Below are 135,889 nucleotides of genomic sequence, written 5' to 3' on the forward strand. Positions count from 1 at the left end.
ATATCTCTAGTCCCAGGCATGGGGATGTAACACAGTATGTTAGGTTGAAAAAAGTGTATCTACTTCAGCCTGTTAGCCTGCAATGTTCCAGAAAAAGGCCAAAAAAATAAACAAAAAACAATGAGAGGTAGAAGCTGGTTTTCCTTATTTTAAGGAATAAATTCCTTCCTGACTCCAAACTGGAAATGGGAATAATCCCTGGATGACTGACCCTTCTGACGAAATCAGTGACCATGATGTAAAGACTAGCCAGATCTGATAGGAAACCGGGCGAGTGTGGCTTCTCCTGAACTACCACCAGTAGGGACAGTCTCCAGCATGGTCTACAGCCGTATGTGTGTACAGCTCTAACAGTATGGTGCACTTTGTGCAGTGGGTGTAGCACACACCTGGCTCATGGGCCCACCAGGGGATTCACCGGTACCCTTGTGAGCCAGTTCCGAGGATGCAGCAGGCTCTGCTAGCATGAGGACATGACAGTTCCTCTTTAAATGAATTTGAATAAACCCAATTCAAATGTTCAGGCCCTTCACAGTATGCATTAAATTAAAACTAAATTTTATTATAATTCATTAAAACACAACCCATAGGGCACACCAAACAAAAAAACAAACAAACATTTGCAGCCCTGCAGGACTATGTGGTGATGTTATTCCCCCATTCTGCGCATCAGTAGGCCACCCTGATTTATATTAGTGGAGCAAGATCAATTATTTTCCAACATCCCACTTCTGGGAAAGTTATACTGATTACTGGTTATTAAGCAATAGGGTAGCCTTCCATCACATAGCAATTCTTCATGAACGTGGATAGTGGATTTTCTTTTTCAAGAAGAAGTAGATTTTATCCTTCATTGATAACTGCCACTATTCTCCCATGGGTGCTACCGATATAGCTTATTGTCTGACAAAACGACAGTTTCTGTACTTCGTGTCTCACTTCATATATATCTTCTGTATTTCGTATCAAACTTCATCTATACCTTTGACGCGTTTCCCCGCTAGTTACGCGGTTCATCAGGAAGTATATTTATTCCCTTATAGACGGGTTTAGAAAATAAACACAGAATATATTTCTAATAGATAGTATCTTCTTAATCGATACATATAGGTCGTTTTGCTCAATCAACCCTAAGATGGATCATGTCCAATATTCCACTTAGTCGCTTAAATGTTATTGGGAGCGGTAGAATGCCTAATTTGGTAATATGGCTCGTCTCTTTCTTACAGGAGGAGGGGGTTTCTATAGTGTAAAGGTGGACCATGGATAAACTAATTTTGTGTATGAGTAATTAGTCTCCAACTGGTCAAACCTAGGACATATTTGTGGATTTTATCGCTTAAACCACTCAATTCACCAATATCCCCCATTAATAGGTGTCAGTTCCTCTGGTTTTCGTGTGAGCTTTGCATTAATTTGTTGCTGTAGTGTAAACTTGTTCGTATGGATTCCTCAGAGGGGATAATATGCAATAGGAGGTATCAATAAGTTTTACTATGCCTATTGCAGAAGTGTTTTTTTTTTCTTTAATAAAATAATATCCCTGCCCTAAGATGTGGAAATCTGGGAATCCTCAACATAGTGGTTCATGTAACCCAAGAATAAAGCCACCTGGCAGGATGGTGGATAATCCCCTTAAAGGCAGTTGCAAGAGGATGTTCTGTGTGAATTCTTAGCGTATATCTTGCATTTACTGGCTTTATGAGGCAAGTCCCTACATTGGGTAAAGCACAATCTCAGATAACTATGGCTAAATATGAGGTTACATAATTCCTACTTTAGTAAACAGCCTATGGGTTGTATTTTAATGAATTATAATAAAATTTAGTTTTAATTATTTAATCTATACTGTGAAGGGCCTTACTACTTTAATAGATTTTTGCCTCTGTGATCAATTCAAATGTTCACATCTAATGAAATACAAATCTGTATTAAGGCTCCATGCAACCTCCAAGTTATGTGATTCTGCAATAGTACACCATTCACTTTTCTGGGGTTCTACTGTACGGCCATATGAAGGCATAAGGTAACAAAATTGTGCTAATTGCCATTGTACACAGTTTATGGAGGTATTTTTCCTATAAATATAACTACATAGTGTGCCCCTTGGAGTTTTCCTAGCTGGGGAATATCACTTTACTGGGCATCTGTCATTATATACAGTAGTCAAAGAAACAATGCTTGATAATCTGGCACTCCTGATCTACCATTTATCTCGTGGATGTTTCATTTTCGTATAGGGTACTACAGCATAATCATTGTTTCAACAGTAAAGTTCTCATTGCAGAAAATTACAACATTGAACTTTTGCCAAATCAGTAACGAGAGGAAGCATTCAATTTTTCACAATCACAAATGTATCTACTTTCGGTAACATTAATGGAACAGATGTTTCTTTGAGTTTCCAGAAGCCTTCTTGTCCACGGCTCATGGCAAGTATTCCAGCTTAGACTCATTCCATTCTTCATCATTTTCTTTTTTTACTGTAGATTATTGCATTAATTTGTTGTGTTCTGTTGATGCTAGAAAGTTGTCCAGTTCCAAGTGGATAAAACATTAATTAAATACTAATTGAATGAGATTCTGAAAGAACGTATCCTACATTTACATTGTCACTGTGTTCTGATATTCAAGATTCATGTTCTCTACCAGAGTAATACTGTTTTTTTCCCACCTCCCAGCAGAGTGGGCGTCGTGGAATGGCTTGTTGCTTGGGATGGCAAATATCCTACGGCTCTGACTACAGCACCATCTGTTCTGAACTAACCTTATGGCTTATTACAATAATTTTCTGTAGCTCAGGTTGAATTTCAAATTCAGTGCAAGTCTAAGGAGACAGACAATACATAGACTTATGATCTATGGCAGATACATTAGATACATTAGATAAAGTTTAGCAGATCTTTAGTGCTGTACTTGTGTAACCTCCATTTAAACTTATCACAAAGTATGTACTACTTACCATGCTCCATTCTGTACGGACACCTACCCCAATATCAATATACAGGGTATAGTCAAAAATGACTGATCCAATGCAATTTCTCAATATTGGTGTCCTATATTGAAATAGTTTAGTTGAATAGGAAGGCATGGATGTGCTATATGATGGTATGGCACATGGGACTCTGGAGGCCACAGAAGATATCATTTCAATAGTTTTTTGGCCTCTGTAAGAGGGTAAAACCCAATTGCAAAGTTGAAGAGTAGCATGTGAGAATCAGAAATCCGTTTTCGTGTCTCTCTGTGGACTGCTGCTATGACTGGGGCAAGGAAAGCTGACTCAAAGTGGCCACCTTCTGCTACAATAAGGGCAGATCATCCCGGAAGTCATCCACCATCTGCAGGAGAGTCAGGTACTGATCTGCATTGAGAGCTCCTGGAATAAACACAGGTCCAATGAGGTGATTGAGCTGAATTCCATCCTACATGCTCATGCTGAAATTTGCATTATCTTCTGCTTGGGTTATGCTTTTACTAGTAATTTGCATTGCAACTGCATTGAATTGGCACTTTTGGCATTCACTAACTCTAATTTTATGGAGCCCCGTATGGCACAGAGTATTAGGGCAGCAGAAATTAAAGGGGTTGTCCCGCGCCGAAACGGGTTTTTTTTTTTCAATAGCCCCCCCCGTTCGGCGCGAGACAAACCCGATGCAGGGGTTTTAAAAAAAAACGGATAGTACTTACCCGAATCCCCGCGCTCCGGTGACTTCTTACTTACCTTGCGAAGATGGCCGCCGGGATCTTCACCCACGGTGGACCGCAGGTCTTCTCCCATGGTGAACCGTGGGCTCTGTGCGTTCCATTGCCGATTCCAGCCTCCTGATTGGCTGGAAACGGCACACGTGACAGGGCGGAGCTACAAGGAGCAGCTCTCCGGCACGAGCGGCCCCATTCAGAAGGGAGAAGACCGGACTGCGCAAGCGCGTCTAATCGGGCGATTAGACGCTGAAATTAGACGGCTCCATGGAGACGAGGACGCTAGCAACGGAACAGGTAAGTGAATAACTTCTGTATGGCTCATAATTAATGCACGATGTACATTACAAAGTGCATTAATATGGCCATACAGAAGTGCTGAACCCCACTTGCTTTCGCGGGACAACCCCTTTAAGCCCTCACTCATGACCTGAAGGTTGAGGGTTCAGGTAGCCATTACAAGGTTGACTCGTCCTTCTATCTTTCAGAGGCCGGTAAAATGAGTAATCAGCTTGCAACAAGTGAAGGAAATGGTAAACCACCACACAAAGTCAGTCATGACTCTGTTGAACCAGGGGACTTTACCTTTGCCATTCACTAACACAGTACAGTCCAGGACTGATGCTATCATTGCAGGACTGTCAAACCGCTCCATACATGTATCGTATTTATTACCAACAGACTCAAAGACCAGAAATTGTACAATATGGCTAGGTGCCAAACTGCCGGAAGTCAGTTCACTTAAAGGGGTTGTCTCGCGAAAGCAAGTGGGGTTAAGCACTTCTGTATGGCCATATTAATGCACTTTGTAATATACATCGTGCATTAAATATGAGCCATACAGAAGTTATTCACTTACCTGCTCCGTTGCTGGCGTCCCCGTTGCCATGGCTCCGTCTAACTTCGGTGTCTTCTTGCTTTTTTAAACGCGCTTGCGCAGATCTATCTTCTCCATTCGGCTCGTCTCGGCATCACCGGCATTTTGGCTCCGCCCCCTTCTACGCGTCATCGCGAAGCTCCGCCCCCGTCACATGTGCCGATTCCAGCCTCTGATTGGCTGGAATCGGCACATGTGACGGGGTCAGAGCTTCGCGATGACGCGTACAAGGGGGCGGAGCCAAAATGCCGGTGATGCCGAGACGAGCCGAATGGAGAAGATAGATCTGCGCAAGCGCGTCTAAAAAAGCAAGAAGACACCGAAGTTAGACGGAGCCATGGCAACGGGGACGCCAGCAACGGAGCAGGTAAGTGAATAACTTCTGTATGGCTCATATTTAATGCACGATGTATATTACAAAGTGCATTAATATGGCCATACAGAAGTGTATAGACCCACTTGCTTTCGCGAGACAACCCCTTTAAATAAGTGTTCATGTTATGTAGTGATATCTTCATTATCCCATAAATTTTCTATTTTGTTCTGCACAGTTAATTAAATTACCTTTGTCTGTTGATGTGATTATATCCTTTTAAGAGTAGTGTTATAATGTTGCTATTTGGTATGTAGAATATTGGGTAATTAATTGTAGCAGCCCACATATATATGCCGTGTGCCGAACCATTGTGTAGCAAATCCATGCCTTCCTATTCAACTACGCTAGTCTTATTTCAATATAAGACACCAGTATGAGCTATAGCGCTGGATCAGTATTTTTGACTGCACTCGGTATATTGATATTAGGATAGGTTTGTAGCAGGTTTTGTCTCTACAGCCATATAATTCATGATATCTTATTAAATATTGGTTTTGAAAAGTAATCCAATGTACATGTACCACAGCACCGTCTGTTCCATAATTTACTAGATGTGAAACACTGGGTCTATCTTTGAAACGAATTGCTTGATTTTTCTAATGCATCTAAAATAAGAAATGTAGCAACTTTTCAAATACTCTTGGTTGAATTCAGTGAGAGCTGTGTCTGTAATACCAATTCAGGCCATTGCAGTGTAGACACAGATGTCTTTTGGTACTGTCCAAACTAACAATGGACCCCCCAAAAAACTGTCAGGAGTCATGAGCAGTGGACCCTCGTTAACCAACTAGACCATGTCCCTGGGCTGTTCACATGACTGGGGCCACCCTCAAAAAATCATCAGTTATACAATGCACTGCATAGAGCCCAACTATGCCAACCTACGAGAGCCAATGCCACAGAAAATATTGGTCAATTGTGTGGCTTTTGGCTGCACCAGAACCAAGCTCAGTACATAAATACAGCACCAGTACCTATCTGAGTACAGGAACATAACCACGCTTGGAAGTTATGCCAGAACCAACTCCACTGCATAGATATGAAAGAACCAAACTTACTGAATAGTAACAGAACTAAGTTTACTTCATAGATGTACCAGAACCAGGCTTGCTACATACTGCATATATATGGTAACAGAAAAAAACTATGATTGACATTGTGAGAAAATAAATATATTCCTCACCATAAAAAATGAAAACCCATATACACCAAAAATAGCCCATAGGTGAAATACATTTGCCTCCCTTTTTGTAGAATACATTTTTAGTGTGAATCTAGTCTGTTTGCCTTCTTTCAGATTTTGTTTAGTAGATATATATTTTCCAAATCTTGTGTTCTCATTTTTTGCATTACTTGTGATAATGACATAGTGCTAACGACTTAGATCACTCTTGGTGACCTAATGTCCTGAATAAGAGTGGACTCTGCAATAAATCCCTTTCATGCTCTCCCTGTAGGTCATCTACCCATAATGGTCATGGTTGTAATTCTCACTAATATATGAAGTCATTAACTAAACAGTATTACTACAGAGATGGTTGTTGGCTTGTCCACTTGTCACCATTCAAAGTACTTACAGAACATTTTAATTTATTGGGTTAGAAATCTTTGAAGCATTTATTTAATGTACAGTAACAGAAGACATTACTAGACTCTTCACAGCACCGCATGTCTCATTATTATGACAGCTATGTCTATCATTGTGTTGCCAGGAGGGTTTGATTTTTGCAAAACCATATTTCATTTGGAGTACCCTGGAGCTTCTTCTAGCCATCTAAAATGGAGATAAGACTCTTAAAATGCAATTCTAAGAATACAAATTTAAGAGGAACATCCAGAGGTATGGTTCAGTCATTAATAACCATGAGGCAGATTCCCTAATTATGTTATTGTCACAGGCATTGTCTGGTTTGTACACTCACCATCACAATGTAAGGGGTTAACAGGGATTGCAATTGTTGTGTTGCATTGTTAGAATTTTAAAATGACAAATGTTATGTTGATCATCACTCTTCTAGAGATTGCCAGGATACGTAAGAAACTCTTGCGGTGGCTTTACTTTGGACCTGAAGATTTTGAGTATAACTTTATGACTACACCCCTGAGCGCAGGTATGTATATTTTTGTCTTTATATTTGCTCCTGACGATTCAACAAAGACATAAAGTTTCAGTCATACATCACCACTACTAGGTTTCACTTTACTGTGGTCTTAGAAAAATACAGCCTGTACACACAAACTCCATTAACCCTTTGCAATCCAATTTTGGATTCAGGGTTTCCTAGGGGGCCTTCTCTTTATGCCATTATACAATGGTGCCATCTGCTGGCTAGAGCCCGTACTGCGGTATGGGGCTTGCTGGAAAGGCCCCCGACAACAGAGCAGCCAGTAATATACAGTAAGACTGCCCTGCCGGACGTCTTCCAACATTAGAGCTGTACAGCCTTCAATCAGAATGTCTTCAGACGTCAGACAGTGGATTGGAAAGGGTTAAAGAGCAGCAGTTGCTATTTATGATGACCATGCCAAGGGTTTGTTTTAGACAAGCCAATTTCTCATAGGACATCATTCGCTTATTCAGAGCTTGCTCGGTCGCCTGTGCAGACTGTCCATGAGCCAATGAGTCTTAGTCCTGCATAAAACCAAAAACGTGAATGATTACGGTTTGTGATTCGGTCATTGACTGCGTTTAAACTGACCAATTATTAACTTTCACTCATTTGAATGATAAGCATTCCATGTTAACGGGGCTTAATGCATAGGAGAAAGTGATCTAGAACTAGAAGTAGATAAAGCAAATTGCACCACCACTTCCTCTCTCTCCTTACGTACTATGCTTGGTCCTGGAAAGTCAAATAAGAATTGAATGATGTGGCATTAAGAATGCTGCACCTCTTATAGAAGAGGAAGAAGTTGCACCCTAGACAAATACTTATCATGCTTACCCCTTGTCCTAGCATTCACCATATTGGTGTCATTGATCTTTTCTAGAAACTGTTAATACTGAGCGGAGTCAAATCTGCACAGAGAAGGATGACTTGAAGACCGGCTAATTTGTAGTGATGAGTAAGCTTATGAAAAGTTCAATTCAGACGCTTCATTGACTTTTTGCAAAAAGTCTGATTTGGTCCAAATTAGTTTGAACTGAACTGGAGCTTAACCAATATCCCTAAAATTGGTGTAGAATGCTGTCCAAGAGCTATGAAAGCCTTGTATATCCCTCATGGGTCACTTAGGAGTGCATTTAAGTACTTTTGAGCTGTTTTTAAGGCAAAGGTCTTGAAGGAAAAAATAAGAAAAAAGGAAGAAAAAAAACTAAGGAAAGAAGAAAAATATATACCGGTATGTTCTTCTTTTCCTTGTTCTATTCCTTCTTTTAGTGGTTTCGGCCAAGACAAACCTCTCGAGGTACAGCTCCATGCTGAACTGAACTTCTAGCAAAGTTCAACCGGGAACAGACTGCTACGGTCTACTCAACACAACTAATTTATATTAAATGAGGGTCTCTTTAACTTGATGCGATAAATTAAATGGAATACAAGATTACTCAATTTTATTATGCAAGTTCCATCTTCGTATCTTTTACTTTTTCATTAGACAAGAGGTACAAGTTATTTATATTTTTGTGAATCAGTCATTTGGCTTTCAGATCTGTACGATGGGTTCCTGAATTATGTATAAACTTTTTGCTCATGCTTGCTTTACTTCCTTTCAAGCAGGAGCCTGTTGGGCAATTATTCCATTCCCATAACTTATTCCACTACCTCTCTCTGCAATACTTCGCTGCGGTATATGTGAGAATCAGCATGACATCGCTATGTGCAACCACAAAAGAGCAGTTTCTCACAGTTTACGAATAAAAGTGTTTAAGTAAATGGTTCTGAGATTTTACTATCTGTATGAATTATTTATCCACCAGGGAAGTTATCTGTCAGAGATTTGGACATTACCATAGCAACTCAGTCAACCACACTCTTATCTGCACTTAAAGAGCCTGGCGCATTGAACAGCGATTATATAACTGGCCAAATTTGCATCATTAAAAAGACTTTTTCCTCCGGAGCTAGGATCTCATCCAGCAATCAGAACGCATCCCTAAAGCCAACGTAAAGGGTCACTGCTCCTACAGGGCAGTCCTGCTTGATAGAAGGGAAGGTATCCTCTAAAATATTAGTTGAGCTCCGTAGCATACAATGTCTGTCTTGTTTTGCTTGAAACCATGTAGGTTGAATCAAAGTCCAAAAATTGCAAATCATGCAAAATTAAAGAAAATGTATCATTTTCAATTACAGAACCATTTTCTTATTGCCCTGAGCATTATGTCATGAGCTTTGCTTTATTTGTTGCAGCATGAGCAGACCTATTGCCTGTGCAGATTGTTTAACTGTACAGGGGTCCAGAGGGCAGAGGGGTCCATTAACTTTGAAGGTATCTGTCACTAGGAAGGTTCATACCATGTAATGGCATGATATTGAAGTTCACTCCACTCTCTCCAAATTATTTAATGCTAATGCTTGTTCATACTGCACAATTCTATCTTGCTAGTTAACACTGCAACCGAAGGGTCCTTCTCCCACACATGCCCGTAATGTGCCATCACTGCTAGAAAGTTGTGAGAAGGGTGTTCTGTGAGGGGTGGAGAATCATGGGCAAAGGCCCCCTACTACCTTTAAGAAATAATGAAGCAGGCAGCGCTCTAGTTGTGGGAAGGTAAAGAATTTATAATGTCTAACTAAAAACAAAGGTGAATTACCTGATTTCACCGGGCCACCCTATGAAGGGCAGTCCCTGGTTTCGTATCCAATGCTTAATGGTCATAGAATCCCTGGTCATACTATCGTTCAGAGGAGGAGAGAATCAATGGGATCCCAATGTAAGACTTAAAATAAATTAGCAATACCCAGCGCTCCAGGGAATATGCCATATAATTAAGGAAGTAGAAATAAACATGTTCACCTTACTTTACAGGGGGGACTTGATTGAGGACACCCCTTAATCCCGGTCTGCAATACGCCGCAACGGTATTCACCAGTGCTTAGAGTCCAATCTCGGATGCAGATGGAATATTCAGGGTTTGTTAGTGGAACTATATATACGTGACAATATTAGTACAAAAAAAAAATGGAAGTGCGAAACGCGTTTCAGAGAATAGCCTAGCCTTCTTTTTCAAGCACATGTCAGAGCAACCAGTTAGATGATACTTAGAGAATTAGAAAAGCGGTGGGAGTGTTTCAATTTTCTGCCTTCTGTGGTTGCTTTGGCACACGGAAAAAAAACCCAGAAACTAGCATTCATTTGCATTGTGCGTAAAGTAAGTTGATCCACTTTATTTCTGCTTCCTTTATATGGCTATATTAAATGGAGTGCTGTGTATTACGCATTTTAGGCTCTATACTGGCTATGTCAGCCCTTGTTCAGCTAATTATCTGACAGAGTAGACATGGAGAAAGTCAGGAGACTGTAAATACCACATACTGAATATACTGATGCAATACCATATACTGTATATGTATGTATTGTACGTAGAAATACACCCCAGAATGAGGCACTACTAAAGTGTCTGACATATTTTGTCTTAATGTTTTGAATATATTCTATAAAGAATTTCAGTAAGCTAGAGTGCTAAATTCTGGGTTCAGTTCCTGAGAGCGATGAATTGTAGAAGTTTGCAGTAGAGTTAACTTAGTTTTTAATAAATGTCTGTCAGCAGAATGGTAAAAAAAATTGTTTCCAAGGGTAACCCACCAAATTTTCATAAAACTACACATACAAATAGACACGTCAAAAGATGGTATCAATGTGGATTTATATGCTGAGACTCGATTAAAGGCGCTGTGAGCTCAGAACGCTACACTCCTATCGGCTTCACTGGGAGAAGCGGATTTAGTTATGTCATTCATTTATATAGCACATACATATTCCACAGTACGCAGATTATCACTTACACTGGACCCTGTTTAGGATTGGTCCCATAACTGCAAAGCTACAGTTCACACAAAGAATAACACATCAAGAAGGAATTATCACAAACAAATTAAACTTTATGGCAAGATTTATAAAACGGTCTAAAATAAAAACTGCCTTTGTTGTCCACAACAACCAATCACACCTTGGCTTTCATTTCATATTCTGCTTTTGAAAAATGAAACTTGCCCTGTGATTGGTTGATATGGGCAAAAAGTTTTCATTTTAGACAGTTTTATATATCGCCCCCTATATGTGTGAATGTAATGATGATATATGTAAGTGATTACAGTATTAGAGCAATAGGATAAGTTTATTAGGGGAAACTCTACAATTCACAGGAGGCTCTAGTACCTGGCTGGGCCACTTCTAGCCTGCATACATAATGAGATACAGTCGAGCATGGAGGCATACAGGCTCCATATATGTTATCCTGCTGTACATTTGCCCACAGATATTGTAACTGAGCCTCTAGATCCTGTACATTTATAGGCTACCGAAGCTAGCTTTCTAGCTGGTCCCATAAATGCTCAATTAGTGATAAATCTGCCAGCCGGACAGACCAAGGAAGTGTGGCAACCTGATGAAGGCATTCCTGTGACTCCCTTGTGTGTGCGGCTGAGCATTATTCTGCTGGAAGATGCCTCTCGGAAGCCGCCTTGAGATGACCACATGTGACTGCAGGAAGTCCTGAACATATCACTGAGTGGTCAATGTCTGCAGACCATCATACCAGCAGTAGAGGCAGTGTGCAGCTCCACAGTGAAGGCAGGATTGAAGCGCTCACTACGAGGCCTTCATTCAAACATGACGATTGTCTGTTTCAAAACAAACCTGGATTCGTTGCTAAAGATGATAAAGTTCCGCTCTGTAGCAGGTTCCCAGGTTTCTTGTTTACAACACCACTGCAAACAAAGGTCATGGTGTTGGGGGGGGGGGGGTTAATGGCTGGACACAACAGCAAATTTCCTTCTGCTAAGCGACTGGAAATGGTGTGGGCAGAGACAGGAGTCTATAATGAAGATGCCACCTATGTCTGAGTGGAGGACGACAAAACTGTGGGACGTGCTGGATGTTGCCGCCAGATCAAATAATCCTCTTTACGGGTGATATGTTTGTGCTTTCCAGAGCCTGTTCACCATGTTTGTGCACCCTCATGTAATCACTGCTCCCAACACCACCTAACAGCTTGGACAGAACAGACCAAGTGGCGGGCAACTTGTTGAAATGCCCATCCTGCATCTCTCCTTCCAATGATGTGCCCCTTCTCAAAGTCAGTTAACTGGGAAGAATGTTCAAGTGCGTCAGAGGCGCTAATGTTCAAAGACACTTTTGCCATAGTTAGAATAAAAACAAAAATAAATATTTAGTATCACTGCGTCTGTAAAAGTCTGATCTATCAAAGCAATGCATTATTTACCCCGTGCGGTGAACGTTGTCCGAAAAAAATAAAGAATGCCAGGAATGCTCTTGTTTGGTCACCGTGTCTCCAAGAAAAAATGTAATAAAAAGCTATCAAAAAGTTATATGTATTCAAAAATGATACAAACGGAAACTACAGGACACACCACACAAAACAAGGCCTCACACAACTATGTTGGCAGAAAAATAAAGTTATTGTGTGCAGAAGATGGCAGTAGAAATATGGGGTCAAGAGTAGAATAATCTAAGAATTCTACCGACAACTAGTAAACATATAACTGTTTTGATGCTAATAAGACTGTTAGCTTTTTACATTGTTTGACTCTGTTCTAGGACCCAGGCAATAGAAAATCTCAAAGTGCTGAATCAGGACAGTGCTGAACGAACCTCATTAACTATAATGGGGTTCCTCCAGCTTCTAGCAAGTCATTAGGAATTAACAGTTCAGCATGCTGCGCTATTTCATCTGAGCTTTTATGCAAGATCTGCACTCAAGGCTCTGAAACAGTCTCTGGCGCAGATGTGAGCATAAAACTAACATTTATGAAGGTCCATTTAGACACAACGATTATCGGTTGAAATTCGCTCAAACGGCAGTTTTCAGTGACCGTTTTGAGCGTTCACTTTGCTTATTAGTGTGTAAGTGAAGGCTCCTACTGTATACAGAAGACAGCTGGAGCGCTGTCTTCAGTATACAGATGCTGTGTTCTCGGAGCGCTCGGCTGGTATCCCGCTGAGCGCTCTGAGTGGGGTATGCAGATCACAGCTGGAGCTGTCATCTGCATACTCCTGCTGTGTCCACGCTGCACTCAGCTGGTATACAGCTGAGTGCTCTGCGCAGGGTATGCAGAACACAGCTGGAGTGCTGTTTTCTGCATACTCCTGTGTTCTCCGAGCGGGATACCAGCTCAAACAATAGTATCAGCGGTATCCCACTGAGAACTCAGTGTGCGGTCCTGATAAGACTCCTTATTGTCTTTCAGCTAGCTGAAAGACAACAATGAGTGAATCGTTAACGAAAACTGCACGATGGCCGCACGTTTAGATACAGTGATTATTGCTCAAAAGATTGCTTTTGAGCAAATTTTGAGCAATAATGATTGTCTAAATGGCACTTCAGGCTACTTAGAGAAGCATTCTACTCTTAAAATTCTTGTATGTATAGATTATGAATACAATTGTTCTGCTGTCATGAGTGTCTTTATTTTGCAGGAGCCTGTATAACGTTCTTTTGTCTCCATTTGTTATATCTCTATTAGAGATGAGCGAACGTACTCGGATAAGCACTACTCGTCCGAGTAATGTGCCTTATCCGAGTACCTCTGTACTCGTGCTGAAAGATTCGGGACGCGCTGCGGAGCGGGGAGCTGCAGGGGAGAGCGGGGAGGAACGGAGGGGAGATCTTTCTCTTTCTCTCCCGCCCGCTCTGCCCCGCTCCCCGCTGCGACTCACCTGTCAGCAGCGGAGCGCCCCGAATCTTTCAGGACGAGCGGAGAGATACTCGGATAAAGCACATTACTCGGACGAGTAGTGCTTATCCGAGTACGTTCGCTCATCTCTAATCTCTATCTTTTAGGGATCTGAGACCCGTTTAATAACTTAGTTGGATTTGTGATCATGTCAGATTCAGTAGAATCAACACATACTTTATAATGTTCATACATGAGTGTCCTTGAATTCCCCAATTTCTCATTGTATTGATTTGCTATGAACCGTTGCTTGGGATAAATGTGTACTTCTTTCTATAGTTTTATTGATCAGCATTAAAGTGCTAACACAATAATCTACGGTTACCCTTGGTGTATGAATTGATCACCACAGCTTTTTAAATCGACTTGATATTGTACATTGTAAATCAAGAATCATTACATCCACCAGTGGCTGTTACTGTTTTAGATTACTGTTCTTTTCATAGAGAAAATATTTTAGGCTAACTACCGTATTTTTCGCTCTATAAGACGCACTTTTCTTCCCTCCAAAGCGGGGGGGGGGGGGAGTTGCTGCGTCTTATATAGTGAATGTGCCAAAAATTCCTTTCGATCGCCATTTTTAGCGCGATCACGGATTTAATGTGTGACCGCGATTGAGTGACCGCGATCGCGTGTTAAACTCGCGGTCGCACAAACAATTGTGCGATCAGTCAGAAGATCTCTCCTCCCCACTGCCGCCCATACGTACCGCTGATTGGTGGATACGGGGAGGAGCAGCAGCTCACCACCAAACGGCTTCTTCCCTTCCTCCTGCAATCGCCGCTGTGACATGGAGCGCTGTTTTTCCTGGCCCCTGCTGCTTCTTCTGCCCCGTCGCCTGGCACTAACCTTTTTCTTGATTAAAAAATGATCAAGTCTAATATTTTTGACTAATTTGTTTGATTTGCAGCTCTTGATCTACTTATGTAAAAATCTTAAGTAAAAATATGGAAAATTCGGAAGAGTTCATAAACTTTGAAGCACCACTGTACATTTTGATGTTGGATGCCTAAGTGCACCAGACAGAAAAAAACTGCATGTAGCGTTTTCCTGTATGGCTATAGATGGTGGACCGTTGCAAAAAAGTTATCATGCTGACATCAGTTGTATCTAGCTCCAGCATGAAAATACTCATAGATGGTAATCTGGCATTACAGAGCTGCTTCCTTGTTTACTTCATATTCATTAGCTCTGTAAAAATAGGTTGCAAAATAGAGCATAGCTTTTCAGAATATTATGCAAAAATTCATTATATTGGCCTGCAAAACCCAAATGTGATATCAGTTTGTTTAAGCTAATTTGGCTCTTTCTGCTAAGATATTATTCTCTTAATTAATACTCCGTGGACTCGGTATGCATATTCACTCCATTCTGAGGGCAGAAATGGTACAATTATTTCTACTATAGCTTTATACTAAAAAGAAGGCTTCTTCCCTACGGCATATTCAAAATGGCTCATTAAAAAAACAAAAAAAGGAAAAACATAATGTGAAGATTTTGATAAGTAAATTCCTTTTTTTTTTACTTCATTCTGTTAACAATCACGAAGCAAGTATAACATACATTATGACGTGTATACAATTTCTCAATCTTTGTTCTTTGACTTCATCAATTTAATATTTTGCATTAAACAGTAAACAATTGAAATAAAAATAAAAAGATCCTTTCTACCATGCTTGGTTTGCTGTGTTTATTTTCTCTTTTTTGTTGTTAGTATATTTATATATTCTACAGTGTGGAGGGCAAGTTTATCCACAAGGCCCAAACTTTCTCAAATTTGTCAGGACATCCTCGATGTTGATAGACAACTTTTTCATAGGGAATTATTGTGTCGACCAATCTTATCCACTAGAAAATTGGAAGATGATCTCCCATCCAGCTCATAGTCACCATTTTACTGGCCAGAAATAATACCTCTCTAATAAATATTTTGTTGTGATTTATCCATGCCTCCTCATCCAGCAATCTAAATAGTGCCACTTTAGGGTCCAAAGCCACAGAGACCGGTAGAAGTGTGGACAAGACGACAAAGACCTCACTCCAAAAATCTCTGACATAGGGGTATCCCCAGACCAGATGCCAAAAATCGGCATCCGACTGGTAACATCTACGACAGGTTGATGTGTCAGTTTTTCCCATCTTATGTAGTCAGACTGGTGTAAGATATATGCCTGATGTGTGGTATATGAGCTTATTGTTATTTGCTGGTCTCACCTGTAGGTGCCATTCCATTACTTTCTGCCAGTCTTCTGATTTCAACATGGGGATGTTCATTCTCCACTTATCATTAATTGAGAGTGGGTCATGGTCCATCCTGGCAAACAGATGTGTGTAGAGTGCTGATATGAGCCCCCTAGGTCCCTGTGATTTAAGGATACCTATTGCTGGGTATTTGGAAATTTTGGTAATCTGCTGGAAACTGGGCATTCAAAGCGTGCCTCAACTGGAAGTATCTGAATAGTTGGAGCTCAGGTACTTGTAGTTTCTGATGTAATTGCTTATAGGACAGCAGTGTATTATCCCTGAGTATATCTCCCAATGTGCGTACCCACGTAAATTCTACTTTGTACAATATTCCTACTACATATTATGTGTCTGCAATTTATATCAAAAACTATACAAGAAACAACATATCGAATATAGTAAAAAAAACCAATGTGATTAACCAATTACTCATAAATACGATATTTCATCTCTTCATAACAGTACTAAACACGTCTATGATTTATGACATTTTTCTGACATTGCAGAATGTAACCGAGAAGATTTGAGCACATAAATTCCATGGTAGAGACAAGATTTCAGTCCTCTGGGAAATGATGGGTAATAATGTAGAAGAATTACAACAGCTGTAGTCATAAACTACAATAAATGACATCATACTAATTGTTTACCATTATGCTTAGGTGCTAACCTGCATAAAACTTGACAGCTGAGTTGTTGTCACTGTAAGTTCTTATGTGTGCATATGTATATATATATATATATATATATATATATATGTGTGTGTGTATCATAGCTGTATATGTGTGTGTAGCGTGTGTGTGTGTGTATATATATATATATATATGTGTGTGTGTGTGTATCATAGCTGTATATGTGTGCGTAGCGTGTGTGTATGTGTGTGTATGTATATATATATATATATATATATATATATATATATATTATACATATAGGTACAGTTGATTGGGACTTCCAGCCTAAATATTGACTACTGTTATATTCAGTGTAGTGTATATCTGTGCTATCCTCAACTATGACTTTATAAAGTTGCTGTAAGCTTTATTGTTATCTCAGTATAATTATTGATGATGTATAATATGAATATAGAATTGGTTGCCTGTTTATGGTAATGCACAGGTAATTTTCAGGAAGAGATCTTTACATCAAAGGCTCAGTGCTGAGTGGAGACACTGAGAACTTATTTATACACCCATTCTTCCACTCATCAAAGGTGCCAGGTCTCTGTGTCCCATAGGATTTAGCGCAAGGGCCTGTTGGAAAGGATTATTAGTCATACCCCCTTCTGCCCAACCAGGGTTACACTATATTTGCTCTGCAGAGACTGCCGCTGAGGAAATTCATGGCTTCCTGCAGCCTGTCTAGCAAAATCAGTTGTTTCCAAGAGGGTTGCAGGAAGGAGGAAATTGGACGAAGTGATGGTTCTGTGGGCCACATTTTGAGAGGAAGGGTCACTGATATTCGTTTGTCAGTAAATGAGTGATCTGGATTATGATTTCTCCAGCAGGCTTTGGGGTATTTTGTCGCTTTCCGAATTGAGTGTCGTGTGCACACATCGTCGACCAGAATCAGACACAAATGCTTGTCTAAAACCGGGAGAGTCTCTACACTGTGTAGAGGCTCAGGCTTTTTATTATAACACATGACAACCGCCCTTCAATGGGCGTGCAACAGATTACATCAGTAACATATAAGATTCTCATTTGTTGGATCATATAGAATCCCCCACCTCTCTGCCCACCCCCTCTCAAGTCCAGTATAATGTGGACTTTTGTCCTAGCTGAAGTCATCTCCGTGTAGTGATGAATCATTGTTTACCTAGCTTCAGGATGAGAGTGGAAGGGGGCCTAGGTAAACACTCAGTATTGAACACAGGATATACACGACACTATGGCCTTTTAACTCTTAGAAACTGGTTGAGCAACTTCTATGTACTTAGAGCAAATACATCACCCATCCATTGGCTAGCAAATACCATGATTAGATTGTGTGTGTGTCCTTTAAACTCTTGAGCTAAAAGTCATTACAACAACAAAATACATTTGGGTTATATTAATCGATAGACATTTTATAAATAATCATCATGTCTATCACAATCCCCCCTTAAAATGTCTATCCTCTAATTCTCTATCTAATTTTCACAGTTTTCTGCGCATGAGCCTATAACTGGAGCGCCATGAAGGTTCGTTTTAGGGTCTTCAAGGGGGTGTAGGACTTGTCCACTCCTTCTGGGGATGCATCCAGCAAACTCATGGTGGGGGCGGCTTTTCCAGCATCAGTTTCACAGGTCTCTCTGACACAGGGGATAACACAGCAGACTAGAACAGAAAAGGTAACCATCAGTTCACATACAACAGCGACGCCCGTCTGTGCCAGGATCCTTTACCACCCGCTCATCCATGGCGAGTGCTGGTCCCAAAAGTTAGCTCTTTTTAGTTAGTGCGGTCAGCTTCTTAATGACAACTGCGTCTTTACCCGCGGGTCACGTGTCGTCTAGGATGTAGGTACAACAAGTCTCCCCTATCATCTTACAGACACTCCCCTTTTTAGCTAAAGTCATATCTAAGGTCACTCTATTTTAAAAAAAGTCATAGTCGAGGTAGGTCCTATTGGTCGACTAGTCCCTATAAGGCGTCTCTAGTATAATTTATAAACCACTGCTAATTATAATAAACATAATTAATCCAGTCAACATTTATTTACCCTAATGATCAGGAAAATGGACTCGAATCTAGTTTTAACTTGGTCTCTAATTTTTAAAACTTGTCAGGTACCCCCCTTGGCTATCCTATGACGTCAATGTACACGTGTAGATCAAAACTACCACCAGGGGTCTCTCTTCTCGCTCTAGCATAATGTTACAATACTAGTAGCGTGAACAGGTACGCACAGCGTGGGACTCCCTAATCTTCACCCACACCAAAGTCCCTCCTGGAGATAGTCCTAATGGTGAACACGTCCAAGTCGCCTCACCCTTGCGTCAGGGTTTTCCCACTGCCCGTAAGTCCCTACTCCTAGGAGGGGGGGGGGATCCCTACCTTACCTCAGAGGGAGGCCATGGATTCCCTGGGCTCATTTCCGGGCATCCATACCCTCTATCTGTACAAGTTAACACCCCACAGGGTGTGCCCTCGCTGGAACCTAAGGTCTTCTGCACTATCCCTAGGCAAATGGGAATTCCACTGACAATGCATCTTAGGAGATCGGGGCAGGCACAGTACTAGTACATTTCTCCTTTTCTTTGGTAGCGTATGTGGTTGGCATTATCGGAACTGGCTCTTCATCTTTTTCAAACAAGGGAAACGTTGGTGTCTGACAGGATGTGGAGGAGCATAAGGGCTTTACTAAGGCACACTCCCCTGTCCAATTACCCTCCAGGCGGGTCCTCTACCTCATGTCTCCACAAAGCCAGTAAACGTCTCCTAAGGACTGGACCTGATTCTGCATCTATTCCCCTCCTATCATACTGTAGGAGGAGCAATACCCATTGGTGAGTTCCCCAAAAATCTCCCTCCACCCTGCCTATTTGCCTGGCAGGTGTAGTTTCCAGGGTAGTCAGTAATACTCTCTCCGGTGCAAAACACTTAAGTAGTTATAGAGTATTCCTTCTTCCATTTCTCACGGACAGTGTAATTAGCGGAAATGTTCGTGAAGAGACTAATAAACCACTCTTCAGCATCTACAGGGAGATTTAGGGGGACCATCCCCGAGTGTAGTCGGGCACTACCGCACACGCAAAAGTTAGACTTGTTGCTCCTGTTAGCATTGTACCTCATCAACTCCAACCAGAGATTCTGGTCAGAGTAGCCAGTCGCTACTGTCAAGGTGTCCTCAAAGGTAGGGTCGGCTATGATCATCATGTTCGTCAAGGTCTTTATCTTACGGCGGAGGGGGTTAATTATGGGCACGGGACTAAGTGAAGGCTTCCATTCGGCTGCATCTACCATATCCCTTATTTTAAACTTCCCTAAGGGATCTGTCCTCCCGTACCGGTATGTCCCCATGTGAGGGTATATATATATATTTGTGAGGGTATATATATATACCCTCACACCCAGACTATAAGTCTCCCCGTCCCCCGGGCTTGGATCTCCCATGGTTAATGTAAAAACCGCATTAAAACCAAGCAACATACTAAGTTCAGCCTTCCAATACCTGCTGTCCTTATTATTCTCAAGGAGGGTTATACGACTAATTAGGGATTTCCCGCTCTTATCTTTCTTATTTAAGGCACTTCGCGGTTTATAGGACTAGTCTGTTCCTGCGTTACATCCCACTAATCCCCAATAACGGCAGTCTTCTCCCCAGACGTTATCAGTGGCGCAAACATATTGTATTCCCCGGGTATATAAGTCATATAACCAGCCGGACTGGGCTAAATCTGGCCTGCGGTGGGATCTTGCGCCTAGACACGGGACCACAGTACAATAGTCGAAGGAATATGCGGCTACTTGAGCATTGGACGAGTTATACTAGAAGGTAACCATACCCTCATATTCTTCCGACTAAGGATTCCAGTTGCCACCCTCCTCTCTCACTAGCCATAACCAGAGTAACATCTTTGGCACAACTAAGACTGGTCTCCCGGATCTGAAGCTTTCTTACAGTATGAAGCATGGATCCATGTAAGTCTTTCGGCTAGTTTCACAGCTGTGGCAGTAGTCAGAAGCACCTGGTAGGGGCCATCAAATCGGGGCTCAAGAGGGTGCTTCCTGAGGAACTTCTTGACGCACACCCAATCCCCAGGCTGCAAGATATGTGTCCCAGTGTCTGCCTCTGAGTCTGGAAGAGAACACCTGTGCATAGGCTTTGGTTAGTTCTTTAACAACGGAAATCACATACTTAGTCAACACATCAGATTGTAATTGTAACTACTGAGGATAGTAAAGACCTAGCCTTGGGGCTAGCCCAAACAATCTCGTAGGGAGATAATGTATAATCCCCCCTAGGTTCATATCTAACACTGTATAAGGCTATTGGATGAAAAAAAAGAAAAAAAGGAACAGCAGCACTCCAAGAGTTCAGCCACACCGCTGGTGCAAGGTACAATGCAATAGCCCAGTTAGGGTCCCGACTCCCTGGGTCCACTGTTGAACAGCAATATAGAGAAGAGGAACCAGGCAGCATTCATTGAAGTCTTCTTTATTAAATATCCATGAAGAAGCAAGCAGCAGCCACGTATCGACCCTGTGCTTGGGTCTTTATCAAGCTAAAGACCCAAGCACAGGGTCGATACGTGGCTGCTGCTTGCTTCTTCATGGATATTTAATAAAGAAGACTTCAATGAATGCTGCCTGGTTCCTCTTCTCTATAAGGCTATTGGATGACAGTCTTTCCAAAGTGGCGTCATTTTTAAGTATCTTACTTTTTAGCGTGCCACTACGTCTCTCCACCTTTCCACTACACTAAAGGTGGTACAGTATGTAAAAGGCCTGGGATACACCCAGAGCAGACATGACATGTTACATTCACCTGTGAAGTTTATACCTCTGTCTGACTCTGAATCACTTCTGGTGCCCCATATTCACAGTTTACCTCGTTCATGAGCTTCTTTGCGGTTACCTACTTGTTTGCCTTGGTAACAGGGTCGGCCTCCAACCTGCAAAGACATCAACAACAACAAGCACGTATTCATACTTCCCAACAAGTGGGAGCTGAACGTAGTCAATTTGCAATCCCTGAAATGGGTAGAGTGGTCCCGGCAAGTGTGATGTGGCAAATTTACTTCTGCCCTGACTCACCTATGGCATAGATCATGCTAAACCGGACAAATGATGCAGCAGCTACAGAGAACCCAGAAGTCGCCCAACCTCTTTCAAGCGTCGTCGTCAGTGCTGCTTTACTAGGTGGGTCTTTGCGTCCATCAGCTGGGCCATCATGGGATACAGGAACTGTGGTGGGCAAGTGCTGTTGACCGTTCACCACACGCTGTCCTGTTTCTGCTGCTCCCATATTAGTCCATTTATTCTTTTCTTCCTTGCTGGCTTGTAACTGTAAAAGTCTTTTAGCATATCAAAGTCCAAATTTTTGTCAATGTCCAAAGTTTTTTACCACTGACTCATGCTGTCAGTATCTTTCTTCTTTCTTCCACGGCTTGAGGGCCGCTGCCTTTGCTGCGCTGTCAGCGAGGGTGTCGTCTCTCGCCTCTCCAGTGTAGGACTCGGTGCGAACTCTCAACTTTGTCAGGTAGAAGTAGGGCCTCCATGCGACTCTGTACCGCTGCACCATTCTCAATTGGTTGTCCTGCTAAGGTAAAAAAACTGTCTGGCCTTCCATATTGGGCCGTAATCATGAGCTGTGCCAAATGCATACCAGGAGTCAGTGTAAAGGGTTGCCGGTCTTACCTCTCGCCACTCTACTCGCCTCAGTGAGGGCCTTCAATTCCGCTTATTGTACTGTGACATGCGGAGGCAGAGCTTCTGCTTCTAGGACATCTTGTTGTGTGACCACTGCATATCCAATGTGGAGTCATCAATCCTCACCCTGGTACCATCTGCAAAAAGCTCAACATATGCATTATCAACAGAGGTTCTGATAACTGTTTGCATACCTGCAGTTTCTTACTGTATTAGTACTAAATAATCGTGCTGATGTTCTATTTCACATGGCTCGGAATCTTGTTATCTTATTCCATTTATTTATTTTATTTTTTCAAACCCAATAGCTGATCTACAACACCTAGATCATCTATGACCCAGATCACCTATGCCTCCCCCCTTTTGAAGCGGAATACTCAATGGAAAAAGAGTCATTGCGTTCAAACTAGTAAACCAAGAGGCACAAAAACAAGCACTTTGTAGGTCAAGGTGACATTGTATACAGCGAAGTCTGAGCGAAAATCTCCTTACAATAAAAATGTTGTTTTTTTTTTTGTTTTTTTTCCTTTCAGGTCGCAGTTAGTATTTTTTAACATAAGGGGGCGCCACACAATTCAAATTTTACGTCACCCAGTGTAATAGTATTTCAGGGTATGGCCAGCGTTTAGCTTTTACTCTCCTGTCGGAATATAATTATAGCTTCAGTGTAGACTGACACTAGAATATACAAAAGACTTAAAGAAAAACTAAAGAATACGGATGAATTAACATCCTACTCTGGGCAATTCAGTCGCTCTTTCGTCACATTAAAAGTAAAATTACTTCATCAAATTGCATGAAAAAGTTTGCTGGGTGACTATAGGGAAATTATTCCATCTGTAGGAGCCTTCCATAACATCATCTGTCTGAGCATCCATTGGAGAAGCGGGCAGTGGAAAACAGAGCCCCTGGAAACATGAGAGAGCGTCCCCTGTCATGTATTCCTGGTCTCTGCCCCCCATGCATCAACTCCATTCTTCCATGCACTATAAACCAGCTTAGTCATCTACTATGTCCCAAGCTGCATCTCCACAAAGGTTTGTTTCCCTGAACTTATCACACATCCAAAGTGGCCACATCTTGGAGCGTAACAAAGTCTGGTCAAACAAAACTTTACTTCAGACAATCATGATGTTAGCACTGGATACAGTGGCATTGGGGAATATAGGCCTCCCAAGTGCAGCAAAATGGCCGCCAGAGGCAGAAAGGGGCGGGGCTACAAATCTCCCAGGTGAGGCAAAATGGCTGCCGGAGGACCGGGCGGGGCCAGGGGCAGCAGCACTTCCAGGTGAGGCAAGATGGCCGCTGGAGGAGGAAGGGGCGGGGCCAGGTCCTGTCCCGGATGGGGAGGGACCGGAAGTAACATCACACACCCTGAAAGTGAGCACATGGGGGGAAGTAACTTCAGGGTGGGGGCAGGCCTCACTACATTTACTGCAGAGTCACACTATGTTGGATTGTAAACATTGCAAGCACGGCCGCCATTACAGGGAGGGGCTGTAGTCAACACAAAGACATTACATTGTTCATTAGCAATACACATACCCCCCTACATGCTTTCCCCTCTTCAATCTCTCAACTATGTTATACCTCCTCCTAGCAATCTAAAAACACCTTTCTTTCTGCTAGGCTTCCTGCTCATCTTCTGAAAACTTTCTACAGTCTATCTTACCTGTCCATACTCATTTCTGCTTATCTGTCCATGACCTAACATTTCTTTCTGCAACTTTTCCTGGTCCTTTCCCATTGTTCAGTAAACTCTGCTCCCTTCAGCAACCAGATCACAAGCTCTATGACCTTTGTCCTTGCTCACTTTGCTCAACTCTATGCTACCTGCTTATTCTAGCCTATTCGAAGTTTCTGGACACAATAGTGTTCCTCTTCTAAAATCTGCTTTCTTCAAATCCTTCCCATATAACCTCTCTTTCCCACTCAGAAAAGACAAAGGAAACAGAAAGGGTTAATTGAAAAAGCTTTCAGTTCACTCTCTTACCAGCACCCCTCCCCCAATAATCAACACTGCACATTCTTTCTATAATACCAGACAGACGGGATTACTGGAGAATACCCACAACGGCTCAAGGTATATATATATCTCATCCACCTTTATATCAACCAACCTCTACTAGTAATCCCTAAGAGCACTCCTTATACACGATCTAGACAGGACATTTAGCTATACACAGAGACTGACGATTATTTTCAATGACCAAAACCTCAATAATATTCTGGAGAAATCAGCCGTCACAAAGCACGACTATACTTCATACGTATATACCTTTCCACATATGAGAACATAACACGCTCAATCATAAAGTTAAGTATACGTATCATAAATCTTCCTAACCTCACACTAGTTTTACCTAGGAGCACGTGTCACTGGCGTGTTCCCTCAGACTTAAACAGCCGAGTCCGCCCTCCTGACACATTAACCCTCACAGAATTTATCTCTTGGTCTTGCATAAACAATTTTTAACCGTCTCAGACACAACAGCATACACAGCGTACAAAATACCCCTAGACAGGTAAAAACTGTGGTTTTTCCAAGTGGACAGACCTGTCTTTCAGTGAAGGTCCAGTCTGGATCAGGAACAGGCAGAAAAGCAGTCAGAACCCAGCTCACATCGGTAGATTTACATAAAGCAATCTTACCGTGTTCTGTAGATTTTCGGGCCCCTGAGTTCTGCGTGCCATCTGCCGATCTCTGTACGTTCCAGGCTGTGACCTCACAGATCCACTCGCTCACCCAGGGACTCCACTGATCTGGATTATGATTTCTCCAGCAGGCTTTGGGGTATTTTGTCGCTTTCCGAATTGAGTGTCGTGTGCACACATCGTCGACCAGAATCAGACACAAATGCTTGTCTAAAACCGGGAGAGTCTCTACACTGTGTAGAGGCTCAGGCTTTTTATTATAACACATGACAACCGCCCTTCAATGGGCGTGCAACAGATTACATCAGTAACATATAAGATTCTCATTTGTTGGATCATATAGAATCCCCCACCTCTCTGCCCACCCCCTCTCAAGTCCAGTATAATGTGGACTTTTGTCCTAGCTGAAGTCATCTCCGTGTAGTGATGAATCATTGTTTACCTAGCTTCAGGATGAGAGTGGAAGGGGGCCTAGGTAAACACTCAGTATTGAACACAGGATATACACGACACTATGGCCTTTTAACTCTTAGAAACTGGTTGAGCAACTTCTATGTACTTAGAGCAAATACATCACCCATCCATTGGCTAGCAAATACCATGATTAGATTGTGTGTGTGTCCTTTAAACTCTTGAGCTAAAAGTCATTACAACAACAAAATACATTTGGGTTATATTAATCGATAGACATTTTATAAATAATCATCATGTCTATCACATGAGTACACATGTCTACATCCAGAAGTTGCCAACTTGCACGTACATAGCAGAGAAGTGGACACCGTTGCATCCATTCTAGGCAATACTCTGAGCTAAATCAGCAGAATCTACACAAATCTGTTGGGTGGTTTGTTTGCTACAATGTATCAGTATGCAGTTAACCTCCCAGAGCATTACCTAGACTGAATATAATTGTATCCACTTCTCCAGCTGACAGCAGAACTAGTTGTGTACCTTTTTGCAACCTTTGAATAACAAGAGTGTGCTCATTCACTCACAGAAATTATCTATAATATAGTGAAGAACTGAAGCACAAAGAATATAATCACTGCATTAGGAACACCCTCTCAATAATGGGGTGGACCAGCTTTTTTAAGATGGTTTCATATCTGCACTGGGGATTCTGTTTAATTGCTCCATTCAGGGAGCAGAAAAAGGGAATTCACGGGCCAAATGGGTCTATCTTAGGACTGAACCCAATAGACCCCATTGACTATAAGGGGGTCCTTTCGGTTTCTGTTAAGCTGCCAGAAAATTTACCATTAGAAAAGCGCAGATATGTAACCACCCTTAGGTGACTATGGCTTTCAGACATCAGGAAACAGATTCCACCAAGTGGCGAACATCCTCCAAAATCGACCCATGCCCGCTGCAGCAGCTCTGTTAGTTGTTGCAGATTTTGTGGATATGTGAGAGCACATCTCACAGTTCTTTCCAACATCTCCTAAATATGTTCAATATGGTTACAGTCCGGTGAGTTCGGAGCCAAGGCAATGTTGAGAATTCATTTTAGCATTCCTCCAACCCCTCCATAGTGATAACCTGCGTGGTCATTGTGGAAATTTTCCACAATTTTTGTAGTAGATCTGCAGCAGATCACCCCTTATCAAAAGGATGAAAAGTGCTGCAAATCTGCAGCAAAAACTGTGTCAATCTTCACACCACATGGTGGAAATTGTGACAGATTTTAGTGCTGATCCTTATAAAAATCTGCAGTGTAAAATATTCTGGGGATTTTGGTATGGCTCTAGAGCGAAGTACTTTGTGTGAACACACACTAATGGGTTTTCTGAACTATTTTTATTGATCTATCCTCAGGGTAGGTCATCAATAGTTGATCAGCTGGTGTCCACCACTCTGGACCCTGATTGTCCAGCTGTCCTGGTGCCAGTTGTCACTCGCAAAATACACTGGGTATGCAGCAGAAGCAGATCGCTGCATTCCCTGTGCAGTGGTCAGTGCTGGTAATTGCAAGGGTAGCTGTCATTGTTTTAAATGGGACCCCAGCCTGCAATTACCAGCACCACCCACTACACAGGGGTTGCAGCAATTGGCGTCCGCTCCATACCCTCTGTTTTGCACGTAACAATGGGTGCTGGAACCGTTTATCGGTTGGGTTCCACTGCTCTGCACTCCCTCAATTATTGATGATCTATCCTGATAGGTCATCAATAAAAATTGCCCGGACAACCCCTTTTTAAATTGTAGGTGTATCCTCTTTATATAATCTTCAACTATGTTATTGGTAAAATATCTGCTAATTGTTTCATGTTTTAAATTCCAATAAAAAGATCTTTGAAAAGAAAAAGTTGTCAAACTTTTTATTCATACAGTGATTAATTTTCATTTTCTTATATAAAATCAGAACCCTATTTCATTTAGATATGCTTACGGGGAAAGGTAGAACTAATGAGGGGATTTCCAGCTGACTCTCTTTTTACCTTATTTTAAATATTAGCAAAATCTAAGTATTGCATTGTGAGCTCAGGCTTATAGTAATGACAATATCAGTAGTGCGGAATCATGCGTCCAGTGAAAAGCCACATCTCTGCAGAATCTGTAATAATCTTGGCTTAGATTAAACAATTTAATTGAAAGGTTTGTTGGAGGACTTTAAGGCCTCTTATAAATGTGACCAGAACACTCAAGAAGGAACACTTGAATGAAATTTGGAAAGTCTTTGCAAGGTTATTGGAAAATGTTGAAAGAAATTCAGTATGACTGGAATATTTAATTAGCATGCTGCATGAGTGAAGAACTTTATGTAGTTATAGAAAATAACAGTTGGGATCTCTTAATTGAAAAACAAATTATCTAGAAAATTATAAAAAAAAACATTTAATAAGTGCCCATAAGACATGTCATCACATTTTTTAAACCATACATCTTCATTGTTCTACCAGTTACATTCACACTGCCATCTTCACTGCTGACAGCTCTACAGATGAGATATATATTGTACCCATCAATAAGAATCGTAGCTTCAGTTAAGGCTTTGATACATTGGTTTTATTCCTTTGGTAGTTCAGTGGATTTGCAATTGGTTAAAAGTTGGATATCAGAGTTGTTGGAGTGTATTCCGAACACGGACAAGTTAGATGTGGTGACCACAAGGGTCCGTCCTCGGTCCTATTCTTTTTAATATATTGGAAGTCACACAGGAGAAGGTTTGGTAGGTAAGGTTTTCCTGTGTGTAATAAAGTTAGCACTCTTAGTGCTGTCTTGAACATGGAGAAAGATTTAGCCTTACTGCATAGATGTTTATAGCAATGGAAACTGCAGTTCAATGTTTCCAAATGTAAAATAATGCACTTGAGGATACAAAATCCTCAGACTGAGTATCATAGCAGCTATTCTGTGTTACTCAGAACTTCAGAAGATAGACTTAGGGGTTCTGATTTCTAACAGCCTTAAAGGGGTTGTCCCGCGGCAGCAAGTGGGTCTATACACTTCTGTATGGCCATATTAATGCACTTTGTAATGTACATTGTGCATTAATTATGAGCCATACAGAAGTTATCAAAAGTTTTATACTTACCTGCTCCGTTGCTAGCGTCCTCGTCTCCATGGTGCCGACTAATTTTCGGCCTCTAATGGCCAAATTAGCCGCGCTTGCGCAGTCCGGGTCTTCTGCTGTCTTCAATGGGGCCGCTCGTGCAGAATGCCGACTCCGTGTAGCTCCGCCCCGTCACGTGCCGATTCCAGCCAATCAGGAGGCTGGAATCGGCAATGGACCGCACAGAAGCCCTGCGGTCCACAGAGAGAGAGGATCCCGGCGGCCATCTTCAGCAGGTGAGTATGAAGACGCCGGACCGCCGGGATTCGGGTAAGTACTACCCGGTGTGTTTTCTTAACCCCTGCATCGGGGTTGTCTCGCGCCGAACGGGGGGGGGGGGGGGGGGGGTTTAAAAAAAAAAAAAAAAACCGTTTCGGCGCGGGACAACCCCTTTAAGTAGGATGCTCGGCTGCATAGCTAGAGGTATAACCAGTAGAAGGAGAGAGATTGTGATCTCGTTGTATAGAGCTCTGGTGTAACTGCAGAAAGTCATTGATAAAAATAGAGCAAGTCGAAAGACAGGCTACAAAAATGGTGGAAGGCCTCAAGAACATAACTCATCTAGAAAGTCTTAAAGAGCTTAATTTGTATAGCCTGTAGGAACGGAGAGGAGAATACGATTGGTATTTGTATAGTGCCAACTTATTCCGCAGCACTTTCAGGTAATTATTACTTATTTCTCATTTTACCGACCTCGGAAGGATGAAAGGCTGAGTCAACCTTGAGCCGGCTACCTGAATCAAGTAGGGATCAAACTTGCAACCTTCAGGTTGTAGGTGAGAGCTTACACTCTGCACCACACAAGGCTCATTGAAACCTTTATACATGCTGCAGGAGAAAAGAAGGAAGAGGAGGACATGTTGGAAACATATATTACAGGAGGAAAGAAGGGAGAGGAGGACATGATGGAAACCTTTATATATGCTCCAGGAGGACATGATCAAAACTTTTAAATATGTTGAAGGTATAAATGGTCAGAAGGGAAGTGTATTAGGAAGCTAAACACGAGAACAAGGTGATACAATCTGAGATTAGTTGGGGGAAGTTCTGAAGCAATGTCATGAAATATCTTACTGAAAGAGTAGTAGATACTTGGAACAAACTTCCAGCAGACATGGTTGGAAAATCAACAATAAATGCATTCATGCCTGGGATAAGCATAGATCAATTCTAAGATAAAACTAAAAAGGAAATAATGTAAGGACAGGCTAGATGGACCATGTGGTCTTTTTCTGCTGTAGATTTTCTGTTTCTATCATGCTGTAGTTGGGTAGAAAGAAATCTGGATGAACAAAACGAAGTTCTAAAAGGGTGGGGCATATTTTACACTGTGCTGTGTGGTAGAGAAATTTGGGAGGACAGTTAAAAGAAAATCAAAAGGGTTATCTGAGAATAAGGAAAAAGGGTTTTCTTTTTTTTCCTTCCCCAGAAATGGCACCATTTTTGTTCATGAACTGGATTTGGTAATTCATAGCGTGTGCACTGTCCCAATAAGGCCCTCATCTTTGTCTCTAGTAGCCTAGAAACTCCCAATGTTCATGAGAAGAACATGAAAATGGTAAAACTGTTTTTATAGGGGTGTTTCACTGCACTTGGATTCATCATATAGATAAAAAGTTACAGGGGATTTGTGAAATAACAAAAGAGCATGAGCTCAACTTAAAAAAAATAAAGGCATATTCACCATTTAGATTCCCTTCACCACCAATGTAGGAGGCTCGGTCCCTGCTGCTCCAATCCCAGAAAAAAAAAATGGTTACATGCCTTTCATTGTATGCATGACCTCTTACCCAAATCACTGGCATGAACGGCTAGTGAGCTCTGAAACCAATGATTGGCTGAGTGGTCATGTGTATAATGAATGGCATGTGTTCACCATAGCTTTCTTTGGGAACCAGGACTCCTGTGCTGAACTGGGAGGGACATCTGATTGATGAGCATCATTTATTTTTTTTTATTTGAGCCCATTCCATGCCCACACATTTTTTTTTACCCTTCAAAGGGGTTTTTGAAACTTCAGCATTGCTGACCAATCCTTAGGATAGGTGCCTGGTATAGCAGGTCAATCCCATTCACTTAAATTGAAACCTGAGTGCCTTGGTTTCTTCAGTTTTCCACTCATTGGATATTGAGGAACTATTGTAAGATCCCCTTTAAATGGCTGAATAAATCCCTATGTAGTGAGCTCCTCGTTGTAAGTGCAGGCAGATAGAATTTTATAATGTAGCACTATAGCCATATGACAATAAACATTTGATTTGGAGCTTTGTGTCAGAAAAAAACTAAGTTAAAACGTGTAGCAAAACCATGTTTTAGTACACTATAAATAAGAAATGTTAATATTCTCTAAAAGGGTCACCTGCATCACACAGACGGGGTCACAGTATACTGAGATAAATGTAAACCTCAGTGGAATTGTCTTGGTAGCTTCACTGTCTGGCGACGTTTAGCCCTATCGCACCTCCCTGTCAATGTGCATCTCATCTTTGCTCAATTTGTGTGAAATTATTTGGACATGCTCCATACTCTTTTAATAAAATTTTAAACTTCGGAGCAATGCCTTAAGGGGAAACATTTGTCTAAATGACAAAGCCATTCTGTTTCCGTGTTATTGCTTCAAAGTCCCTTAGTTGAAAAACGCAAGCATAATGTGTGAAGCCGCTGACCCTATGACTACTAAACACATTTTCATGTTGCAAAAGATAGACTTTAAAGTTAATTCAAGCGATTCGAATAAACTACTTTTAGGTCCAATTGAAGAATTGCATATTATGTCTTGTGCTGAGCTGCAAAGGTGAAGACATAATAGGAAAAACAGATGAAAACTATAGCTTGCTAACACATCCTGCTCACATCTTAGTCTTAGGGGAGACTTTTACTTAAACCACAGTTTTACAGTATCTGTCTGTCTAAATCCAACATGTCTTGGAGTTTAGCTTGTCAAATTTATAAGAGGGGCATGCCTCTTAATTTGCCATATATCTTACTAGTCTGTGCCCCAGAATGGGAAATATATGCCAGCTACGAGCTGGCATAGATTTCCAGTATAATTTCCATCAGCTACTGGCGTGAATCATAGTAAATCTCTCAAGCCGTGGGAAGCCACTCCTTTTTGCTAAACACCTCTCTCTTTTAGAAAAATGCAGAGAAAGATGCCAAAAGCTGCCATCAATTCCGCATAAAAATCCGTAGGTGGACCTAGTGATTTTGTAGCAGATTAAGCTTTATCTTTTGGTGCAGGCTGTGGAATAGTTCCACTCCTGTGGAAGAGCCCTTAGAATAAACCTGTTGGAAAGATGCTGGCCATTCCCTTCCCAGTAAACACTGCGCACTTTTATCAGCACAATTGGTGAATGGAGAGAAGAGAGAGCAGTTGATAAATTACTGCCCCCACTTCTACATTATCCATATCCATATTTATTATGAGCAATCCTTTTTGCAACAGTCACAAAATTCTTTCTGCACTTCACCACATTTTCATCTTTATAGTACTCTATTCCATAATTTGAGCGCAGTCTGAGATGTCCATAAGTTATGGCAACCTGTGAGGTACCAACACGATGCTTCTAATTCTATTGGACTTTATAACTTACAATACCCTTAACTACTCTTGGCACTTGAGTTAGTAAAGCTTATAGCAGAATAGACTCTTGATAATCACTGCAATCCAGCGAGGTCCTTCAATCTTGGCCGCCCTTTGATGTGTTGCCAGTTGTGGGGCCAGCCAGGATGCCAGGCTGTGTATGAGCAATACCTGCAGCCACTTGGCCAATCAGAGAAGAGGTTGCTTTATTTGAGTCCACCTAGGGCCTCTCATTACTTCCTAGCTTCTGAATCCTTTGTAGTAATCACATCCGTACCTTGATGTCTTAAGGTGCTGCTATGCCACTTAAGGGTGGGTTCACACGAGCGTGTTTTTGTGCATACTTAGGTGCGTACATACGTGTGCACCTAGCTACGAGCAAAAATACAAGTGAGCACAGCTGCGTGCTTGTTGTCAATGCAGCCGCGGCTGCTGCCGGCGGCTCCATTGAGAACAATGCTCTGCCGCCCCCCCCTGCATTCTTTTTCAGGGAAGGGCTTTACATATAAGCTCTTTCCTGAAAAAGAAACATTATGATGTTAAAAAATAAATAAATGCCTCTCCGCCACTGCCGTGACCCCCGCGGGCATGAAGAACACATCTGACGCATGCGGCAGATGTTTCCTTCACCCCTGCTAGTTAAAAGAATTCCCTGCTGCTACATCTGCCACATCTAAGGCAGTATGTTCTCTTCTTATTTCTATTAGTTCTTGTACCTCCATGGAGATTTGGAAATCGCCAAATACAACAGTGTTCTACTTGCATCCTAGCTTGAATAGTAACTGTTGTGTGTATACAGTATAGCTGGATATTGATGTTTGATGTGAAACCACCAAAAGTCTCCATGACAACACTGCACCTGACAGAAAATTGCTTGGTTACAGATTTCTGAAGATTTCTATCGGTGTAGAAATTAAAATGTGAAAATGTGTTTTTGCTGTTTTTTTACTTTTTGTGTATTGTAAAAGGTCTATTTAATTAGAATCCATCAGGGGCTCTTATGCAAAAAAAAATGTTGGGGTTGCTTTAACCATGTAGGTATTATTGCATCTTGGCGCCACCAGGAAGTCCTGGTGGAGCCAAGATTGACAGAGGGTGACGCCCCCTGTACCTGATAGGCTGCACAGCTTGTTGGGCAGCAAGTCGTGGAAGTACGGTTGTCCAGCATTGCCAGTGGGGGACCAGCAGCCTGCTGCACTGACGCCGCAGTCAGACGCCTTTCCCGGTGGCAGAGCAGAAGCGCTGAGGGCGCCAGCTGTCACCGGGAGAGCGGGCGGCACAAATCTCACTGTCCCGGCGGCGGAACAGTAGTGGTGAGGGCAGCATCTGTTAGTGGTGGAGCCGGGTCCATGGACCTGACAGTACCGGCGGAGCAGAAGCAGCATCTGTCAGCGGGGGAGCCGCATCAACTGAACTGACAGTCCCGGTGGCAGAGCAGAAGTGGTGAGGGCGCCAGCTATGAGCGGGGGACCCTAGGGTGCGGGTAACATTTCTTCTTCGCCTTACTTTATTACATGTTAATGCTGCCATGTTACAGCAGTAACATGGCAGCATTTACAGCTCATAATGTAAGCCTGCAGGGCATGCACACATCAATCCACACTGTGCTACTAGGACCTTCCAGCCTTGACCCTAGGGGTGTGACAGTTTGCGTTCCTCCTGTCAATCCCCTAGCTTCCAGTGGCGTCAAGATACAATAATACCAACCATGTATTAACACTGAATTTTTGCCACAGTCTTCTGGATTTCTAGTGTTAGTCTTCTGGACCTTAGTGTAAGTAACTATTGTATATCTCAGAAAAGGGTTATGCTAATCAAACTATTTGCTAGAAAATTCTAGTTTATCGGCAAACTCTAGGTTAAAGTAGTCCTCCACTTTTAGGTGATAATCAAGGGATATCAAAGCCTCATCAGCCACTTATGCACAATTTATCGATGCATCGGAGAAGAATACAGAGTGAAGCAGACAGGTGGCGTTTCAAAATTCACTTCCTCTTCTGAAGAGCTTTCAGTAAAAAGTGTGTGTGTGTATAGATAGAAAAACACACTTTAGCACAAGCTGATCATAAGCAAACACCGCCCGGCTGTCCTCCAATCATCATATGACAGAGGGGTTGGGTTTTCACAACTCAGCAATAATCCTAAAATTATTCTAAAAGTTACAATTGACGTGGCAGTTACATTATCTCACATTAACATGTGAACATATGAAATTGCTAAATGCTAATGCTAGCAGTTGCATTTTTTTCAAATGTAAACATATACAATTACTAAATGCTAAATTGGCAATTATCTTATCTAAGGCCTGCACAGAGCCTCGCCCACTGATGTCTTATGGTTTTGACTAATTTCACAAGTCAGTTATGACCCTGAAATAAAATAAATGTCAAACACTATTACAAGTTAATTTTGCACTCTAGATATGCAGAACATTAGAAAAAAAAATTTTCTTCTAATATGCTAAAACCTGACAAATGGGCATATTAGGATAAGCTCTGTCAAAATATACAGCAGAGATCCGACAGTCAGCTGGAATCTTTGGAATATTCTGCTTTTCAGGTCTTCATATAAGATCTTTTTATCTTCTTGTACCCAAATATAGGTTATCTCTTTCTTTTTTACAGCACAGCGGGATGTTTTCTATACAGCTTCTTTGACATTGAAATTCCTCGTAGAACTCAAAAATATGTTTTTCATCGTATGACCTATATCGCAGAAATGCTTTCTCTGACTGGAGTATCAACAGAGGCGTAACTTCAACTAGATTATGCAGGGTATAGTCAGAAAGACTAATTCAGGGCTGTACCTTGGTACAAGTTTCCTAATATTGAATAACAATAGCATACTTAACCCCTTGGTGAAGGCCCTGTTGCCTTTTTATGTCCTGGCTTTGTGGGCTTTAATCCTCAGTGACGTAAAAGCATGCATCCCCTGAGGATTAAAGCCCAGTGGGATGAGGACATGACAGCTCCATGCTGTCAGTTCTCGGAGATAGCTGACAACCTGGAGCTGTCATGGGGTCCTCGGGAAGCCCCCCCCCCCCCCCCCGGTCATGCGATTGGCACTATCCAATGGATAGCGCCGATCGCATTAACGTAAATAAAAATAGGAAAAACATTAGTTTCAGCCCCCCTCACAGATCGCATCCATGAGGGGGCACTAAAACTACTCACCCACGTCCTCCGCGATGTCCTGCAGTGATTTGGTCTGAAAAGGACCTTCGGCCATCTTCTGCGCATACATGCCAAAGGAAAAATGGTGATACGTGCGCAGAAGACCGGATTGTCACAGGACATTTGAAATCTCCTGATGTCACCAGGAGATGTCACCGGCGATCGCAGTGACCAGTCCCTGGGCCAGTGATTGCCACTATCCCATGGATAATGGTGATCATGGAAAAGTTCTAAAAAGCAGAATAAAGTTAGTTTCACCTCCCCTCATGGATCGGATCCATGAGGGGTGGTGAAAATACTTACCCCAGTCCTTCGCGATGTCCCACGGCGATATGGTCCTTTCAGGACCTTACGTTGCCTTCTGCACATGCGCACCTGACTGGAACATCGGGCGCGTGCACTGAAGGGCTTGCATCCCCGGGAGACTTAAACTCCCTCTGCTCCCAGCTAGCATGTGCAGCCTGGAGCAGAGAGATGTCACCAGAGAGCTGCAGTATGCGGTTCATAGTCACATGATCACGGTTATCCAATGGATAACTGTGATCATGAAAAGTAAAAAGAGAGAAGAGAGAGCAGTTGATAAATTACTCCCCCCCCCACTTCCACATTATCCATATCCATATTTATTGTGAGCAATCCTTTTCGCAACAGTCACAAAATTCTTTCTGCACTTAACCATATTTTCATCTTTATAGTACTCTAGATTCCATAATTTGAGAGCACTCTGAGATGTCCATAAGTAATGGCAATTAAATTTATTTTTTCTTCTCTAAATTGTATTAATTCCTGAAAAAAAAAACTGTGAGGTCAAAATACTCCTGACCCCCTTTAGTGAATACATTAAGGGGTGTAGTTTTTAAAATGGGGTTGTGTGTGGGAGTATCTATCATTCTGACACCTATGAGCCATTGCAATCTTGGCTTGGTGTAGGTAAACAAAATGTTCCTCAAAATATTGATAAGTAATGTTAAATTTGTACGTCTCCTAAATGGTTAAAAAAAACTAAGTTTTTCAAAAGTGCACCCAGAATAAAGTAAACAGATGGTAATATATATCTTAGCAAAAATGTGTACAGTATGTTTGCACATGTTTGAGATATTATAGTTAAAAATTAGAGATGAGCGAACGTACGCGTTTCGAGTAATTACTCGATCGAGCATCGCTATTTTCGAGTACCTGGCTACTCGGGTGCAAAGATTCGGGGGGCGCCGGGGAGTGGGGGATGGTGTGGTGGAGGGGGGGGGGTAGCAGTGGGGAACGGGGGGGCTCTCTCTCTCTCTAACACTCCCCCCCACTCCCCTCTGCAACCCCCCGCTCACCCACGGCGCCCCCCAAATCTTTTCACCCGAGTAGCCAGGTACTCGAAAATCGCGGTGCTCGAGTGAAAAAGGGGCGTGGCCGAGCACGTTCGCTCATCTCTATTAAAAATGTGAAAAAATGACGTTTTACAAATTTTTCCCAATTTTGGCACTTTCAATAAATATACACAGATTCTATTGATCTATTTTCACCACCTAAATGAAGTACAATATATATCTCAAAAAAACAAGGTCAGAATCACTTGAATATGCAAAATGTTTACGCAGTTATTCTTTGTTAAAGTGACACGTCAGATTTCCAAAATTTGGCTCCATCACTAAGGCGCAAAAAGGGTTTTTTCCCCTAAGGGTTATACAGGTGTGCACAGGACCCTATGGGCTTTGGAACATGGGTTTTAATTTTCAGTGGATGAATATCCCACAACTCTTGAGGTTACCATGAAACGTGGACCACCACTTTCAGCTTCATGCCCCACATGCAGGACAGTGACTCAGTGTGCTGTTAAGGTTTTGTGTAATGCCCAAGGCCATGCTTGCTGGTTCACGTGTACATGCTCAGGTGCACCCGGCCACTGACAGCATTCTTCAGTGCCAGGGACACATTATCACTCACATGGCCATGCTGGGCAGGGATGGCTTTTTGGCTAAAGAAATGGTGCCTAGCATTTGGTACTATGGGTTAGCATGTAGAATCATGTTGCAGAAGGAGTCTGTGTCCAATAACCTAAAGCAGCTGTGTTCATGGAGGGTTAGGGTAGTATTTTTTTCTAGGTTCCCATAGCTGGAGGGTGGAGGTCTGGCTGCTGACCTTGTACTCGCTGGAATTAGGGGTAGATGTCAATGTCAGTGAAGGTGGTGGTGATGGTGGCGGCTCAACTTCTCTGTTTACCAGTCCTGGCTCTGAAGCCTGTAGCCTAGTCATCAATTACAAAGGAGAGGCCTTAATTAGGCGTACTACTGCCCCTATAGAAAGCTGCCTCTCTGAGCTTAGAGTCCATTGCATGAACAGGGAGGAAGAGAGCTAAAAAACTGGAAGAGAGAGCAAGATGAGGCTAACTTATGACCTCTGGCCCAGGTGGGCTCTCCAAGGCAGTGGGTGGTGGGAGTTTGTGTGACTGTTCATACACGTTGTGTTGAGGTTGTTTACCACCTTGCTGTGTTTTAAATGCTTACTGCAGATCTTACAGATGACCACTCTTCTGTCATCAAAGAATGCCCAGGCTGCACAAGTCCTGTGTCAGACCTAGTTGTGAGCTTGATGTTGGTGCTGCTGTGATTAGTAGTACAGCCCTTATGTTTGTCTGAAACAGCCTACTCCCTGTCTTAGCATGGTGCTGCCCTGTAACATCTGCCTCTTCCTCCTTCTCCTGCAAGCTGCTATCATGACTCTCTTTGTCCATACATGTTTAGTCAAGCACCTTATCATTTTCCACTTTCTCTTCCTCTTCGTTGTCCGTTTCTTCCTGAGTTGACTCTTATGTTACAGTGAGCATCAGGAGCTGGAACCTCTATTTCTGCATCCCTGTGGAAGGCTGACTGCAAGCACAGACCCACCCTCCTTTTGTATCAGTGCATTCAATGTTTTGGTTTTCTCCATGACTAAATGATATCTGAGGCTGCTGACACGCTCTGTGTGTATTTGCGGTTTCCCTCAGTGGCATGATATGTAAGAACAGAAAGCCGCAAAGTATAGCTTGCATATTTGCATCCTGTTTTGTGTAGTGCAATTGAATACCCCAAACCCCACTGCTAGCTGCGTAAGATATGCAAATAATTCATAGTGGCCGGACTGGTGACTTTGAACGACATCTGAGGCCACAGACTGAGAAATGTAATCTCCCCTACACTAAAGCGTAGTTTGACGGTCTACTTTGCTGCTATGTACATTAACAGCAGCAGAAATCCACATTTTAACAACGTACTGTCTGGCTTGAGACAGCATTGACCAAAACAATCAAATGTGAGTAAGCATATGCTATTTATGAGTTAATATAATTAGCAGGTCAGACATGGGCCAATCAATATGTAAAGTCAGATTACCATATATACTCGAGTATAAGCCTAGTTTTGCAGCACATTTTTTATGCTGAAAAAGCCCCCCTCGGCTTATACTCGAGTGAGGTGAAAAAAAACCCCAAAAAACCGCAATACTCACCTCCCAGCCTGCGTCTGTGTCCCAGGCGCAATGGTCTCCCTGGCGGTGTAGCAAGCTGCTTGAGAATTCTCCCCTCTGTGATCTCCCTGCTCAGCTTTGAATTCCCCCGCCGGCTGTGATTGGCTGGCACTCGATCCAATCACAGCACTTACTTACACAGCGCTGACAACCAGGGTATTGAAAACCAAGCAGGGAGATGACAGAGGAGAAGTCTAAAGCAGGTTGCCACACCGCTGGGGAGTCCATCGTGCTGGGGACACAGACGCCGGCTGGGAGGTAAGTATTGCGTTTTTTTTTTTTACCTAGTATATACTTGAATCTAGCTAGGCTTATACTCGAGTGAATAAGATTTACCAGTTTTTTGTCGTAAAACTTATTGACTCGGCTTATACTTGGGTCGGTTAATACTCGAGTATATACGGTATGTTGGGAGTTAGCCAGAATTCCGCATTCTAACCCTCAACTTGGGCATTACTCTCGCAACTGTCACTCCAATAGATTATGTCGCTACCTCTTGGGAAGGAACTCTGTAATCACATAGCCATATCCTCTTATTTCTTCTGGGTATAAACAGATCATGGGAGAGATCCTTGTATTGTCCCCTAATATAGTTACACAGAGTTATTTGGTCGCCCATTGGGCCATTTGCATACAGTAAAAAATTGACAGTGTAAAATGAGTACAGTCTTGTTAAAAAGTGCGGATAGACAGGAAACACACTAAATTGTTTCAATGGCTGCTGCCGGCAGCTCCATTGAAGACAATGGTCTGCCGGCACCCCTGAATTGTTTTTTCATGGGGGGGGGGGGGCTTTACATATAAGCCCATCCTTGAAAAATAATAGTTTTAGTGTAAAAAAATAAAAATAAAAAAAACTTACCTCTACGCCGCTGCCGTGTCCCCTGCGGGGATGCAGAACACATCTGCCGCATATGGGAGATGTTTCCTTCATCCCCGCTAGTAAAAAGAAATCCCTGTTACTGCACCTGCCACACATGACAGCTGCGGTAGAGGATCCTGCTGCCGGCTCCAAGTCATTGGATTTTAGGGAAGGTCTTTAAATATAAGCCCTTCCCTGAAAAAACAGTAAAAATAATGTAAAAAACAAAATAAATACATACTCACCTCCCTTCAGCTGCTGGGGCTCAGCCGCGTTTCCTCTCCGCTGTCCCAGGCTCTGAAGTGCTGATCTATTAGCAGACGGAGATTTAAAATCCCTGCCTGCTGAAAGAGCTGATTGTGATTGGCTGAGGCGCTCAGCCAATCACAGGCAGCTCTCGCCGAATGAATTACAGCGGGGGACTGTTCTGCATGCCCGTGGGGGACACGGCAGCGGTGGAGAGGTGAGTTTAAAAAAAAACTTTTTTACACTAAAATTATTCTTTTTTCAGTGAAGGGCTTATATGTAAAGCCCTTCCCTGAAAAACAATTCAGGGGTGCCGGCAGACCATTGTTTTCAATGGGGTTCGTTACTCGAACAAGCTCTCAAGCATTACAAAAAGCTCGGCTCGAGTAACGAGCACCCGAGCATTTTGGTGCTCGCTCATCTCTAGTTATAACACATACATGGGTGCACTGTGCTTATATGTCCCGGTTTCATGCTGGCCATGGTTCGGATACCATGAATCCGGTGATAGGCTCCCTTTTAAGTGGAGGAAAAAGTAGTGGTGGGAGCAGCAGTATGATCAATGAAGAAATTAGGAAACGGGCTGTAGAGTCAGTAAGTCCAACTTTCAACTCTTCTATTTTTCCACACTGCGACTTTTTCTCCTTCATAAATGGCTCATGTATAATAGTAATATAATTACTGTACTAAACTGCTAACATGAGGTGTATTTTATGTATTTAATATATAATATTTTTTTTTTTAAGCTGGAGTTGGAATGGGTACATTTTTTCCAACTCTGGCTTCACCCAAAATTTACAAAATTGAGCCATGTCTTCTTGCTGGTAAGTCACACATTGAATACTGTTCTAATTAAGCATTATCCAATTAATCAAGGGGTGCTGCGGCTGGTATTATGAGGGCACTATAGCTGGTAGTATATGGATGACATGACATAATATGTACTCTCTGGTTGATATTTGGGAAATGTATACAGTATTACGTAAGTACTGCAACTGGTATTATGTCGATAACATGATTACATATATTATATGATGCATGCAGCATGGCTAACCATGTTGTATGGCACCATGTCTGGTATTATTACATGGGCACTATAATATCCTGTATTATTACACGGGCATTATTGCTAGTAGTGTTAGTAGCAAAGTATATCTGATATGACTATTGGTACTATGTACACTACTATGTATCAATAGTGCTTCTGAATGTGAGGCCTATAGAGTCAGGATCTTAGGGTTATTTTAGTCGGCTTGATATATGCCAGATGTCAAGAGGCCAATCAACTGCAGCCTGCTCAACTGGCATTCATACTGACAGATTTAGAATGTATGGAAATTGAATGATCATAAATACAATTGTTTGTCCCCAAAACAGCTTCATCAGCAGCACATCCCTCATTTACATGGGAAGATGTGTGTTACATTCATGCATGCTGCAAGTACATCCCCCTTCATGGATGTCACAAACATGTCAGACCATAATGTAGTTAATGTCCAAAATGGACCAATGTAGACATACATTATATTATGAGATTGCGGGGGACATAGAATAGTGCAAGTTATTGTAACAGAAATATGGGAATAGGAATGCTGTCTTTAATCCACTTTGGTGTAGTAGACCTTGCCTAAAAGAAGAGCAATTGCCCTGATAGGGACAGTCCTATGTCAGGAACCTAGAGGGTCTAGTCTTTCCTGGATGGAGGATAGGGAAGATGTTTAATGCAGAAGGAAAGAGCATTGTATTCTATAGTATTTAGAAGGGGAAAAGCCCCACATAGAATAAATACCTAGCTGACAGGAGTCCGCTGCCTCACCAAACAGCTCAGACAGGACAATAACCAGCACCTATGTAGAAGCGGGCCTAAAATAAATACACTTCCATTATGGCTGATTGATTGGTTAGTGGAAACACCTCCCTGTTGGCAAATCAGTCCATACTCTGTAGGAGATGTAGCAAAGTTATGAAAAAAGACACATTGTACACTGAGCCCACTGAGGGATTTCTGACAGAAGACACTCAGAGAATTTCTGCATCGACAGGTAAAAAACACTTATAAGCACTTGGCGCTGATTGCATGTTCACGTGGGCCAGGGCCGACATCGTGATATCACGCTAGCTGCATTCCCTGATTCGACTGACGCGCCGCAACAGTTTGTTTCCGACAAAAATAATTGTTGTGGCAACACGAAAGTTCCGATGAACTGATGGACTGTTTGATTCTTCATTGACTGCATATTTACACAGAGAGGCTTATGTTTTTTTCCTTCCTCTGGATTAACATTGCAGGATAATAGGCTGAAATGGATGGATGTGTCTGTTTTTAGACTTCCATACTACGTTACTGAGCAAAAGAACATTGTTACGAACTTTCATGTCTGATCTGTCTGTGTAGGGGCCTGAAGTCTGAAGAGCTTCTAACGATGCATTATTCTATTTTCCCCTTGGGTAGGTGTGCTGTAATGAGGTGGGCTGTGTTTGCTTTTAAGGCTAAATTGTATATCGATGCTCTTTGCTGGAGAGAATCCAACTACTTTGACGTAATCAACATTGTATCTCACTTACATATCCCCATTTACATACAGACAGATAGATGAGCTTCAATGAGCTCTATTCTATTAACCTATGGACTTTAGATTTTGTGCTCTTTGTCAGCTGGATCTTCCTGCCTTTGTTCATAGATGAATACATTGCTGTGTTCAGGATGACACATTGACATTGCAAACCAATTCTTCTGCACATTATGTTCTGATCCGCACCAGCCCGAAGCTATTAGCTGAGCACTGCTGACAGGCCGTACAGAACATAATGCTGTGCTAATGTTTAAAGAAAGTTTTTCCGAAACCAAAAATGCCCATATGTTAGTGAATCAGAGGCTAAAATAAAAGCCAAGGACATTAATTATAGTTTGTTTTGCAAAGGAATCATCTTTTACGGTACAGGCAGAGTAGTTGTTGTGAACAAACATATGCAGTTGAGTGAAAGCCAATTTATGAAGTTAGGTTAGGTATAATAAGTGGGCTAAAGAAAACATAAGAAGGATAAAATGACCCCCAAAACACAGCATCATAGTGTTTTAGAGGGGAAGGGGGTAACCAAGTGTCCAACCAAGCTACCATGCACTAACGCTTCCCCTATGACTGGTGAAGGTGAAAGGAATTAGATTTATGTTGTGGCTGCTAGAGGAGTCGAGACAACAGGAGAGGTTGGGTAATGGCTTCAGGCTCTTCACCAATAGTAATTAAGTACTATTTCTTTGAGGCCCAGAGACTTTTCCAGTATGGTTGGTTTATATACTGCCTATAATTTAAGTATAGACTTGTAAATAGTTAAAGGGATTGTCCATTTATAAGCAACTGATGGTCTCCTCTTAGGAAAGGCCATCAATAGGAAATCGGCAGGAGTCCGCTATTCAGGACCCTTGCTGAACAGCTGTTTACTGGGCTAGTGCACTTATTCACTGCGCTGATTTCTGTAGGGGTAGACAGCGCCATTCAGACTATAGTGGCCAGGCTTAGTATGACAGGCAAAGTTGCCTTTCACCTCAATGGGCACTTGGCCTGCAATACCAAGCTGGATCACTGCAGTGGGAACGGAGCTGTCTGCTTCCTGCAGAAATCAGCTCAGTGCACAAGGGGCCAGCAAATAACTGATCGGCAATTGTTCCTGGCGACAGAACCCACTAATCTACTATTGATGGCCTATCCTAAGGATAGACCAAAAGTGGTTTATAACTGGACAACTCCTTTAACCCTTCTACCTGTGTATTGTTGCCTTTAAATTACTCAGCGTCTATCAAAAAGAACCCCTTACAGGTAGCATAGGGACTAACCTTGGTCAACTAACTATACAGAGGTAAAAAGTATTCTACTCCACAAAGTTTCAAAATATATTATGTTCCTATGGGGATAATGGGAATATTTGAAGGCTATAAAACGTACATAATTTATGGGGCAACAGTACAAGAGGAAAAGCCGTACAGTAGCTCAGACTACCACGTTCCCTGAGGGTATTCAGTCAGGGCTGGATTATCCACGACTGTAGATGCAACTGATAATTCTAACACAGTATGTGGGAATGGTGATGTCACTTATAATAGGTAGCCTCTTGTGTTTTCTAGAAAAACAAGACCAGGGAAAATCAAATGGTGTCTAGCAGTAACCTTGCTGGAAGTCATGCCAACTATATAAGACAACCTACTATGTTGTTTGGAATGATAGAGCATGCAGCGCATTTTCTTCAGTCCAAAAGCCGGGCAACTGGATGGAAAGTGTATGGATCTCATTATTGTCAATGTGTTCCATCCAGAGATGGGGCTGTTCGGCCACAGGGATTCCCCTTTCCTGCTCCCCGCATGGGGCAGGAAAGTGGAACCCTAAACACAGATGGGAAATCATCCTAAATCTTTGCATAATTTATATGGAGGTGCAAAAGGATGTGAATAGGCGTCATAATGCAGCACAAAAGTTACATTTTGCACAGTATGCCATGCATTATAATGTTATAGCACTGCAGCTACTGATATTTATTTCATATAAAATGACTATATAACTCCTAATAACACAAAGCCTTTTAAAATGATGTTTCTTAGTTTATACATGAATGACTGATGCAACCTCATGTTACTTTTCCATGTTTTATATTATGCGGATAGTTTTGTTTTTCTCTCCTGAGGTTCGGCATTGTAGACAATGAACCTTGCCTTGACACTGTGAAAACATCATTTTACATAACCTACTTGAAAAGAAAAGGGATTTCAAATATTTACAGATTTTTACATGAAAGCAAAGAAATAAAAACAATAGTCTAATGTGCTTGAATACAACACAATGCAGCAGCCTGATTAATCCAAACTATTCTTCACACACCTCCATCTCTACCCTTAGGCTACCCACACACATTAGATACAGTAGCTATCGGCCACATTTATTCCACACACTCCTCTGACAGTGATTTTTCTCCTGAGGATAAAAGATGGGGCAAGTAAAATCCAACTCCCCGATCCTTATCTTCATCAAGATCATTAGTCTGGGGGATAGTCTGGAGGCTCCCATACATATCAGATAATTGGCGGGTTTGGACAAGCTAAGTCTAATGTATATAGCCATCCTTACATTTACTTTAAAGGTGTTATCCAGGGACAATTTTTTTTTTCCAGAACTACTCCGAGTGGTGAACTAACATAAAAGTAATAATACTTAGCTCACCAACTCCTCCAATGCTTCCGATCTGCTGCTCCCGTTCCCTTGCTGGTCTTCACTTTTGCATGCAGTAAGCCATCAATAACGTCACTGACACCAGGATATATGACCACTCCTGCCAGTTGCTGGCTTACTTTGGCCAGTGATTAACTGCAGCAGTCAGATGTTCCATTGTCGGATGTCATTGCTACTGTATCTTTGGATCAGTCAGTGATGGAATGGAAGCAACAGCGGAGTTTGTGAGTATTGCTTCTCTCACTGCCATAACTATAGGGGATGCGGTTGCACTCGGGCCCAGGAGCCTTAGGGGGCCCATATCTTCTCCATAAAGGGAGCCTAGTACTATGAATAAAGCATTATAGTTGGGAACCCTGTTACAGGTTTTGCATTGGGACCTCTGGGCATAGCTAAAGGCTCATGGGCCCGGGTGCAAAAGTTTATCTTGGGACCCCCTAAATTCTCTTAACCTCTTAAACTTAAGGGGTAAAGAGAAGTTGGGGGGCCTCAAGATAAACTTTTGCATCCGGGCCCATGAGCCTTTAGCTATGCCCCTGGCTTCTTTTATACTAGTACACCACTCGCCCCTGTAAATATCTTGTGATACTGCAACCTAAATATACTTGCTTTTTTCAGGTTTCCAAGGATCCGGAGGAGAGGGCAGAAGCCATTACATAGTGCTCAATGAGTGCTATGTAGTGAAGAAAGAAAGCTGAAGTGTTAGTTGTGCTAATCAACTTGGCTATCACGTGATCTTTGGGTGCCCCCTGACACAGCTGAGCTGCAGGGTCTTAGCAGATCCAGATCAGCTCTGTTAATAACTATTGTCACTACAGGGCGATGACCCAGCTACAGTGTGAAATTACACAAAATAAAAAGCAATGTGAATGTACCCCAGAGGTGTGATATAACATCATGGGGGGTCATAGATGTTTAAAAAAAAAGTTGTTACCAAAATAAGTAATAAAAAAATTAAATAACAAAATTGAAATATGTACATAAAAAACAAAATGACCCACTGCCAACGCCAACCAAAATCGCCGCCATATGCACCTTGTTATCTGAGACTATACAAATTATATATCAAAACGTCCGAAACAAAATCGAGAACCCATTTCTTTTAGTGTATATATATACTAGTTTTAAAAATAAACTATAAATGTTAAAAGAATCTTTTAGAATCTTAGTCTTTTACTCCTAGTAAAATTAAAAAACGGGAAAAAACTGTGAAAAAAGATATTTAAAAAAAGCCCCATATGTCAGGGGAAAATAACGTGTTTTAAAAAAAGCTTGGAAGGTTAAAAAAAAATGAGGGCAGTAAAACCACCACATGGGTAAAATCCCTAAAAAGTGCCTGGTCCTTAAGAGGTTAGTATACAATAGTGATTTGACACTGGTATGTAAAGTTTTAATATTTGATAGATGTGATTTGTACTCAGAGCAGATCTTATTACCCACAACTAATGGGTAAATCTGGCCAAACAGCCTGTGATTTAGAGAATATTGTTTTATGTTACTACATTTTCTATGGTCTTTATTATCAAAGAGCATAATTACTGCACCTCTGGGAAGACTTTCTTACCATGAAATCAGACATTATCTCAGGACATTTGCTGGAAGAGTTTTATTGACACCTTAAGGCTTTTAAAGTGACTTCATAAAATGTAACAACATCAGTACTTCTCTCCCCGATGCAGGGATTGCAGCTTCAAAGCCACAAGTTTTATTCTTTGGAAAAACTTCAGACCTTTTCCTTCTTTCCATTTAAGAAATGTCCTGTTTTATCTTTGTCTTATTTGCTGAAGAATAGTGAGTCCCTTAGCCTAAAGCTGCTCAAGAATTCACCAGCTCCTTCTGCTATATTTAGATCTGCAGGACTAGAGTAGGCTGACAGCGTTTAGGTACCAGCAAAATGTTCCCATTCTCTAAGCAGGATTGGATTACATCATGTATATAGTCTGTTCTACTGTACGGAGGGATATATTTGTATGTGAGGGTGCATACCCCAGGGCGTTGTTGCAAAACACATGAATGAATTCTTCTCTCATCTTCCTATGCCAGTGAGTGACATCTCACCTTTGTGCAACATACAATTCTCACAGCTGTCATTTGTTGACATTTTGTTCTAAAAAGTTTCTTTCACACTATGCATGGGATGTATTTCTGCTCAATTTTCCAGGTTAGAAATAGTGCCAGTTAGATCTAAAGTGGTCTCTTTTCAAGGTAAAGAAGGAGCTCCTGTTTTTTTCACTGAAGCTCGAGCGGCTGAGCCACTCCAACGGGCACTCCCCACTGCCTTGGTGATGTGGACCATCGTGTCACTAGCACGTCACTGCCCTGAAGATCCAGCCCAACAGTAGGAGGAGTGACAGGAGTTAAGCCTTGCCCCCAATGTGACGAGGCCAACGTATCGGTGAAAAGGACGGACTGTGATATAGTGCCAAAGAGGTGCTATCTTTGGGTGATGCAGCACTTTGGAGTTAAAGGTACTAAGGCAGCACAAAAAGCCTATAAAGTGGTGGAGGCCCCCCCCCCCAAAAAAAAAGAGCAGTGCAAGCCACATGTGCAGCCATATCTACCAGGCTGATGAACATCCATAGAAAGAAGAATGGGGGTCAAGTTACCAGAGGCCCAAAGAGACAAAGGGGCATTGGGAAGGTCTGCAAAACAGGCACTATGCAAATGAAGAATTTGGAGATGATACATGTGAGTCACAGGAGCTCAGTGGAGTTGGATGCTCCCATGCGTTACAGAGTGAGAGGCCAGAACAGAGTGCAGAGAAATAAGCCATCTCCCAGAATTTGAGAGGTATTCAGAGGGCCAGTGTGTGCAAGTTGGTGAATAGTCTGGGACCAGAAAGAGTTGTTACAGCCAGTGGTTTGTGTATGCCAACACAGACATCGGAAAAAGACTATGTGAAGTCCGTCACAACTAGAAACAGAAAGAATTGGCCAGTAGAGAGACATTATGAGAGAATCAGCGAGCTGCAATCAAGAGCGTTTCAGTTTACAATTGTAACAAAGACATAAAACCTTAATAAACATAGATTTGGAAATAAAAAGGAAAAAAATTAAGAATCGAGAAACTGGTGTAAGTGCTGAGAAACGAGAGACAAGCTGCTGTGAAGGAAAGAGAAAACTGCAGTCAAATGCAGAGAGCCAGTACCCAAATGATAAATGCTTTCATGCACAAGATTGGAAACACATCAGAGTCCATTTGTGCAGGCAGAAGAGATCTAACAGGCGCTGAAAGAGAAAATGCCTACCAGAGAGAGAGTGGGGGCTGTGCAGAAGAGCAGTATACAGAATGGCCTGCAGGGGGCTATAGACAGGCATTCAGGTGCTAGAAATGAAAGAACACCTGTGCGTGTGGCAGGAAGTAAGATAAAAGTATCAGTTTTAGCGTATATATACTAAATTTATGAATAAATTGTAAATTTAAAAAAAAATCATTATTTTTAGCTTTTTGCAGTGGCCTGTTTTAGTATTACGGGCCTTTCACTTCAATAGAAACTTTGCCTGTAATACCAAAATTTTGCGCTGCAATGAGAACTGAGCTGTCTGTTTCCTGTAGAAATCAGCATACACCTGACCAGCGGAAGTCCTAAATGGCAGACCCCCACTGTTCTACTATTGATGGCCTATCCTAAAAATATGACTGGACAACCTCTTTAAGGGGCAGTGGCAGTTATTTATATGGGCAATGTGTCTAATACTTCTTGGCACATTTGAAGTAGTGGTTGGTACTGCTAAGGTGCAGGTTGGCAGGCTCTTCATTGGCCACATGTGATTATTTGGGCAGTATGGTTACCAGTGTCATTGGTGCACACGTGTGTGAATAACATGAAGTAGCAGTACTTATCCATCCTCTTCCCCAGCAATCTAGTGCTGCAGCCTCGTGGTATTTGTTGTGGAACAAATATGACATGACTGCTGCAGCCAATCAGAGGCCGCTGGGGCCACATTCCTTTCTCTTGGTATCACTAGTCAGATGTTGGGAGACATGTTGCACCTGACTGCTGTAACTTCTGATTGGCTGCAGCAGTCAGGTGGTAGCCGTTTCGCAACAAACACTGTAAGGACCGCGGGGCTGCCGTGCTGCAGTGCTGGATCACCAGGGTGGAATGTAGTGGCCCAGGTGCCGTCTGTGAAAGAGACCCTGTGTCTCCTCTTCTGCTCTAAGCAATAGAGCTCAACCCTGATGTCAGCTGGTTTCTCATTGGCTGACAGGTTTAATCCTACTGGTGCAGAGCCCCAAGGGCAGGAAGCAAAGATTCAAGTTCCTATGCAAGAGTGTGGGAAGAGAGAGAGATTATAAAAGGAAGTGATGCAGAGCAATTAGGCAGACTCAGCTAAAAGTGAGTAAGGAGAGATTGCAGTTCCATGGTTGGAGAGGAGGAGTAGTTCAGCGAGTTATCATTACCCAAGGTAGAGTGTGGTGATCAACTCACTCCCTTGGCATCCCGCAGCAGAGAAAACAGAAGATCCTTCCTGAGTTCCATCTTCATCTAACAGTGAGTTATAGCTACCCGGTGAAGTCAAAGCCAGGATTAGCAATACAGCCACTTGTCCCTCTGCTTCATAAAATCCCACAGTAAAATCTAACTTCATTGTTTTGTCTAAATTAATTAGTGGGCAAATCGCCTAGTAAATCAATCTTCAGGAAAATAAGAGAGAGAGCATTGAAGTCAGAGTATCATCAAGTCAATACTGCTGTATCTTGCCTGCTTAGTACTGCACCCTTGTATACCTGATAAATATGTCTACAGAGAATTGTGAAGTTAACCTGTTGCTGCATATACCAAAGTTAGTAAATCAGCTCACTCTCAGATTGCTAAACTAAACTGGACTCGTCTCCGTTATTTCTGTGGCATATCATCCGGAGTGTGCAATTAGAGTGTGGCGTCACCGTGACAAGGACTAGGCCTCCGGCCATACATACAGTAAGATCATTTTGGCGTTACAAGAGGATGGGTAAGTACTGCTGCTTTTGTTATTTTAACATACATGCACTTATAATTAAACAATTGTCCAACAACCAGCCAACCCGAATTCCAAGTAATCCTGCAGGAAAAAGTAAATGCCACAAGGCACCTATGATCAATGCCTTTTATGTAATGTACAAAAGTCAATAGCCACCTGCCTAATAGAGGGGGAAACAAAGACATCCCATCCCAATATATGACTTCCATATGCTCCTATTGGGCAAACTGAACAAATGGCTGATAAAGCTGCCAAACACACAATAATGACTGCTACACTTTCGGGAAACATTCTCAAACAGGTTTGTCAAATTAAATTTCCACCTACGCAAAAAATAGACTGAGCTGAAAAATGATAGATGACTGCACCGCTAAACACACATTATATTCATTCAGTGATGACAGCACCATCTGCTGGAAATTTAGGGGTATGACATGCCACATAATTCACTGTATTTCATAAATCTTATATAAACAAATATACTACCTCCTATAAAGCCGGGCTAACATGACTGTGTTCGTATAGTGTATTCCATACGCAGGTCTTGCACGTGTAATATACTGTTCCAATCCCCCATAGGTGGCCATGTTGCTGCTCATACAAATTGCACGAAAAACACATGCCAGAAAAAAACACAGTATGCTTTATCTCGGCGCTTATATGCCAAGATAGTATATGGCGATGGGCGACACGCAGCAAGGACGCAATGTCATTGCGTACTTGCTGCATGTTGTGTGTGCCCATCTTGCGGGTGGTACACCGCACACCGCCATTTACACCCATCTGAGCCCAGCCTAAGAATGTGTTATTTTACAGCACCTAATCAGGAATATGATTTTTCTTTTAGAATCACTTTAATTACACTGATGATTTAAATCAACATGTACATCAAATGTCCATAAATTTTGGGGCAGTCCATAAAAATAGACTTCCTTAATTTAAGTGATTAGAGTTGAGCGAACATGCTCGTCCGAGCTTGATGCTCGTTCAAGTATTAGCATACTCGATGGTGCTCGTTGCTCGAGTGAGTACCAAGCCGAGTTCGAGCCCTCCCTGTTTTGACCCTTTACCGCATTACCACTTCCTGCTGTGAGAAAGGGAGAAAGAGAAAAAAAAAAAGCTCGGCACACGGCGGGTCCAATACAAAAATGCTCGAGTCCCCTCAATGGGGTTCGTTACTCGAATAGAGCTCTCAAATATTACGAAAAGCTCGACTCGAATAACGAGCACCCGAGCATTTTGGTACTCGCTCATCTCTGTGATATCATCTGAGCTGTAAGCTATGCCATTGAGGAAGGGGCCAAAATGTTCAGTTCTAACTAGAGATGAGCAAGTATACTCGCTAAGGCACATTACTCGAGCGAGTAGTGCCTTAGCCGAGTATCTCCCGGCTCGTCTTTAAAGATTCAGGAGCTGGCGGGGGCGGGGGAGAGCCGGGAGGAACGGAGGGAAGAGCTCTCTCACCCTCTCTCCCCCCTGCAACCCACCTGTCACCCACACCGGCCCCCGAATCTTTAGAGACGAGCGGGGAGATACTCGGCTAAGGCACTACTCGCTCGAGTAATGTGCCTTAGCGAGTATACTCGCTTATCTCTAGTTCTAACCAGCCTCATTAATAGTTTCTTATGTTCGTACAAGTCATACCTGTATGTCTCAATAATAGAGATATTTTAAATTGTGCGCATACGAGAGCGCTGTGTACTTTTTCCGAAGTAAAAAATTCAGTACACGGCTCTATTGCAATATCACCGCCATAGGATTACATGAATCACAATCGCCATACAAAAACAGCAAGCAAATTAACATCTAAAGTAAAGATGCCAGCCATTGAAACTGAATATTTAAAAGCCGTGGTATGTATTATGGCCTACAAAAATAAATTGGCGTAAATAACTAAATTTTAGCATAACAAGACACTTTGTTCATAATACCCAAACCTATTAAAATTGTTAATGGAATATTTGCTAATTGGTATGTTTTCAAGCAGCCAAATTCAAAAGTTAATGTTCGAGGTCAAGGAAGCTTACAAATCACACACATCACTGAATGTGATCAGAAATCGTTCTACTTTATTATCAGCAAGCACCAGTATTTATAGCATTCACAGACAGACATTGCAACTGAGGTGGAAGTAACTACTAAACTTGGGATTGGATGATGCATGATGACTCTGTTTCTGGGCAGAACTCATGTGTAATGTGATTTTGAGAAGGTGACTGTCCATGATGAGATTAATTGGATTTTTGTAGTTTTATACAAACTCAATTATCGGTAGTTAAAGTACTCGGGTGCGCTGTGGGGCGGGGGGTTGCAGAGGGGAGTGGGGGGTAGCAGTGCGGAACAGGTGGGAGCGCTCCCCCCCCCCCACTCCCCTCTGCAACCCCCCACTCACCCACAGTGCCCCCGAGTACTTTTCACCCGAGTAGTGAAGTACTCGAAAATCGTGGTGCTCGATTGCGAAATCGCCCTTACCGAGTACGTTCGCTCATCTCTAATATATATAGTATATATATATATATTTATTTATATATGTATGTGTATAAAGTTGAAGTTGTATAAAACACACACAAGAAAATATAGAAATTCTCATTTAAGGCTTTATTCACACGAGCATATACATCGGCCGCCGTTTTCATGGCCGGATGATATACGCTACCATGTGATGCATTGGATTCCAAAAGCGCCCGGTCGGCCAAAATGGTGCATACAGTGCGCATTCTGGCCAGCCGCTTTTACACTAGCCAGGAAAGATAGTTCAGGAACTATCTTTCCCAGATGGAATAAGGCTACTGTCATAGGCTCCTATGGGAGCCTATGACAACTGCCGGGGAAGGGAGGTGGTAGAGAGTTTAGCAGCATGTCTGCTAAACTCCCACCCCCTTCCCTCCTTTTCTCCGCCCTTTGCTGGCTGTTTGCAATGGGAGGGGGCAGCAGCTAGTTGCTAGCTCCCACCCCTTTCCTTGCCCACAGACGTCAGATTTGTGTGCCAGTTCATGCATTTTTACAGCATCGGCGGGTACACGTAAAAATGCCTACGGTCGTGTAATTAAGCCCTTACTCCTACAAAACCAAACTAAAATGAGAACAGCACTTATTGACCATGTCCACCCATCTTACTAGGCGATGTCAGAGTAATTACTTAATTTAGGTGATACTCAAAAGGCATCATTTCATAGCCTTATAAATCAGGGAAACCAAATTTGATGGTGCACCAGAGAAGAAAACAGTGTGAAACAGACGAGTGGTGTTTCAAGATTCGCTTTTTCTTCTGAAGCTCTTTATTAGGTAAAAAGTTTACATAGAAAAAAACACTGTAGCACAAGTTGATCATGAGCAAACACTGGCTGGCTGTCATCCAATCATCATATGTCAGTTACATTATCTCAAGTTTACACGTGAACATATGAAAATGCTAAAGCTGGCAGTTACATTATCTTAGGCTTGTTTAAGGCCTCTTTCACACAGGTGATGCTTTATCGCTGTGAGAAAAATCTGTAGAATATATGCAATACCACAACCCCACCCCCCTTCCCCAGAAATAATCTAAAATAAAATATATATATTGGAGACAGCACATCTGTTAGACAGCTTTTATAATATGGTGGGCTTAAATACAGAGGGATTAGCTCTTGTATGCCTCTATATAACACAGTCCTCATAACAGATATCAGCACTACATAGTGATAGTGATTACAATCTAGATACTTTCAGTGATAAAAAGTGGTGTCTGCTGTGATTGGCAGAGTCGTTTTTGTGCTTGTTTTTTTTCTCTTTCTGCGCCCAGACCGCCATGACAATATCTTCCATGTATGACTCGTCTTATCAGACTCTCCCCATCTTACCTCAATCACCTCCTCTCAATGTCTCCCATTGTGCCCCACAAGGTTATGATCCTTTTTACCCCATGTAGTGCCCCACACAGTAATTTACATTTGTGCCCTCCAATAAAGTAATAACACCTTTCTGTGTCTCTACAGTTATAAGGCGTTCCTTGTGCCCGCCAGAAAAGTGTTAGGGACACCTTTTGTCCCACCACAAAATGTTGCGTTGCCCATGTACCCCCACAAAGTCTAAGAGGCTAGCCCCCCAAAGTAGTTTGGCCCCCTACACTGAAAATCACGAACGTCTTCACTGACGCTCTGGCACAAGTCTGACCCCTCCCCCAAGTCCCCACAGTGTCCTTTGTGGGAGGAGTCAGGCTGGCACTGCTCAGACTAGAGCTTCAGTGAAGACATTTATGCTGTTAAATGCAGCAGCTAGACTCATTTTTCTATCCAGTCGTTATTCAGACGCCTCTGCATTATGCCAGTCGCTGCATTGGCTGCCCATCCACTCCAGAACTAAATTTAAACTCCTCTACCTCACTCACAAAGCTCTGCATGGCGCTGCGCCACCATACATCGCCTCCCTACTGTCAGTATACCACCCAGCGCGCTCACTCCGATCGGCTAACACCCTCAGACTAAACACCCCTGTAATACGAACCTCACATGCTCGTCTACAGGACTTCACTAGAGCAGCACCCATCCTCTGGAATGCTCTACCCCAAGGCATCCGGACAATTCCTGATGCACAAAATTTCAGACGTGCCTTAAAAACGCACCTCTTCAGGGAAGCATACCAAATCTCCTGACCTAGTCCCTCGCCCCTCCCTATGGTGCTCCACCCTGTTTTGCCTTCTGATAAATGATCTGTACATAAAATATCCTATTGCCTGTGTTCCCCAACCCCTGCACCTCCTGTACCACCCTCAACCCATTTGTGTCTAACCCAATGTATCTCACATTGTAATTGTTGCAATTGTTGTATTGTTTTGCATTTATCCATGCCTGAAAGCGCTGCGGAATAAGTTGGCGCTATACAAATAAAGATTATTATTATTATTATGCTGTTGCAGGGCTAGCAGAGTTGCAATGTGGGTGAGGAGCCTGGTGACAGCGATAAATAACTTCAAAAGGGATTTATGAAACACCCTATGCACCCTCCAAGAACTCGGTAAATCCAACTCATAAGCTAGAGGATTAATGACTCGCGTTATGGCAAAGAAACCGATAAAACGCGGCGCAAGCTTTACCGAGGGGAGCTTCAATTTTAAATTCTTCGTGGACAGATAGACCTTCTGACTGACCTCAAATGGCTCTGACACAGTGGACCTTTTACAACTATGTAGTTGCCTACGACCACTTGCTTCCTCCAAGTTCTTGTGCACACCATTCCAGACCTCCTGCAACTCACTAGTAACAACATCAATAGCGGAGCAAGCTGTAGGTACTGGAATGGAAGTCAGGAACCGAAAATGCCGACCGAACACACAGAAGAAAGGTGACACTCCCGTTGCCGAACTGATACGATTATTTATGGCAAATTCGGCCAAAGGTAAAAACTATACCCACCGACTGACCCCCTCGCCCACAAAAAGACGCAAGTACTGTACTAGGTCTTGATTTTTACGCTCCGTTTTCCCATTCGTCTGCGGATGAAACGCTGATGAGAAAGACAGAGATGTTGCCAAGTTTTTACCGAAGGCCCTCCAAAATTGGGCCACAAATTGCACCCCCCAATCCGAAACTGGATTGACCAGTATTCCGTGCAATCTTATAATCTCTCTAATAAAAATCTCTCTAATGAAGACGCTTAGCATTCTCAAGATACACTAAGTTTTTGTGATCGGTGAAGACTGTCACCTGGTGTCGAGCCCCCTCCAGAAGATAATGCCATTCCTCAAATGCCCATATTATTGCCAACAGTTCCCTGCTCCCAACATCATAGTTTCGCTCAGCGCTACTGAGATTAGGGGAAAAGAAGGCACACGGACTATACTCTGAATGGCCCCCCAATTCCTGGGAGAGGACTGCCCCCATCCCAACCTCCGAAGCGTCTACCTCCACGAAAAAGGGCTTTTGAGGGTCAGGCTGAGCAAGCACCGGCGCGGTGGAAAAAGCCCTTGTAAGTTGCCCAAACGCCTCTGAAGCTTCCGGAGACCACAAGGTCACGTCTGCTCCTTTTTTCGTGAGATCAGTCAGCGGTTGTGCAATAACTGAAAAATTTCTGATAAGTTTTCTGTAAAAGTTGGCAAGCTTAAGAAAGCGCTGAAGAGCCTTCAAATTATCTGGTTTAGCCCATTGTGCGATTGCCGCGATCTTGTCTGACTCCATACACACATTAGTAACAATATACCCAAGGAATGACACGCGTTTGACCCCAAATGAGCACTTCTCCAATTTAATATACAATTGGTACTCCCGTATCCACTCTAACACTAAATGGAGATGTCTGACTTGCGTGTCCCAATCCGACGAGTACACCAAAATGTCGTCCAAATAGACAACCATAAAAACCCCTAGATAATCGTGGAAGACCACGTTCATAAACCCCTGAAAAACTGCAGGGGCGTTGCATAACACAAAGGGCAGGCATAACCAGACACTCGAAGTGCCCCAACGGGGTGTTGAACACGGTCTTCCACTCGTCACCAGACTTAATACGTATAAGATTATATGCGCCCCGATGGTCAAGCTTAGTGAACCAGCATGCTCCCACCACCTGATTCAACAGATCAGGGGGAGCAAGCACTGATTTTTTATGGTGATCTTCTTTAAAGCCCGATAGACGACACAAGGCCGAAAAGACCTATCTTTCTTTTCAACAAAAAAATAGGCCTGCTCCAGCTGGTAACTTTGATGGTCTGATATGTTCCTTGGCTAAAGCCTCTCAAATATAGGATTTAAGAGCCTCATGCTCCCGACCCAAGAGATTAAATATGGCCCCCTTCGGTATGGGACTATCCAGGACCAGATCAATCCTAAAATCCCATTCGCGGTGTGGGGGTAATACCTAAGAAAGCTTCTTAGAGAACACATCTTGAAAATCCCATAAATAGTCCGGAATACTAATAGTATCGGGGAAGCACAATGTAACAGGCACTAGATGATCCTGACAGCACCCTCCCCACCGAACTAGCTCCAGAGTAGTCCAATCGAACTGAGGATGGTGCGTCCTTAGCTACGGCAATCCCAGAAGGATATCCACGAACATCTTCTCCATGACCAGAAATATAATAACCTCCGAATGTAATGCGCCCACCATGAACCGAAGTTCTGGGGTCCTCTACGCACTACCCCTGAGGACAGAGGGGTTTCATCGATACTGGTAAAGTGGTTTGGCAAACCTAACGTGGTAAAACTTGATAACAGTGGTCTTACGAACTGCAAATGGATAAGGTTCACGGTTTACCCAGAATCAATAAATGCCTGTCCCACCCTGTGAAAAGCCTTGTAAGACACACTACAAGGCACCAGTAATTTAGGGAGCACCTGACCTCCTAGATGATCCTCCCGACAGTCACCTAGGAGTTGAGGTTTTCCTGCTGCTTCCGTATCTGCCTTTCCTGGCAGGATGCGATGCGATGACCAGCCTTGCCGCAGTAGAAACAGAGTTGGTTTTAAACCTGGAACCACCTCCGTTCTTCAGGACTCAACCGGTCCACTTCCATACCATGAGCTCCGGGGTTTGACAATGGGGTACAGGCTGTTGAAGTCGCCAGAGACTTAGCACCACGTTCTTGACAGTACTCTAGCTTAGCTTCCCTTCTAGACCTGAGTCTATGATCAGCTCTGACTGCCAATTCCATAGCCTGATTCAAAGAAGAGGGTGACGGATGGGACTGCAATAGATCTTTTACTGCATCAGATAGGCCTACCAAAAACAAATCTTTGAGCACACAGTCGTTCCATGCAGATTCACCTGAATGCTGCCTGAAAGTAGAACAATATTCTTCTGCCGACTGGTACCACTGGCGTAGGGCCAACAACTTACTGACTGCATAACCTGCATGATCGGGTTCATCAAAAATATTCCCCAGCTCAATGAAAAAAGAGTCTACCGACAGTAGACAAGCCGAATCAGTCGGTAAAGAATAGGCCCATGACTGAGGCCCTTCTCTGAGCAGAGACATAACAATCCCCACCCGTTGGGGCTCGGACCCAGAGGAACAAGGCCGCAAGCGAAAAAACAACTTACAAGCCTCCCGGAAGACAAAGAATTTTTTCCGGTCCCCTAAAAACACCTCGGGTAATGGACATTTAGGTTCAGGTACTGGATCAGCGGGCACAACCAACCGCTGCTCATGATGGCTGAGACGCCCCGACAGGTCATAAACCATCCCGGCCAGGTCACGAATCTGACCGGCATTGTAGGACTCTATTCACACCGTGAATCCCACCTCAAAAAACCGCAGGAAAATATTTTCCTGGCCAGTTATTATGTTACAGTACTAGTAGGGTGCACAGATACGCATGGCGGGGAACTCCCTGACCCTCACCCATGTCAATGTCTCTTCCTGGAGGTAGCCCCAAAAGTGGACAGGTCCAGGCCGCCAACACTGACCCTACGCTGCCTATTGGCAGGACAGGAAGGAAATGCCGTACCTATGCAGATGAAAACTTACTAGTACCGACAAGCTAGGCCGATGGAATAAACCAACACGACAAGAGAAACACAGAACACAGGCAGAGCTGGATCGAGGCAAGGTAACTTCCACTGGAGCAGGACCGAAATCAGTCACACAGGGAACGGAACCAATAACTGGCAACTGCTATCAGCAGCTGCCAGATTATGTTCAGGAGTCTCCGCCCAAGGGGCAGAGACCAATAAAGCCAGCTGACTGGAGCTCCCAGCCAGCCACTATAACTCACAGAGGTAGAGCACGCGCACCTCACATAGCAGGCATGCGCGCGTCACACGCCGCGCCTGCACACCAGAGCACGGCGCCGCCGCTCGCCGACACGAACATAGGCACAACACCATCCCAGAACGCTGTGGCGAACCGCGCCACTGCCACCCGTGGTCCCTGACCGGCCTCAAGGTAACACGAACGGGCTGGATTCTGCACGTGGGAGCCTGAAGCGGAATCCGGCCCTGTGCCCAGCTGGCGTATGTGCGTACTTGTATTTAATCTATACGCGAATAATCTGAACGGCTCGCCGTCGGACATATGCAGTACAGATTTTATTATTTTTCTTAAATCCCTGCTTTTCCCGTGCCATCGCTAGGCGATGATGCGGAATCCGCAACTTTTCTGCAATGTCAATTGCAGAAGAGCTGCAGGTTGGACGGCTTCCATTGACTTCAATGGAAGCTATCCTTTAAAAAAATAACATGCTGCAATCGTGTGAGTTGACATGCGAATATTCTATTCTTGCTAATGCATGTGGAATGCTGCCGATTGTCGGCGTTGCTGACAATTGCAGATTCCGCATTTCAAATCTGGCCATGTGCAAGCAGCCTAAGGAAACTAACCAGTGTGGTGGAAAGGAGGACAAGAAGTGTGAGTATCCAAAGTGCTGTAATGCGTACTAGAAAAGCACAAGAAAGGAAACTAATAAATAAACTTCAGCCAGGACATAAAGTAACTGTAATACACTCAGAGAGAATCTAGAAACTTGGAAGAATAAAAGAAGCACTAAATAGAAAAAAGAAGGAGGGCAAAGCAAAGAGAATAGAAAAGAATCCCGTGCTTGATTACAGTTAAAGAGCCCGTTTGTGTCCACAAAGCAAGTCTGAATTCCATGCCTGCAAATTTTCTAATTGTACTGAGAATTGCCTGAAGAAATTGCATCTTGAAGTAGCTTTGAATTGTATTAGGAAAGTAATGTAACTTTCCAATTGCACTGAGAAAGCTAAAGTCTGTCACCGTTAATTTTGCCTCCTGGAGTCCCTTCCCGCCATTCACCATCCGCACTGAGGTACCGCTCTATGCTTCAGGGGAAAGAAATATTTGTTTTATTTTATTTTTCTCTTTTCTATTATTATTTTGTCTGACACAGGCCTTGGCTTGTATACGGACTAGCGTCACAAACATGCTAGCTGCCCGTTACCCCTGTGTAGCACCAGACCAGAACCGCACCTTTTCCTTGAAGAGGAGCTGCAGCGCCACCGTGACAACACAGCTTTTTTTCCGCTGCTCTCACTTCTAAGTCTGGTCCGGCTCGCCATAATGGTTTCACTCCCACTAAAATCAAAGGGAGTTGTGTGGGTATATGTATATTTTGCCATATGTTTTTTATGCTTTTATACCTGTATGCAAGTTCTATTCAATGCTAAAATGAGAAAAACTTAATATGTAGCCTTAAAAATCATATCAGATATGCCAAAAGCTTTGCAAGGCTGAGAGAGATGTGTCCAGAAATTCAGAGATGATACAGAACCGGATACGAAGGCCACGTGCTTGGCTGTTTTCCCAGAAGCGCCGTATCTAGATAACGACTGTTTAACTACGTATATAACTATCACTGTCTCAGGCGGAATTGCGGACATCACATATATGGTAATGCGGTGAATTTGAGCCAATGAGACCATTACCCATTCCTAGTGATGTGACCAAAGGGTATAAGACCCCATGTAAACCGTAATAAAGTGCGCAGTTATGTCCCCGTGAGAGGAACTATACCAGACCTCTGTGTGGTGCCTCTTCTTTACCGTCGGCAGCGGGGCATTGGGGTGGGCCTGATTGGTGCTGCACGCAGAAATTTCCCTGACAAAGTGATGTCTTCTCTTACATTCTGGACTCGTCATTGCAGTCCGAGCTGGAAGTGTAACCAAAGCAGGCCGGAGGATCCTGAGGATAGGTAATCAATATTTCTGGAATACATCTTAGTTTTTTTTTTTAAAAATACCCCCTTTTCCAGACTTTTAATTAAACATTTTTTTTTTATTACCATTTTGTATCGCTGTTTTCGAAAAAGTCTGATCTATTAAAATAATGCATTATTTAGCCTTCACAGTGGACTATGTATAAAAAAAGCAAACTATGCCAGAGCTATTCCATTTTTAGGGCTAATGCCTATGGATGGATTTCTGCCGTGTTTAACGTCGAGGAAATCTGTAGCGTTATCCTGCAGCTATTAGATTCTATTGAACCTAACAGCTCAATGTTCATGCTGCGGAATATCACTGCGGAATTCCGCAGAGTGAAAGAAACTGCGGCATAGTCTAACTGCTGCGGAAAAAATAAACGCGTGGCCGGCTTCCATTGCTTCCAAGCCATCTGTCACGCGATACTTCCGCTGTACTGCGCATGCACGCGGGCGCGTCAGACAGGTCTCGCAGCGGTTCCGAAAGGTGAATATGGGGTCTTTGAAGGGCACCGTGTCAGACTCTGCTGTGATATTCTGCTGGCGGAGTCTGCCATGGCCCTGGGCATGAGGCCTTAGGTCACCCCATCTCCAAGTAAAATTGTAATAAGCAATCAAAAATTCATATGTACTCCAAAAAGTGGCGATAAAAATCACAGGTCATCTCACAAAAAAACAAGCCTTCACACAGCTGCATTGATGAAAAAATAAAAAAAAGTAATGGTGGTAGCAGAAAATAATAGCTTTTTTTAGAAAAGGATTTTTTGGTTTTTTTTTTTTAAAGTAGTACAACAAAAAAATCTGCATAGGTTTGGTATGGTCCTAATTGTACAGCCCCACGCAAGAAACTTAGAATTTCATTTTTGCCTCAACAGGAATGCTGTAAAAACAAGACCCACCAAAATTGGCCCATTTGGGATTTTTTTCCATTACATTCTACTTTGAAATTTTTAACAGTTTTTCAGTACATTATAGGATTCATTAAATAGTGCAATCAAAAAATAAAACTCGTCCCACAAAAAACAAGCCCTCAGACATCTACGTCCAATGAAAAAAAGCCACCTGTGTAAATACACTTATTCCTATTCACTGACAGCAAGAAGAGAGCACCAAGAATGTTGCACAACCTCTAAATATATTGTTTTACTATTCTATAAGTCCATGAAATATTAAATATACAGACAGCACTTTATAGTGGGATGGATGGAGTATATACACACAGCACTATATAGAAGGATTAATGGAGTATATGAACACAGCACTATATAGTGGGATGGATGGATGGAGTATATACACACAGCACTATATAGAGGGATGGATGCAGTATATACACACCACTATATAGTGGGATGGATGGATGGAGTATATACACACAGCACTATATAGAGGGATGGATGCAGTATATACACACCACTATATAGTGGGATGGAGTATATACACACAGCACTATATAGTGGGATAAGTGGATGGAGTACGTGGGACGTGCGGTGTTCTGCCCCCTCTACTGGATCACTCTCTCATCTGCTGGATTACTGAGCACAGACTCAGACCTAACTAATCGAAAACAAGAGTCCACATGAACCAATAGCAAGCGGTGTAAGACGTGACCAATCAACGTGTGCGTTCCACGGCCCCGGAAGCGCTGGTCCATGTGTGCTGCAGTCTGCAGTGTTGTGCTTCGGTCAGCGCTGCTCTGCCGTTCCCCATGTATGGGGTGTGAGGCTGGCGGCTAGCGGTCATGGCTCTGCCGGTTCTGCAGGCCACGGGCTACCAGTTCCGTCGGATTCTGAACTACTTCCCCCAGGATATCAGCCTGGCCTTCGCCTATGGATCTGCAGTCTTCAGGCAGGCGGGGGCTGCACAGAGCCCCGCCCAGGTGAGATGGAGTCCTTGTACAGTATACAGTAGTCATGGGCGGAGCCAGTAATTACTGCATGGCTGCTGGTTGGTCATATCAGTGGCCGCTATACCGTAATAGTCATCTGCAAGCCCCTCCAGCCGGCAGCGATCCCCCAGCATGGTGCGTTTAACGCAGTCTGGTCCGACGCGCTTGGCTTCCATCCGCAGAGCGACTGTCGTTCCACGTATGTACGCAGCAGTCGTCCCACGTCTGTACGCAGCAGTCGTCCTGTGTGCAGCTGCGCTACTCTGCTGCTGTTTTCCACACCTGCCTCAAACTTTTGCGCAGTCCTGTAAAGTGACCTATTGCGGTGGAGCGACTCTGTCCACGCGCAGATCTGTAGGTCCTCCCAGGGGAAACCGTCTTCACATCTATGTGACGCCACTGAAATCGCCATCTGTCAGTGCTTTTCGCTGCGCTCAAAAACGGTGGCATAAATGGGCCGTTTTGATGAGCCAACTTATTGCTTGCAGGAGCTCGTTCATCCCGCTGAGCAGATACAGCGTTGGCTCGCTCTGACGAGGAATCGCTCGCATTCGCTGTATTAGAGATGGGAACGGGCTGCTTTTTATGCGCGTTCGCCTGTGTTTTTCCTACATGTTTTGCGCAGTAAGGGCGCCTTCACACGGGCGTGTTTTACATCCGGAGGGGGAAGAAAGTAGAGAGATTTTTATTTTTTCCGTATTTTGGACCGCTCCTGGATTTGGCTTACATAATAGTGATGTAAAATGTGCCACGTGAATAAGGCCTACAAAACGCAGACGAGCAAACTGATGATGTCACAACTTCTTTTTCCCTCCTGGTGACATAGCAACTTATGTTTGGGAAAAAAAAAATAGTAAAACAAGTGCGATTGTGTTTTTTACGCACCGCATTCATTTCGATGGGCGACTTATGTGTGAAATTTGCGTGAAAATGCCCAAAATAAAACATGTGGCGTGATATTGTGCACGTAAAACACTAATGTGAGAATCCCCCTTGTAATACATGAAGGTTTAGCGCTGCGTCCGTCGCACGCAGCAAAAATAATCGCCAGTGTGGGAGCGGCCTGAGTCTAAAATCAGCTGCATGTCAAAGTGCGAGCGTTACTGGTATAATTCATACAGGAGCTCGGGATGTGAGATAGAGCTGCTCACAGGGGTGGCTGATAACAGGGAACAATAGATGGTCTTCACAGCCCCTTCGGAAAGCTAGTTCTGACATGACCGCTGTATCGCTATTTCTTTCCCCTAGAACATGCTGGACTTCGTGTTCGCGGTGGACGACCCGGTCACGTGGCATACTATGAACATGATGCAGAATCGCAGTCACTACTCTGTGCTGAAATATCTGGGACCAAAGAGAATAAGTAACATACAGAATAAGTATGGCGCTGGCGTCTACTATAACACCCTCGTTCCGTGTGACGGGAAGGTATGTCAGGGCGTTTTTTTTTTCTACAGGGTGGCCACAGAATAGTAGCCCACCATCACAGTCTTATGAAAGTGGTCTAAAAGGAAATCTGTCCTTGTTGCCCCTAGCAACCAATCGCAGTCCACGTCCGTTTCTTACACTGCTGAGATAAAATGAAAGCTGTGCTGTGATTGGTTGCTAGGGGCAACAAGCACAGATTTTGTTTTGGATGGCTTTTATAAGGGTGTGGAGCCGGGGGTTCTTCTCTGTGCCCACCCTATGTAATGTTACCAACTTTGTTCCCGAAGTATCTTATGGACTTAAAGGGGTTTTCCAGGCAGCGTCGGCTGTTAATGACAGCTACACCGAGGTCGGAGTGGAAGCCGCTGCTCTGGGCCCTGTACAGTGGTGCTTGTAATTGCAGGCTGGGGTCCCACTAATTTCAGTGAGAGCTGCATCTGCAGTTAGAAGCGCCAGCCACTACACAGGTCGGAGCAGCAGCTTCCCCTTCCTTTTCAAAAAAAATGTGAAAAATCCCATTAATAAAAGTAATAATGTAGAGTGGAGCTGGCTTATGAGCTGTGTGTGTTAGGGAGCCGGCGCTGCCCTATATATTACCTTGTATAGAAGAGCTGCTGTTACTTAGGAGAACCCGGACAGGAATACCGCAGGTCCATCAGCCAGTTCTGCTCCACTTTCTTGCTATCCGTAATAGTTTACAAGACTGCTGTGTTTCTCATTGGGCCAGCGTCATTAAACGGGTTTGGTACCACTAATGTTATATTACTTTGGACATATAGATCGAGGCTACCCCTACCTTGTTTCCCAGAAAATAAGACACTGTCTTACATATTTTTTTGCCCCAAAAAGGCACAATGTCTTATTTGCAGGAGGGGTTGCTTGTACATGGTCCACAGTGTCCCGATGCCTCCCGGTGGTGTCCCGCGGCGTCCTCCTCTGTTTCACAGATGCCTTCTGCTGGCGACGGGGCTTTGAATCCCCCGCCTCAAGCAGAAGCGAGTGCTGTGATTGGCTAATCGAGTGCGGGCAGCCAATCACAGCCGGCGCTCGATGAGCCAATCACAGCCATTTAGTGATTGGCTACCAGTGCTCGATTAGCCAATCACAGCGCTCGCTTCTGCTGGAGGTGGGGGATTCAAAGCCCCGTCGCCAGCAGAAGGCATCTGTGAGATAGAGGAGGACGACTCACCGCTGGAGAGCCTATCGGGACGCCGAGGAGCAGGTGAGTATTGATTTTTTTTTGGGGGGGGGGGGGGGGGGGAGTCCTACTATCGGGGTAGGACCTATTTTCGCGGAAACACAGTACTTACTAGAGATGAGCAAGCACACTCGGTAAGGTCAGTTACTCGAGTGAGCCTCGCTCATCTCTAGTAACTGCCTTCTCGTCTGAGCGTGCTCGGGGGGGCGGCGGAGGAGATAGATCTCTCTCTCTCCCCCGCTCCCCTCCGCTCTCCCCCCGCCGCCCCTCAGAGCACGCTTAGACGAGAAGGCAGTTACTCGAGATGAGTGAGGCTCACTCGAGTAACTGCCTTCTCGTCCGAGCGTGCTCGCTCATCTCTACTACTTACACATTAGCAATTTGCTTGGCCCAATTGTGTACCCAACATATAATTCACGGACACCGCTAACTGCTGGGCTATACCTGGACTTGCAGGTTCAGCCTGCCGGTTATCACTAGCGGTGGCCACTACTACCATAAACCATGCAGAGCTCTCCTATAAGATTATACAGGCGATTCTCTCACTTGGAAACCCCAAACATTCCTTAATAACAGTGTAATTAGTGTCTGCTTCCATATGAAAACTGACAGGGACGAAGATTATGGAGCCAAAAAAAAAAACGGTCTCAGTTGCTCATGGATACCAATCACAGCACAGCTTTCACTTTTCAAGCGCACTATGGGGAATGAAAGCTGAGCTGTGATTGGTTGCTCTGAGCAACAAAGACAGATTTTTGTTTTAGACCGTTTCATTGCTCTCCTCTGACCCATCACATTTCTCACCGGACTGTACCTGTGACAACGAGATTCGACCTCCAAACAGGCGTTGGACTTAGGCCAGTTGCTTACTAACGAAAGCGCAATTGCGCGCATCTCAGAGCAGTGTAGTTGCTCACTGAACGACATATTTTTGTGTGTGTATTGGTGTATTTTTTTTTCTCACCATGGTGCATGTTCATTGCAGCAGACAAACTCGCCAATTAAAATGTCTAATTGGTTTCAGATGTTTGTTTTTTTCCCACCGCAATTACGCAGTGTTCCACGCATCTCCGTGCATATTGCGAGTACATTTGCACACCCTAATTGACTTCTATGGGAACGTTTGAAATGTGAATGTAACTGCACTTTAATTTTTTTTCCGATGGTAACGCGCTTCTTGTATAACACAGTGCTTTACCTCTGTGAGCTGGCCTTTCGCCACGCATAGCAGCGATTTTGGACTGCGCACGACAGCATACCTCACGCACGCCATCACAGGCAGTTTTCCTTGTTTTTTTATTTCCCGCTCTGTCGCTTAGCGATGTTGTGTATAAACGCTGCACATACACAATTTAGTCGCTTATGTAAAGTGATTATTACACGCCCATAGAGAACAATAGGGCTCTATCACACGTGTGAATGGATTAATGTACTTTCATGTATTACATGCATGTAAAACGCTGTTACATAACGCTCGTGTGAGCCTGCTCTAAGATCTACACAATAGGCGATTATTAACATTTTCACTATATTTTAAATCGGCCAATTCTGTGCATTTTTCACAAGAAACCCCTTTTCAGCTATGCAGCTGGAAGTAATTGCTAGAGAAATCGGCCTTCCGCTAACAGCATAGTAGAACACGTAGCTCCCGTTTGTGCTGTGCCTGCATTGTTATCTCTAGTGCAGTAAAATTTGTTAATACAGACTGCTTTATATTTCCCTTCTTTTTTGTGTGTCACAACCAGATGCAGTAATACACTAACTGTGCATGGGGTCTGGCGGGGAATGGGTGTACTGTGAAGAGGAGAAGCTGTCAGCAGAGAATGTCTTCTCCTTACACAGTAACTGGGGGCTGATGTGAGGAGGCAGTAGGGATAATACTGGGGACAGATTAGTGGGGTGCAGGAGAGGCCTAGAACAGCTTTAGGGGGGAGTATTTATGAAATATAAAGCAGACCTTGTTAGCAGACATTAATATGGGTAACTACGGAGCCAGCACTAGAGATAACAGTGCAGGCACAGCTCAGACAGAGCGCCCTCTTCAGCTATGCAGTTAGCTGGAGACAGATTTCTCTAGCAACGACTTCTACCAGCTGAAAAGGGCTCTTCTATGACAAATGTACAGAATAGGCTGATAAAACAAACATGCTTATAATCACCTATTCTGTAAATTTTTGGAAAAAAAAAAAGAATTATAAGTGCAGTTACAATTTCAGAAGACATTCGGAAAAAACTGGCATTCCTTATTCCATGTTTCAAAGAGCTGCTAAAAAAGTGGAACTGCCTCCATATCTTGTGTTCGTAGTCCCAGAGTTGCTTCCAGTGGATTTGTTGCCCTCAAAGACGTGATGCGGCGGGAGGTTAATGCCAGGACCGACCTCACACTAGCAGATGACTTCCCCAGTATGCGGACTTGGGTGCTGGGGGCCACTATCTGCATATACTCTAGGAACATACAAGGGAAATACAGACCAATCTTCATTGGGCATCAGACAAAAGTCCCAAAGTGATTGAGGAAGGTTCGGGTTCGTAGTGAGAGCATCCCCCTGTAGTTGTAACCCCTCTAACGAGATGTCTCTTCTCCAGGTGATAAAGTACGGGGTTGTGAGCATCGACTCCCTCTATGAAGACTTACTGCATTGGAGAACGTTATATATCGCTGGCCGCCTGCACAAACCTGTAAGTCCTTAGCGCTCACCATTGGCATCAAAACCAATCGAAGTAAATCTTTTTATGCACTTTTATTTAGTCCCCATAGAGGACTTGAACTTGCGATCATTTGGCCACAGGCAAGGCTTAATGGGCACCTATGCGTGGCAGCCCTGAGGGCCTTTAAAGAACTCCAAACACTAGGCCGACATGATAGCCCATTGATAACCCCACCCGCTGACAGTTTAGACGCGTGATGAGCTTTGACCTCAGCATCTAAACGATTAACTGCTGCAATTAGAGCTAACTGATCATGACAGTTAACATCAGCTGTCAGAAACAGCTGTTGGCCACCAGAGATGGAGTTCAAATATGCCTTTAGAAGAGACAGATGGCAACAATATACTATTTGTGACATCAGATAGAGTAACATAAAGAGACAAGATATCACTTAACTATAAAAAACCCACATTTTTTATGAAGCAGCATAATACACTGCAATACCACAAGGAGAGAACAAAATATTTTAAAATGATAAACGTATCTCATTTTGCAGTAAAATGTCCATCATAATCAAAGTAAATACTGCACAGTAAATGGTAATGATCGATCGGGCATTTACAGGTACCTGTACGGGTTTGTTAACATCTTGTTTTTCTCTTCCCTACTGGGTCCCATCACAGGTTTTCATCTGAAGGATCATCAAAAATGGCGTGCAAATAGAAGCCTGGGCTGAATTATAGTCTTCCATTGATTAAAACCTTGTTCTTTCTGGCACAAATACTGGAAATCAACAGAACCCTGCTGAGTTGGAAACATTATTGTTGTTTGAGCATGATTCAGCAATGGAAGCCTATAGTTTCATCTGGGTTTCCATCTGGGTGCCATTTTTGGAATCTAGCAGTGGAGAGAAAAACGGGTCAAGAACAGACCCTTGGACTAAAATGGATGAAAATGAAAATTTCAATCCACATGAAACGTAAATGGGTTGTCCAGGATTAGAAAACATGGCTTCTTCCTTACCAGAACTGTTCCATATTTGTCCATGTAGACAAGTTTGGCACTGTTTTAACCGACCAATGATGACACACCATCATCATCTAGAAGGAAGTTGGCCATGTTTAACATTTTCGTCAGATATTCAGTCAAAAGGAACTTTTCGATCTTATGAAAAATCATAACAACAATCATGAACAACCTTACTTTGAAAGAACTTTTCCATAAAGCGTTTGTCCAACACTCGGTGTCACTGAACATGACAGTTTGAACAACTGTAACGGCAAATGTGGATTAGAATGTGTATGACCATGTCAGAGTGAGAATGTTTAAAGGGGTTGTCCCGCGCCGAAACGGGTTTTTTTTTTTTTTCAATAGCCCCCCCGTTCGGCGCGAGACAAACCCGATGCAGGGGTTTAAAAAAAAAAAACCGGATAGTACTTACCCGAATCCCCGCACTCCAGTGACTTCTTACTTACCTTGCGAAGATGGCCGCCGGGATCTTCACCCACGGTGGACCGCAGGTCTTCTCCCATGGTGCACCGTGGGCTCTGTGTGTTCCATTGCCGATTCCAGCCTCCTGATTGGCTGGAATCGGCACACGTGACGGGGCGGAGCTACGAGGAGCAGCTCTCCGGCACGAGCGGCCCCATTCAGAAGGGAGAAGACCGGACTGCGCAAGCGCGTCTAATCGGGCGATTAGACGCTGAAATTAGACGGCTCCATGGAGACGAGGACGCTAGCAACGGAACAGGTAAGTGAATAACTTCTGTATGGCGCATATTTAATGCACAATGTATATTACAAAGTGCATTAATATGGCCATACAGAAGTGTATAACCCCACTTGCTTTCGCGGGACAACCCCTTTAATTATTGCTTGTTCAACCACAAAACTGCTTCTGTCTGTGTTTGGTCACCTTAACTCTTTCAAGACCAGAGATTATTTACATTTTAATTACTGTTTTTTCATCCCCGCCTTCTATGAACACAGCGATGCCAAACGTGTTTTTTTTTTTGTTGTTTTTTTGTTTTTGTTTTTTTTTTTTATGGGAAAAGGGATAGGTGGTTTGAACTTTGAGTATTTATTTATTTTTTGCTGTTAAAAAAAAAGTTTTTTTCACTTTTATTTAAACTTGCGATCCTTTGATTGCTTGTATTATCTATAGCAGTACTGCAGCATGCAGTTATTTTGAACGTTTTCTATGAAGACATGCCATGGGCAGGGCTTTGCAAGTATCTATGCATAGCAGCCTTGGCAGATTTCAGTAGGCTCCAGGCTGCCATACGAGCCCAACAGCATCCCCCCGATCGCATCATGGGCGTGCCATTGGGCCACATTAGAAGATGCTCCTCTTGCTACCTGCTTAGATGCGTTTAAAGAGTTAAAGGGGTTGTCCCGCGAAAGCACGTGGGTCTATACACTTCTGTATGGCCATATTAATGCACTTTGTAATGTACATTGTGCATTAATTATGAGCCATACAGAAGTTATTCACTTACCTGTTCCGTTGCTAGCGTCCTCGTCTCCATGGTGCCGTCTAATTTCAGCGTCTAATCGCCCGATTAGACGCGCTTGCGCAGTCCGGTCTTCTCCCTTGTGAATGTGGCCGCTCGTGCCGGAGAGCTGGTCCTCGTAGCTCCACCCCGTCACGTGTGCCGATTCCAGCCAATCAGGAGGCTGGAATCGGCAATGGACCGCACAGAGCCCACGGTGCACCATGGGAGAAGACCCGCGGTGCATCGTGGGTGAAGATCCCGGCGGCCATCTTGCTAAGGTAAGGAAGAAGTCGCCATAGCGCGGGGATTCGGGTAAGTACTAAACTTTTTTTTTTTTTTTTTTTTTTAACACATGCATTGGGTTTGTCTCGCGCCAAACGGGGGGCCTATTGGAAAAAAAAAAAAAAAACGTTTCGGCGCGAGACAACCCCTTTAACTGCCATGATCAAAGCTAACTCTGATTGCAGTAGTTACTGGTGGCTATCGGAACTGCAAGCAGTACTGTGGTTCGCTACATGAGACACCTTTATATCTTTATTACATAACTGGGGGTAAATTCACACCTGCGTTGGAGCTCCGTTCAGGGTTTCTCTCCACTTTTTAAGAAGAGAAACGGAAATAAAATGGAAAAAAAGAATCCGTTTCTTTTTTTTCCATTGATTTCAACGGAGTTTAAAAAATTGGAAAGCAAATGGAGAATTTTTTTATTTGTTACAATTCTGTCAAATTTCCATTGCTGTTTTTTTGAGCAAGAATATATTGCTGCAGATGACTTTATTTTTTTGTCCCATTTTTGGAATTCCCATTGAAATTAATGGGGACAAAAAAAAATAAATCCCTTTTTTTTCCACTTGATTTGCATTCCCTTCCTCAAAAAAACAGAGCAGAGAGACGGAAACCCTGAACTGAGCCCTAATGTGTGAGTTCACCCCAACATAACCCTCTATAGCTTCTAGTTTTTGACCTCAGATTTGTCTTCATGTACATCAAACAGTTTGCATGTTCTCCACTAGATGGCATCAGATGTTACTTTTTACGTTTTGGGTTGTGCAATTTTAATGCATTTAGAATTTGCCGTAATGTCTTCATCTTTTCTTAGTAGCCCCATTATTCTATCAACAGTCTGCCTCGGGGATGATCGGATCACTTGGCAGCACCAGAAAGGGATTTGATTAGTAAATCTATGTCAACTTCTCTTTGGTGTAAAGTGTCATATTTAATCAGAAGTCACCTAAGCATTTCTGCTGTACATGTCAGGTTGAGAATTTCCTCCCCTGCGCCATTTCTGAGAACTGTCATCTATTCGGATACTTTGAGCTTTCAGAGACCGCTCTTCATCCTGTGCAAATGTACTTCTTACAGGTGAAAATACTGGTGCAGAAAGAGAACGGGCGGCTCCGAACGGCACTGATCACCAACCTGAAGAGTGCGGTCATTGCGTCGTTCCTCATGTTACCTGAAAGCTTTTCAGAAGAAGAACTCTACCTGCAGATTGCTGGCCTCTCATACTCCGGTAAGACTAGTTATATGGTCTGCTATGGGCACAGAATGGAGTCCTTTCATATGCAGAAGTTAAAGGGAATCTGGCAGCAACTTTATGATTCCCTGTCTGAGACCCTGCATCCAGCAGTGTGTCTCTTACTTGTTTTCCTGCCACAGTTTTCATAAAAATCACTATTTTATCAGGAAAGAGCCAAGCAAAACGCTGTATGAATTGTATTCCTGAGTGGCAGGCTCCTTCCATACACCGATTGACAGCTTTCTCCCTATACTGTGTATAGGGAAAAAGCTGTTAATGGGCGGAGGAAGACAGCAGTTCATAAATATTGAGAACTCCAAAGCCATGCAGATCATTGACATGCAAAACGCTACAGGAAAGCAAGTAAGTGACACCCTAAGGCCTCCTTCCCACGAACGGATATCCGCCGCGTTGCCCGCAGCTATTAGGTTCTATATCCTCACCCGCAGCATGCTCTATTTGCCGCGGGTGTACGCGCGGACGGCTTCCATTGCAGTCAATGGAAGCCGTCCGTTCACGTTATCTTCCTCTGTAGCACAGCGGAAGATAGCATGAAAACGCTTCCCCGCCCACTGCCGCCGCGTCCTGTGACGCGGTGGACGTGTCACATGACGCGGCGGAGGTGGGCGGGGCAGCGTCATGCGGGAGCGAGGACGCCGGATCCGCACGTTAGTATGGGGTCTCCTGGGGGGCGCCGTGACGGACTCCGCCACGGAATTTCGCAGCGGAGACCCATATACCATATGGATGAAAAATTCCCTTTAACCACTTAACGCTACAGGATATACATTTACATCTTAGAGGTTCAGGGCTTGTATGGGGAGAGATCGGTGGTGGATTCTGCTCATAATCCCGCTCCATAGACTTCGTCATCACATGATGTATATGTTATCCAGTCATGAAGGGGTTAATATACTTGGCTCATATCTAGGCAGTCAATCTGCCAGACCGAACTCTACACCGGCTGTTACCTGCCATAGACTTCCAATTTATATGTGGAAAGCCATACCCATTTTTGCTACACCCCACCTGCTTCTAGAAAAGTACCAAGCAGGGTGTAAAAAGACACAAAAGTGGCAATTTTTCGGAAACTTCTGGAATATTTTCTAAAATATGTTAGTGTTTAACCAGAACTGCTGGAATATACAGAGATCAAAGCTGGAAGAAAAGTATTGTTTTTTACGTTGGAGGAAGATATTTATTTGCTCCTTGCAAGCTGTTTACGTGGCAGGGATTCGTTTTTGTTTCTTTTTTTTAATCGCCTTGAATGTTTTTCTTCGCTAATGCACAAGTCAATGACAAGCAGACAATGGGATTCAGTAGAACATAATGAATAAGATTTAATTAAGGATGAAAAATAAAGCTTAATCTCCTTAAATTAAAAATGGTTGTCTTTTTGTTATTGTTATTGCTGTATTACACTGAAGGTTTGCTGCTCTTCATCTAGTTTGTTTATTCTCATGCGGTCCTCTGCTACCCAGAATGGTCTTGTAGGACGTAGAATATTTTCTTTCATTTATTCATTCATATCATACATATTAAACCCTTCCCTTTGTATGCTTTCTTTGTAGGTGACTTCAGGATGATAATTGGTGAAGATAAAGCCAAAGTGATGAATATTGTTGGACCAAACATGGAACATTTTCAGAAGTTGTACATTGACATCTTGCAGGAGTGTCCGCAGGCTGTGTATAAGCAAGCACAGGGCAAAATAGAGGTAAAAGGGGCTACATGGTTGGACACTTGCTGCATAAGGGCTTATTCAGACGACCGTATATCGGCCGGGTATTCACGCCCAGCCGATATACGGCGTCCATCTCTGCAGGGTGGGAGGAGGCTGGAAGAGCCGTGATCAGGGCACTGAGCTCCCGCCCCCTCTCCGCCCCTCGGCACTATTTGCAATGAGAGGGGGCGGAGCTAAGTCGTCCCCCCCCCCCCCCCCCTCCTCCCCTGCAGAGAGGGACGCCGTATATAGGCCGGCGTGAATACCCGGCCGATATACGGTCATCTGAATAAGCCCTAAAGAAGTGATATGTATTACATTGTTATTTAGATGAGTGTTTACCAACTCCAGTCCTCAGGGACCTTAGCAGGTGATGTTTTCAGGATATCCTATAGTAAGAATACCTGTGGTAATGTCTGAGGCACTGACCATAATGACCTAACCTGTGCAGCACTGAGGACATCCTGAAAACATGACCTGTTGGGGGTTCCTGAGGACTGGAGTTAAACACTAGTTTAGATGACCTTTTTTATTCTAGTCCTACTGAGGAAGCAAAGACACCATCATTTAAGGGGAAAAACTAAACCTATTTTGGAGGTGCCATAAATATTAAACAATGGTTATTTGGGCAATTCCCTAATTATTCATTATTTTAATTGCTCCTTGTTACTGCTAGAGTGATCTAAATCTCCTGTGATGCTTCTGCTGTATGGTGTCCATACATCTTTAGTAGCTGTTGAGCCAACAGCTATTTCTGTCAATTCCCCTATACGCTTGAATGCTCGTTCGGCCGAGCATTCACATGTTATCAATGACGTCCACCACTTCCAAACACCTCTGGAGCTGACACTTCTCCAGGGGGAACAAAAGGATCAAGCATTGAAGTTCAAAAGCCTGATCTTTCAGGTGAGTCGGGAAGGGACCCCGATACGCAAGCGCTAGTCGACCAAGTGCTCAGCTGAGTAATGTTCTAGTTCAACTATCCTTAGTGAGCAATGTACAGACTCCATAGAGTTTCTATGGAGCTCCTACAGCACTCTGAGCGGGGTTGAATACAGCCGGACAGGTCAGAATAGACTGTCAGAGAGGTTGAATCAGCAGCACAGTATTTATCCCAATAAGGGTCAGACCTGCGTGCACTCGCCAGTCAGGAGATCCAAACCAGAAAATCCCCAAAGCCAAAGGTCCATGTAAATAAAGAAGGTCTGGGCAGCACTTCAGGATGCAATGGAATCAATTGATGTTTATTTTCCCATCACCCACAGACAGCGACGTTTCGGCTTAAGTAAGCCTTCCTCATGCATGAGGAAGGCTTACTTAAGCCGAAACGTCGCTGTCTGTGGGTGATGGGAAAATAAACATCAATTGATGCCAGGTCAGAATAGACTATGACCTCTCAGATGTTTTTCTTTAAAGATTTTTTTAGTTATACTTTAAAAGGGGTTTTCAAGATAAAATACTAAGTTTTTTTTTATGCTGCCACTGTTAATAAAAAAAATAACTAAAGAGTCTATACTCTCCCATAAACGCAAATCCAGTGCCTTACTATTCGGTCTGCTGGAACTCTTATTTAGAGGCTGCATCCAGCCTGTTGCTGTAGCCAATCGCAAATCTCAGTGCTTGAACACTGAGCTCTGTGATTGGATGCAGTAGTTGGTCACATTTTATTCACAGACTGACTCTGCAGCTTGTAAAAAGACCTGGTGGAGTGGATGGAGGTGTGGTGCTTGATTTACGGGGACCCGGATGGGCGACTATAGGTTCTTGTTTTGTTAACACTGGAAAAAATATTTTATCTTGGAAAATCCCTTTAACCCCTTGAGTGGCAGGTTTCCTACCACCCTGTCGTGCCCACCAGGGCAGGTTTTTTAAAATGGTCTAATCAGTGAATTTCAACTAATTTTGCAGTTGCGACTCAAGAGCCATAACTTTTTCATTTTTCCATTGACATGGCCATATAAGGGCTTGTTTTTTGCGGGACAAGTTGTGATTTTTTAAACAGGGGGGAGGAAAAAAAGAAATGGGGAAAAAAGAAAAAAAGGGGCTATGTCATTAAGGGGTTAAATAATGTATTAACTTCCTTCTCTGGGTCATTACGACGCACACGGATACCACATGTGTGATTGTATTTTTTATTTTTTACAAAGTAAAGGGAGACAAGTGTTTTTATTATTTTGTTAATAATTTTTTTACTTTTTTTTTAAAAAAAATTTTAATTTTTTTTTTTGTCCCTTTAGGGGACTTCCACAGGGACCCATCAGGACCCCTGATCACATTCCGGGGGTCCGATGGTGACAGCCCTTTACATGCTGCAGTGACAACCCTTTACATGCTGCAGTCACATAGACTGCAGCATGTAAAGGGTTAACACAGCAGAGATCGGAGGTTTTCTCTGATCTCTGCTGTAAGAGCTGGTACCTAGCTGTCCTCTGACAGCTAACAACCAGCTCTCCCTGCCACAGAGACCATCGGCTTGCTTCTGACAAGCCGATGGTCTCTATGGCAACTTGTAAACAAAGCAGGAGGTTGCCGACATGTCGGCAATATCTTCTGCTGGTTTTTCAAAGCCCTTGCACTGCTCTGTGTGGGTCTGTGCAGGCAGAGCACACTGTCACAGCTTGTGGCATTGTGCTCTGCAGCTCCCATAGTGACACATAGCCCGGAAATCTTCCGGGCTATGTTGCTATGAGCAGTGGAGCTCGTCCCGGAAAATTTCCGGGCGTGCCACTCAAGGGGTTAATGTGTATGGGGGCCTTTCATTCCAAATATGCAGTTGCATCCTTTTAGTTACTGTCAGAAAGTTGTAGACTGATGATTGCAGCAGTCCATAACGCTGATTCTTTTTTTTTTTATTACTGTAATTTTTATTTGAGATTTTCAAATTTTACAATAATGTAAACATTTAACTGAAATGCATCAGTCTCATTAATATGTAACAAAAGCAGTTTGCAGTGATATAGATTGGGGGGGAAAGAGAGGAGAAAACACATCTGATAGGCAAATTTTGAGTAGCCTTCTCTTTTAGGGCGCCTGCACACGAGCGGAATTTCCGCCGCTGGAAGCCTGCATAGGATTGTGTTAACAAACGCAATCCTATGCAGACGGCTGCGGTTTGGCTGCGGGAAATCTCGCGCGGCAAACAAACCGCAGCATGTCCTATTTCTGTGCGGGGCTCACAGAGCTCCGCACAGAAACGTCACTCCCCTGCCGCCGGCTCCGGTCTGCGCATGCGCCGGCAAGCCGGCACATCAAACAGCCAGAACCGCTGGCGCGGGTGAGTACGCGCTGGTCCCTGCAGGCGCTCGGGTCGGGTCCCGTGGCGAGAATCCTCGCCGCTGGATCCGACCCGCCCGTCTGCAGGCGGCCTTAGTGTCTCCCGGTCCAATCTTGAAGCTAGACTGTTTATTGAGAATAACAGAATACTAACGGCCTGGCCAGTGCCTAACCTGAATTAAGGTGGAAATGTGGAAGAATTAGGAAAAGATAGGAAAGGGGGGAGGGGTGACTTCTGACAGGGGAAGTTTTTCCCATGGGGTGGACGCTGCAGAGGACCGGGCTATAGGATGGTAATTTAGTAGACATTTTTTATTATTATTATTCTCTTTTACAAGGAGGTTAGGAATCTATTATTTTGTGAGGGGAAGGAGCAATCTAGCCATGAGGTCCGTATTTTCAAAAATTTCTCGTGCCTATCGGCTAGAATGGAGGTCAGCTTTTCATTTATTAGATACCAGTCCGTCCTGCGCTTAACCTCGGTAAAGTCCAAGGAAGCTTTGGGCCACGAATGGGCAATAACTTGTTTTGTGGCCAGAAAAAGGAAGGAGATTAGTTTCCTAGAGTCAGGGGGGATATTGTTTGAGTTTATTTAACAGCGCCTACTAAGGAGTAAACTCGAATCCATAGCCTCCTAATCCGAGGACAGGACCACCAGATGTGGAGCATATCTCCCTAAACTAAACATCCACGGAAACAGTTGGGAGAGCGTCCGGGTATTGCATGGGATACTCCATCTGGGGTTAAGTACCAGCGGAACAAGATTTTAAATCAAGTTTCTAGCATTAATATATTTCTGGCGCTACTGTTGGTAGACTCCCATATCTTAATCCAATCTTCCTCGGATAGTGTTTCGCTGAGGTCTTTTTCCCAGCGCGTTACGTGTGGTAATTGTGTACGATAAGGGGAATGCACCAATCCCGAGTAAATCTGCGAAATGAGGCCTCTTGCCTGTGGGTATTTATAAGAGTATCTCTCAAATGGAGGTAAGATCAGTGGAGAGCTTGTGTTCTTAAGGAGAGAGGATAACTCGCTCCAATTCACAAACGATTGGGGTGATTCCACTTTAGAGTCGCAGACATGAAGGGAGTGGCTAATAATGGGATTACTGATTGGAGGCCTGTGTTTGGGTGATATCCATAAAAAGTTTTCTGTTGTAAGGGTATGTATTTCAGTTGCTTCCAAGGACACACAGAGGAGTGTTAGAGAAGGAGTGCAAGAGAACTAGCTTAGCCACCTGGGCCGCCTGGTAGTATTTCAAATAATTAGGAACTCCTAAACCTCCCTTCCGTCTATGTCTATATAAGGTGGATCTCGAGACCCTTGGGCCCGAGTCACTCCATACAAACCGGAGGGACATCTGCTGAAGAGTCTTCAGCATGTATCCTAGTACCCGTATCGGGAAAGCTCTAAAATAGTATAACAGTTTAGGGAGAAATGACCTCTTTAAGCCGTTAACGCTCCCGATCCAGGAAATGTGATATCTGCTCCAACTCTCCAGGGGTACCCTTGTCTTGCAGAGGCGGGGAATGTAGTTTTGACTATATAAGGATGCATAGGAGTTTGTCAATTGGATGTCCAGGTAGCCTAAAGAGCCCGTTGCCCACTGAAAGGGAAAGTTCGTCTGAAGCAAATCTCCCAACTCAAGTGATAGCGTGAGGTTAAATGCTTTGGAATTTGTATGGTTAATTGTTAAGCCAGAGATTCACCCAAATCTGGATAGTACCGCCATTAGGTTGGGTATGGTAGTGCGTGGGGAAGATGTGGGCATTAGCAGGTCATCTGCAAACATTGAGAGTTTGTGGTGGACTGAAGCGGTTTCAATCCCTTTTATATCAAGATTACGAATTTTAATAGCCGGAGGTTCTATGGCCAGGATGAAGAGTAATGGGGACAGTGGGCAACCCTATCGGGTCCCCCAATGGATCGGGAATATGTCAGAACAGATGCCCCTATAACGTACAAAGGCCCTGGGGTGGGCATATAATATTCGTAGCCATGAGAGGAACTCGCCAGGGAACCCCCATCGGTCAAGGACCAAGAATAGCTATTCCCAGCCTAAAGTGTCAAACGCTTTATGTATGTCTAGGGATAGAAGTATGGCTGGGATACCGCTGGTTCTACAGAGGTGGGTGAGGGGGATTACTCTTCAAATATTATCAGGGGCCTGACGGCCTGGGACAAATCCAAATTGATCTTTACCAACTAGTGAAGGAAGGGCCATATTTAAACGCGGCGCTAGGATTGTGTTGAGGAGTAGTTTTGTTTGTCTAACTAGTCTCTATCTGGTTAGGTATCATTGATATTGAAGCCAGAAGGGCTGTCTGGCCAATTTGGTGACCGTCTCTCATTGCATTGAAGTAATCTGCTAGACAGGAGCACAGAATTGATGAAAATGTTTTATAATACGGGGCCAAAAAGCCATCTGGGCCAGGTCTTTTATTGGTCTTCAGTGCTTTAGTGGCATTTGTCACTTCTTCTTGGGTAATTTTAGATGCCAGATTGTCAAGGAATGTTTCTTCAAGTGTAGGTAGTGGTATTTCTTGGAGAGGTGATTTGGTTTATAGGGAGGGAACATTGTTGCGAGTACAATGTGACTAGGAACTTCTGGAATTCCCGCATTATTGTGAGCGGGTTTGGCGTAATTCTGTTTTGGTTTGTACGTAGCTTGTAAAAGGAATTTGTTTGGGTGTGAGCGAAGTCTACGGGCTAGGGGTGGGGAGGGTTTATTGTTGAATACATAAAAACGCTGTCGGGACCAACGCAATTTCTGTTCTATTAAGTCAGTAAGGCAAAGATCCAGTTCAGTTTTAGCTTGAGATAACGCTTGGAGATTATTTCTAGGTGGATGTTTTTTGGCTACCTCTTCAAGCTGAGAGACTTGTTGTTCTAATTTCAGTTGTTGTGACATGCGTTCCCGTTTACGATGGGCTGCTATTTGTATTAGATGACCTCGAATCACTACTTTGTGTGCTTCCCAAAGAGAAATGGGGGAGGAGGCGGACGGGCTATTAATTTGAAAGTATTCTTCCATTTGTGGCGTTAATAGGGATACAACCTCAGGGATCGATAACAGTTGTTAAGGATCCAAGATGTATTTGTGGGTTTAGACATCAAGGAATTACAGGTGATGGACAGCGGGCTATGGCAGACCATGGGACTGTCAGGATTTTAGACTGCAGTATTTGAGATACGAAAGTGTTGGGAACTAGAATGTGGTCTATTCTCCTCTATAGGGAGTGCGGAGCTGAAAAGTATGTATAGTCTTTAGTGGTTGGGTTATTTCCCGCCAAGTATCTATTAAATGGTATTGTTGAAGGAGGGATTTAAAGTTGTGCGAGATTGAATGTTGGGGCAGTGGCGAATGGGCTTGGAGAGTGGTAGACTTCCTATACACGCTCGGGTCAAGAATGCAGTTTGAGTCACCGCAGAGAATTATAGTGCCTGTTTTGTTGGTGTCAACTAGTTCAAAAAGTTTCGTGAAATATTGGATTTGGCTTGAATTTGGAGTGTAGTAGGAGACTATGGTTACTGGGACATCTTGGATGGAGCCTGTTAGTGATGGGTATCGACCATCTGGGTCCGCAATAGTGTGTGAAAGAAACTGACTTACTGAAGCAGATAGTGACTCCCTTGGTTTTGGTTGGTGCTTTTGCTGAATAAAATGTGGTGTATTGGGGAGAGTGCTAACGTGGGGCAGAGTTGGTGGAGAAGTGGGTTTCTTGCAAGCACACTATATCTGCGTGCCTGCTCTTGTAGTATCGGAATGCCTTTGAACGTTTTTGTGGGGAATTAAAGCCTTGTACATTGTGAGATATTCCATAACTCTGATTCTACAAGGAAACCTCCAAGTATCCAAATGTGCTACTGCACCAGACTTTGGATGAGATGTCAGCCCAAAATTGGCTTTATTGAGCACCCCCTTCCCCGCCAAGCATCGTAATTTCACAAGTGATGTGAGGCATTTTAGAATGAAAAACGGCTTGCATCCATGTGTAAAATGCACGTTGTCAAGCACTTGTCCGTGTGAATGTGGCTTAAGTTAGTTTTCACACGGTTGAGAAAATCAGGCAAGATTAGTGCATTGCCAGACAAATCTCGCATAATTTTGAACCCCATTCTTTTGAATAGGGTCATAAACATGAGCGTTTTTTTCGATATTTTTCTTCTTGCTCACAGTGCGGGAAAGAATCTTAGCATGTCCATTCTTTGGGCATTCCATCGGAACTCCTTGCATTGCCTATTGTTTTATATGGGGATGGCACGGCGTGCAAGGTGCATGCGAGTGTGATGCGAGGTTAACCGATTGAAAACAATGGGAACCACTCTGCACTGGAGGACCGATACTTCCCTGAACCGATGGTTTTAACACAAACGCCTCACATCCACAGGGACATCGCATGTTGGCGAGTGCGATATCGGGCCGAGTTTCACGGCCAGATATCGTGCTCGCCCATGTGATTGTTGCCTAAGGGTGTTTGTTAAAATATACAGGGCACCTGCAGGCAGGGAGTGGGGGTCATAGGTGCTAGAAGGCCAATGCCATGGATATCTTACTGCACACTGATGAGAGGCAAAAAAAACCCGAAACAGCTGTCTGTATATGGATTTCTGACTTTTTTTTCAATTCCCAATCCTTGTTTTAAAGACTTGTTTAAAGGGTCTGACATTGATTTATAGGAATGCTGTAATCCAATAGGTGGCGCTGCAGAGGTATTGTTCCATCTTCCATATATTTCCTAGAGGAGCATGGATGGCCTTACAAGTCTCCTCACTCACCTCCTAGGTGTCTCCTTAAGGAGGGATGTCACCGCTCCTGAGGGTTATGTTGGGCACGTTCATGTGTTGCCATGACTTACAATTTATTCAGGAAATACTTACATGTATCCTTTTTAACTTTTTCAGAAACAACATTGACAATTCACTTTTACGTCTACTAATGTTCTTATTTTCCATCTAGGTAGATAAGAGTCCGGAGGGTCAGTTCCTGCAGCTAATGAGTTTGCCGAAGCATTTACAACAGACTATAACGGGTCTTGTGGACCAGCCGGGAAGGAATCGGGATGTGGAAGAAGTACTGTTAACAGTAGCGCAGGACCCCGACTGTGGAGCTGTGGTACAGCAAGGTAGGAGCCGGCTAGTGCTGCTGTTATAGTGTGGTACTCGCACACTTAGCGCAACAGTACACAGGTTCTCTAAGATCACTTTTCTAATATATCTTTATAGGGGTCGGAGCTTTGCTTTTTTTTGCTTTTTTTTGCTGCATGATTTAGAGACCAACTTTCTGCAAAGATGTAGAGTTAAAACATAATGGCCTGTCCCCGCAGTCAGTGTTGGTGAAGAGCGTAGGAGCTGGCGCCACTAACGTGGGCAGTACATGCCTGTGGAACATGCAGACCTGCATAGTAAACATATTTATGCTGCTGCATTAAAAGTAGAAGCAAATAATTGCTCATTAGGAGGATAAATGAGGAATAATTACCCAAAAAACTCCACGCTTTGCTGGGGGTTTTTTTGTATGTTTGTTTTTTTGTTTTTTTTTAACGTTGACTTTTTTAATGTAACTCCTTTTACATTCTGCAGAGTATTTCTGTAAAGGAGTAATTCTTACATCGGGTCCCAAGGCGCCAGATTGTATGGAATTGTACATAATTAAGCCACAAGACATAATGGAGGGATAGCAGTCACCCCTTCAATTGCTTAAAGGGAACCGGTCATCAATTATAGACACCATAATCTACGTAATGGTGCTTGTAGTTTAGATGACGTAGAGTCTGGGCAGCTTTATTTTGTATTTTCCGGGCTCCCCATTCCTCCAGGAGACCTGGCAGCAATTTCCTATGATGAAGTAACTGCATGCATCTGAATCTCCGCCCATCCACAGCAGCCAATGGCTACACAATCTTGCAGATGATGCTGACAAGATTGTGCAGCCATTGGCTGCCACGAGTGGGTGAAGTTTCAGTCACCTGTGGTTAGCTCATCATGGGGCTGTAGCCTTAGAGGTTGATAGTCCAGTTCTGAATGCTCATCGTCATATGACATAATGATGGGTGAATCCTATATGAAGCACAAGTTGTTGGTAATGTTTAGGTATTGCTAAAAGATCTATACAATATTTACATAATGTACCTGTTTTAAGTAGAAATGGTACTATATGCAGATTAGAGGGGCTTCCACAATCCCTTTTTGTTCAGAAGGTCTCCTGAATATAAGCTGATCACAGCAGGTGATCAACTGTGATCTGCAAGGGAACCGGGCAGCAAGTGTGCACTTCTACAGCGCCACCACAGGAGAAATTAATAATTACATGGTTCCTGTTGAAGAGGGTTGACCATGTGAGCAGGAGGTATAGCACGTCCTGTGGTTAAGTATAACTGCTGAAGATGGGAATGTTCATTTTCAATGTGACTGGTTCCCTTTAAGAAATGTTTCTGAAGAATAACAGTAACTAGTTTTTGTAACAGTAGCTTCCCATTACTATCACACGTTGTTCCGTGAATGAGATGAGTGACATCTGTTTTCCATCTCCCTACAGCTATATTTGGCATAGTGAAATCTTCGAGTTTGAGTCAAAGTGCTAAAGGAATAGTCACGGCTGGTAAGAGCACTATAGAGAATCCTGTCATCACTGTATATTAGAAGATGCTTTAAGACCTGCAGGTCTGCTTGTGTAGATCGGACGCTGGAGGACAAAGTGTAACAGAAAGCTTCATAGTTTTGTTTTATGTTCCAACTTCCAATTTGTGTAATAAAGCTTTCTGACTGGGACCTACGGGGACCACCCCCCCCCCCCCCCCCCCGACCCCTCCCCCCACCAGTCCTCAGGACGTAGGGCACTAGTTTAGCCCTGAAGTGCTTTCATAGGCCACAACTGCAACATGGGTCCATTTAAGCTCCCTTTTTGTACATTTGCTCTTTATATTTCTTCATCCTCAACTAGTTGAACACCTTTGATCACTCGGCCCACTGTCTGTGCAGATAGTGCTGTCAACATTGCAGTGGCTCGGGTTGGTACTATGGGTGCAGCTCCCATTGAGCTGTGCCTGCAGTGCCAACTCCACCAAACCATATAGATCAGCAGAAGATGTTGTAGGCCACCTCCAGGGGGCTGTGCCAAAAATTAATATTTTTTAATGCCATAAAAGCATATACAAAAACATATGTGACATTTCGACTGAACATAGCCATTTACGAGCATTTACAGACTGTTGCAATACGGACAGCGCGGTCTGCTTCCAGCATTGTCCGCATTGACCACAATACCAAGTGACCAGTTGATCAGCAGGGATTCCAAGCAGGGGACCTCCATTGATCAACTATTTATGACCTATCCTGAGGATAGGTCATCAGTAGTAAGTCACTGACAAGCCCACTGTACCACAAAGGCTGGTCAGGCTTCCAGGTACCCTGTTGGATATAGAAGTACTGGTGGGGGCATAATAAAGGAAACAGGAACTAAACAGAATTTACCTCTCTCCTCTCACCATATTGCTCCTTTAGAAGGGCGCTGTTGGGTAGATGTTGGTGACCTCACCAGCTGTGCCCTTCTGTTCCACTTACTGACACTGCACTGTCCTGGCACTTACATGTTAGTAGGTGCGGATATATGTGCACTTGGGGCTGAGGGGCCTTCTGCCTGCTTACTTGGTAGTGCTGGTGCCCATCCTTTAAACTAAACAACCCAGCATGCCCCACATCCGGGGAACAGATTGGCTGTTCACTCCACCAAGTCAACAGTTTTTTGTTTTGTCTTTTTCTTTTGTGTTTTTGTTTTACAGTGTAAGTGGCACCGGTGGAGTGTTTTTGCTGCTGAGGCTAACATTGAGGTGCATTATTAATTACATGGAAAGCTTGGGGGATCATTATTACTAACAAGAGGGAACACTATTCATTATAGGGGCAACAAGGGGAGCGCATTATTACTGATGGGGCAACCAAGGTAGGGCACTATTTGGAAAAGGTAATTTGTAGAATTCAAGATAATCTTATCATATCTGTAAAAGAAAATAAATAAGCTAAGAGGTACATGGAAGGGTTGAAGACCTCATTAGTTCCACCATTTGATGAATTGCGTTTAGCATGTGGGACGTGGTTGATGAGCCACAGCAAGTTCCCCATGTTTTATCAAATTTATCTGGGCATTCTCTTATTTTATACACTGTCTTTCAATATGTGAGTATAGAGTTAACTAGGTTATGACTGTGAGAGAGCGTTGGTCATGGGAAAGCATTTGTAATGACGGGATGTAGTCACAGTGGGGTTGGCCTTCATATAACATTGGTATTATTTGGTATGCTATGGTGGAATTACTAGTATGCCATCACTATATGCTGGTTATTTGATTATAGTGTGGTCTATAGGTTTTCTATAGTCTTTTTTTATTAAAAAGGTATGTTTTTATCTGTAAGTATATACTTTAACTTGTCGTGGGAGGAGGTACTTTCTTTGCACAGGGGCCCTCGGAAATCTGTCCAAACATGTAGGGGTGCATAAAGAGTGTTGAATCCTGAAAAGCTTTAGGATCATTCAGTGAGTGATGAATAATGCGCCCTGTTGGTCAGGTATTTGACGTCTTCCAGGCGTTTGATCAAATGACACTCTTACCGTGTTTCTGCTTCAATCTGCTGTTACAACTGCTGTCAGAATAAACAAACTTATTCTTGGAGGACATTTCTAGCAATTGTGTCATTTCCGCCCCCTTCCCATACAAGAGCGGAGTCGCAATGGATTTTGGTGTGTTTTCAATTCCCAGTCATAAACCTTTTATACAAACTTTATAACATTGACTTGCAGGACTGCTGCCTTCCAATAGGTGGTGCTGCAGTGGTATTGTTCCATCTTCCTTGGAAATCTGCTCTGCAATACTGGGCAAGTTGTGCCAATTCCTGATATTTGTCATGTAAACCCGGCTCGTAGAAGCTGTGGCTTCCTGATCCTTGTGGAACTACAAGTGTCAGCTGGGTTTACACAGGAAGAAATGCTGGAGACGTGCTATAGAGATGTACCATTCTGCTAGATGTGTGTAGTGTAGCAGAGGACAGAGGAAATCCTTTACGAATTGCGCCAATTGCTGCAGCAAAATCTCCATGCTTTATATGCGTATTCTGTGCTGGATTTCGCCACAAACCTCGCCCTGTGCTATGCTAAGCGTGAAATATATAGTGAAAAACCACAGAATTGATGTGCTGCAGATTTCAAGTTCCCGCCACGTCAATGTACACACAAGTATATTTCTGCAGGATGTGAATGAGATCCGTTAAAACCTCATCTGCTGTGCTGCTGCTGTAATACGGTTTTGCATGTAAACGTAGCTTTAGGAGATTATTCCCACCACAGCAAATTACCGCTAGTAATAGCATAGGGATTTTAACACATAACAATTATCGGTCAAAATTCGTTCAAATGAATGATTTGAGCGATAATAGTTACGTGTAAATGTGAAAAATATAGCTTACTGGTCGTGAAAGTCAGCGGAAAAGCTATTTCTGGATCTCTGGCTTCTCGTTACGTGTAAACGCTCCCTGCTCAGCGCTGCACGTAGAAGTTGAAGTGCCGAGCGAGAAGCCAGTGAGAACCCAGCGATGAAGTCTTTCAGTGTAAACGCTCAGCGCTCGTGCAGTCAGTTAAAGAACTGTTGTCCGTGTAAAAGGACCATTAGCTTGCTGGGTAGCGGTCCAACTACTGGAACCTACACTGATCCTGAGATTGCAGCCCCAGCACATCCCTAACTTGACTATTGTCTGTCCCACACTTTAGAATGCACTGAAGCTGAAATGTCAGGATCATTCGGGGTTCCAGCAGTCGGACCCCTACCAAACCGTAAGTTATCTCCTGTCCTGTGGCTAGGGAATAACTTGCTGTGACGGAGATACTCCTTTAAGGTCCTTTCCATGTAAATGAATGCACATCTGCCCTATTGCACAGCGCCCCAGACTCCCCGTTCCTTTACTTTTGAGCTGTATAACCTAGTCGCTGCATTCAGCGGTGTCGCCCTCTGAAGATTGTGCCTGACATAGTCTATGGGAGAGCGCATGCACAGCACGGAGAAAACTGTTGGGTTTACAGTGCCAGTACGACCTTCAGAAGGGGACACTGCTGGATCCAATGAGCGGGGGAGTACAAAAAATACATCACCCGTCTCCGTCACATACCCTAACAGCACCATAATTTTAGTTTATGGTGCTGTACGGACGTGACGGGTTCCCTTTAATAATACATTTGCCTAAAGGGGTATTCCCAAGATAGACTTATCACCTATTCACAGGAAAGGTGATTTTGATCACTGGTGGTCTCACCACTAAGACTCCCACCGATCCTGAGAACAGGAGTCATGTCCTCCACTCCTCCTCAATGAAGGCTTACTGCACCTCCCGCAGTGAGGAGGAACTTGGAGCGGTAGCCGAGCATGTGCAGCGTCGCTCCATTCATTTTAAGCGGGATTGTGGAAGATAAGCACTTGTTCCAATGAATGTCCCTTATGTTAGAGGGGTTTTATGGGTGGACCTCTGCCGATCCACTGTTGACGACCTATCCTGAGGATAAGTACTCAATTGTAAATACCCAGAAAATCCCTTTAATTTCCTGTGGTTTGGGTCTTTTATTTGAATGTGATAGGCTTCTGTTTATCTGGAATGACCAGAGTTGGCTCTAAGATCCCACGTTATCGCTCACACTCCCATGGAAACTTTGGTTACTCGGTAGGACTAGAGCTAAACATTGACTCTTATCGCGTGTCGACATAATATACCTTTTATGTTTCTTCGAGTGCTGCAATGTTCTTCGCCATAGATGGGTCAACAAGAAGGTCAATATCCATTTCTGTTGAGCCGTATTGTGTGAATTCCAACTTTCTGCCTCAGTATATTACTGTGTAATGTGCAATAGGTCAGACCTACATTGTCTTCTAGCTCTAGTCTTAAAACATGAGAAGTAACATTGGATTCTTAAGTATTTTTACATGTCGGAAAGTTTTACATTTCCCTTAAAATTTGGAAATGTTAACAGTAATATGTTCTAATAATTACATGAGTTTGTCTGTGTGCCTTTTACTGCAGGCAAAGGTCTCTGTCTAGTAAAAGTAATGAGTCATAAAACCATCCACTGTGGGGAACAGTTAATTAAATACAATATGCTTCTTGTTTTATAGTCGTGTCTTACAAGAATTTATATTCCTTGGATCTCCTTTATTAGTGGTTGTCATATTGTCGGTAAATGTGAAATCTGCTAGCTTTCTATTACATCTTCATCCCCTTTTTTTTGCTTTTCTTACTTATATTTTACTCTTTATAAAACCCCAAATTACTATTGCTATCCGTAAACCTATAAGGCCGCTTTCACACAGGCGATGATATCGCGCAAGTTTCTCGTTATGTGACAGAGCTACAAATTGCTTGTATGTGAAGCCCATGCTTTTCAATGGTTCCTTCACATGAATGATATTTTGTAGGCTGCTACATTGGAAGAAAAAAAGAATTACAGAATGCTGAATATTGACGCGATTTGGGCTGTTTTGTAGCCCATATTTTCCAATGGAGCCTTCCTTTCTCTTGCATCTCACAAAAACACAGTTTTCATGCAGTGTGATGCAACTTTTACAGTAGGAAATCCTACTGTTTCCCCCAAAATAATCCCCAGCTACAATAAAACAAAAAATACATCACCTAAGAGGAGCACGTCACGTATAATAGGCAGCTGCGGCGCACTTTTCTGTAATCTTCAGCCTGTGCTTCCTGGTCAGGGGTTCAAAGTCCCTGCCTCCAGGAAGTGCTGGCTCTGATTGGCTGAGCCGTGGCGCTGAAAACTATAGAAAAGTGTGCTGGAGGTGCAGAGGAGACATACAGGGGAGCTGACATAGAATCACAAAATGGTAGAGCTGAAAGGGACCTCCAGTGTCATCGAGCCCAACCCCCTGCTCGGTGCAGGATCACTAAATCATCCCAGACAGATATTTGTCCAGCCTTTGTTTGAACACTTCCATTGAAGGAGAACTCGCCACCTCCTGTGGTAATCTGTTCCACTCATTGATCACCCTCACTGTCAGAAAGTTTTTTTTCTAATATCTAATCTGTGTCTCCTCCCTTTCAGTTTCATCCCATTGTTTCTGGTCTTTCCTTGTGCAGATGACAATAAGGCTGATCCCTCTGCAATGTGACAGCCCTTCAGATATTTGTAGACAGTTATTAAATCTCCTCTCAGCCTCTTTTTTTTTTTGCAAGCTAAACATTCCCAGATCCTTTAGGCTGGGTTCTCACATGCCGGAATTCCGGTGGAAATCTCATGGTTTGTCCGCAGCGAAAAACCACAAGATTTCCAGTGGGAAAGTGCTGCTTCAAAACCCGCGGCACTTAGTCATGGGTTTTGAAGCGGCCTGGCCACTTGCTTTTACGTTGCGGCCGGCGCTCCCATAGAGAAGAGTGCGGCCGCAGCGGAATAAAAAGAAAATGGACATTCTGCGGCAGCGAATCTGCTCCGCAGTGCTGGCTTCTGCTGGCTTTGCCGCAACGGATTCACCATCCTGTGTGGATGAGATTTCTGAGAAATCTCATCCACATGGCTAGCTAATCCCGGGATTTGCCACAGTGAAATTCTGGACAGAATTTCTGCGGCAAATCCGCCCTGTCTGAACCCAGCTTTATCCGTTCCTCATAGGACATGATTTGCAGACCACTCACCATCTTGGTAACTCTTTTCTGAACTTGCTCCAGTTTCTCTATGTCTTTTTTAAAGTGGGGTGCCCAGAACTGGACACAGTACTTCAGATGAGGTCTGACTAAGGAAGAGTAGAGAGGGATATGACCTCACGTGATCTAGACTCTATGCTTCTCTTAATACATCCCAGAATTGTGTTTGCCTTTTTGGCTGCTGCATCACATTATTGACTCATGTTCAGGCTATGATCTATTAGTATACCCAAGTCTTTTTCACATGTGCTGCTCCTTAGTCCAATTCCTCCCATTCTCCATGTGCTTTTTTCATTTTTCTTGCCCAGATGTAGGACTTTGCATTTCTCCTTGTTAAATACTATTCTGTTAGTCGCCGCCCACTGTTCAAGCTTGTCTAGATCTTTTTGAATACTCTCCCTCTCTTCCCTACTGTTAGCTATCCCTCTCGGCTTTGTGTCGTCTGCAAATTTGATCAGTTTCCTATCAATTCCCTCATTTATAAAAATGTTGAACACTGGGCCTCGGACAGAGCCTTGTGGTACCCCACTTGACACATTCTTTCACTTGGATATGCAGCCATTTATGACCACTCTTTCAGTACGATCACTCAGCTGTGAATCCACTTAATAGTTGCCTTGTAAATACCATATTTGGTCATTTTTTTTAGTTCAAACGGATTTTATTGTGACAGAGAGTAATGACAGAGTACATTCTTGAATGCTTTTCAATCTATAGAACATACAAAACATATGACCGTCTCACGGTGCATCCATTAATCTGGCTCCAACACTTCTTCCTTTGTGGAGCCTGCTGAAGGTTTCTCTCTGACTTCCATTTTCCATAAAGGGAGGAGCTCCTTCCTAGTCCACCCCAGAGTAGGTGTCCAGGAGGAGGTGTAAAATAAACTTAAAGAAAAAGAGAAAGGGGGAACAGGGGACATTGAGCGGGAAGTAGGGGGGGGGGGAGTTGGGTGTGTGTGTGTGGGGGGGAGGTACCTTGAGTTCGAGGTTATGACATCTCAGAGCTATTCTGCTTATTTTTTTCCTTTTTGCTTGAACCCGTCAGCGTGCGGTGTGTTTCCCGGGGGAGGGTTCGGTCCCTCCTTTTTGCAATGCCTCCTCCCCTCTGCGTCAGAGAGGGGGGGGGTGTATCGCTCCTCAGTTGTCTCACTGAGCAAATCCGGGGGATTGCCAGCCTACGACGCTCTTGTGGTCTGTGAGATCCATTCCCCCATTCTGGGGGATGATCTAAAATCTAACCATGGCCGCCACGTTGCATAGAACCCCACCACTGTAGCCTCCTCCTCTGCCCTCATCTCCTCAAATCTTGCAAGCATGTTGATAGCCTCCACCCAATGGATCCTAGTGGGCCCTGAGGAGGCTCGCCAGAACTTTGGGATAGTGTATCTCACTGCTAATATAAAGAATCGTAAAAGACCTTTTCTCACCTGAGCAACAGGCCCCTGGAACATAGACAGCAGTGCCATCTCGGGTGATAGGACTACTCCTGTCCCACACAGAGTGTTGTACAACGCCTCAACGTCCCTCCATAGTGTCGCCAGCGGAGGACATTCCCACCAAATGTGGAGCATGTTGCCCCTTCCACCGGAACATCTCCAACACAGGGTGGAAGATTGAGGGAACATTTTGTGCATCTTTTCCGGGGTTGTATACCAGTGTGTCAGGACCTTGTAGCTCAGCTCTTGTAGCCTGGAGTGAACTGTACCCTTGTGTGTCAGGGTGAAAGACCTTTGCCACAGGTCCCTCGAGAAACCTTTACCTAGCTCGCTCTCCCAGGTTCGTGTGAACTCCGGGGGTTCGTCCCCCATCTCACGGTCCAGCATTATCCTGTATAGTAGGGAAATTAGATGTCCCGGGGATTTAGGCGACATGCACACTTCCTCAAAGGGGGTAAGGGCTTTAGTCCAGCTCGACCCGGGTGTCAGGGAGATCAGCGAGCCCCTCAGCTGTAAATATATCATCCACGCTCCCGGCGGAACCCGTGTTCCCGTAAAAAACTCCGCCAGGGGTTTGATCTCTGACTGATTTAGTACATCTCTCACCCGTGGTGTTCTTATTGTAGGCGTTAATATTAGGGTTTTGTTTTGCTCCAGGGCCTTAAATTGGGGGTTGGCCAGGATTGGGGTGAGGGGCCCCGGGATTGAGACCAACTCGTTTCGTCCAGCGAAACTCGACCAGGCCTCCGCCAGCTGCCTCAATAGGGGAGACACTCGGGAGCAATCTTTGAGCAGGCCCCCCGGGATCCAGAAAATCCCCTGCACTACCTCCGGCTCCAAGTCATTTTCCATCTCGACCCACAGTTTGGACCCGCTGTGTTTCAGGAGGTTGAGAACGCATTTGGCTATATTAGCCTTGTAGTATAGGGCGAAGTCCGGGAGGCTGAGACCTCCTCGGTCTTTGGCTCTGACTAGCGTGCTATATTTTAATCTGGGTCTACGCCCTCGCCAGACAAATTTGGTGATTAGGGATCTTATACGCATCAAATAGTGTCTGTTTAGTCTGATGGGAAAGGCCTGGCAAAGGTAAAGAAACCTTGGAAGCGATACCATCTTAACCGTATTGATGCGGCCGCTCCATGATAGGAATAGGGGGTTCCACTTGTCCAGGTCTTTTTCTAAATTTGATAGAAATGGCTTATAGTTTAAGTCAAATGTGTGGGAGGGGTCGGCCGGGAGCTGGATGCCCAGGTATTTTATGGCCCTGTTCTGCCATTTAAATGGGTACTGCCCTCTCATCTTCAGCTCCTCAGCTCGAGGTATGGTAATATTTAATATCTCAGTCTTCTGCAGATTTATTTTGAAGTTGCTTATCCTACTGAACCTGCTAAACTCCTGCAGGAGAACCGGGATTCCGACATTTGGGCATGATAAGTAGACCAGTAGGTCATCTGCGAACAAGGATAGTTTATGGTCCGTGTGTCCCATCTTGACCCCTCTGATGGACCAATTTTCCCTAATAGCGTTGGCAAGTGGTTCCATCGTTAAAATATAAAGGAAGGGTGACAGCGGGCACCCCTGCCTTGTTCCATTGTGTATGTGAATGGTATCTGATAGCATCCCATTGACCCTTACTCTAGCCGTTGGATCCTTATATAAGGTTGATATCCACTCTCTCATACGCGGACCCAGTCCCACGCTTCGCAGGGTGGCCTCCATGAAACTCCACCTCACCCTGTCAAAGGCCTTTTCCGCATCGACGGCCATTAGGCAGAGCGGGGACCCCATGCTCCTTACCCTTGATATTAGAGATGTGGATTTAATCACATTATCTCTGCCCTCCCTTCCCGGGACAAACCCCACCTGGTCCTTGTGGACCAGTCTCGAGATAAACGGCTGGAGTCGGATCGCGATCAGTTTGGCGAAAAGCTTAACGTCGATGTTTATGAGTGAAATGGGCCTGTAGTTGCTGCATACCGTAGGGTCTCTCCCCGTTTTAGGTATAACCACTATATGAGCCTGCAGCGCCTGGGATGGGAAGGGCCGACCCTCGTTCACTTCATTAAAGGCCCTCAGCATCAGCTGGGAGATTTCTTCTCTGAAAATTTTGTAAAATTTGGAGGTGAACCCATCCGGGCCCAGGCTCTTACCCGTCTTGAGTTCTTTTATTAGGGTAGACAACTCTAAAAGTGAGAAGTCCCCTTCCAGGTCTCCGAACTCGGACGGGTCCACCCGCTTTGGGGCGAAGCTATTGAGGTATTCTTGTGTTCCGTCATCCCCTGCGCTGTTGGTTGGCTCAGGTTCCTGCTTTAGGTTATATAGTTTGTTGTAGTATAAGCGGAACGTCTCCAGGATCTCGGAGGTCGAGTGGACCACTCCTCCTGGAGTCTGAATTTTCGGAACGTGGTTTATGGGGGCTCTTGGGTGTAGTGTTCTAGATAGCCACCTCCCGCACTTGTCCCCATACTCAAAGACACTTCTGCGCAGTCTATCCCTTGCCCCCAGCGACCCCTGGTCTAATATTTGCAAAATTTGGTGTCTAATCGCGGAGATCTCCGCCTTGGTTGCATCTAGTGGGTGGCTCTTGTTTAGGGTTTCTTTTATGGCCAACTCTCCCATAAGTTTCTGGAGTGTAGCAGATCTGTCTTTCTTGAGCCTAGAGCCATGGGAGATAAAACCCCCCCTCAAGACACATTTGAGGGCCTCCCATTTAATAGGGGAATCTGTAGTATTGTCTCTGTGTGTCTCCTCGAAGTCCGCAATTGTTTTTTTAATGTCGTCGATGCACAGTGTGTCGTTAAGGAGGTTCTCGTTTAGTCTCCACTGGTTTGTGTGGATCTGTCTGCCCATCCCTTTGAGTTCCCCGTAGATTGGGGCGTGGTCTGACCACAGGAGGGGTCCCATCGAGCATGCCGGTCCACGGTCTAGGAGGCTATGCAATATTAAGATGTGGTCTATGCGACTATAACTGTTGTGGGCTGCTGAGTAGAAGCTGTAGTCCCTGACACCCGGGTGCAAAATCCTCCATAAATCTATCAAATGCATCCTTTCTAATTCCCTTTTCAGTGCCCTCCGTGCCGTGTGTGAGATGGGAGACTTACCCGTTGTCGTGTCTATGTCCGGGTCCATCACCATATTTAGATCACCTCCCAGGATTACTCTGGAACCGGCAGCAAAGGTGTCCAATTTTCTCAGAGTGGACGTCCCAAAAGCGACTTGGCCCTGGTTGGGGAAGTAAATGTTAGCAAAAGTTAATACTGTTCCCGCGACCTCCAGCTTTAAGAAAACAAATCGGCCCATTTGATCTATCTCCTGGTCAAGGACGACGTGTTGTAGAGATTTATGTAACGCCACTGATACCCCCCCCCCCCTGCCTTCTTCGCAGGGTGGGGGCTGTGGAACCATTTGGTGTAATATCTAGATGAGATACGTGGGACGCTGCCCGCCTTAAAGTGGGTCTCCTGCAACATGGCGACCATGATCCCCTTCCGGTGCAAATGATACAAGATCTGACTTCTCTTCTCTGGGGTATTGAGCCCTTTTGCGTTGTAAGTGCACATGGAGACTCTAGTCATTTTTGCGGTACTTGAACGAAAGCCTATTACCTCTCAAGGTCCGCACCCCATTAGGGTAGGGAGGGAGGGGAGTAGGGAGAGAAAAAGGGGGGGAAGAAATCGAATAAACGTGAGGCTTAGTGCCTCTTAACTTAACTAAGCATGGAATGTGAAAACACATTTCTATATAGCACGTAGCTATTGCCCCTAAGGGGGGTCGGGGTAAACCAATAGAGAAGCCGCACTCCTTGGCAGCCTCGGCCCAATGACGCAGATATAACATGTAAAGTGAAGCGTTACCGGCAAGTAACTTTAGACCTTAAACTTTAGTCGGCGAGTTCTTGTCGTGGTGGAACCTGAAAAATAAAGCAAACAGGAACCCAGGCATATATGCAAGAGAACATTGTAGAATATGGCAAAATGGCATTTTAACACTTAGAGTCAGCGTTTCGTTTTTTCTCCTGCTTTCTGCCACTCAGTGCGCAAGGACGGTGCCAGCGCCCCCTCCTGGCGGGGCCAATCTGGGAGAGCAGTCATTGGGAGGCCGAGTGAGCCCAGAAAGCCCGGCAAGTCTCCCAGTGTTTTAAAGGACACCCTTCTGTTTCCTTTTCGCGCCGTTAGTTGAAAGGGGGTACCCCCACTGGTACTGGATGTCGTTTTCTCTTAGTACCACTAATAGCGGTTTCAAAGCTCTTCTTAGCTGCAGTGTGCGTCGTGAAAGGTCCTGGAGAAGGAGGATAGTGGAGCCCTGAGAGGTTAGCTCCCCCGCCTCCCTCGCCTTGCGCATTATCAGTTCTTTTTCTTGGAAAAAATGGATTCTACATAGGACATCGCGCGGTCTTGCCGGGTCGGGTGATCTCGGACCCAGGGTACAGTGAATCCTGTCAATCTCAATGGTTTTGTCTGCCGGTCTCTGAAGGATCTCGTTGAAAAATTTTGTGGCCCATGCTTCTAGCTGCGCATTCTCCACTTTTTCAGGTAAGCCTCTAATACGTACGTTATTCCGTCTATGACGGTTCTCAAGATCGTCCAAGTGGGCAGATAGGTCCGCTATCTGTGCAGACTGAATTTGAATAACCTTTCTATGGGATTCGACCGACTCTAGAATCCTGTCTTGTATATCTTCTACCTCTGTCAGGCGCTGACCCACGTGGGCTATGTCTTTTTGCAATGCTGATATGTCCTTTTTGTGGGACGCTTCCAGCTTGTGGACCGCACAATCTAGGTCTCCCTTGGTGGGGAGGGAGCGTAGGTGAGCCTTCCAGTCCCATTCCCCCTCCCCCTCTTCTGTATCTGTGGGGCTGGGTTTTGGGTTGCCCCTATATCTGGGTACATGAGAGTGTCTGTGGAGGGAGTCTGGAGTGTCAGGGGGGCTTATGAACTCACCCCTTTCCCCTTCCTGGCTGGCTGGGCTGCACTCTTGTTCCACGGCTCTCTGGGATGCTGTATGCAGAGGTGAGCGCAGGTCTAATGAAAGCCTTCTCCGGGGCTGGGGACTGTTCTCCCCTCCTTCTCTGCTGTGTGGCTGCTGCTGCTGGGAGCCCTGCTGCTCGTTTGCTCCTGCCATCTCCTGACAGCTTCTCTCTGAAGCGGCGTTCTCCTCTCCGACCGCTGCCTGCAGGGCTCGCTCACCCCCCCTCGCGCCGCTCTGTTCCTCCTCCCGTCCCGCCGGCGCCATCTTGGATGAGCCGCGCCGCTCGTTCTCGTCTTTCTGCGGCCGCAGATACTGCGCTAAGCCGCCCCTCTCTCTCCCCAGCGGGTGTCCCGGGGTGCTCTGGGTTCTTTTCCGCCCCATGCTGATCCGTTTCGCCGCGATTTTGTGCCGGTAGCTGCTTTGTGATAGCCGATGCCGCGGGAGCCTGCTCAGTGAGCGACTTGCTTCACCATCGGCCGGCTCCGCCCCCCATATTTGGTCATTTTTTTTAATAGGTATGGTATGAGATACATTGTCAAATGCTTTACTAAAGTCAAGATATACTACATCTACCGCATTTCCCTAATCAACCCAGTCAGTGATACTATCATAGAAGGAAATTAGATTCATCTGGCATGACTTGTTTGTTACAACAGCGCCTGTCAGGTAATGGTTTTTCTTAATGCAGTTAGGGATTATTTTCGGGGTAGGGCTTATATTTCAAGCAACACAAAATTGCGATATTTCCACAAGAAAACTCAGTGATATTGCTGCGATTTTCTCTTAGCACTATCGCAGTTACCCGTGTGAAAGAGGCCCAAAGAGAATGGATCGCCCAAAAGTGACCTATTGTATAAGGCCTTTTTTACACTGACGACAGCGATATCGGCGCTACAAAATCACTGCAATAGCTTGATAGACTGTCTGTCAAATTACGGTATAATGTAATGCTATGGCATTACATCATACTGCAGGAGCGATCAAACCATCGCATGTTCTTGTGCCCTCTGGGGACTAAAAAAATTCTTAGAATTAGTTTTCAAAAGTTGTATTTATTTATAAAAATAATAAGTAAAAAAAACCCCACCTTTTTGCCATATTTATAATAAAATAATCTAAATGATAAAACAAGCATATTTGGTATCACTGTGCCTGTAAAAGCCCGATCTATCAAAATAACACATTATTTACCCCGCACGATAAACGTAATCAGAAAAAAAAAAGCACCGCCAGAATTACATTTTTTTTTCTTAGAGACAGAATGACCAAAAAAATGCACTAAAAAGCGATCAAAAAGTCGTATGTACTCCAACATGGTACCAATCGAAATTACAGGACGTCTCGCTAAAAATGAGCCCTCGTACAACTAGGTCGATGGATAAATAAAAAAGCTATGGCAGTCAGAAGATGGCGGGAGACAATAATTTAAAAAAGAAAATTAAAGTAGTACAGCAAAAAATATATAAATTTGTATTCTAGTAATCGTACTGATCCAGTGAATAAAGTTTTCATGTCCTTTTTGTTGCAGTGTGTAGGCCTTAGTAACAACACGCACCCAGAGATAGCGGAATTTAGTTTTTGTTTTTTTCCATTTCACTCCACTTAGAATTTTTTTTTAAAGTTTTTTGGTACATTATATAGTACCATTGAAAAATACAACTCGGCCCATAGAAACAAGCACTCAATATCTATGTTGATGGATAAATAAAACCGTTATGATTTTTTAAAAGGGATGGTGGGGGAAGGGCCATGTCCTTGAGGAATTAAAGGAGATGCTCACTTTGGGTAATCCCTTTTTTGATAGAAGTTTTCCCGATGATATGTTGATAATAGAGTATCTAACTGGTGGAACCTCCTATCAATCGCTTGTAATCTGGTAGCAAGTCTTCAGTTTCACCTTATTGCCACCTAGGGGAAAACATGGAGCATAACACAATTCCCATTGTCCTTGTAAAGCATGGACATGCTAGATCCTCCAGAGCAAGAGACACTTTCTTTGTAGGGAATCTTCTCTCTAGCTAATAGATTAGGGTCCTGAATGGAAGACTCCCCACTATTAAAGGGGTTGTCCCGCGCCGAAACGGGTTTTTTTTTTTTTCAACCCCCCCCCCGTTCGGCGCGAGACAACCCCGATGCAGGGAGGTAAAGAAAGCTCACCGGAGCGCTTACCTGAATCCCCGCGCTCCGGTGACTTCTCTACTCACCGCTGAAGATGGCCTCTTCCTCCGTGGACCGCAGCTCTTCTGTGCGGTCCACTGCCGATTCCAGCCTCCTGATTGGCTGGAATCGGCACGTGACGGGGCGGAGCTACACGGAGCTACACGGAGCCCCATAGAAGACTGCAGAAGACCCGGACTGCGCAAGCGCGGCTAATTTGGCCATCGGAGGGCGAAAATTAGTCGGCACCATGGAGACGAGGACGCCAGCAACGGAACAGGTAAGTATAAAACTTTTTATAACTTCTGCATGGCTCATAATTAATGCACAATGTACATTACAAAGTGCATTATTATGGCCATGCAGAAGTGTACAGACCCACTTGCTGCCTCGGGACAACCCCTTTAACCTAAAATTACCAAATGTGGCATTGGGAATTAGGTTTAAATCAGACAACCCCTACAAAATTCTAATTAATATTACCTGTGTGTGATACTCATTGGGCGTGTGTACCGCCCTGCATGGAGTTTGGTTTCATCATGCCCGATGTTAGCTTAGGTGGGAGAGTATTGCTTCATTTACAGGCGGTGGACTAAAATATGGAAACACTGTATCAAATACATGCCTTAAATTACATGGGATTATAATCCCATTTCACAATGCTACCAGTAAAAGGGCAGCTCGGTGCTAATGACTAAAATCCCTTGCAGATCCCTCCTAATGGTCTGGGATCCATATGTGTACTACAGTGGAGGTAGGTGGTGCTGTAGTTGTTGCGTGATCCAATATTCTGTATAACACGTGGTTAGTGTCATTTGTCTTCAAGACCACGTTCTGTGCAGTTGTGAGGGAATCGTGGCTGAGCCAACAGAGTTCCAGCGCGGTCAAATTGTTGGGGCCTGTATGCTGGGTGCCACTGTAACAAAGGTAGCGGACGTTTTTGCTAGATCACGGGGCACTGTGTCAAAAATTATGACCGCATACAGTAAGGCCTCCTGCAGACGGGCGGGATTTCCCGCAGAATTTCCGCCCGTGCCCGCTGCTATAGGATTGCATTAGATAATGCAGTCCTAAGCACACGACCACAATTTGTCTGCGTGAAAACACGCACGGAAAACAAATCGCGGCATGTCCTATCTCTGTGCCAGCTCCTCTTTGCACATGCGCTGGCTGGGTGGCAACTGAGACATAGCATAAAGGAGCTGCCGGCAACGGGTGAGCCGCAGCTGTCACTGCAGGGGCACGAGTCGGATCCCTCTGCAAGAATTCTCGCAGCGGAATCCGACCCAGCTTTCTGCAGAAGGCTTAAGACTGGGAAAGCCGCATATGACAAACCCCAGCGTGGACAGAAATGTGTGTTGAGTGACGGAGACAGACGATCATTGCGTAGGGTTGTGATGGGAAAAAAAAACAGACAACAGCTTTGCTGTTTCCATATTTTTGTCGATCCCCTGCACATGGGACGACTGTCGGCTAGATGATCTGCACGATCAGTTGACGTCACTTCTAGTTATTCACGCTCGTGCAGAACCTTTAAACAGGCAGATTACCGTTGAGTATCGTTCACTTCTCACTCAGCGCCTCACATTCTTTGAGAAGCGATGAGCAGGGAGCGTTTAGACGCAGCAAGAAGTGAGCGATCCAGCGAGGACAGATTATCCCGCATTTTCTTTCTTTTGAATGAATTTTGCACGATAATCGTTAGGTGTTAATGGCCCTTAAGCCTGGATGTCCATTCTCTGTCATTAGTGAATCGGATACCACTACACTATTCTATAAATGTTGCGGAAAGTAATGGAATCCCTGATAAATGGACATCAAAGGGGTAATGACAGTGAATGCTTCTATTCAGAGGATTCTGTATCCATACCGGTTTCGGCACCTGTGATGGACCGCCGGGACAAAATCCCACATCTTTACAAAGTGGTTTTTAGATACATTTTATCTATAAAGTTTGGGCCCCGTTTTCTTTTGCAGAGCCCTAATTTCAAGCTGACCAAATAATTGTAACGTGCCAGCTTCTGCATGATGACTGCATATCATCATGAACTCTACGGCACGTGAAGACTGTGAAGCACCATAGAGACAGAAAATGACTAGAAAACAATGATTGCATCATTGGTGTGTGCAGAGGAGTGAGATGTTCTGTTCTGTGAGTACCTTGGGTGAATGCCAGTTCAGTTTCCAGATATGTTTTTGTTCAAAAGCCTAGACAATGGTGTGATTCTTTATCTTTTATGTATAGACTCTGTGATGTAGTCCTTCACCGTCTGGATATGTCTAAACATATTTAATGATTTCTGCACAGATACTGTTACAACTGTTGGACCAATGGATTTTGTGCTTCTTAAAGGGGTTGGCCAGTCATAAACTATTGATGGCTTATCCTCAGGATGGATAGGTCATCAGTAGTATGATCTTTGGGGGTCTGTTGGTCTGCCCATCAGGGGTTCCCTGAGCAGTGCACTCATACTTTCTGCTGATTTCCTGAGGATAGTTTACAACTAGAAAACTCCTTCTATAGGGAGTCTCATCGGCTGGAACACGCTGTCCAAACTGCAGGCATCATGTTATAGAGTAGGAGGAGCTGAGCAGATTGATATATAGTGTTATGGGGAAAGTTCAAATATAACATTTATGCTTTTAAACCTCTGCCCATTGTCGTTTTAGCAGTCCAATGGGCGGTCCTGTCAGTGATTGACAGCTTGCCCTGGTCTCCGCACTGACCTTCTATAGTTAGTGATTGGCTGCAGCAGTCACATGTCCTGGTTAGCAGCAACCAGGAAGTACAAAAGGGCTATAGAGCTATTTTAATTTCACATTCCTATGTGAAACACAGAACAATCAGAGTTTAACCCCTAAGTGACAGAGCTTTTGCATTTTATTTCTATTTTCATTTGTCCTCCTCGCTTTAAAAAAAATCGTAACTCCTTTATTTATGCATCAATGTCGCTGTACGAGGGATAGTTTTTTGCTGGTCGAGTTGTATTTTTCAATGGTGCTGTTTAATGCACCATATGATGCACTGAAAAACGTTTACAAAATTCTATGTAGAGAGAAATGGGCAAAAATGAAATTTGGCCATCTTTTGGTGAGTCCTGTTTCTACGGCGCACAAACTGCAACAAAAATGACATGATAACTTTGTTCTATGGGTCAGTACGATTTACTAAGATACAAACTTATGTAGGGCTCGTTTTTTGCGGGACGTACCATTTTGGAATACATACAACCTTTTGATCGCTTTTTATTGCATTTTTTTTCTTGAAACAGGGTGACCAAAAAGCGCATTTTTTTTTTTTTTTTCTGATGTCATTCACCATGCGGAGTAAATAATGCACTACTTTGATAGATCGGACTTTTACGGATGCATCAATACCAAATATGTATTTTTTATTTATTATTTAGATTCTTTTATTATAAAAATGGCAAAAGGTAGGTGTGTGGGGGTGGGTGTGGTGTGTGGGTGTGGTGTGGGTGTGGGGTGTGGGGTGTGTGTGTGGGGTGTGTGTGTGTATATATATATATATGTGTGTGTGTGTGTGTGTGTGTGTGTGTGTGTGTGTATGTGTATGTATATATATATATATATATGTGGGGTGTGTGTGTGTGTGTGTGTGTGTGTATATGTGTGTGTGTGTGTGTGTGTGTGTATATGTGTGTGTGTGTGTGTGTGTATATGTGTGTATGTGTGTGTGTGTGTGTGTGTGTGTATATGTGTGTGTGTGTGTGTGTGTATATGTGTGTATGTGTGTGTGTGTGTGTGTGTGTGTGTATATGTATGTGTGTGTGTATATGTATGTGTGTGTATGTATATATATATATATATGTATGTATGTATGTATATATATGTATATATATATATATATATATATTACACACACACACATATATACAATTAGTGATGAGTGAGCATTGCCCTTAGCGAGTACCTGCCCGTTCGAGACAAAAGGTTCGGGTGCCGGCGGCGGGCAGGGAGCTGCGGCGGAGAGCGGGGAGGAAAGGAGGGGAGATCTCTCTCTCCCCCCACCCCCGCTGACTGCCGCTACTCACCGCTCCCCCGCGCCGGCACCCGAACCTTTTGTCTCGAGCAATTGCCCTTAGCGAGTATGCTCGCCCATCTCTTTTGTGTGTGTGTATATGTATATTTTTTTTAATAATTACCAAAACTTTATTGATCTTATTTTTCCTTTTTTTTTTTAGCCCTCCTAGGGGCCCACAACTTGCAAAGCTTTGATCGCTTCTGCAGTATGATGTAATGCTATAGCATTACAACATACTGTGATCGGGCAGACAGTCTATCAGGCCACCATACGGTGATAGCTTGAAAGGCATTCTGCCATGATAGCCCTAGGACCGTTCAGAAGGCCCCTGGCTGCCATGACACCCACACGGCTCCCTGTGATCTCATTGCGGGGGGCCTTATGCCCCCCCCCCCCCCCCAAACGTTGGTCGGGGGATTGCAGTGGCATTTAAAGGGTAATCGCCCCGATGAGTTGCGCGCCTCATTGCAGCTGTTGCTGCCAGGTGTCGGCTGTATACCCAAGTCTTTCTTACATGTGCTCCTTAGCCCATTTATTCCCATTCTCTATGTGCTTTTTTCGTTTTTCCTACCCAGATTTGGACTTTGCATTTCTCCTTGTTAAATTCCATTCTGTTAGTCGCCGACCACTGTTCAAGCTTGTCTAGATCTTTTTGAATACTCTCTCTCTCTTCCCTAGTGTTAGCTATCCCCCTTTGGGCGGGGGATTGACAGTGGCATTTAAAGGGTAATAGCCCCGATGAGTTGCGCGGCTCATTGCAGCTGTTGCTGCCAGGTGTCGGCTGTAAGAAACAGCCGGCACTCAGGATGTATGAAGGGAGGTCGCCCCGCGATCTCCTTTCATACATGTCCTGCATCTGCAGGACATAAAAACACTGTAGGGCCATCACTAAGGAGTTAAACAGCATAAGAAGTGCACAAGCCGGCGCTGATTTTTATGCCGGCTGAAACTGAACGACGAGCAAGAACTTTATGATTCTCAGTCTCGTTCATTTAAATGATTTACTGAATGATAATCGTTCCCTCTAAACTGGGCATAAGATCATTACAGGTACTGTGACTAGCCAGAGCTGCTCATATGGGCAACAATGGTCAATCAAAGCAGGTATAGCGTCTGATTAATGATACATACACGATCTGTGACACAGAAGCAGTGCAACCATATTTGTTTTCCAGGGCTGGAGAGTCATTTTCAGCTCGCCTAAAAACTACCCGTTACTTACGTTTAAAGTCAGTCATTCCATTTTTAACGACTTGCATACAAATTTGCATAGACATACCCCAACTAATGATATCTTGATGAACAGTAACTATGTAAAATCTTTCAAAGAACTGTTATTTGTGCGCTTTTACGACTTTTCTGAGCGACCATCTGATCGTTGATCAGTATAAAGGTCTCCAAAGGGAACCAGCAAATGTGTCCCTAGTTGAATCCTCTCTAGATATTGCTCTACCATTCAGATTTGATGGACATGCCATAAGGTGCATAACTTTTTGGAGCAAAATTCAAAAACGTATACGTGGTGGTCTTAATATCGATATTAAACTTCGTGTACTAATATACCTCCTTAGTGATAAACCCAAAATGCATGCTATCTGCTAATTTTGAATTATTGCATATATATTTATTGGTGTACAGATCCATATAGCATATATATGGAGATCTGAGGGGAACCCTTTCTATGGTTGTTTAACAAAGTGAATAAAGTAATTCTTTTTGAAAAGATTAACTCTACTATCAGCAACAGTAGGGTTATCTTTGAGTGCGCCAGGACATCATGGATTTTGTCTTTTACATACACTGTAATAATGAAAATTAGCTATACAGTCTATAGATCTTCTCTGGTATGAGCTGTTAAAGGGTATAAGTTTAAAGGGGTTTTCTTGCCTTTCACTACTGATGACCTATTATCAGGATAGGTTATCAAGAGGAGATCGGTGGGGATCCGCCACTTGGGATCCCTGCCGATTAGCTGATTCTCCTGTCAATGCTACACATCCAGTTGTTGTCATTGATGGTCAGGGTTGGAAGTGTAATGGGTGGCTTCACTCCACTGAAACTAACCATCACTGACCAACAATGTGGTGAGGGCTGGAAGTGTAATAGACGATTTCACACCCATTGGTTTTAATGGCTCTGACCATCAATGACAACATCCAACCCCGCTGCACTGACATCCCTGGACCCAACAGGTCACCTCCTTTCAGCCCATGGGCTTAGCTTATGTGGCTACAGATGACAGATTCCCCTTAAATGAATACCATTAAAAACTGCAACTTGTTTCAAAAAACATACCCTCGTATAGCTCTGTTGACAAAAACATACAAATGCTTTAACTCTTGGAAGTCGGAACAAAAAAACAGCAAATGACTGAGGAGGGAGGGAAGTGGTCAGTGAGGTATATGATAGTGACAAGATTAGATTTAAACCTCACCATTTTTTTTTATCCAACGGTAGCAACAGATGGTCCTTTTATTGCCACATCCTTATAAAATTCAGAAACCTGTTAATATGTAATATCTTGTGTTTTTGTTTACAGTATTAGCTTTTGTTGCTGTGATTTAAGTTAATTAATTTTTTTTGTTTTTTCCCCCCACTTTCAGGATTAAAGAAAACCTTTTCTTATAGCGCAAAGAAGCTCTTCAAAATGATGCGAAGTCTGCGCAAGCAGTAATTTTATTTGTGATTATTGGTTTATTTATACAGTATATGTGGGGGTTTTTTATCTATTAATAAAAAAAAATTGGAATCTGATGGTTTCATTTATTTATCACATTCGTCTTTATTACACTTTTGTAGTATGGTTCGTATTGTGGATGCTTACCAGATTACCCCTTCTAACCACCAACCTTTCCAGCAAAGTTAATATATCTTGTTCACTTCCTTTTTATGGCACACTAAACATCATGACTGCGGGCCAGGAACCCTGGGAGATAATGTAGAGAGCATTTTAATAGTTTTTGCCTTTCCAAAAAGAGGAGCAGCAGAAGTACTACAAATAAGTGCTCTATAAATCAGAACATAAGTGTTGTGTGTGGCTGTATTCTACATGTACTGTCTTCTAAAGTGAGTTAGGATTAGTGATTTTGGATTGAGGGACTTTGGCAGGGTAAATTGTATTTAATTACTGCTTATTTGAATTATTTGCTTATATTTTCATCTAATCTTCTAATCTATCTGTACTATCTCCACTTAGAATGTGCTCCATTATTGACAATGCCGTTCAGTGTACATCTTGTGCCATGTATGTGGTCCTTGAACAGCCATGTGAGTGTGTTGCACATTTGGAAGCCCAGATCCTGGATCTAAATGCAACACTGAGATCCATTGATTACATGGAAAGGAGTTTGCTGCTCGATGGAGTAGATCCGTGGGTGTATGGTAGTTCAGGAGATCAGGATGAGTAGGCAGCTAGCTGGGTGACCGAAAGAGGGGTAGAGGGAAGAGATCCAGGGAGGCTGGTCCTGAACTGGCACAACCAAATACGTTTGTAAAGTTGGCAGATGATGAGAATGCCATTACAGGATTAGCACTGCTGCAGCTTGACATGCCCTCTGACCACCAGGGGGGGGTGTCTGCTCCAGTAAGGGGAATAAGGAGCGCAGGGCAGGCTTGGCAGGTCCTGGAAGTTGGGGACAAACAGGGCAGTCTGCTGCAAAGACCAAGATCATTGAACGGTGTTTTGTCTTCGTGGTGCACAAGTTCAACACATTTCGGATCGGGCTGAAAGATTACTGGGAGGGGCTGCGATCATGGTACACATATGCACCAATGTCAAAGTTAGAGGTAATTGGAAGGTCCTTAAAAAATTATTTCAGGGAACTAGGATGTAAGCTTCAAAGTTTAACCTTCAAAGCAGTAGTTTCTGAAATAATACCTGTACCACGTGTCACACCAGAAAGGCAGCGGGGGAGATTAGGGAGGTAAATAAGTGGCTCCAGAGTTGGTGCGGGAAGAAGGAATTTCGGTTCCTGGACAACTGGGCTGACTTTGCTGTTGGCTACAGGCTCTACAGTAGGGATTGGCTGCATCTCATTGAGAAGGGTACAGCTGTGCTGGGGGAGAAGATGGCTAGATGGTTGGAGGAGTGTTTAAAGTAGGGACTGGAAGGCGGGCAACTAGAGCGAGAGGGGAAAAGACAGACAGTGACCTGGGACTAAGTAATGGAAATAGGGGTTGAGCGGTTGGAGGAGTTAGTACAGTTAGAACTGGCAGAATAGTTACAGTATATACTCGAGTAAAAGCCGAGTTTTTCAGCACAAAAAATGTGTTGAAAATGCCCTGCTCGGCTTATACTCAAGTGAGGTGTTTAAAAAAAAACAAAAAACGCAATACTCAACCTCTCAGCCGGCGTCGCTCTCCCCGGCGGTGCGGCAAGCTACTTCATTCTTCTCCCTGCTGTCATCTCCCTGGCTCATTCAATTTCCCTGCCGTCAGCGCTGTGACTGGCTCGAGCGCCGGCCAATCACAGCCGCTGCTCGATAAACCAATCACAGCCATTCAGTGATGTCACTGAATGGCTGTGATTGGTTTATCGAGCGCCGGCTGTGATTGGCCGGCGCTCGAGCCAGTCACAGCGCTAGCTCCTTCTCCTGCCGCGGAGTAGCGGGAGGTCTTCTCCTCCTTCTGCTGCTTGGAGTCCCCATCCCCCGGTGAGTGCTGCTGCCGGTACTCCTCTCCTCCCCGCCGCACAGTCTGCCGGGCCCGAGAAGATAATGGTGAGCGGCTCTGCAGCCCCGGGGGCTCCTACTGCGTCGAAGGAGGGAAGATTCATCCTGCTGTATGTATGTATGTATGTATTTAGTCCGTCTATATTAAGGGTATATGGCTGTATACGATGTATGTGCAGTCTTTTCATATGGGGAGAATATGGCTGTATATATGTCTGTATACTATGTATGTGTGTATATGTCTGTTTGTGTGTGTATATATGTCTGTATACTACACTGTACTGTGTGTGTGTGAGAGTGTGAGAGATGGATGGATGGATGGATGTATAGATATATATACACACACACACACACACACCATATATACTCAAGTATAGCTAGGCTTATACTTGAGTTAATAAGTTTTACCAGTTTTTGAGGTAAAACTTATTTACTCGGCTTATAGTCGGGTCAGCTTATACTCGAGTATATACGGTAATAGGGATACACTTAAAATAAAAAAACAATCAAAACCTTCTAAACTGTATGGTGACTAATGCGAGAAGTCTAACCAATAAAGTAGACTCATTGGAAGTAATAATGTCTTAGGAAAACTACAATATAGCGAGAATAAGACCTGGCCAACCAGTCCAAATGAAAGCTGTGACTGGGCGGTGAACTTACAGGGTTATAGTCTGTTCAGAAGGGATTATAAAAAACGGAAAGAGGGAGGGGTTTGTCTTTATGTAAAATCCTGTTTGTAGCCCACATTACGGGAGGATATATGGGAGGGAGATGAACATGTTGAGTCTCTATGGGTAGAGATATATGGAGGGAAAAACAAAAATAAAATCCTCATAGGGGGTTTCTATAGGCCAGCAAATATAACAGAAGCTACTCAAAATCTATTAGATGAAGCAGCAAATCACAATGAGGTGATTATTATGGGGTCTCTTCCGTCAAAGCAACCTGATCAGCTTCTATGAGGAGGTAAGTTGTAGACTGCACCAGAGAGAGTTACTGGATCTTGTGTATCTGGACTTTTCCAAAGAGTCTGATACTGTGCCACATAAAAGGTTGGTATATAAAACGAGAATGCTTGGTCTGGGTGAGAATGTTTGTAACTGGGTAACTGGTCAGTGATAGAAAGCAGAGGTAAATGGTACATACAATGACTGGGTCACTGTTACTACCACGATGATGGCGAGCTCAATAAAACACTTTAACAGGACGCCTTTCTTGAGCATTACAATATACATGTTATATCACTGATTACTTCAGAAGAGTCGGTGATCCGGGGATTATTCCGATTTCCAAATTACACTTGGGAAGAATTTTTTTTCCCCCTTAAATGGGGAAAATCGCCTTCTACCTAGTTGGGGTATTTTTTTGCCTTCCTCTGGATCAAAATTTATGAAAATAACTATAAGTAGATGGTGAGCATAGCTTAACTTTCTTTTATCTTAAAGTAACATTATGGGATTTTTTTAAAAAATGCAAAAAGTTTTCCTATACTGTATTTCATGGAAAAAAAAGCATAAAATCCCCACCCAACACAAAAAGATTGTGCTTATGAAATGCATATATCCAACTGCCAACATACAAAATATTGAAGTAGTCTCTATAGTTGGCAACATACCTTTATAATACATATAATGCTATGATTGATGTTCTAGCACATTAACAGTGATTGTAGAGCTGGAAAAGTCCATCACATATATTACGTTTTCAAATCATCGTCAGAAAAATTGGTACTGTAACTGTAGGGCGAGCAAGCCGCTCATGCACTTCCGTACTACAGATACATGTGGTACAGATCTGTAATATGGTATCCATATACTCCTATGGGGTGATTCTGCACCTCTGTGCTTCCAAGTTTATACACTCACGTTTTCGTAATGAATTTATCAGCGAAACTGGTGGCATGTGGCAACACAAAGCTTAGTTGCTGTAAACCGTGGCAAAAATCACCATATAGTCACATGTTTTTTGGCACGGCTCTCTGCTGCACTGTTGCCAACTTCACCTGTACCGTGACATTTAATAACTCATTGAAAACACCTAGTCTGCCGGGCAGGAAATCATTCTACATCTTGGGGCTTTTCATTGGTCGGGGTTCAAACAAGAAGGCAGGCACTTGGTTGGGTTATTTAGTGGGTGCAAACATATGTAAGACTATACACTCTTCTAGGCGCTCAGTTCTAGATACTCTTCTATATGTTTAGGGTTCTGTTGTGACAAGTTCTAAAACAAATCATGAAACTTTTTTTTTTAACACGCTTGTTTGGTATGTGAGACACAACGATACCACATATTATATTAGATTTGACATATTGTGTGAGTTCTCTGCATCGTGCAAACACACAGAACTCGTGGTATTTTGACACCCATGTAAAATAATCCTTAAATCTATATCGTATCCAGTAAGTGTGTTGTTGTGGGTGACTTGTTTTAGAGTTACAACTTACGTAAGTGAACAAGTCATGGCGGGCTATAAAGGGAAGGAAAGGAACGAATAATAATTCTTTAGCCTGCAAGCCATAATTCATGTGTAGACCTGCCCATCCTGAGTTAATTCGGCTGCAGGCTTGGAAGAAGATCGAGAGTATATGGGTTTGGCTGTGAGTAATACCTTCACAAGATAGCCAATTTATAGAAGTGTTTAAAGACGTTCGGACACAGAAGAGATCCATGGAGTGCTCGGGATCAGTTATACTCCAAAGTGTATTAGAAAGATGTAGACTTGATTGATTTTTTTATTTTATTAGTGGGTTCAGGTAAGTTAAATCCATAAAATTTCCAGATGATGCAAAATTGTCCTGGTTTTACATAATAATGTCCTGATAATTCATAAAGGAATTGCATACACAGAAATTCCTTAAAATACACTGATAATTAGCCAATTATTACAATTGTTCAATTCTAAGCTAATAATCCCCATTTATCAAGAAATTGCTCTGTATCTGGTTCCCTTATATACATATGACGGATGGGATTCCACATACCAAAGTCATTCCAGCCCCCCATGTACTTTGCACACACCCCATCACAGCCTCCATGTACTGTATTTTCATCACAGTACCCCTGGCATCCTGCACACCCCACTTTGTCCCACACACAAGGAGCAGGGCTAATCTTGATTTCATGATTGTGATCACCATTGGGCTAACAAAGGGGGAACCTTTGCTTTGGTTATACCCCTTAGATGCTGCAATCTCTACTTCTATTGGGGTTTTCCACACACATTCTATTGATGACCTATCCTCAGGATAGGTCAGCAATAATTGATCAGCTTGGATCCACCACTTGGGACCCCGGTCAACTAGCTAACTGGGAACCTTCTGTCAGCACTGCAATGCACAAGGTCCAGAGCAGAAGCAGATGGCTGTGACCCCTGGTAGTGGGTGACTCTTGTAATTGCAAGCTCAGCGCTCATTAAAATTGACAGTGGCATCTGCAGTTACCAGCGCCGGCCACTACACAGGGGCTGCAGCCATCTGCTTCTGCTCTGACCCCTGTGTGTTGTGGCGGACCCCAGCCGATCAACTATAGATGACCTATCCTGAGGATAGGGCATCAATAGTAATTCCTACTAGGTAAACCTTAAAGGGGTTGTCTCGCGAAATCAAGTGGGGTTATACACTTCTGTATGGCCATATTAATGCACTTTGTAATATACATCGTGCATTAAATATGAGCCATACAGAAGTTATTCACTTACCTGCTCCGTTGCTAGCGTCCTCGTCTCCATGGTTCCGTCTAAATTCGCTGGCAGCTTGCTTTTTTAGACGCGCTTGCGCAGTCCGGTCTTCTCCTGTCAGCACGAGCCGCTTCAGTGTGCTCCCCGCTACAGCTCTTCTGCGCATGCGCAGATGAGCTGTCACTGCTCGGGAGCGCGCTGGAGCGGCCATTCTGTACCATCCTCTGTTAGAGGAAGGTGCAGAGCCGCCCAGCTGTCCTGCCGTCCTGGTAAGTGATGGGCCGGGGGGGCTGCCGTCGCTGTGCCGGGGGGCTGTCGCTGCGATGGGGGGGGCTGTCGCTGCGCCGGGGGGGGGGGGGCTGCCGCTGCGATGGGGGGGCTGTCGCTAGGCCGGGGGGGGGGCTGTCGCTAGACCGGGGGAACTAGCGCTGGGCCGGGGGGGGGCTGTCGCTAGGCCGGGGGAACTAGCGCTGGGCCGGGGGAACTGTCGCTAGGCCGGGGGGGGCTGTCGCTAGGCCGGGGGAACTAGCGCTGGGCCGGGGGAACTGTCGCTAGGCCGGGGGGGCTGTCGCTAGGCCGGGGGAACTAGCGCTGGGCCGGGGGGGGCTGTCGCTAGGCCGGGGGGGCTGTCGCTAGGCCGGGGGAACTGTCGCTGGGCCGGGGGGGGGGCTGTCGCTAGGCCGGGGGAACTAGCGCTGGGCCGGGGGGGGCTGTCGCTGGGCCGGGGGGGCTGCCGCTGTGATGGGGGGGTGGGGGGGGGGCGCTGCGCCGGTTACCTTCTGCCTGGCGGTGGGTGACTGGTCGGCCGTGTTCACTCCAGGGGTCCGGTCGGCGGCTGCGGGGCGTCTGGTTGCCATGGAGACACAGCTGGTAGCGTCTCGGGAGCGCGCACGTCGGGCTGCAGCGAGCGAAGGGAAAAGAGCCGGCGGCCATCTTGGCAAAATTTTTATAAGTTGCTGAAACGCTGGAACGGTAAGTACAAACCAGCTAGAAAAGTCATTTACAGGGGTAATTAGTAATGTTTGCTTAATTAGGGGGACTGGGCAAAAAAAAAAATTCACTGCTTCCTCGAGACATCTCCTTTAACACTTTCCAATCCACTTTGTATCCTGGTTTTCCCAGCGGGCTTAGTCTTTTTCTGCCATTCTGCAACGACGCTATATGCTAGCTAAAGCGAGTACTATATGAGGTGACACATTGGATAGGCTCCGACAGCAGAGAGGCTGGCAATATACAGTAAGAGAACCCTGACAGCTATCTTCCAACATTGGAGCTGTACAGCCTTAAATCATAATGTCTTCCGAGGTCAGACAGTGGATTAGAAAGGGTTAAAGGAATTTTCCTATCTATTACAGCTATCTCACTAGTGATGGCCAGAACCAGTACTGTAGTTCACAGGAATGACCTGCTTTACATGGTGTATTATTACCTGGCAGTGCAGGGTTGACAGATAATATCACTAAGTTAATTCACATGGACATATGCAAGTTTGGTCCATGAAAAACTCACATTTTGACGCGTGTCTTTTGCGTTGGTGCCCATGTCTGTTATGTATGCCTGTGTTGCATCTGTGTTAACTGTATTTTTCCTGTGTACAAAAAGGTTTCTCACAACCCACAGAAACCAGGTTGCATAAAAAGCCTGCTGAATACGGATGCTAATGTGCTTACTGTGATTTTTTTTTTTTTAATCACTCTCCCATAGACTTTAATGGCCAATTTTGTTACATGAACATGCACCAAAATAGGACATGCTGCAAATTTATTTTTTTTCTGCTCAAGGTTGGTTTGAATAAAAAAATCTGATGCCTTAATTACCAATTTAATTCAATGGGTCAGTGTGCAGTTCATATTCGGATTCAGTCAGATTTGAATATAGATAGAAAATACACCCGTGTGAATGGGCTCAAACACCGGGGCTCTACAGCGATTTAAAAATCGTTTCTCACCTGTTAAGTCTCCTACCTCTGTGGCACTGAAGCTGCGGTGGTCCCTGCTGGTGGGTGCAAGGAGTGGTGACCTGACCGCTGCTGCCATTCATTGGCCTCGGCACTGATCACATGAATGGCACTTGAGTACTGAAGCCAGTGGATGAATGTCCTCTCCGCATCACTTCAAGAGAAAAAAATGGGGACCACCGAAGCATCTGCTCTGAAGCAGCGGGGGATTTAACAGGATAGCAATGTTTGTTTTATTAGTTTAACTTTCTTACACCTCTTCTAAGAACATTTTCCATTAAAAACAGAAACTCCTCAGTAAATATAAGTCTTCAGGAAAGTTGTTAAAAGTACTAATCTCCTGCTGTTTAGAGGGGGTTTAGGTGGCTTTGCAGCATTGTAAGATAATCTGTATATTCAGCAGCTGGACACACCCTGTAAATAAGGTGCACCACAGGTTTCCTGCACTCCTGTGGGAAGACCGGTAGCTGTCACCCTACCTTCCATTATTAGCTGTTTCTATTACTTGAACTTGGATTCAGGGAATCTCAGGTTACTCTCCCACAAAAGGGACCCTGAACTCGATATGTGGCTGTTGGAGAATTTGCATGTGTACCAGGCTCAGACAAACTGTTTATTGTAAAGCCCTGTAATGAAATCTGCACGTACATGTTATAAATTGTGCTCATGTTGACAGCAGGACTGTACTGGGTAATGAGTGTGCAGTCACGACTATATACATTATATGTGAGGATAGTTAGTGTGTATATTGACTAACACATCTGAGGCCTATTCTCACAGGTCCCGAAAAGCTTTCATGGCATGCAATGGCACAATCAAAGTTAAGAATGGGAAGGAACTGAATGACTAACAGAGTATCAAGGATAAGTGGAGGAAATACATAGAGGAACTACAAGCCTGCAACCACATACCTGGACCATTGCATGAGGTGGAGTCTGTGGACTTGGAGCCCTCCATTATGGAGTCACAAGTGGTTATGGCAATGAAACAACTAGCCAAAAATAAAGGACCAGGCATAGATAACATACCGGCAGAGCTATTGCTGCCAGTAAGAGTGAAAACCATCACAGCGCTGTGCCAGGCAGTATGGGCATCCACACAATGGCCACAGGACTGGAAAAGATCTGTCTTCATCCCTCCACCAAAGAAAAGGTGACTCCTAGAATTGCTCCAACTACCGAACAATAACCATCATTCCGCATGCAAGCAAGATCCTAAAAATTATACAGGAAAGACTGAGATCAGTAGTTTAAGTGGAACGCCCTGATGCGCAGGCAGGATTCTGGCAAGGACATGGTACCCGCGACCATATTGCAAACTTGCGATGGAAAAAGCTCTAGAATACCAAAAGAATATCTACATGTGCTTCATCGACTACATCAAAGCCTTTGACTGCATCGACCATGACAATCTATGGCAGGCCGTACAAGAGCTGGGCATATCGACACATCTAGTAAAGCTAATATAATCACTTTATACCAATCAAGAAGCCACTGTGAGAACACAGTATGGGGACACAGATTGGTTTGGGATCGGTAAAGGTGTCCGACAGGGCTGCATCCTCTCAGCCTTGTTTAACCTAATATGCAGAGGTGATCATGCATAAAATGGACCTAGGTGAATTGGAAACTGGGGTGAAAATAGGTGGCAGAAACATCAACAATCCCTGTTATGCGGATGACACAACTCTGCTTGCAGAAACAGAAGCCGGTCTGAAGCAGCTGATGGGTAAGATTAAAACTGAAAGTGAAAAAATGGGCTCCTACCAGAATTTTAAGAAGAATAAAATTATGACAACTGCAAAAAATAGCCAAATTCAAATCAAAATCGACAACGAGGTCATTTCCCTTGGTTTGAAAATTTGACTAGGATGGAGAATCTATGCCAGAGATAAAACGTAGGTTAGCATTGGGGTGAAGTGCAATGCTAAATATGGACAAAGTCTGGAAAAGTAGGGATATCGGTATAGCAACTAAATCCTTCTTGACCTGTCTGCTGCATTTGACACTGTCGACCATACCCTTCTTCTCACTATGCTCCGCTCTTTTGGTCTAAAGGATACTGCTCTCTCCTGGTTCTCTTCCTACCTCTCTGGCCGCTCTTTCAGTGTTTCCTTTGCTGGTTCTATCTCTGCTCCACTTCCTCTCGCTGTTGGGGTACCCCAGGGCTCGGTCCTTGGTCTCCTTCTCTTCTCTATCTATACTGCCCCAATTGGACGAACCATTGGCCTCCAATACCATCTCTACGCTGACGATACCCAATTATACACCTCCTCTCGTGAGATCTCTGGACCATTCCTCCAAAATATCACCGACTGTCTGTCCGCTGTTTCTAACACTATGTCCTCCCTTTTTCTCAAACTAAACCTCTCTAAAACTGACCTCCTTGTCTTTCCACCTTCTAACCAACCTCCCCTCAACATCTCCATTCCAGTGTCTGGCACCATCATAACCCCCAGACGGCATGCCCGATGCCTTTGGGTCACACTGGACTCTGACCTCTCCTTTGCCCCCCATATCCAATCTCTGGCCCAAACATGCCACATGCACCTCAGAAATATTGCTAAAATATGTCCATTCCTAACCACGGACACGCTAAAGACACTCGTGGTTGCCCTCATCCACTCCCGGCTTGACTACTGCAACTCGCTACTCATTGGCCTCCCCCGCACTAGACTCGCTCCAATCCATACTAAATGCAGCAGCTAGACTCATTTTTCTATCCAGTCGTTATTCAGACGCCTCTGCATTATGCCAGTCGCTGCATTGGCTGCCCATCCACTGCAGAACTAAATTTAAACTCCTCTACCTCACTCACAAAGCTCTGCATGGCGCTGCGCCACCATACATCGCCTCCCTACTGTCAGTACACCACCCAGCCCGCTCACTCCGATCGGCTAACACACTCAGACTAAACACCCCTGTAATACGAACCTCACATGCTCGCCTACAGGACTTCACCAGAGCAGCACCCATCCTCTGGAATGCTCTACCCCAAGGCATCCGGACAATTCCCGATGCACGAAATTTCAGACGTGCCTTAAAAACGCACCTCTTCAGGGAAGCATACCAAATCTCCTGACCTAGTCCCTCGCCCCTTCCTATGGTGCCCCACCCTGTTTGCCTTCTAATAAATGATCTGTACATGAAATTTCCTATTGCTTGTGTTCCCCAACCCCTGCCCATCCTGTACCACCCCCAACCCATTTGTGTCTAACCCAATGTATCTCACATTGCATTTGTTGCAATTGTTGTATTGTTTTGCATTTATCCATGCCTGAAAGCGCTGCGGAATAAGTTGGCGCTATACAAATAAAGATTATTATTATTAAATGCAGGATAGTGCAAACCATTGTTTTCCCCATAGCCATGTATGGATGTGAAAGCTGCCACAATAGCCTTTGATATTGTTAGACTACCAATGCACTACATCTACTCTATAGCTAGTTCTGCTTACAAAATCACTAGCCAATCAGACTATCAATACACAGTGTGCATTAGATAGTTATGAAATTTGAGAAAGTCATTTTGGACAAAGGATAGTGGGCTCGTTAAATGGTGGTTCCAAGGGGCAGCAGGTAATATAACGCTTTTTTGGCTCGAGCCTAGGTGGCGGTTTTAAAAGGGTTTTCCAGAAATTTACATTAGTGTCTGGTCAAGGTTGGACCACAACCTATCACACACTGCTGGGATATCTTAAGAACAATCAGCAGAATTAAGGGAAGAACAAGCGACATGGCCCCTTCACTTTCCACTAGACACATGCGGTTCATACTCGCACCAGTCAAACATTGATGGCTTCCAGACTGTTTTAATTACCACATAATGTGAATTGCTTTCTAAAAATCACATTCATGTAATGGAAGTTTTTTCCAACTTGTTCTTTCATTTAGTTCAGTTTGAAAACTGAAGTCTGTTTTTAGTTTTCCAATATGTTTAGATCAGTTGGAAAGAAAAAAAGTGTGAAACTAACTGAAGAAATCTCACTTTTGGCCACTTTGCGCCAATTAACTGCTTTTTAAACGGAACAGATGCCCCCTCCGTGTTGCCAGAGATCAGTCCCAGCTGCTCCAGCCAGAGCTTCAGTATTTCCTTGCAGGTGCTGGTTTATAGCCGTGCTGGCTAGTAACATGAGAAGATATCCCATGTCCTTAAGGACCTTGCCGATCCTCTCTCTCCTACTATTGAGAGATGTCTTTGTGTGCAGCAGCAGCAGAGGTCGGTTATTATTCCTGAGGGAAGAGCAGATTAAGCTCCGGGCCTTGCTTGTGTCTCCTGCACTCCATCCATTTACAGACTGTCTGCTCTGACTGCGCTCTGGGGCTTGACAAACTCGAGAAAGGTTCATGTTTTCGTGGCATAGTAGAGATGATTTGCAGAATGCCCAAACATTTCTCTAGTGATCAGGTCTTCTGTTTCTTCTCCCTGGACCCAGGCCAGACATGATTAGTATATGAGTCATGTTGTTGCTCCTTGCTTACAGGCACTCATTACTGAGCGGGGATGGCATGCAGGGTACACATACATATGGGTGTGTGTTTGCTAAGTGCGTCCCACGTGCACAATTATCAGAGAATACAAAACAAAGTGCTCCTAGATAGTGGCGAACTTTATATACTACCTTCACTAGGTCCGATAACTGGACCCAAGACCTAAGTGCACCAGACTGGAACAATATTACTCTTCCCTAAATCCCATTTTTCACCAGAAAAAAATTCCTATTAACTTCCCTAAGACCATTTTGTATTTTTTTCTCCTTTGTTTTAAAAGATCATAGCTTTTTTTCTTTTTTCTGTTGATTTCACCATATCAGAGCTTCTTTTTTTGTAGGGTGGGTTGTATTTTTTAATTGTACCACTTAATATATTATGGAATACAGACTTTACAGACTTGTAGGGTAAAATGGGAAAAATGCAATAGTGGATTGTAAAAATGACATGTTAACTTTATTCTGTAGAAAAGTACCATTATGGCAAAACCAAATTTTGTAGGTTTTGGTTCATTGGGCGATTTGAAAAAAAAACTAAACAAAAACGTCCCTATCTTCTTACCACCATAGCGTTTTGTATGCTTCCCTCAAGGGGGCGGTTGAGGGCATATTTTTTATGACATGAGCTGTAGTTTCTATTGGTACCTTTTTAAATTTAGATTCAGTTTTTTGTTTGCGTTCTATTACATTTTTCTTGGAGATGGACTGACCAGAAAAGCACAATACTGGCATTGCGTATTTTTTTTTGTTTTGCCTAATGCAGTGTTGCTTAAACTCCAGTCCTCATAGGGGGGTATTGCACAGGTGATACACGGAGAGGGCGATGCAGTACAGAGAATTTCAGCAGAGACGTAGTCAGGAAACAAGCCAGTGGTTGGTACACGGAGAACAATCTTCTTTGAGAGGAAGCAGTTATAGGATGGAGCTGGTTTAAAGCGTGGGGGCTCAATAAACACGCTAAGGAAGGAGGGACAAGGCCAGGTTTTTATATCACGTCCTATCAGGAACAGGGCAGAACTAAAACAGGGACTGACTAGCAGGAGCTGGGAACAAGGCTAAGGTCATGCAGGGGAGCGGTCCAAAGGGCTGAATGGCTCAGCAAGTAGAGCTGCTACCTAGAGTGCAGGAGCTCCTGACAGCCTCAGACATTGCTACAGGTGTTCACTTTGTAGAATATCAAATCATGACCTATTAGGGAGTTGTGAGGGCTGGAATTTAGGAAACATTGGACTATTGGCTAATTGACCAGCCAAAACCTTTCCTGCTACCTAATACAAATTAGATGTGCAAGCCATACTAGCCATGCCAGTAGAGGTCCTCATCTGTCATGCAGTGGGTAAGAAATAATACATGTCAAGTACAGTTATTGGTAGCTCTATAGGCTAACGTAGGAAATAAACAAGCTGTGTGATCCACAACCAGTAGCTCGGAAGTCATTTATGGCTCACGACCCCTTGCTATTATGGTTTGTTATGCAAGTTTTGAGTCATGACCATATGTACTGGCAAGTGACATTATTGCTGACCTATCCTAACCACCGAACAGTACCAATTTGGGGAGCATAACAGCAAATGTTTGCAATTTCACAAGGACTCATTTCTCCACATTTAGGCTAGGGGGCTACTTTGGGTGCCACATAAATTGTGCAGCCAAAGATGGCACTCTGGTCCTGCTAAATCGCATCCAAATGTAAGTGAATGTGGTTGCATTGTGAGGCACAAGTTATCATGAACCAGTGATCGCAAGATATATGTCAGGTCTGGACTTCTTATGATTGGTAAGATACAAGTCATAACCCAACCGCATTCACTTACATTAGGATGTGATGTAGCGGGCCCCTACGGCAATCTTTGGCTGCATGTGTTGTAACCAAAGTTGGGTCATTCCATGTCAGTTCAACCAACGCTCCCGGTCGACCATCTCAGATTTCAATGAAACTTTGCACAAAGATAGACCCTGACCCTAAACTAAGATAGCCAGAATATTAGGCTTCAAAGTGCTTTGGTTCACGAGCTAAAGGTCTTAATCTAGGGGGTTGTCATGTGATTACAGCGCGCATCCTGAAAAAAGTGGCGATTTCAATCCATTGCCAAGCCAGTTCCAATGACTCTAGAGCAATGAAACTTCACACACTAGGAGAACTTTTGGTGCTGAATCCAGCTAAGCTACTCAGACTGCCACTCTTATCATCATTCTGCCACCATTGCATGTCAAAGTAGCTGAAAAATTCTATCGCGCAAAATAAAATACATATTTTAAGCAGTAATAACTCATAATCAATGCAATCCAACTCAGCTATGAATTTATCAATGTGTACTCCATAGAAATGTTTCTCATTATTCACATTATGGACCCAAAAGGATGCATAGCTCTTAAGATACAATGAGTCAAAAATGGCAAAAAACACTTTTTTGCTAATTTTTCCCTTTTTCAAAGGCGAAAATCGGAATGTACTCCATTTTTATTTTTTTTCATTTTTGTTCTATTTGGAAGAGAATTTTTTGCTCTACAAGATTCAATGTTTTTCATTTTGTTCCCAGACCTTCTAGATGGGAAAATATCAATGCCTGTGAAGGTCCTATGCACTCGCGGAGGTCAAATAATAAAATAAGTGTAAGTTTTGCATGGATGTATAATTAGTTTAGAAATCATGAGAAGGTAAATTATTTTTGGAATGAGACAACTTTTTGTGCTCAAGAAACTTATGTGATCAAAAATTGCATGGCGAGTTCAGGTGAGCCCCAAGCTTTGGCCTAAGATGGTCAGAATATCATTGAGTGTTGCATAATGATTGTGGTATATTACAGTGATCACTGGGCTTATTTAGCACTCTATCCATATTGGATACTAAGATTATCCAAGGCTAGCATTTGTGTAATAAATAACTAGTTATGTGATCAAAAATTACATGGTGAGTTCAGGTGAGCCACAAGCTTTGGCTTAAGATGGTCAGAATATCATTGAGTGTTGCATAATGATTGTCGTATATTACAGTGAACTTTAAGTAGTTACCAAACTATACCAAACTGGAATGACCATAAACACAACAAAACTGTTAGATAACATATGTAAGCATGGTGCAAATTACAAATGTGGCAATCTTATCCTTTGTAGGCGTTTTGTCATTAAGCTGCTTCATAGGATCTGTTGATCAGCCGGCATGCTACAGCTTGACATGGCATCCAGCAGTTGCGCTTCCTTTCTGCTCATTTTTCACTTCATCTTTGCTGGTGCACAATCAGTCACTTGTAAACTATAGTAAGGCCTCCCACACACAGGGCGTTTTATACAGCGTTTAGCGCTGCCTTTTCAGCCCAGCGCTAAACGCTGTACAACACTCCCATTCATTTCAATGGGGCTGCTCACACAGGGCTGAACACGCAGCGCCTTCCAACGCTGCGCTTTGACAGCGATGCATGTTCTATTTTGGGCCGTTTTCCGCCCTGCGTCGCCCATTGAAATGAATGGGGTGCGGTTTTAGCACTGCTGAAAACGCGGCAACACTTGGTGCCGCGTTTTTGGCAGCGTTAACCGCTCGCCGATTTTCAGGGTGAGGGCTTGTAGTAGAAGCCTTACCCCGAAAATCTGCCCCAGCTAGGCTAGGTAGAAATAAAGAAAGTAATACTCACCTAGCCGCTGCAGTCCGGGTCGCGGACGCTGCTCTCTGCCGCTGATCCGGGCTTCCTCTGCACTCAGAAGTCTATTGCCGGAGGCCAGGTTTGAGAACCCCGGCTCCGGCAATAGAGGGCTGTGATTGGTTGTCGGCGCCCAATCACAGCCCTTCATTGACTGTCTCAGCCAATCAGCGCCGGCAAGCTCTGATTGGCTGAGACAGTCAATGAAGGGCTGTGATTGGGCATCGAGCAAGCGCCGACAACCAATCACAGCACTCTATTGCCGGAGCCGGGGTTCTCAAACCTGGCCTCCGGCAATAGACTTCTGAGTGCAGAGGAAGCCCGAATCAGCGGCAGAGAGCAGCGTCCGCAACCCGGACTGCAGCGGCTAGGTGAGTATTTACTTTTTTTTTTCTTTTCAGCATTCTTGGCTGCGTTTTCAGCCGAGCTGAAAACGCAGCCAAAACGCTGGCATAAAGTATGCCAGCGCTGCTGAAACGGGGCGGAATCTGCAGTAAACGCAGCGTTGCAAAACGCTGCGTTTCTACAAACGCCCTGTGTGAGGGAGGCCTTATTTATTACACAAATGCTAGCCTTAGATAATCTTAGTATCCAATATGGATAGAGTGCTAAATAAGCCCAGTGATCACTGTAATATACCACAATCATTATGCAACACTCAATGATATTCTGACCATCTTGAGGGTGCGTTCACACGAGCGCATGAACGGCGCGTTTTTGCGACCAAACGTATATACGTGACCATCTGAGGCAATGGTTTCGAATGTACTCGTTCACGTGGGCGATTTTACGGCACGTAAAAACGGCAACCCGCAGAAAACCGGACATACGCGACCGAAATACGTGCCGGCAAATATTTGGCGAATATTTGGCGAATTTTCGATGGCCGAAAAGATCATTTAAAAAGTAGGAACAAACGAAAATACGCTTTCTAGCTCTGGTCGTGATCGGCGAAAAACGTTCTTTCCGGCGATTATACGCTGCGCACGTGCGAACTTAAATACGCCTACGCTCATGTGAACGCACCCTAAGCCAAAGCTTGTGGCTCACGTGAACTCGCCATGCAATTTTTGATCACATAACTAGTTATTTATTACACAAATGCTAGCCTTAGATAATCTTAGTATCCAATATGGATAGAGTGCTAAATAAGCCCAGTGATCACTGTAATATACCACAATCATTATGCAACACTCAATGATATTCTGACCATCTTAGGCCAAAGCTTGGGGCTCACCTGAACTCACCATGCAATTTTTGATCACATAAGTTTCTTGAGCACAAAAAGTTGTCTCATTCCAAAAATAATTTACCTTCTCATGATTTCTAAACTAATTATACATCCATGCAAAACTTACACTTATTTTATTATTTGACCTCCGCGAGTGCATAGGACCTTCACAGGCATTGATATTTTCCCATCTAGAAGGTCTGGGAACAAAATGAAAAACATCGAATCTTGTAGAGCAAAAAATTCTCTTCCAAATAGAACAAAAATGAAAAAAAATAAAAATGGAGTACATTCCGATTTTCGCCTTTGAAAAAGGGAAAAATTAGCAAAAAAGTGTTTTTTGCCATTTTTGACTCATTGTATCTTAAGAGCTATGCATCCTTTTGGGTCCATAATGTGAATAATGAGAAACATTTCTATGGAGTACACATTGATATATTCAGAGCTGAGTTGGATTGCATTGATTATGAGTTATTACTGCCTAAAATATGAGTTTTATTTTGCGCGATAGAATTTTTTAGCTACTTTGATATGCAATGGTGGCAGAATGATGATAAGAGTGGCAGTCTGAGTAGCTTAGCTGGATTCAGCACCAAAAGTTCTCCTAGTGTGTGAAGTTTCATTGCTCTAGAGTCATTGGAACTGGCTTGGCAATGGATTGAAATTGCCACTTTTTTCAGGTTGCGCGCTGTCATCACATGACAACCCCCTAGATTAAGACCTGTAGCTCGTGAACCAAAGCACTTTGAAGCCTAATATTCTGGCTATCTTAGTTTAGGGTCAGGGTCTATCTTTGTGCAAAGTTTCATTGAAATCTGAGATGGTCGACCGGGAGCGTTGGTTGAACTGACACGGAATGACCCAGTTGTGTGTAGCCCCGACCAAAAAAACATTTCTCTCCTGAGCTGGAATTGGCTCTGAACCATCACTCAAGAGTTGAATGTGGCTTACAAAGTATAAAAGGTTCAGGACCTGTGATATAGAGATTCTGGCTTCGCCCCTGCTGACAATAGTTGCATGGCACAAAAGCACCAACTGAACATTGCAGGAACTAACTGTTGCACTCAGGACATTTATATATAATGATCTCATCAGCAAAACAAACCCAGTTACCAGGAGCCAGTAGAGTCTCTGGTGGCCTCTCTGTAACCTGTGACTTCATATATCTGTAAGAGCTGCACGCTGGTAGAGGCAGATACTGGTCGCAGACCGTTATCACCATGTACACAATAACAGTTCAGTGGACTTATGTAAATACTTCATCACAAGTGTGTTCACTGTTGTACATGGTGTTTACCTGAACAACACTGTACACCGTCTGCAGTCATTATCCTGTATAGACATCTGACTATGTGACGAAGAATGTCAGATAAGAACGCAGCATACTGCATCCTCCGTCTTGTCTAGAATAGAATGATCCATAAATCATAACAGGTGATTGGTCGCTGCGGTTTGGATGATTTGCTCCTGCCATTTGGACTTTTGTTCAACACATTTTGGCAAGTAACTTTTGACTCATTTTCAGTATCTTTGACAAAGGAAAGTTTTTGTTCTTTTTTTCCCCATAGTTAAAATGGGAAAGTTTCAGAGTAAAATACGCTGAATGGCCGCTTCATTAGAGACACCCATCTAATAGCGCATTGAACCTCCTTTTGGCTTTCAGAACTGCAGCAGTTCACCGTTGCATAGATTCCACTACGTTTTGAAATTCTTCTGAAGGACTATTGGCCTATGTGGCCAGCGTTTGTTTTCAACTGCAATCTGCTTGACTGTGTATTGCCTGAACAATTCTTGACATTCTCCTCTGACCCCTTTCATTGATGAATTTCATTTATTTTACTGTTATTAAGTGCATACATATTCCTCAGTGTTGTACACAGATTGTTTTCACCCACAGGACACTCTTTTGCTGGATGTCTTTCCTCAGTCGCACTATTCTCTGTATATCCTCTGCACTGTTGCACAAGAAAAGTCTCCCAAGGTTGGCAGTTTTTTATATCCTGGCCCTGGCTAGTGCAGCACCGATGACCATGGCTCATTCAAAGTTTCTCAGATTTTCCATTTCTAATGTGGATTCAAACTGAAAGTCAGCCTTGAAAAACTCGCTCACTTGATTTTATGTTGCACTTCAGGGTCACATGTTTAATTTTCATATAGGAAAGCTCCAATCATAAAAAAGGGCCTGTGTCTCTAATTAACTGACCAGTCAGTGTATTTTGCATTTTTTGATTAAACACATGTTTTGTTATGCCTTGATTGTAAACTCCAATTTAACTAATTGGGGTATTAACTAATTAATAACTAATTTTATGACCCTTTTCCACAGAATCATTATTGTTCAAAAAATCATTCAAACAAGAGGAAATGAACAATCCTCATTATTAGTGTAAACACAAGCAACGATCGATCGATAAATGACTCCATTTTCGTTCATGCATTTTATGCAGGCCTAAAAATCATTATTGACTTGTTGACTAATTCATTCGGTTTAAATACCGATCGTTGAGTTGTTATCATTCACTAATGCAGCGAATGTGAACGACTGAACAATTTCTTGTTTAAACGAGTCAACAATGTATCTGCTGTGTAAACAGGATGAATGAGCGATCTCTGAAATTGTTCGCTTGTTCAAACGATGAGTCACCAACGGGTTTTAATTGGGCAATCCATGATCACCGTCCACGCGGAAGACCCACGGTAAAATGCGGACATTGAAAGGCATGTATTTTTGATTTTCTGTTGACACTCGCGTGTACGAACTGCATATTCTGTGCAAGGAAGAAAAATTGCAGCATGCCATATTTTAGCGTGGTTTCCACATAAACGGCCCTCATTAAAGTCAATGGATGTGAGTGTTCCGTTGCCCATACGCAATTAACATTGCATATGGAGGGGAGATAGATATCTATCTTTCGTGCGGAAAAACACTTGCGTCCGCGATCATTCGCAATTACTTTTCACAAATGATCGCAGGTCTTCCCCTGCGGAAATAGACCCGTCCGTGTGAGCTGGGTCTAAGGTCTCATGTCCATTAGCGGGTCAGATTCCGCAATTCAAATTTGCCCATGGACATTACTAGCTGATTACTTTGCACTTCATTTATTTACATAACCAGTCATTAACCCTTTCAGGACCAAGAGTATTGTTCAATGTGGGGATTCTGACAATTGACTGTAAAATGTAAATGGCTATCATGACACACCTGTCCTCATTCAGCGATATGCTTTACAGCAGATACATGGGCCATACGAAACTGCTGGCAGGAGATGACTCATTGACTTCTACTGGAGAGTGCTGTGTGCATGCTCTTGGGCCTGGGCAGAGGTCATCGTTCAGGGAGGAGAGGAGGAGCTAAGCTAATTTTTATCGGTTGCAGTGAGTGAGCGCTCCTCTGTCTTTTTTTTTTCTAATCCAGATTTTTGAAATTGTGGCACCCATGGGAGGTGAGGTGCTGGCTGAGTCCGGACGAGTCCTGGCAGAAGACGCGGCACCGCCAAACATAGGTCCCAGAACAGGTGGCAGAGCATAGGGCACTGAGTGAGGGAAGATGAAGAGGACCCATGTCCTGACCCCCTGCAGGTAGCGTCACGCTGACAAATGAACAGCCAGCCCTGTCCAGACTTGCATGCAGCCTGCAGGCGCTTTGGTCTCTGAAGTTTGGGCTGTGGCAGTGTAAGTGCAGTGGAGGAATGAAGCAGCAGGGGGCCTGAGCCAGCTGTGTCAGTGGTGACTGACTGTGGGACTGTAGTACTGCACCTTGGAGGAGGATGAGGGTTGGATTGTGGGATATAGGAAGATAATGATGGGGTTGATGGTGCAAAAGGAAGAATCTTATCTTTTGGTATAGGGTAAGAAACAGGGTGCTTAGGGGCAGGGGGGGCCCAGTACACTACCGGCAAAAGTATTTTATGTTTTGCCAGTACCCCTTTTGGCATTGCATGGTATGCATAGGAAATGTTTGAAATATTGATCATTTCATACTTTGATGTCTCATTTTCATAGCATTCCATAGATTGCCTAGGCATTTCACACAATGACTCATTTCACACATTGCCTGTAACATATCATTTTTTGTTTTCATTATCATGCCAATATGGAACAATATTCTGATGATACATGAAAACATAATTCTGCTGTACTCACTTTAGTCATTTCACAGTGATACAAATCTCTTATAAATTTTTTTTCTTTACGGGATAAATGCAGTTTCATCTCAGGCAGATCGGCAAAGGATTAGAGTTGTGTGATTAGATGAATGGTCTTGCCACCTGAAGCTCTAAAAGTGGTTTCCCCCTTGGTCTATAAAAGGGCTCCCAGAGGTTCCTTGTGTGCAGTGACCTCTTCTTCCGCCTGTGTGGAGCTTGTTGACCACTAGACACCTCTACGATGCAGAGAAGAGATTTCACCCAATTACCAGTCTGAGGGGGGGCACATTATTGGGATGTGAGAAACTGAATGGTCGTATCTACAAATTGTCCTCCACCTGGGCCGTTCTGGCCAGACTGTTAAGAGGTGTTGGGTCCAGTGGATGTGTGAGGGCACCCAAGGTGACCAGGCTCAGGACGCCCTCGACAGACCGCCAGTAGGGAGGATTGTCTGACAAGCACGAACATTTCCAGGTGCTTCATTGTCCACCATCAGAGACAGGTGTCAAAATCATTACAACCTGGCTGAAGGACATTTGCTCTAATTGCACCCATTACATGCACTGCCTTTGGCACCCATCCACTGTCACTCTTGTTTGTAGTGGTGTCGTGAATGACTAAACTGGACTGCTACGGTGTGGAACAGGGTTGTTTTCAGTGACAAATCTAGGTTTAGTTTGGGCATTGCCGATGGTTGTGTACATGTCTAGAGACCTCGGGGTGAGCGCCTTAATCCTGCTTTTGCTGTGGACCTGCACACTGCCCCCACTGCTGGTCATCGTATGTGACAGTCTGTCACCCCTAGTAGTGATAAGAGAGCTCAGGATATCCTGCAGCCACAGGATGTTTCCGGCAGGATAATGCTTGGCCGCACACAGCAAGGATGTTACAGGAATGCCTCCATAACATTGTCATGCTAATGTGGCCGCCCAGGAACCAGATTTATTACCAATAGAACATGTATAGGATCATCCGGGGCACTAATTTTTACAGCCTACAAGTCTGCATGATCTAAAGGCTCAGTTACAGCAAATGTGGCTGCAGGATACCAAACGGAACCTGTATGTCTCCATATCCACCCATAATCATGTCTTGCATTCAAGCTTGAGAGTGCCCAACGGGGTACTAGAGCCTTTTTTCAAGGAGTCTTTTTTCTGCAATAAATTATCCTTTTGCTCTGATATTGTAATAACTTATATTAGTGTTACAATCACACAGAGAAAGTTTCATTTGATTCTGACAATTTCTTCGAGGTGCTTGATTTTCTTTTTGTCAAGTATTTTAGCTTGCTTATTATGCTCCATAATAGACGCCAGTCAGCGTGGAATAGCTCCAAAAAACAGTTAAAGAAGCTCAACTATCTTTAGTCCATTCTCTACCATATGTTTGACTTTTGACATTTTAAGTAGAGGATAATCCAATGTCTGTTTCTGACCATTATTGACCTCTTGCGAACCTTGGTGAGAGGTCATTCTATGGGTTCACATAAGCTTCAGGTTACTTCTATGTACACCCTTGGCTCATGAAGAGATTCTTATTGTTACCATGCTGCGGTTGCTGGTCCTCCCTGGGGGGAGGTGGCCTGGGTCCCGCAGTCGGGGCGCATCCCCCCGGCTTGTTGTTCGGCTGCCGGGGGCGTGGGTGCCTGGCTGGTGTAGTGCTGGTGACGTGCGCGCACCTGTGAGTGCAGCTGCCATGCACGAGCTCCCTTTTATTATGTTCTGTTGGGAGTTGGCTGTCTCCCTCTCTCCGCCCCTGGGTGGAGGCTGTTGTTTAAAGGTCGGGCAGAGACTTGCAATCACTGCCAGTTATTGGTTTCCCTCAGTGTGCTAGCTAGTCTGCCTCTGTTGGTCTCCTGCTTCTGTCAGCTTGTCTGCTATACTTTGCTATTATCTGCCAGTTTTTTTTAATCTGCCTCAGTTCTGCTTAGTATTGTTCGTGTTGGTTATTTACATCTGCCTTTTCTGTTGGTATTCTACCCTTTCCATCCAGGTACGCCAGCGTCCCTTTTTCGGTCCCTAGTTAGAGTAGGGACCGCCACCCAGTTGCCCACCTGAGGTTAGCCAGGAGTGGAGGCAAGCAGGCACGGACAGGGGTTATGGGTGAGATCTAGGGCACCTGGGCTGCCCTATTACGGGTAGTATACCATAACATAATAGCTGGCCCTTAAAATTGCTCTCCAATTGAGGCCATGAGTACCCTCGCAATTCAGTTGTAGGATTTAGTGGTCATGATCCAAGACCTATCCGGTCGTATGGTGGCCCAGGAACCTTGTCAGATTGGCTTCTGGAATTTTACTCGGTCCTGTCAAGCTTATATTGATTCAGGTGCTGCCGCCAATTTGATTAGTTTAAGTTTTGTCAGACCTCTGATGACTGAATTCTTGGCGTTAAAGATTCCCATTCGCTTTACTAGTATTGATTCTACCCCTCTGTCGGCAGGTGGTGTACAATGGAGGACTCCTATTTTACAGTTCACTGTGGGTGTTCTCCATTCTGAGAATCTGTCGTTCTTGGTAATGGAAAGGATGTCTGTTGATGTAGTGCTTAGTATGCCCTGGTTGGCACTGCACAATCCCCAATTTGATTGGTCCACTCGGATTGACACATTGGGGGTTGTCCTGTCATAGTCACTTAGCTACTATATCCGTGTGCTCAGCAGATACCATTCTTATTCCTGAGTATTTGTCTGATTTTCATGAAGTATTTTCCAAGAAACTGTCTGAGACTTTGCCTCCCCATAGGGAGTGGGACTGTGGTATTGATTTGATCCCCGACAGTCCCATCCCTAAGGGAACCATTTTCAATTTGTCTGGGCGTGAGCATGAAGTCCTTAGGTCCTATATCTCAGTCTCTGGCCAAACGACATATCAGGCCATCCAGGTCCCCTGCCAGGGCAGGTCTCTTTTTTGTAGAGAAGAAGGATGGGACATTGAGGCCTTGTGTGGATTATCGGGCTTTGAATAAAATTACAGTGAACAACCAGTGCTCCTTGCCCGTGATTCCTGATTTATTGAATCAGGTGGTAGGGGCCCACTGGTTTTCCAAATTGGACTTAAGGGGGGCTTACAATTTAATTTGCATCTGAAAGGGAGATGAGTGCAAGACCGCGTTCAACACCTCGTTCGGACATTTTGAATGTCTTGTCATGCCCTTCGGACTTTGTAATGCCCCCAAGGTGTTCAAGGGATTTTGAACGCGGTCTTCCACGACTTCCTGGGGGTATTTTTGGTCATATATCTCAATGACATTCTGGTGTACTCCCCAGACTGGGATTCACATGTGCGGCACCTGAGGCTGGTTCTGACCTGTTTGCCTGGTCACCAACTTTTTTTCAAGTTGGAGAAATGCATTTTTGGTACTAAACAAGTGTCTTTCCTTGGTTATGTGATTTCACCCACGGAGATTCAAATGGAGTCTGATAAAGTGGCGGCAATCTCCCAATCGGTCAGACCAGATAACCTGAAAGCTCTCCAGCGGTTTTTAGGTTTCACAAATTTTTACCGTAAATTCATTAAGAATTATTCTGTTATTGCTCAACCCCTGACCGATCTTACCAAGAAGAGTGCCGACTTGGTAAGATGGTCGCCAGAGGCCCTAGAGGCTTTTAGTCATCTCAAAAGGGCGTTTACTGCTGCCCCAATGCTAGTACAGCCTGACGAGCGGCAACCATTCTTCATTGAGGTCGATGCGTCTGAGGTGCGGGCGGGGGCTGTATTGTCTCAGAAAGTCAGCGGGAGATCTGGGTATAGTCCATGTGCGTTCTTCTCGCGGAAGTTCATTACAGCGGAACGTAAATACGACGTAGGTAATCGTGGGTTATTGGCGATTAAGTGGGCTCTAGAAGAATAACGTCACCATCTCAAGGGGGCAAGGCATCCCATTACGTGTATACTGAGCATAAAAACTTGGTATATCTCGCCAATGCTAAGAGACTCACAGCTCGTCAGGCCAGGTTGGCGTTGTTTTTCGCCAGGTTTAACCTCATCGTTACATATATTCCAGGGGAGAAGAACGTGAAGGCAGACCCTTTCTCACGGAGTTTCAGTTTGCCGGAAAGTGAGACATCGGCTCCCGAGAATATCTTGGCACCGGGGGTGGTGGTGGCAGCTGTAGAATCTGATCTCATTCCTCTTCTAAAAAATTGTCAGCAGGATGCTCCCTTGGGGGTGCCGGAGGGCAGATGGTTTGTGCCAGAGACCTTGCGTCTTAGAGTCATTGAAGAGTCTCATTCATCTGTTCTCGCAGGCCATCCGGGGGTTCAGGGGACTCTGGATCTTTGTACTAGACACTACTGGTGGCCAGGCATGTCTCGGGAGATCCGCAACTTTGCTAAGGGATGCTCTCTCTGTGCACGCTGTAAAAGTCGTCGTTGGCGTCCGGTGAGGCCTCTGAGACCGTTACCGATGCCTTCTCGTCCATAGTCGCATTTATTGGTAGATTTTATCACCGATCTACCTGAGTCTCAGAAGTTCACCACTATCCTAGTTGTTGTAGACTGTTTCTCAAAAATGGCACATTTCGTGGCGTTAACCCCTTCCCGCTCCTGGACGTACCTGGTACGTCATGGCAGCCTGGTACTTCCCGCAACATGACGTACCTGGTACGTCCTGGAGATAGCGCGGGATCACATAAGATCCCGCGCTATCCCGCAGCGGGAGCCGGCTGTCAGTCACAGCCGGCGTCCCGCTCCAACAGCGGGGGGGCATCGGAGATGCGCCCGCCGCTGTTAACCCCTTCCCTGCCGCGATCTAAGTAGATCGCGGCAGGGAAAGAGTTCACAGAGGGATCGCGATCCCTGTGTGTCTCCGGCCGGAACTCGCGATGTTATCGCGAGAGCCCGGCCTGTCACCATGGCAACAGGACGCCAGACACCGGCGTCCTGTATTGCCTGTGCCTATAATCGCTGTACAAGCGATAAGGCATGGCAGAGCAGTAGCTCTGCCATGCCTTATGACAGCGATCATAGGCACAGTGATGTAAGTCCCTCAGAGGGACTCAAATAGTATAAAAAAAAGAAAAGAAAAGTGTAAAAAAAAGAAAAATGTAAAAAAAAAAATGTAAAAAACCCCTTTTTTTATGCTTTTTCTAATATTAGCATAAAAAAAGGGAAAAAAAACTAAAACCCCACATATTTGGTATTGACGCGTCCGTAACGACGTGTACAAAAAGTTGAACACGCTTTCTATTTTGTACGACAAAAAGCGTAAAAAAAAACGCTAAAAAACAGAGGCAAAATGCTAATTTTTAGCATTTTGCCTCACAAAAAATGCAATAAAAGTGATCAAAAAAGCCGTACATTTCCCAAAATGGTACCAATAAAAACTACAGCTCGTCTCGCAAAAAATAAGCCCTCATAGAGCTCCGTACATAGAAAAATAAAAAAGTTACATGACTTTGAATGCAGCTATAGAGAAAAAAAAAAGATTTCCAAAAAAAGGGGGTTTTATTGCAAAAAAGTGTAAAAACCTAAAAAAAATATAACAATTTTGGTATCGTTGTTACCGTACCGACCCGCAGAAAAAATTTAGTGTGTCATTTATGCTGCATGATTAACGCTGTAAAAAAAAAAAAAAATCTATGGCAGAATTGATGCGTTTTCTCTCCCTGTTATCATTAAAAAAAAAAAAAAAAAATTTACGATATTGTCTATATACCCAAAAGTGGCACCGATAAAAACTACAGATCGCCACGCAAAAAACGAGCCCTTATACGGCCGCGTCGACGGAAAAATAAAAAAGTTATGGCTTTTGAAAAATGGAGATGGAAAAATACCAAAAAATCGCTTGGTCCTCAACGCCAAAATAGGCCATGTCATTAAGGGGTTAATGAAGCTACCTTCTGTGATAGAATTTTTTAAGATTTTTGTTAAAGAAATCATTTGTCTACATGGGGTTTCCGAGAACATCGTATCTGATCGCAGTGTTCAGTTTGTTGTGCAATTCTGGCGAGCCTTCTGTAGGAACCTGGGAACGTCGCTTTCCTTCTCATCAGCATTCCATCCGCAAACTAATGGTCAGACGGAGCAGAAGAATCAGGATTTGGTGTAACATTTGCAGTTGTTTGCTAGCGAAAAGACTCATCAGTGGGCAAAATTCCTGTCGTTGGCAGAGTTTGCGCTAAACAACCGTACTTGTTCTTCCACTGGGGTATCTCCATTCCTTTGCGTATATGGTCAGCATCCTCACTTCCTTACAGTTATTTCTACTCCGTCTGCCTGTCCTGCAGCTGATGTCGCCACAGATGCGCTGCAGGTGGTATGGAAAGAAGTACGGAAGAACCTGGAACCAACAAGGGCTCGTATGAATTGCGTAGTGGGAGGAGTCTGTCAGTATCTGAACCTTATAGGATGGGACATAAGGTAGATTTGTCTTCTAGAAATCTGACATTGAAAGTTCCATCTCCGTTTGCTTATGAACTTGATTTGCAAGCTACATAGAGGGTTCATAGGGTTTTTCATAAGTCATTATTGAAACCTTTTGTCCCTTTTATCCCATCCGGATTGGTATTGTTTGGTGGTTCGGATATGTCTGCAAGAATGTCAGTTGCCAGTACGTACATATGATCATACCTCCCATGCCTAGCCAGATAGCAAGGGGCTTCAAGCCACATGTGGCTCTCAAGCTTCTGGTTAGAGAACACTGCATTAGAGGAAACACATGGCTGTTTTCTTAATGACTTGTCATTCATACCTGGTCTCTGATGGTTGTCAGTCTGGATGAACGAAGTCAAAATAACAAATCGACAATCGAACTCTTTAGATGGCGTACACCTCTGTCATTTGACATGAATGACTTTCCAAGTGTTCCCAATAGCTTAATTTGATAATGGCGGAAAAAAAATCACCATGGTAGAGCAATTCTTACCAAGATATCAGCCTTTGGTTGGCATCTGTGACATTTCTTTGTGTCCCAAAAAGTGACCAACAGTTGGTGAAAATGGTCTAAATTGGTCTTTTTCGACCATCTAAATTATCTAGTGTATGACCAGGTTAACTTGCGACCTGTCACCTCCACAGATCCAGAGAACCTATTGTCACATTTGAGCTCCATAGACTCCATTATGGGGCTCAAAGGTAATGGAATGGGGAGTTGTTTCATTCTCCCGTTCCAGCACTGTGTTCCCACCAAGTCTACACACACCTGCAGCTTAACTCTTTTTGTGTTGACATCTATTCATCTCTATGGGAGATATGCACCCAGAGTCAAGTTGCTAGGTCATGGGGCACAGCGCTGAAACGGGATGCCCGGTGAGTATGACACACACCTCTCTGGACTTCCTTTCCATCACCTTTGAGCCCTATAACATAGTTCATGGGGCTCAAATATAGGTTCCATTTAAGAGGCTATAGTAAACCTAAGCATCAGCCTGTCCAAAGAGGAATACAATCTTTGGGTCTTGTGTTAAACCGAGCACTGATTGCCAATATAAGCAAGTGTTCTAACAATCACAAGAATTGCATTTATATGGCACAATATTTGTATATTTTTCAGAATTCCCATCATTTGTACAATTGCATTTCTTTCCTCCTCCATGCTGTTTCCATTACAAGCAGATGCCTGTTTACTCGAGTGGATGTAATGCCGACTAACGATCGTTTTTAGGTCAGCATAAAAGATGCGATCAGCGAGTGTCAGGTGTAATTTCCCAGTTGGAGAGGAAAACGTGGATCCGAAATGCAGATGAATATTTAACATCCCTCTGAAATATGATCACAGATAGTTTAATTTGTATCTGCAAAGTGGGAAAAAATATGTTCTGCAAGAAAATTAAGATGAAAAATGCTAAAACACCGCCAAACTAGTGAAGTAGTGATCTCATCTCTTGTGTCTGTACGTTACGCTGTATTTTCATCACGCTGCAGAGATTTTTATTACTATTGTTTCTTTTCTTTTTTTTTAATGGGAACTTTTACTTTTAATGGACAGATGGTAATGTACACATTATGTCATTACTAAGGGGATTCAGCTCCAGCCTACAGTGATTTCTCCTGAATGGCCAGGCAGCTGGGAGGATTGCTTCTGCATGACTGACTCGCAGACAGCTAGACGGTAGTCTCATGTGAATAGCATGCAAGCAAGGGGCGGCTGTCGGCACTGGTTTAGGCTATTTAAGGTTGTGTATTCTGTCACTGCTTGTGTAGATTTCAATACCTGCAGAGCTCCTAATCCGTGGAACAGAATAATATGAAAATGGTGCAGAGCAAGCTAATAAATTCAGCAAAATGCTGTTTATAAACCAGATCACCATCCAGGTTGCCCAAGGCCATGTTTTTGTGGCCATCAATACAAAACCACCTACTCCACATAAATGTGCATACTCGGCTTATCTCCAGGCATAACAAAGGATCAGCATATTGAAATACAGCATGCCCAGTCCTTGTTTCACAAATGTCTGCCTACAGGTGACAATCGTGAGACCCCTGGGCACCTTAGATTGTCAATGGGTCTTGCTAACATTTTCTATGTATAATGTGTATGGGCAATTTTAAAGGGGACTGACATCTTCGTTCGCTTTGGTTTTCAGCAAGAATGCATGGATTTAAAAATATTGTAATTGAATTTTGCACCATTTTTTTTCTGGACTTACAGTATATAGCTGTGCACTGCAAATTGAAGGATGAGATCTGCTTTCAAAATCCATCAGTCAGACTGACTGACAGGTTATGTTCAACCACTAGTTTATATCATATACCATGTAATAGTCGCTCCTTGATTATCGTCTGATGTAAACAGGCAATCATTGCCAATGACTTTGCAAGGAGGTATGTGCTTGTTCAGCGAGCACCACCCACTGAACACTGATTGGCTCCTGCCTTATTTTTGAATATTGTGCCCTCCTACTTAATGCTCATTAGCTCCTAAGAACACAAATACATGCAAAAGATATACTCGCTGCATCACCAACTGCTCAGTGGAACCAGCGAGAGACGGCAGCAGCGAGAGTTCACTCTGAGACCACTTGTGCGTATATGTGCGTTCAGTGGACTCTGCAACCAATGTGCATACATCACAGAAGGGGAAATATAGAAACATAAAAACAATCACATTAAACGGCCATTACTTACTGACTAAGGAATGCATATAGATGCATCCTCTCACCATGCAGGTAGCAGACCATTTTGATACATATAGTTCACCATGCAGACCAGCAACCTACTAATGACGCCCTGCACTTCAAACAGTGAACCACATTGGTACTGCCACCCTGGGCTCCCCCTGGAGTCTTAAAGCCATGCTGCATGTGAATGATAGATAATAAATGCAAGGCATGGGTAGGATTTTGGCCAAGATACACGAGCCCACTAACCACGTCACGGTTCCTTGCATGTAGTGGGTCCCTACACTAATATAAATACATCACAGAAGGGGAAATATAGAAACATAAAAACAATCACAGAAAAAGGCCGCCAACATTGGTGGTCTGCTACCTGCATGGTGAGAGGATGCATCTATATGGATTCCTTAGTCTGCAATCAATGTATGTGCGTTGGGGAGGGGTCAAAATTTCAAATACATGCCTGCCAAAGAACTTCACTCCCCCTGACTAGATGATCCATATTTCAGGCCATGTAATAGCACCCAAAAATGTATTTAGTGATGGCAAATTCCACAAGTGAATAACAGTCAGTCTATCTGAAAGCACACAGACAACTGTCATTTGCAAATTCGCTCAATGTAAGCAGAACGAATGTAAGCAACAGTTCTTCCATGCAAACATGGCCACCAACCCTTTGGAATTTGTTAACTAGTCACTTAGTTTCAACTTGCCTAAAAACAGTGGCTGGTTGATTAATTATTGTGAGGTGTAAACAGATAGTCATTGTCTTTCAATGATTTGTC

The 135,889-nt window shown here is 43.8% G+C and overlaps 1 protein-coding gene across 2 annotated transcripts; it reads left to right on the forward strand.

Moving 5' to 3' along the window:
* The first annotated feature begins 62,419 nt into the window (after window positions 1–62,419).
* Window positions 62,420–104,997, forward strand: TAMM41 (TAM41 mitochondrial translocator assembly and maintenance homolog). Of its 2 annotated transcripts, none has more exons than XM_066596489.1 (8): window positions 62,420–62,661; window positions 63,919–64,098; window positions 67,883–67,975; window positions 71,803–71,953; window positions 73,531–73,676; window positions 81,916–82,081; window positions 83,494–83,556; window positions 104,847–104,997. In XM_066596489.1, the coding sequence occupies exons 1-8, from the start codon at window positions 62,524–62,526 to the stop codon at window positions 104,915–104,917; spliced, it is 1,008 nt and encodes a 335-aa protein (XP_066452586.1). In that variant the 5' UTR covers window positions 62,420–62,523; the 3' UTR covers window positions 104,918–104,997. The 2 variants fall into 2 exon arrangements, with proteins under 2 accessions (XP_066452586.1, XP_066452587.1); XM_066596490.1 differs by lacking the exon at window positions 62,420–62,661 and adding an exon at window positions 62,848–62,869.
* Window positions 104,998–135,889: the final 30,892 nt, after the last annotated feature.

Source organism: Eleutherodactylus coqui, chromosome 3 (assembly GCF_035609145.1).
Source record: "Eleutherodactylus coqui strain aEleCoq1 chromosome 3, aEleCoq1.hap1, whole genome shotgun sequence".
Taxonomy (NCBI): domain Eukaryota; kingdom Metazoa; phylum Chordata; class Amphibia; order Anura; family Eleutherodactylidae; genus Eleutherodactylus; species Eleutherodactylus coqui.

What these genes read in the sequence shown, in the direction of transcription:
- TAMM41 (XM_066596489.1), top strand. Translation starts at nt 62,524, where the DNA reads ATGGCTCTGCCGGTTCTGCAGGCCACGGGCTACCAGTTCCGTCGGATT. An exon ending in TCGTTCCGTGTGACGGGAAG is followed by an intron (nt 64,099 to 67,882) that starts GTATGTCAGGGC and finishes TCTCTTCTCCAG; the next exon opens with GTGATAAAGTACGGGGTTGT. An exon ending in CTGGCCGCCTGCACAAACCT is followed by an intron (nt 67,976 to 71,802) that starts GTAAGTCCTTAG and finishes TACTTCTTACAG; the next exon opens with GTGAAAATACTGGTGCAGAA.